This window comes from Stylophora pistillata, chromosome 14, assembly GCF_964205215.1.
Source record: "Stylophora pistillata chromosome 14, jaStyPist1.2, whole genome shotgun sequence".
Lineage (NCBI taxonomy): Eukaryota > Metazoa > Cnidaria > Anthozoa > Scleractinia > Pocilloporidae > Stylophora > Stylophora pistillata.
The window spans coordinates 7,474,355-7,614,890 of record NC_142532.1 but is presented as its reverse complement, the minus strand read 5'-3'; the positions used below and the strand labels follow the sequence as shown (position 1 = coordinate 7,614,890).

Here is a 140,536-nt window from a genome sequence, read left to right as displayed (position 1 = left end):
CCTAAAGTTCCCTGTTTTTGGACAGGACGGTCAGTTCAGGCTTTGACAAAAGATCAATTAATTAAAACGTGTTTTCACTAGAGCCCGGGCCGGTGAGCGGGACACTGAAAATTGTTCCTCTGTTCGTATAGGATATTTCAGCCTGATTTCTTTCTTAAGGACGTACCGGAGGCTAATTTGGTGATTTTCGCCAATTCTGGCAACAGTTCATGGGGATAAACGAAGAAAGACCCTTCAATTTGTTACGGTGCTAGGGTGATCATAAAAGATTTTCTATCTCCAGCTCTCAAGATTAGACAAAAACCGAGATCTCGCTAAAATGGCTTAGGCCTGCCATCTCAATGGAATACGTCGTGAGTTTTACTAAGGAAAAAAAAGAGTGAGGTGTCTTTACGGCAACCGGGTCTGCCGCTCAAAGCTCGGCGAGTACATCTGTATCATATGTTTACGTAAGAGGTAGAAATATCTGGATTTGTAGTTTCGGGAGAAAGGGTTGTCTTTAGAAAAACTCAAATTTCCGGGATTAAATGGAAAAAAAGAACATGAAGAAAGAAACATTGAAGAAAAAAAAAAAAAAAGAACAGTTCTTCTTGCTGTCATAGTGTTTCTTTGTTTCGGTTGTCGTTAAATAAATGATCGACTCAAGCACATTCCGCCCGCCCTTTTGGAAAAGGCAGGAAGTTAACCCGCCTAATTAATATATCTTACTGGACGTTTTCTTGTGTAGTATCGCTGAGTATTTTTACGAGTTGTGCCGTATTTTGACGAGCCCGTAGGGCGAGTCAAAATACAAACAACGAGTATCGCGGACATTTCTGGAGTACAAATATCGCATGATACTTGTACTCGTCTCGCGCGTTATTAGACTCTACGAAGCACGGTTGGATAACAAATATTTAACAATTATTCCACGAGCGCGAGCGCGCGTTGGATATGAGATGATAGATAGCCAACGAGGCGCGTAGCGCCGAGTTGGCTATAATCATTGATCTCATATCCAACAAGCGTGAGTGGAATAATTGTTTTATTAGAAACGTTTAATTGAATTATTAAATTTTAATAAATTTTTAGCTCCCTTTTGATTTTAACCTAACACGTACGCTTACCATATTTGTAGATTATGGTATATTGGCTGATACGTATTAAGAAATGGTCTATTGTTCCGGCTCAAATTCACACATTAAGTAGTAAACAATAGTCCTTTCGTTCTTTGTAGCGCTGGGGGACTTTGGCCGAAGCGACGAGAAAAAGTTCGTGACTAATCGGAAAAAAATTTTTGGCATCACAATTTAGCTATTTTGGAAGAGTAGGTAGCGCATATTTGCACACGACAGATAAATTGTCACCGGAGTACCTCAAGGGAAAATTAAACGCTGATTTAGCCGCTTCGGGGAAGTGGGTAGCGTAAATTTGTCTGATACAATGTATATATAATGGCTAAGCCAATAAAATGTCTTGAATTGCATTATCCAATGATCTTGTTTTTAATAAATCTTATTACACATGTTGTTGTGTAGTATCGCCGAGTACTTTTAAGAGTTGTGCCGTATTTTGACGAGCCCGTGGGGCGAGTCAAAATACAAACAACGAGAAAAAAAAACTCAGTAATACTACACAACGAAAACGTCTAATAAGAGATTTATTATCCAACACGTCAAATTGTTATTTCAGTGCGGGCGATCGAATTTCGCGGATATTTCTGGAGTACAAATATCGCGTGATATTTGTACCCGTCTCGCGCGTTATTTGTACTCTACGAAGCACATAGCAGATGACGAAACAAGAGTAAGTGTGGTAAGCCGGACTTGCAGCCGTGTTCTCACTAAACAGACCTTGTTGCGTAATAAGTCTGATATCTAAAAAGTGTAGACGTTATCGTAAACCGAACTTGTTCACGGGGACTTTATGTGCAGTCAAAACAAGATTTTTCTTCGCGACGCAAAAGTCACAGTTTTGCGTGATCTGCACGTGATCCAGGGCTGGAGGGGTATCGCGGGGGAGGTTAGGTCATTTCATAGAGTTGCTAGCTCGCCGCGAGGCACAGACCGATTTTGGATACATCTGCCATCGCTCACAACCTTAAGAACACTATTCCTTACCAACTCCGTCACTATCCCGAGCAATAGCTTTCCTCTCTCTACTATGTAATACATTATCAAGCAGAAATTGATATATTTGATTTGACACCAAATTCTCGGAGCCACAATAAACGAAAATGTATCCTAAATAGTAAGGAGAATTGATACAAGTTAATGGGCGCCGGAAGGCACGTCACAATAGTGTGTCATATCCGTAACAAAGAAAGTTCGCAACCTTCGTTGGGCTAAAAAAATTCAATTCAAAAGACTTTCAAGTCGCTAGATAACGAAATTTTGAGCAACATTTTGTAGTGCCCTGGCCTTGGTTGAACGCTATCCACTGCACAAGTTGCTAGCCAGCGGATTGCTTAGCATGTTTTGTATTGTAAACTCTTGGCCCCTGGACAGCGATTTATCCGGTGGATGGCACCATCCAGCCTTTGCGCAAACGAGGCCAAGAAAGTTGTACAAAGGAGGAAATCTTGAAACAGCTGCAAGAGCTACTGATGAAGAAAAACAGCAAAAACTTACATACTAAATTCATATTGACCAATCCAAGATTTCCCCCTCCCAAGAAATATTGAACCGGTTTGTTGAAAAATAGTCATCTCGAATAAGCTTACACATCTTACGAAAACAAATTTACCTCCGTTTTCTGAGGAAACAATTCGAGGTTTTCGTTTGAGTGCACTTCGTCTGTTTGCCATTCGTAAACCGAAAACAAAGTTACCACAGGGTTACCACCAGAAGTAGGCAATGAGTATTCAGGGCCCAGTTGTTCGAAGGCAGATTAGCACTAACCTAGGGTTGAATTTTTATCCAGGTTTCTATCTTTCTCTATTCAAGAACCTTTCTGGTATTGTTTTCCCTATTCTTTTAAGAGCATCCGATTATCAAACTGTAGACAAAAATAGTTAAACTGAGCTTTCTTTTAAAGCTTTCAGATCTGAAATCAATTTCATACTAACCCCGGTCCAGGACAACAAAACATACAGGCTGCCCCAAGTGCGCGTGCGACGAAGCCGGTTTCAGGCTTGAATCTGATTGGTTGAGAGTGTGAATAGAGTTCTCTGGACCAATCAAAAAGCGTAATAAATTGGAACATTCGCAATCTCTGATTACAGCGACACTCGAATGACATAACTGTTCGAAACAGAGGTAGTAGGAAGCGCTTAAAGGATTTTCGCCGAACACCTAGCCTGCCTTGCTTCGCGAACTCGAAGAAAGGAATCAAACATTTGCCAAGATACCTCCGACTAAAAAAATCTAAAATAAAGTTTGTGTTGAAAACTAAGGATTAAAAACAAAAAAAACCATGACAAAAGTACAACTTGTAAATGTTATTTACATCTTTCAACGAAAACTGCATGGTAGATTTTGAAATTTTTACAAGGAGTCAGGATAAAAGTATTCATTGAAAACGCTACCTTTTGTCTTTACCCTCCCCTCCCTACAGAGGCCAATATGATCCTAAATCCTGTGAGCGATCACAAGCTTGTATCGCGGACTCACTCTCCCTTACACGATCGTATACGACGGCTATACGGCCGACAACTTTCTCTTTCCAATGACGTTTAACCCCTGACTGGCATCTAATTTCTCCTCACAAGAGAATTGAGGACATGATCACCAATTAAAGAAGCTACTGATTGTTAATCAAATTCTCCTTGTCAGCACCCTAGGAAATGTATAGAGAATAGTATGGAGAATATGTATTCTGATGTTAGGGTGTAAAAGGTTACACCTAACTCAGCCTGCTTCTTAAGTTGGATAGGCACAAAGAAAGGGAAGGAATGGAGGGGAGGAGAGAAAAGGAGGGGAAGAAGGTCACTCCACCCTACTTATTACAGTCTCGCCTCAAGTCTCCACTGTCTTTTGTTTCTCCAAAACGATGAAACTTATTGGAGAGCACGTGTGAGTAACGAGCACAAACTCATTAAAAATTATTCCCTCTAATCTCAGCTTAATACTTTCATCGCCTTTTCTTGCGTCTCTTGGAATCCGATTCTTTCTTCTTGGAATCCGATTCTTTCTTCTTGGAATCCGATTCTTTCTTCTTGGAATCCGATTCTTTCTTCTTGGAATCCGATTCTTTCTTCTTGGAACCCGATTCTTTCTTCTTCTTCCGTAACGAATGTTTCTTCTCATGCCTGTAAAACAAGGAGCAGAAAATTTTATCACTGAAAGTTTTAACAGAATCAGGGAGAAAACATCTTCAAGTGGTTTTGCAACACTTTGGTAAGTGAGTGGTCCAAAGAGATCCGTTCCAGGCCACGGTCTCTGCCAATCAAACGCACAACTCCACTAAATCGTGACTTTGTCACAAGCGTTTTTCCGAGCTTCGGGTAGTTTGCTTGTATTTATTCTGAGTCGAATTGATTTGGGTGATATATTTCTTCATTGTTAGGATAATTTTCAGTTGAGCGTTGACAGTAATTCGGGATTGCTTTGGTTTTGATTTACTTCGCTGTGTGATTGGTCCAGAAAACTCGCGCCACTTTCTCAACCAACCAGATTCAAACCTATTACCAATCGCCACTTAGACACTCGCGTTTTTCCCGCGCTTCGGGAAGTTTGCTTGTTATTACTCTGAGTTCTTATTGGCCCCTGGTGATATTTTTCCTTGCTATGATTGGCTGTTGCGATGGCTTTCCTATCAGTTTTACGATGCTCAGTCGAAAAGCACACTATAGGTAATTGCAATTTCCCTGGTTATGGTTGTGCAAAAGTCGATCGAAATTCGCCGTACATTGGTTGCTGAAAGAAAGGAAGCAAGAACCTTTTACTTGCTCAAACGTTGCCAAATGTCAAAGAGAATTCTACAAACTGAGAATGACTTGGATGACAAATGCATCCGGCCATGTTTTGCACTGAAAGACTGGGATTACTTACTAAACTCTTCATCATGACAGCTATCGGCAAAAAATTGCGATTACTCGTTTGTAATGTGCTAACAAATTTGTTAACAAACCTTTTCTTCTTACGATCATCGTCCGAGGAGTCTTCAGAAGACTCCGGAGATTCTTCGGAAGTATCTTCCGAACTTGAACTATCTGTAATGAAGAGAAACACATGGTTACGTAATGAACAAAGTTGAGAAGTCGCATGATGAACCTCAAAGAAACATTTCCCCCAAACCTTCACTGTCACTGTCGTCTGAAGAATCCGAGTCACTATCACTCGCACCAGGCCTCTGCTGAGACATGATCATTTTAGGAGCGTTTTTCAAATGCTCTCTCAGCTCGTCTCTGAAATAAATGAACAAAAAAATATATGACTTAAAATATTTACTTCAAGTTACGCCACCATCAGAGATACCTTGCGAGAAATCTCGAAAGCTATGCAAACCGTAAATCAATGTTCGGCTTGGCACGATCGCACCAAATTTTCCCAACCTCATCGTGTATACAAGAGGTTATGTCAAAACTGAAAAAAATTCTTTATTTCTTGGTATAAAATGATACTTACGTGATACCACCAAGACCAATTGAGGTGAAGAAATTGATTGAAAACCGAGTGTTGCGTGGATTGTCGCGGGGGAAGACTCCTTCGAAATATTGCGCCAGGAACCTGGGGCGGAGTGACAGAAAAAAGAACGAAATAATGCTACGACAATGTTCAAAGAAGAATGGAATTAGACAGTAATTTGAAGTAGTTTTCAGTTCGTAAACAAGCTTAAGCTTGATAAGTGACCTTACCATGGCAAGAGTCATATTACACATTCAGGGACATAGCTAGGTTTTCCAAAAGGAGGTGGGTGGGGGCAAGTTACGAAATTTCCGCGCGCCTTACGTTTAGCGGCCTATACTACTGCTCTTTCTTGTGTATTAGTAGGCTCTTATTCCAGCAGCATGAGAGGCCGGCAAATGGAGTTCCTAAAAAGATTTATGCCATGAAGATTCTTCACATTCAAGAAAGACTTTAAAGTACTTACGGATCCTTAAGTCGTTCGTTGAGTTTGGGAAGACCCATGTATTCGGCCAACTCTTGGAACAGGATCTTTATAAAAACACGGCTGCAAACATGGATAAAAAAAGGGGTGGAGAATTCCTATGCAAAATGAAATTGATACAATTCATTGAAATCAACCTCATAATAGCCTGAGAGCAAGCCTTCACTATTAGCGCTTCGGCATGAGGGTTTCTTTGTCCGCGGGAAAGTAAGAGGCCTGGGGCAACAAGAGTCGGCGAGAGGTCTGGGAGGGGTCTAGCACGGATTATTAATAGTGCCAGACCCCCAGCCAACTTTTCATCAACTTGTCTTACTCTTCCCGCGGGCGAGAAACGCTGAGCCTGCAGTGCTAAAAATGGCGTGCTCGCTGGCTAATCTCGTAACCAAACTCAAACATACCTAGAAGATGTGGTTTCGTCTTCATTAAGTTTGATACAATCTAGCACCTGCCAAAAGGTAAGAAAAGGGATCATTAATTAACTTTCCCCCGACGCGGCGAATGTTTTTAGCTCGAATATAATCACTTTTAAGATTGAATGCAAAACTTCCCTTTACAGTTGTTGGTTCGGACACGCAGAACTATCTTTAAAACCGCAGCTTTTGTAAATTACTCCAGTTTAGCAAACTTACCGTCCAAGGGATGGCATCAGTGAAGAGAAGATGAGCAAAGAACTTAGCCACGTTCCTAAGTTTGTTTGTCTCAAGGCGATGGATTGTTTCGTACTGAGAAATAAACACAAAAAAATTTCAGACAAAATTTGTGTTAATCTTAACCAAGCCTGCGAGCAGAGTTACGGGACTCGTGTTTCTCTACCCGCGAGGAAATTTGAGACGAGGTTTGCTAGGGTCTGGCACTAATAATCTTGTCTCCAGACCCTTAGCAGACCCCTCCCGGCTCGCTTTAGTCTTGCGGGCCAAGAAACACCCGTGTAGCCGCGCTAATAAATGATAGCCTGCCCGCAGGGTAACCTTCACCATCCTTCACCATCCTCGTTTCTCTTCTTATGCTATTCCCTTTTAAGAGTTTAACGATTTAGATTTACTTCCAAAACTCACTTGTTCCTGAAAAGCCTTGAGATACTCTTCCATGAACTCTTTATTGAGCTGGCAGAACCGCTACAAAGAAATGATAGAGGTCAAAATGTCAATAAATGTGAATTGCTAGAGAGGGGACAATCTGCCCTCAATGCTGAAGCTCATCCAGGTTTCTGAATCATGAAGTAACAAGGAGTATTACTACTTCTTAGATAACATGTAAGTCCATTGCAAGTTACCCCCTCCCCCCCTGGCATACTGTTAATTTTCCCTGACAATCCACTGGTACTTATTTACACCTCTGGGTGGGGGGGAGGGGGAGAAGGGGAGGGGAAGAGGGGGAGGGGGAAGAAGGGGAGGGGGGAGAAGGGGAGGGGGAGGGGGAGAAGGGGAGGGGAGAGGGGGAGAGGGGAGAGGGGAGAGGCATTTTGATCAAACACAACCTTACTCAAGCACATAGATCCCTCGCCAGGGCTAGAACCCTGGTCTTCCCATCCATAGTTCAGGGCGTGCTAACCAAAGCACCGCTACCAATAATCCAACAAAGATTCCAAATGAAACGAAAAAAACCGGTAATTTGAACAGTTTTCAGGTCATCACTAACCTGGGCCAGGAGACCAAAGAACTTCTCATAAGATCTTTGTTGAGAACAACAATCTATGACCATTGTACAGAACTCAGACTGTGGAAGAGATAATATCAACTTTATGAACTAGAACACCATTAAAATTCTGAAGTATGAGATAAAAAGCCTTTTAAGGGATGAGTTGATACCAGCAAAAAAGAAAAGGAAGATAATAGTAAATATTAATCACAATAATAATATCATATTATTTTCAAAAATAATAATAAGTAATGGTTAAAGGACCCAGGAGTCCAACGTGGTCTGTAATCATACAAGTGATAAACAAAATCGGACCAACATGCAGCGGGATTCCAATTTGTTTATCACGAGTACGACTACAGACCAAACTGGACAACACAAAGTCTCATTACCAATTAATCATAAAAATTACATTTTGCCAGAAAAGAAGAATAGCTGTGTTAAGAATAGCCAAGTTATGAAAGAAAGAGAAAATTTGCATTAAAAGAAACAGAGATTGTGATTGGTTGATTTAAACTACAACTTTGAATGTGATTGGTTGATTTAAACAACAACTTTGATTACAAATGGCTTACTGAACTGTCTGATAACAAACTGTCCAATAACAAACTGTCTGAAAACAAACTGCCTGATAAAAACTTTGGCAAGTGAATTAGTGGAAAACAGGAGTTATTTAAATGAATCACAATCAAGGAATTTGTAATTTTATGATTATAATAATAATAAAAATAACAATAATGAAACAGGGCAAGGGATGCACAGAGCATGATATTAATAGATCACATTAATCACATGACTGTACAATAATGTAGTTAAAAAAAAAGATTCTGCTCGAAGGCTTGCAGCATTCCTCCAAGCTTTCAATAACTTACCATTTGTTCTGGTTTGATTTGCATCTTCAGCAGTTTGTGAGCACATTCCTCATAGTCCAAACTACAATCACCCAAATAAAAAACACCAATTAGACATAAAAAAAAAAGAAGATAAAGAATTGCAATACTGTTATCACAAATCAAATGACACTTGATGGTCTCCATTTTGTGACAACATTAAGAATTCATTACTTGGTAGATCCAAAAGATCACTTATTCTAAAAAAAAAGTGATTGCCTTAAAATGGAAGACAGGTATCCAACATACACATCCCCATTGTTTTGTATGCAAGAATTAAATCATTTCTTCCAAACTGCAGATCAAGATCCATTAAAATTTATTTAATGAGTGTTTTAATTCCTGATTCTAAGTCATTGATTCTCTCTATCCCCGATTCTTAATCCTCAACCCTTGATTTTTCAATCCTTAATTCTTGATCCTTTTAATTGCAATTCTCAAGCCTTGATTCATGATTCATGATCCTCAACTCCTGATTAGTTCAAGGGTCAAAGGATCAAGTTTTGAGTCAAGTTTGTAACTTTACTTTTAAGCACTACCATACCTTGTAATTAATGAATGATGTTTGCCTTCATGAAAGTTTAATTTTAAAGTGAGGTCAAACAAGGATACAGTACCTGGACTGAATGGTAAGGTATATTGTTCTTCTTAAAGCTACAAGATTTGTTTCAGTGTGATCTATAATCTCCATTTTTTTGTCATCTACCAAGAAACAAGAAAACAACATAAATTGTATTACTGTCAGAGAGAGAATCATAGCTTATCATTTTTCACTTCTGTTTTCCTATGTCGTGACACGAAGCATATGCATGATACAGTCAGTTTGGTTTTGGTTTGAAGACATTACAATGTTCATCATAAAGTTCTCCACAGACAAGCTGGAACTTCCCTTTTCAGAGTTAACAAAACCAAGTTGGACTATACCTTGGCCTTCGCCTTCGTCATCATCATCATCATCATCATCATCATCATCATCGTCATCACCATCAGAAGAATCATCTGAGTCTCCTTCTCCAAGAATATCTAAATAATTAAAATTTAAATAATATAAAGTCAGTTGCAACATAAAATTTATAAGAATGTTATAAATATGATAATTTCTTTAACTTACAACTGCTCAAAAAAATTAACCCACCTCTTCTGATTTCTTTGTATTTCTCTTCATTTTCCAAGAAATTTGGATCAAATTTGAAGACATCTAATTAAAAGACATGTAGAATTCAATAGATTTTACATGACTGTCAAAAATACAATGTTCTGAAAAAAAAAACTGGTTCATTAAATTTCAACGAACAGAAGACTTACTTAAAATGTCCTCTGGATTTGATGCTTCCTCCAACCGCAATAAATGAGTGATTTGGTCTTCTTCTTCAACAAGGTCAAGTTCTTCAGGTACTGCAACATGATCCTATAGAAAGAACCCAACATTTAAAATTGTTTTAATCAATTCATATATTTTGAATGTTGAATCAATACTTACAATGACTTAAAAATTCTCACTAAGACAATTTTCCAGGATCTAAATTTTTTTCTGGATCTCAGTTTTTAAAAACTTGTTTTATTAATCTTAATTTCCTTCTGTTCTTAATCAACAAGACAAACAGTACAACAAATCAAAGCCTTAAGCTATGAAGAAAAAATTTGAACCACGATACATCTTTCATAGTGTACCATATAAGCCTACCTTAAAACCATCCTTTCTGATTGCAAACATCACTTCAATCATGTACTGAACTCGCTTGTCAATTTCTGTATTGTGGAGAATGTTGCGAAGCCTCTCAAACACAGCTGTAAGTCAAATGAAATGAAAATTAGCACATATCCACTAAAAAAAGTGGCCATATGTTTTGGAAGATCTTTTGTGCTGATCAAAAGCTGTTTGGGGTGGTCACAGAGTATTAAAAGCTCAAAAGGTTAACCAGATCTTAATGTACCCAAGGCATATATTAATTATCTTCAGTGGATCAGTTGCAAATGTTGAAGGGGGTATATCTAATGAAACTGCAGAGCTGTGTCAGTAGAGGTTATTTCAAAATAATTTTGGTTTAATCAACTGAGTTGATGATATAAAATTGGCCACTATGGAGAGTTTTACTTTAAAAAGCTGGTGTTTTGAGCACTAGCCCTTTGTCAAAGAGAAACTTACCATGAACACCTCTGGAAGATACTTCAGTTAATTTCATTCCAACTTCTTTCAAGAACCCAATCTAGACAACACCAAATTAAAAACACAATTATATTAGCTAGTATTTAATTTCACAAGATGTGGAAGAAACTAATCAAAGATAAATACTCACTGCAACTTCAACACTATCATCTGTGGGTTTGTGTAGCAGCAGAGTCAGGATCTCCAATGCTACAAGCTCGTGGGCCTAGAAAAGAAAGGGTTACACTTGTCTTATTTAAAAAAGATGAACAAATTAACATGATGATAAATCACTTCTAAGAAGACCCTGTACCTTATAGAGAAATATCCCATACAGAATTCAATCCACATGATTATCATTTGCTGATAAAAACTTTCATTATTGAACTGCATTAAGTAGGGTACAAATAATGCACAAATCAAGTACAAATATTATGCAGTATTTGAACAGTTTGTAACTTTGTGCTCTAAAAAAAACATTTTAACCCTTCAGCTATACATGCTATGCCTCTCTATCTACTTTGCTTTTCCTGTCTTAAAAGAAATGTGGGTAAAAATTAATAATTAAAAGCAATTTGCTGATAACTTCTCCGATATTTTGGTGTGTAAAATTATTGAGTATTTTTACTCGTTGTTTGTATTTTGACTCATCCTAAGGGCTCGTAGAAATATGGCACAACTCATAAAAATATCAAGCGGTATTTGTACTCGTCTATTGTAGTACCGGTTAAACAGGTTTTCTTGCATCGTGCAAGCAAAGAATTGGATTGTAGTTACGAAAAAAAAAACAAATGGTGGACAATGTGAATCATATTTCTGATGACAACGAGTCAGAATGGCTGGCAAATATAGATCCAAGTTCATTAGATGAATTGAGCGAAGAAAAACAGCTTGACGACCAGAAAATTTCTTCATTTAATGAAGAAATTAGAAACAGCAACACAACAACGTGCCAATTCCGTTCCACTTCGCATACTTCTGTCACGCACTCCTCGTAAATAAATATCTGCGAGATTTGCCCGCACTGAAATAAGAGTTTGGCGTGTTGGATAATAAATAACTTATTAGATGTTTTGTTGTGTAGTATCGCTGAGTATTTTTACTCGTTATTTGTATTAATTTTTGACTTTTATTTTATTTGATTTTTACTCGTTATTTGTATTTCGTCATGCTCTACGGGCTCGACTTGCACTATGGGCTCGTCAAAATATGGCACAACTTGTAAAAATACTCAGCGATACTAGACAACAAAACATCTAATAAGATTATAAACTAACCACTTGTTGATTGACCAAATGAGCAATGAACCTTGTAGATGATAAGCACACAGCCTGTGGGACAAAGAAGAAGAGAGTTCATCAGGCCCTAATAAAATTTAGGTGATGTTAAAGTGCACCTACACCCAAAAAATTTTATTCGCTTAACAAAGTAAGCTTATTTTTTTTTAGTATTTCTGCGCAAAAATTTTTTTATTTACTCAAATCTTCAATTTTCTATGCCCAGTCAAAATACGGAAAATCGGCTGCCATCTTGCCCCACGACCGAGTTTAAAGAGGAATGGCTCTAGTGGGTAATGTGACGTCAAATCGAGAACACGAAAGTCTGCTTTTCACACATTTTCACTTGTTTGGGAAGGTTGTAGTCGATAATTGTCCGAAAATATGCCGACTAAGTGTGTTGTAGAAGGATGTAGCAACGTGCGAAATTTGCAAGAGGGTATCGCGCTTCATACAATCTTCATACAACACACCTAGTCGGCATATTTCGGACAATATCGACGACAATCTTCCCAAACAAGTGAAAATGTGTGAGATGCAGACTTTCGTGTTCTCGATTTGACGTCACATTACCCACTAGAGCCATTCTTCTTTAAACTCGGTCGTGGGGCAAGATGGCGGCCGATTTTCCGTATTTTGACTGGGCATAGAAAATTAAAGATTTGAGCAAATTAAAAAATTTTTGCACAGAAATACTCCAAAAAATAAGCTTATTTCGTTAAGCGAAAAAAAAAATTTGGGTTTAGGTGCACTTTAAACTTGAGCTGATACTCTTGGCATCATTTTGTAATATCTATGCATGTTAGGATTACACTCAAGCTTCGGCAAGGAAAACAGAATCACATTGCTCCAAACTGTGTGTTTCGGTCACAATTATAGCAAATACAAATTCAGTTGCAAATACATTTTATAATTGTCACATTCACCCATGATTCATCAACTAAAGATAACCTACTTTATCATTTCTTCTGTAAGCTCTCCTAAACTGCAGCACAAGCCGACGCAACAGAAGTTCACCATTTTTGGGAAACTGAAAACAGATACAGGGATATGTTAAATTTTATAGTCTTATAAAAACTAAAACCCTGTAATCAATTGGCTATTAAACAGTTTGTGGCAAAAGAATCTTGGGGAAATGTTTTTTGGGGGGGCAATTTTTTTTTTTTGTTGATATATTTTTTATTTCTCCCTTAATAATTTATTGTAATGCTGACACAATAATTGCCTACATAAATACAATACATTGGACTAAAAAGCTACCTCATTTGAACAATAAAATTTACTCTTAATATTATTTACAATTGCAATGCAATTACTTTCAAAACTCTTCAAAAATGTTACAATGCTGACTTGATGCACTAAATTTTTTCCCTAACCCTGGTTTTAGGCATGAAAGCTTCAATTAACTTGAGAAAGGAACCAAAGAAACAACAGATGTTTTCTGCTCTTATTGTTGTTTTTGCACAGTTTCCAAACAGTTTATATGTAGGAATGAAAGTCAAAAAATTGATGAGTTTCTGTGGAATTCTTGTGTAACACTTAAACTGTGTAATTCATATATGTACCTTTGTGTTCAGGATGGCCACAAGTGCAGCATAAACATGGGTGAATGTGGGTGATGCTGCCTGTGCTCTGACAATTGATTGACAAAGGACACCCCTGCAACAGGATGTACCATGGTTAGGAACTCATTACATGCAAAACTCATAGGCCACACAGATCTACAACCATGGTTGACAGTCCCTACGTATTCATGTCGTATCTTAAGTCCCTAGAGGCAGATGAATACCATTTTAAATAATACCAACTAAAATGCATTTGGATTGGTTCTTACCTATGATCTATTGAAGGGCAGATGCATACATGAGATCACTATTAACTGAAATTTTTCTTTGTTATCATAAAAAACAAATAGATTCCATGTTGGGTCTGTAAAGTAAGGGATTACAGCAGGCATCAAATAGTTGTAAGAAATTCAGTGACACACTTGGTTGCCACTTATCCACCAGTATTTTGTTTCTACTGCATTTTGGCACCATCTGTGAACTGCTATTGATCAGACACACAGCAACATGGAATCTATTTGCTAAGGGGTGTACACTGTTGCCATACCTTCCTCTCACAATGTTTTCTTGGAAAAGCTCTCGAACAATATTGCCAATGTTTGACGTGTTAACCTAGGTGGGAAAAGGTGAAATACCAGTAGGTCTTTCATATACTTAGACATATACCAAAAGGGAATATGTATACCTGCTATGAATAATATGTGGGATGCCAATAATATGTGGGATGCCACGGACATAACATCGAAACATATCTAAAATTTTCTTGAGTTTCACTGTCATCATATTTTTTTTAAGAGTAATACTTGACCATGTGCTTCTCATTGAAGTTAAGTCCTGTTGGCTGGGGTTACTACATGATTGGGTGACCAGACATCCATGATTTTCACGTTCATGTTTTAAACGAGCTATTAGCTCTTAGGTGACACGTGGGTAAATAAAGTATTATTATTATTATTATTAACATCCTAAAATGTGGACTTTTTTTTCCTGTTTTCATTTCTTTATTTCATTTCTGTTCTTTGAAGAATGGATTTACTATTTTTCACATATGACCAGAGTGACTGTAGGTAATGACCAGTGTATCCCATGTTAAGGCTCCCAGGCATCTTGTTGATAAAGAAACTGTTCTATTGTATATAGAGACTTAACAAAATGATCAGCCCTGTACCTTGTTAACAAGACCATTGATACTTTTCTTCAGAGCTTCCCAGCTTAGACGCTGATACGCTTCACTGCAAATAGCCCATGACAAATGGTTAGGATCAATTTATGGCTACTTTCCATGAAAATTAAACAATATTCAACTCAATTTCTGTTTCATGAAGCTGATTGATCATAGCAATACTATTAAAGGAGCCCTGTCACCATATTATCATGTTGTTATTCCATTCCCACTTGAAAAAGAATACAAATTATAATTTAGCTAGGTAAGATTAAAAATGAGGACAAAAAAGGCAAAACTAAACCAAGAAAAGAACTGCAATGGCTTATAATAAAGAGACTCGTAATGAAGGAAGACTGCAATTGGTAAAGTTAAAAAAAATAAGGCTTCTTAATTCTTAAATATAAACAAAAAAAGACTACCTGTGTGTAAATCCTTTAGTTTGCTAAAGGAGAACAAAAGATTGAATTCTACCTCCATGTTATAATGTATTTACTAACCTGCTTTTGTCTTCAATACCTTCCTGCATCATTTTTAGTCTTGCTGGTGGAATGTAAGCTCCCCCTTTACAGAAAATTTAAAGAAATCATCATAGTGTTCATGCTGTCAAACTTATTGAGGAAACAATTATAATATTAAGCAATTACTGGATACTGTTCAGCATAATATAAAAATAATAATAGTAGTAATAATAACACTGAAGGATTTCTATGGCACCATATCCATTGGTTCATGGGGCTTTAACTAGACTACATATCGTAGTCCAGTTTATAATTTTTGCCTCCTTTTTTTTTTTAACAACTTTATTGACCACTACACATATTACATACAGCAAATTAGACAACCTAAAAGAAATGGGATATATGTACAAAGTGATTTAAAGTGATAAGGAGGAAAGGTCAAAAGGGCTGGTGCGAACGGGACACGAGGACCTATGCGAGGCACCGCCAATGGTACAGATAATGATTTAAAACACGATCAACCAAAAAACAGTTAAAAACTAGGGATGGCAGGGGCAGGAACGTACAATTGACCAGGTACAAGGATAGAATAGAATCAATTTCAGAATCAAGGTCAGACCTCTGAGCGGTGGAAGAGATATTATTGCAAGGCAACAATTAAATTTCTAAACATTTTCTGATATATTGACAGAAATAAACTAATATCCATCACTAATCAACTCCACTTTGGCGAATAATTGTTAATTATTTTACATTGTATAGATAACTCCAAAAACTCTCACTTGTGTCAAAGCTTTAAGTTGTATTGACAGTGTGCATGTATATGAAAGAAGTGACGTGTGCATGAGATTCATTCCACAATAAATTGGCAATCTACAAGTTGTATTCAAGCTTTTCATTAAACTTTCCACCTCTTGAAGTGTCTAGCACTTATTACTTCTTTCGATATCACCCCTGAATCACACATCAAGGTCACTAAATGAAACGGAAAATGATCAGCAACTAAAGAAGCTCTTGATTGTCAAACAAAATTCTCCCTATTAGCACCTAAGGGAGTGTATAGAGAACAGCAGGGAGAATATGCATGGTGATCTTAGGGTAAAAATGGTTCTGACATGTAGCCAAAGGAGAGCAAACAACATGTCTCGATTTCAATTCCACTAAATATTACTGCACAGTTTACCTGTTCTTGTCAGGAGTGGATTGTCTGTATTTGTCTTCTTTTTCACAGCCTTTTCTGGCTCAGCAGTCTTCTCTGTTGTTTCTTCTCCTTCTGCTTGTTCTCTCTTTTCACCATCTTTACCTTGTTTCTCTGTCAGATTGCGATTGTCATGGCTTTCATCATCTGAAGGTGTCTCTCGCCTTCTTCTATCAGATCTAAGTTCTTGCCTTCTTCCCCTATCCTCATGTCGGCCACCACTATCATCATCATCATCACTGCGATATCTCCTCTTGTCATGTCTTCCTCGCTCCCTATATCGTTCAGAGTCATATTTATTTCTTTCCTTCCTACGATGGGATCTTGTGTCATTGTCACTATCACTTTGTTGCAATCTTCCACGATATTCCTTTTCATCCTCGTCATCATCATCACTCCTGTGTCTGTTCTCTTTGTCCTCATTACCTTTCCTTCTACAAAGCAAGAAAATGCACAAAGTCAGGCCTTCTGATGGTAGAGAAAGACAATGTCTTCCCTTTAAGCTTAAGCATAGGTTATGTTGGTCGATTTAAAGAAACAAAAAACCCAACATCATTAAACATCATATCAAAACACCTGCCCAAAACGAATTCTGACCACATTAATAATCCAACATCATCCAACACACTCCTTACAGGTAGACTTGAATAATTTTACTTTAAAAAATTTTCCAAGGTAATCCATTACATCAATGATATCAATCAATTCAAATCCTTTATTTTAAAGCAATAAAGCTTGTTCAGTCGTTTATCTAAGGATTTAATGTGCTAATGGACTTCTGAAAGTTTACAATTTGTCTAACACCGAAGATATATAGCCATCTCGAGAAGGGTAAAATTAACTACATTTCCAGCAAATTAGAGTATTTCGAGTACTGGATTTGTTTCTGTACTCATATCGTTTGAAATATCATTGAGTTATCAAATACATGTAATTGAAAAAATGTTAACCTATCCCGAGTAATCAAATAATGCACGGTCATCATGCATAGTACAGACTTTTAAACTTTACCTTCTTTCATCCGGTGATCTCGATCGAGACCGCGATCTTGTTATTTTCGTGCTTGGTGAATTAGAATGCCTCACAGTCTTCCCACCGAAAAAAAAGGAGAATAATTTCATTAGAAACTGTATATTTGAGTAACAATAGAAACTTTGATAAGGGATTGAAAATGATTCTTAACCATTCTCTCTCCTTTACGATCAAGATACTACTAAATACTCACCCGAACTACGCTACGTATTCTTGACCGTTCAACCTCTGCCATTCTGACCAAAAACTACTCAAAGATTCCCAAACGAAAGTTACAATAGATTCATATAAAAGAAAGAGAGATCCTTGGGCTGTGCTACCATATATTCGTGACTAAAATTCATCAGCCAAACGTTGCCTTCACCAGAGAACGCTCTTTACTATGCGACCGCGCCTCACATTTGAACCGAGTAAAGACTAAAGGGGCTGCAAAACCTTCGCGCGTAGCTGTCACGATGGTCGGTTGCTAGGGAATTTTCCTCCAGGACGCTACTTTGATCACGTGATCACGCGTCATTTCGGCAATGGCTTCTCCAGACTTAATAAGATGTAAATTATGTACATAAATCGCGGCGTGTAGAGTGCGCTCATTTCATGCCCATTGCCTTTGATAACACGTATGCATACATTATAATACTTTAATTTTCCGAAAACTGCAAGGGAGGTGTGTTCCGGCTTTTTGTACTCGAAATATAGGCTGGTATATCCCACTCACTAAAAAGCTAAAAAAACCTTTAGGGGTGGTTTTACAGAGCACATACAGTCATGAATCTGTATTATAACTACCTCTGAAGTATTGTCATGACAAAAATAAAGATTTGAGTTTAAAACTTTATGTATATTCTCTCTATTCGGTTCACACGAACACGAAAAAGCCTGTGGGACCCCTGTCTGAGAGAGATTTTGCTTATTATTATGCAATATATCCCACAAACCCTTGGCATCGTAAACTCAGAATGTAAATTGACGTAATGGCGTCGAAATGTGGCGAAGAAGAAGAGGAAAGCAGGTATGTAGAACGAGTTTAAACCCCCATTTTGAAAAACAGTTTTCACCGTCCGCCATTTTGAAATTCGCGACATAATCCTTTTTATACCAAAACTGTTTCTGTTTGTTCTAGAGTCGATAAACTGTGCTCGAAGAGCAGAAAGTGCAGTAAAAGCAATTATCACTCTGGCAGGTGCGATTCGAAGAGAGCGGTTGTGAACCCATTTTGGAACCGTTCTCCGATACAGGTGGGAAATGCGATCAAGAGGGAAGCTAGAGATGCTGCTGAAGCTATCACAAATGATTGTGATCGGAAGAAAATTCGTGTAGAGGAAAGGGAGGCTAGTGTTCATGCGAGAGAATCAGAACTAATAGAGAAGGAGAGAAAGATACATGAAGTAGAAGAGCGAGCTAATGCAACAAGACTTGAATCAGGTTGAATTTGACTTCGTGTTCTAAATTTAGATACATCAGTGCATATATCCTTAAACATCTGTTTGTGCCTCCACTCAATAAACATGTATATCAGCATCATTTTCTATTGTCGATCCACATGTATTCTTATAGCAGACATTTCCGCTTGGTGGCTTAAAATATTGTGTCATATAAGTTAAGTAAGCTCATTATCATATGCGACAAACATAAGCTTACATAGTTTTATTTTCTATGTTTTAGAGGAAGTAGAAAGGCGGAAGGAGGCGATTGAGGAGGAGCTTAGAGAGCTGGAGGGGAGGTTAGACAGTATTGTGAAAGAGTATGAGAAAGTTAAGACACTTTTGGAACAAAGGCATCATGCCAAGGCACGTAGAAAGAGTAGTGCAACTACATTTGAAATGGTTAACAACCCTAAATCAAGCACACGATATAGACGGCGACAGGAAACTAGGAATATCCTAGAATTTATTCATGGTGGGGAGCAGGGTGCAATTTATGGTGCTTGGGATTTTATTGCATCATGTGCAAAAAAAGAGATCATGGAAAAATTAATAACTTGTTATAAAAGGGGTCGGTTTTTACAGGGTGTGTTTGGGAAGGCAATGAAAGAGTATGGAACCAGTGAAGAAGCCTTAAAGCAGGCTGTTTCTATAAAGTATCAAGCATTTTTGTCTAGGAGAAAGTTTCAACTAATCTGTAAAACCCAAAGTTCTGTGTTTAATGCTGAAGAAGATGTTTGGTTACCCAGGAATGTTAAGTGTGCAGGTGTGAATGTTACTATTCCTCGTATAGCATCAGATGAGAAAATAGACAAGTTTGTAAAGAGTTTAGATATAGGGCATGTATGTGCAATTCCCAATTACTCTGGTGTATCTAGAACTGTCACTGGTTTAGTTTTCATGATACTTGATTTGCATTTGCGTTTACCTTTTTTGAGGAACCAGCTCATCTGGTTTAATGAAAATACCAATCATTTTATTGTACAGTTTTCTGATGATGGTGCCCCAGAAACTAGTGATCTGAGTATGTCTATTGGGTCATTAACTGTTTGGAATTTTGGGGATCATGTTAGGAGTAGGGATTTTCAATATCTTTTGCATTGCCTAAGTGTAAATGAAAAAGACAGGGTAATGGAAGACCTTTGGAAACAACACACAGAGGAAATGTTAATGCTAGAGGGTAATGTGTTAACTATTTGTGGTGAGCAGTGTACCTTAGAGTTTCAACCTAGTGCTGATCAGTCTTGGCAAAGTTGGGCTAATGGCGAGTTAAATCAGGCTGCTACTTACCCTTCCCCTTATGCATTTGTTCACAAAGGTAGTTTGGGTACTATGGGGGCATGTATAGGACATTCATTCTCAGATACCTGGAAACCACCCTCCATGGAGAAGAGGAAAGCAGATCTTTTAAAACTAAACCAGTATCGAGAATCACTAAGCAAGTCTCTTAGTCAAGCCAAGAAGCATGAAAAAGAATTATCTTTCATGGCAGAGAATGGAATTAGACAAGTTGTTTATCCCAGGATTGGTGAGTTTGCAGATCGTCAAAGACCAGAGCCAGTGCATAGTGAGATTAATGCTTGGCAGCATCTGCTAAATGTTATCTACCGTGAAGCTTTACAGAGAGATTTGATTGAGGACTTTTTAGAGGTTCTGAGTTCACCTTTACACGTTCAGGATAGTCCTCGGGAGAGAAAAACAGCTTCATCTATATTGTCAAGTTACCCCGAGGGTGCTGGAGATAGAGTTAGGCAGTCAGAACTAGTTAGAGAGCAACATAAGGTATTTCAGCAAGCAATAGGTAGTACTGCAGCAAGTGGCAGCGTCAGAGGTAATTCAGATAGGAAAGGCTGTCAGTTAGCATTTCTTTCAAGAAAGATTAGGGAACACTACAATGACAAAGACAAAAGGAGCAACAATATCGCTACAAGGTTGATAGGTGAACAAGCTGTTTCATTAGCCAGGTATTCATTTAGATTAATTGATGCCCTCTGCATGAATGATGAGTCTGGTCCTCAGAGGGTTAAGCGCCTGGCCCTTGGTAAAGCAGCTCAGTATCTCCGAGACTCTGGGATGCTCTTCAGCAAGGTTGAGGCAAATTCAGTTGGAATGAATCAACTAAAGCACTCTTGCACCATGTACTTCAACCTTATCTCTCTATTCTTCCCAGATGCTGTTAACTTAACAGTTTGGACAATCGGCTATGCCATACCCTACCATGCAGAATTGCTCTACAGACAGTACAAGGTTGGTTATGGTATTATTTCTTTGCAGGCAAAGGAATCAAAGCATTCAGGTGTGAAGCAGGACCTAAATTTAACCAATAGGTCTCGCTCAACAAGCAATGTAGGTAAGTGGTGGCAGCTAATGCGCACTAATTATGTCAGGGCATTTTATTTGCCTGAACATCAGCCTGTGCCGTCTACCTACATATCCCACTTTGAGTCTCGACTTCCACCTCACTGCAAGGATACCCTTAACTTCTGTGAGTGTGGACGATCACGAGATGAAGCTTCCCTTTGTTCATTTTGTGAGGAGTCTAAAGATATTGTAAGGTGTGCCCAAGAAATGAAGTTAGATGAAAACCTTATAGCTATCTTTAAGCCAATCAGGTGTGAAACATGTGAAATGAGATTCCCAGATGTGGTCCTCCTTGAGTCTCATCAAAAGGTTGCACACTCATCAAGAGAACAACTGGCTAGGCCATCTAGTAAGATTAACCCTCAAATGATGAATGTCAAGGAACTGAAAGAAGAACTACGTGTAAGAGGAGCATCGTTAACTGGGGATAAAGCTCATCTTATTAGAAGATTGGAAGGGCTTCTTGCAGCAGAAGTTAGTTAGACATTCATCATTCCATAAATGTCCCTTTTTATTACAAAAAAAAAAAATGAGGGGACTTCAAGGAGAAAATCACAAAGCCTAGTTCTAAATCATTCATATTATTGTTTTCATTATTATAATGAATATTATGTCATTGATCCAAATTTTATAAAAATAGTGTATGTATATATGTGATAACTCTAACATAGGAGCTTAAATAAAGTGAATTGATGAGTTCCGGGGAAAAATTAAAGCTGGATCTGTCCATCTCAACACAACTGCTGTAATTAAGTATCAAATTTGGAAAAAATATGTTTCATAAGATCATAATTTTGCAGCTCTAGTCTTAATATGATATTCATGTATGTACTTTCTTGAAAGTGTCAATAGTGACATGAGTCACAGGGCCCCAAATGTTACCTTTGTGAACAAAAAAAGTAATATTATTGATTTAAGGCACTTAACAAAGAAGTCATTTCCTGGTGTTGCTGATAATAAGTGCATTAAGAAATAATCCCATACAAAATATTGAAAAGATACTGAACATTACCCACCCTTACAACACAATACAAAACCAACAGCATTTTCTAAAGCATCAAGAACAGCCTGATTTTGCTCTCCTGACAGTGCTACTTCATGCCACTCTAGTTATTTAAACCCTCTAAGTCTCAATATCCACCTGCAAATTCTCCTCACTGATATCCATACATTTCCTTAATTGTAACTGAGTGAAATTGGTGAAATATCAAAGCATTTTCCCTAAGGGGGATTTTTTTAATTCCCTTAACCTTTTCTCTTGCTAATGTACTGGCAATTTTGATAAAATGCTGACAATTTTATAGTATCTATCACCATCATTAGGTTTTTTTTTCTTTCTTTTTATTAAGAACATTTGAATAGATATTTGAACTTACAAGCCTAATAAATTAGTGACATAAACCAGTGATAAATACATGTTGTGGTTCAATTTTGTCCTTGCTTTCAATTTTATCTTCCTTTCGTCCAAAACTCGTTACCATACATTACCATACCACAAGACTAAGTAAAATTAAGATTGAACCAAAGAACCAAAACAATATTATTACTTCACAACATAATACAAGCGAAATAAACAAGATTTGTTTTGCAGAAAAAAAATGCAGACCTATTCAATGTTCATAAGTTTTTGTATTTGATTATCAATAGCAAAATCCTCCTCGTTGTACCTTTGAATAAAAGCAGAAAGGGTCAAACGATTTGTTGTGATATTGTAGCGTAGTGTAATAGGAGTATTCTTTGTAACAACTACAGAAGATCGCCCTGCATAGTGATATTTCCCGTCTGTCTGCTTTTTGAATTTCCTCTTGTGTAAATAGTTTTGCCCAGAGAATCGAGAAGGACAAAATATTTTTCTGGCGGAGGCCTGCTTTTTAATCAAAATTTCCACTTTCTTCCCTTTCCCTGATAAATCAACTTCACAGCCATATCCTCGAGCAAGAGTCATGATGTGTCTGAATACCATCCAAGGGATAAAAAGAGTTGTTGGATTGGTGAGCCCAGTTGCCTTTGAGTGAGTTTGCTTGTGCTTCAAGCTTTCCCCTAATTCCCGCAAATATGAATCGACGAGAGGTCCAGAAAGTTCGAGTTTATTTCCACACACCTCCTCGTGAAGAGAATCCATCTCCCCCATTCCATAGTTTGGCTTGTTTTTAGCCTTTCTCACGGACTTTATCCATACTTTTTCCACGGAAAATTTCATTTCTACAGTACTGGTGTTCCAAAATAGGTCTTCTCGCTCCGATCTATCGTTTTTAGCCCTTAAATCTAATTGCACAAGCTCCCCTTGGTCCGCCATATTTTTTACGTGTGTTCTTCAAGACAGGTACTGGGGGTAAACCGCTGTCAATAGATGAGCCCGCACAAACGGGAGAAAACTCCTTAGTTACCGACCATCGTGTGTGCAGTCGCGCGCGTTGTGGTGTTTCCCATAAAGTAAAAAAGAAACCGTATCGAGGAAGTTATTTTCCTTAAAAATAATATCCTGAACATAGCATGTAACAAACAAAAGTTTCCTCTGGAATCTCTCAACCTCTCATTAATTTTCTAGATTTTGTGATTGACATTTACATCTCCCAAGAAGGTTCATAAACGGGAGCTAAAGCCATTGCTGAAGAAAAAGCTTCCACATCTTCATTCAACCTTAGCTTTCCTCCCCTCTCATCCGCTAAGGCAACGCACAGATCGTCATCTGTTCCAAAGGGGTGGAGAATTTTAGCCTTGCATAGCTGAGGTGGGGAATTTGAGCCGGAAGTGCCAAGTCTTTCTAACAGAATGTACAGGTTATGTTCACTTTGGCAAGGTAGCTCAGAAGAAGGGTCTAGAAGGTCTAGGTTTTGAAGCTTGGTCAGAGTGTAGAAAGTCGCAGTGCTGATTTTTGCCTTTCACAAAGAAATAGGATGGGGACATTTGAATACAATTTTTGCCACAGGGGGTGGGAATTTGAACAAATACCTGGGGGGTTGCTTGGGGAGGGGGGGAGATGTTAAAGATTTGAATTAATTGATGCATAAGTATTATTTCTTATGCCTAAAAATACTAACAAGTTCAGCTTTTCCCACTGGGAAGGGAAAGGAAACCAAACAGTCATCGCATGTTTCATTTCATGGTATTTATTCATAGAGGCTAGTGTAGTGCATTTTCTAATATGATACTCATGTATTATAATACAACACGCATTTACTGTGTATAGTCTGTTAAACTGACATAATCTTTTACAGTATGTAGAATATAATGAATGTTGCTCTGTGTTTAGTTATACTCATTACTATTTACTACATCTAGTTACGCACAAAGTCTTTCACATGATGTAACCACAGCCAACTCTCTCTTTACAAATACCTCTATCTTACAGAATACTTAAAAAGACAATTTTCGCAGACTTTTGAAGCACTTGTCACCAGCTGTGAAAGTTCTGTCTTCACAAGACTTAACTGTATAACACCCTTTTAAAAATTGTTGCTTCATTTTTACTAATTGTCCGTGAGCATTAGCAACAGTTAAGTTCAAGAAACATTTGAGTGACACTTCACAATGTAAAAGTGGTAGAAAGCTCTACACCAACTTTTCAACATAATAGCCAAGTGGTTAGCGACAACTTAGATGTTACAACAACGTCAGTTTGTTTACTAGCCAAACTGGCCAGTGAAAATTGAAAACCACTAGCCAAAACTGAATTTCTACCAGTCCTGGTGGTAGTTAAAAACCAAGCCAATGGCAAGCTCCCACCATATTTGATAAAAAGAGAAAATTCTTGGCCTGCAAGGCCACAAGACTTTGTTTCTCAAATTTTTTTTAGAAGACTCTCACTCATGGAATCAAAACCTTCTCCTATTCCAAAACCCAAGCTAGTGGTCTGCCATGGAGTCCACAAGATAATAAGTTTTTGAACACTCTACTGAAAAATACAAATAAAGATGACATATAAAATAATATCCTTGTTACATGATTAAACAAATAAAAAGAGTTACAATTCCATACGAAGGATTAACTGACCTTAGAAGCTATTTCATGTTACTTATACTTTAATTCTAATACTACAGAATTATTAATGCAAAAGCAATCATTTTTTGGTTACAATGATGTGTCTCTTTGATTGGCTTTGCGCACAATTATAAAATAAATTCAAACACTCCTATACCATTTTATCATTATTTCCAGGAATGGTTAAGGAACGTACCCCAGATTCCAAACCCAGAAACATTTACCATGTTCAAGATTGAATAATATGCTGCAATTCCAACTGACTCTAGGATACAAATGTAATTCTGTCTTCAACATGAAGACAACACTTATGTATACGTCATAAAATGACTTCAACTCTTTAGCATGAAGCAAAACTCTCCCATATCTAAAGATAAGACACAAATGGCTGCATTGCTGTTTGTCTCCCATGAAAATTTCTGCCTAAATTTTTAAGATTACTAATTAAATTCTTTTCTGTTCTTAGTCATCCTGGTAACTTTTTCATTTCTAATTTTGCACCTTATTTGTTTTTCTTTACCCACGTAAATTATTACTTCAAGGTTTATTCTATTTTAACTAATATCAATTTTTAACAATGCTTACACTGATTTAAATTCTGTGATATAACCTATAACCCCTCTACTTTCTCTTAACAATGACCATTCACCCTCCCCCCCCCCCCCCTTAGATCTCAAAATAAATTCTTCTTACTGCCTCCTACAAATTTCTTATAGTTTTATCTTTGGAATTTGGTATTTATCAATCTTGTTACCTTTATGCTTGATAATGTATGGATATTGTGCTTATAGAAAATGCTCATTTACAATAAGTCCCACCTAGGAAGGAGAGAATTAACTGCTTGGGAATTATAAGATTCATTGCCAGTTCCGTCCAGAATTGTCAGCAGTCTTGTAAAAACAGAGTTTGCAAGAGTAATATTGTCTCAGATAATTTCCCTTGTGCAGTAAAACAAAACAAAAAAATGGCTCTCCACATGATTGTAGAAAAAGTAGGCCATTTCCGAGCTCCAAGAGTCCTCAATTGAAGATGGGCCTTTGAGCAAAGCCTTTGTTGCAAAAATGAGTTTTAATTGCCCGAAAATAAAAGGTCATCTTCCCAACAAAGGTTGTGCATCAAGCCTCACCTGGAAACAAAGGCTTGGGTCGTCTCTGAAATGGTCTGTCTTATAAAAGCTTTTTTTTAGAACCTTTAAAATGAATCAATGATTTGGCTTGTTGGTTTCATGGATTCTGAGAATTTAGAGTCTGGTCAGTATTATTATGATATTCAAATTCTTAAGTGCTCTTGACGCCTGCTTCAGTGACAATGACCTGATATGCAAGACAAACATAATTACTGATGCCCCTTATATTGGCGATCAAAAATAATACAATAAAAACATGTTTAAATCATAGATTGATGCCACTACGGTGGCCTAACCAGTAAAATTCAACAGACTTAGAACCTCTTGTTAATTCCTAAAATTGCTTGGAATTCTGGAAAATTATATATGTAACAGGATTTCTCTAGCGGTAAGAAAATTTCTTTTACAGTACTTATCATGCTTAAAATAAGGAAGAACACTAAGTATACATTCAAACTGTCAACATTTCTAATGCCACAGAAATAAGACTTATATGTTTTTGGCTGTTTTTCAAGTAGGTCGTCATTCTGAAACAATTACTTTTACTCTAACTTGTAAATAATAAACACTTTCACCAAGAACATTTCAAATAAAAGTTACTATATAACTCCCCATCAGAAGCACTGCAGTTCACATAAACATAATTTTTTTCCTTTAAAAAATTTAAAATTCAGTACTCAAATGATGCTATATTGCAACGACTTGACAACGATATTGTTACTCTGTGTTTTGCTTTAAAAAGTTAATAGTAAATGAGCCAAAAGTAAAAGATGACTGAGATTGGTAAAATGAAAAGCTGTGATAAAATGTGCTCTCAGAAGTGATAGTCTTTGTATTGAAGCAACATTTCTAATAAATAAAAGAAATGGGTAAAAATATGCAATTTAATTAATAAAAGATCAGAAAGCAAAATTCATTCCTGTCCTGCCATATAACTGTTACAGTGTTGAAGGTGATATCATACTGTTTTTTTTTTTTTTCTGATAATTACTTGTGCCAGTTTACAAGCCACAAGCTCTAAGGCACAAATTTTAGATGTCCTAGCCTGAAAAATTGCAACACAATACCTCATGCAATATTTAGCACTTGACTTGGAACCACTTCGTTTGATGACAAGACAGTTTCTTCAGGATTGTAAATGACAATATTGGAAAGATTTTCCTGTACAGAAACCAGCTGTCAACACTCAAGCCAAAAAACAAGGCTCACAGACAGGAGTATGTAAAGAGTTTCCCAAAAAACAAAAATAAAAATCTCAACTCCACAATCACGTCACCATCAGTATGGATTCCCTTTCTCTTGAAATTGAAAACAAAACAAAATGCTTTTTTTTTAATTGTTGAAGAACATCCTATGAACTCAGTTCAGGATTAAACTCTGCTTATAACAAGATCTGCTTCTTACTAGAACCATATCACAGTTTGCACACTAAAAAAAGAAAAATTATAAAAAAAAAAAACAACTACTGGATACTTTGGGTTCAATGTTGACATTCACTGTATTTTTCTCCATCTTTAACCATTTCATTCCATTTCAGTCTTCTTTACCTCTTTAATGTTTGTCCATGCTAGCAAACTACCATAATTTTAATGTGATTGACACCTTTGTTTAAAAATAAATAACAATCCCAACACCAGGGTAGTCCCATCAGAATGTAAAGCTCTGCTATCAATAGGAGCCATGGAGCCCATGTTTCATTCTATTTCAACTCAAATCCTCTAATTAAAAATGTTAAAATGAATATGATATGATATTCCTGCAGCTTCTTTAAGAGGTGCCATTCCTTAAGTATTCTTTAAAAAAAAAAAATTGTAGCAGCAACAGAAAATATCAAATTTAAAGGTAAGACTCATCAATTCATTGCAAACCATGGCCAGAGTAACAATGATTTGACCTTCCATCCTGGCACAGTGTCATCCTTTAGATGTCTTTTACCTGACCTGGATGGAAAAAAAGTTGAAAAAATTCCAATTTAATCATGACAGTAACTTTCAAACCAAACAAATTGATTACCTTGTTTCGAAACACCATCCTAAACTCTAATTGAAAATGCAAAGACAGCATTTATACTTCAGCAAAGTGCACTTTAGGTGACAAATCCAAGCATATTTCTAATGGACAATCAATTTTTCTGTCTTAAGGCACAGCCTGAGATGTATTAGAGATCAAAGATTCAAAGGAGCTATTATAATTTAACCAACAATAAGCTGACATTCCCATGAGTCCTTCTAGATTCTGCTAAATACAGGGTGTTCACTCAATAAATACAGTAGTTAATGGTTTAAAACCCAAATAGCACAATGTATGTAATCTGAAACCTTTCAACTCTGGTTGCTTTAGGCAGACAGACCACTGTTCTAGGTTAACAAAATTCAAGACTGTTTTCTAGACTTTTCCAATTTGAAAACAATTATTTTCCTTTTCATGACTTGACATAAACACAGGTTAAGTCACTTGGCCTGAGTAGAAGAAAGTTTGTAAGTTATCTGCAAAAAAAGTAAAAATTCTCTGACCTCCTAAAAATAAAGCAGTTTGGCTAAGTAAGTTGCATAAATTTAGCTCCCTTCAAAGACCGCAGCCAGTAAAACAATAAGTATTTACTGCCACTTGATAAAAAAAAAAAAAAAAAAAAAAAACTGCAGACACTTTCCCAATATTTGAAGTCTCTCAAATTTCCATATTTTTTACTTCTCAGAGACGAATTTGCAAATTTCAGTCTATCCTTTGTAAAAAATTCAAGATTCCTTGTTATTGTACACCCTCTTAAAATTTAAAGCAAACAATTGCCCCTAACTAGGCAGTTAATCTTTCCACTGCCAATCAATTCTTCACACTTTCTACCATCCAATACTTGCAATTTTAGATCTAAGAATTTGGTGTGAAATCACAACACAGTTACTTTACAGAAACCTTAGTCACTGTAACCAACAACAGTCCATTTCAGAACTACTCTTACCTGGACTGTCAGGGTATGCAACAAAAAACATTTCTCACACTGATGTCAATAAAGAAATCATGTTAAACTGTATACTTGTACATACCAATAATCATTGAGAAATTCATTCTTGTTCCTTGTTCTCCTACTGTTGTGTGCACCCAACATCTCTGACTGGACCAGCTGTTGGTCTGGAAATGTCAATGTTAACCTGATAATGGTACGATGCTCTGTAGCAGACCCATTTGTCTGGGATATTTTGATTAGATACTTTAACAGCTATAATTGTGGTATCTGAGACCAGCACATAAGCCACATCATACTCCAGCTCTGCTGTGGGTTTGAAGTTTTCCGGGTATTCCATTCCAGGAGGCAGATCTAGGACACATGTGAGTGTCTGAGGTGCATCCGCAGGAATTCTGCTGTGGATAAAAGGCAGTTGATCGATTCGCCACACCACAGATGCATATTCTGGTTCATACTTTGCTTTCCCAAGAGACACAGCAATTGAACACTTAGAGTTCCTCAATCTGCTCTTTATTCCAGCAGCTCGGCTCCCCTTGCTGGATTTAATGGACTTCTCACCTCTCAAGGCCTTGGTTGTTCTAAAAAGAGGTACCCAAGTTTCTGGGATAGGAAATCTGAAAATCACATTGTTTCGAATGTACTTTGCCAACTTTGCTTCCTGACAGACTTGGATTTCTACTTTGAGTTCAACTCTTTGTTCACTATGAATATTCAACACGGTCTTTAAGAGAAGAGGTAAAGGCTTGTGATGATCAACTGGAAATCGCATGAGCTCAAAGGTGCATGCATCTAATGGATGAAATGTAATAGCATGTGATTGGTCAAAAGTTGTAACATTGACGCACTTATGAAAATCACAGTGACTCAGTTTCATCCAATGATGAACTCTTTGAGGTTTTTCTTCGGATCGCAGACGAGCTTCTTCTCGTTCTCTAAGAGCAATATCATTCAAAACTAACTGGCACTCGGGATCTCCTGTAAGAAAAGCACGAAACTTGACTAAAACTTTCGAATTCTTCTTTAGAATGGTACCATCACTAGACAAAAGTACATTCGTAACATCTTCAACATCAACAAACACTTCATCTTGACGGTATGTTATTCCTCTGTCTCTGTAAGATGGAAGAAGGCGAAGAGAGTTGTTGAAAGATTCAAGAAGTTCTCTGATAACTTTGTGACTTGGAGATGCCACTTTAATGATGGGTGTTCCGTGTGCCACATGTTCAACAGTGCCACGATGACGTAACCTTCTGGTTTCTGTGTACTTAACATACTCTAACCTAACTGTATGAACTTTAGCTCCACGTTCAAAGGACTGCAACTTGGGTGTCGTGAACACAAAATACGCTTGCAAGGGAATCTCTCTGAAAGGTGCTGATAATTCATACTCCTCAAAAATTTGTAAGGTTGTACCCCCTAACTTAATAACCACTGGTTTCCACTCACGAGATCCAATTTTCTTTTTCTTATCAGGGAAGCGGAGAAGCATAGACCATGAGCCACTTGTGGTCAATAACTTCTCCTCACGAAGTGGTTCCTCACAAACTTGGGAAGGTTGCTGAGTTTTACTGACTAGTACTTTAGATCTTGCATCAACTTGATCCTGAGCAACCACAGCCTGGTTGTTGTCAACTGGTGTTGAGTTACTGAGAGTAAGCTCGTCATGGGGAACGTTCAATTCAGCTGTACATGTGGGTAGTAAACCAGTCTCTTGTAGACTACCCTTGGCAACAGATGGTGTTTTCACGCCCGTAAGAGGTGTTGATGAAGAGATCGGCCCTTGATTGGATATAGAATAAGGGCTTGAAGAAACAACTGCAGTAGCATCAGCCTGGAATGGATTTGCAATGCTTGGCGTAGCAGGCTTAAAAGGATTGCTGGCTGATGAAGGAGGTACAGATGTGAATGGATTTGGACTTGGTGATGTTGAAACGTTGAATTGGCTTTTACTGCTAACATCCAATTCTAGTGGGTCTAAATTCTGACTTACAGGGGTGTTGGAATCACCAAACGTGACCCACGGGTGGGAAGCTGACGATGTTTGAGCAAAGCACGAGTTTGATTGCGGTACTGACTTACTTTTGCTGGAGTCATCAAACTGAATCCACGATTTACTCGCAAGTAAATCCAATTCGGCCGAGGTAAACGATACGGGAGGAATAACTGAAGCCGCTTCGTTTGAACTTTTTCCATTCAACTCCTTTTCTTCTCGTAAAACGGTAGAAGGTGATGTATCTTTTGTGTCATTAACAGCTAAATCGCCCTTCTGAAGATCGTTTTCGAAAGGACGCTTCGCCGTTTCTAAGTTACCATGTTCGCGTTCGCTCCCACTTAGACTTGCTTTGCCCCGCTGGTTTTCGTCGGAATTCCCTTCCTCGCCAAAACTGACCCATTCAGTCCCTTTGTGATGCTTTGTAGCTGAGGTATCGCCTGGTCGGGGTTCTAGTGAACTGCTTGAAGACAAGGGAAGGGCGCCATTATCGTTCGGTGAAGCTCGGTCGACAATAGGAACAGCTGATCGCATAGCGCTTGTGGATAGAGAATTCGAATTCGAAGCTATATCTTCTCCAATTTTCTTGTGATTAAATGATGCAGCGAGAACTTCAAAGGTACCAGGTTCGGTTACAGTAGGCAAATTGGAGATAATATTTGTGGTTACTGCGGATTGGGAATCAAAAGCCGCCATATTCGGGGTTGTCCTGGGTGTGTTTATATTCGAATTTTGCTGTTTTTCGTCGATCGATAACTCTTCAGATTTGCTCTTAACTCCATCTGTGCGCAATTCTTTATCACGGCTATCCTCAAACGTGGTCCATTTTGCTGAAGAAATAGCCTTTTCTTCGGTAGGCGGTTCGTCGACAGCTGAAAAGCTTGATTCACTTTCTCCGTTCAGTGCAATGCCATCTGCCAGGCACTCTGATAAATCGTTTGATTGAATGAAATGTTTTTCGGTAGACAGTTCACCTGTATTCGAAATTAGAGAAGATTCGCGATTTCCTAACGCGTTATCTAATCCCTGATCGCTTGTTTCAATACTATTCGAGGAATCAACTACAGGTTCAAGATCAAATTGTTGTACACTGTTTATCTCGTTCGGCGATGTCTCCAAATGTTTCGATTTTTCATCTAAATTCTCCTTAAAGTCAGTTCCTGTGAGGCTCTCCTCACCATTAAGTGAAGAATTACCGGATTGTCTAAGAGATTTGGGTTTGCTAATTAATGCAATGTTGTCAGAAAGATTTTCTTCCTTCACACTAAAGGAAATTTCGTGACAGTGGTTGTTAATCTTGCCAATCTCTTCTTCGAAATTCTCCCACGAAGTGCGGATTACTGATTCAGAAGGAGTCCCACTGTTCTCGTCCATTGCATCACGCTACATAGCAAACATCAACATCAGCTTACATTTATGATACGACATCATCCATTCAGCAGAGAAAAACAACCAAGGAAGTGAAACCTCATGACTGGGAGCGCAAACTACTTTGAAGCATGATATCGAGGCGGTCAAAAAAAAAAAAAAAAAAAAAAGACTGTCTCCCCTCCCCAGAGAGTCGAGCTGGGGACCACGCACGAACACGAATACTTCTAGTTTTCCACTTATAACTCACAGCACAGGGCTTTGTGAGGTTTTTTCTCTTTTTTTTTTTTTTTTTTTTAATTTCGCGGTGAAAATGTCACTCGAATGATAACCTGATCCTTAATTGTTTCATTGCTTCAATGATACCGCTGATGACCTTTGAATTTATTCAATTCGCCGTTAGATGGGGCAGTTAATCTTACATTAAGCAATATGCGAAAGCTTGTAGAAACTTTTGATAACACGGACAAGTGCGTAGCTTTGAAGTTGCAGCGCGGTGTACTTTGATTGTAAATACCCTGGAATAAAGGCAAATCGCGAGAACTAGAGAGAATTTAGCAAAACATCATTCAGTATGTTTTTCCTGGTACAGATGATGTACTTCTTTCAATTACCATGGCTATTAAAATAAACGAGTTCATTAGCATCTTTAATCAATTCCAATAATATTTCTAACATGAAATCGAGAAAAGCCGGTTGGTATCAAATATGATTTCTCTCTTTCAAACGACGATAATTTGTTTTAGCGAAAAAAGAAAAAAAAGACGATTTCCTATCCACTGTTTCGGTCTTATTGATAGACTTCTCTCGGAGAGCAATCTACTCGAGTTGAAAATACACTTATTTGAAAATTACTTAATTCAGGAAGCTAGAAAAAACAAAGCCACTCTAGATTTTTCGACAACCGGCAGTGAAATGTCACTTGAAGAGGGAGGTAAGGAAAAAATATCGGATCAAAAACAAACTTTCCTACATAAAAGAAGATAAATTTAAAAAAACCGTTTCATAAAAGTTGTACCAGCAGCAAAAGTATTTCCTTAATTTTCTTCGATAATTCAAGAAGCATTACAAACGTTAATTTTGAAGATTGAAAATAAACACCTGCGAGGACTGAAAGGCGAAAACAAAATCTGCAGATGTTTCTTAAGTTTTTTCAGTTGTATCTGTTTGAAATATCAATTCTGTACACCCATGACTGGATATTTTTTTTAACATTAGTTTCAAGAACGTAGCGTTTCATCATGAACACGTTTACCTTTTGTGCTGCACTTAGACGTTTGGCTTCTTGATTATAATTACCATGATAACAAAGAGATATACGACGCCAATTTTTCGTGGTTGGAAGAAAAATCAAACGAAATACAAAATTGTTTTCACCTTCCTATTTATCTTACGAATGTTCTCGTTCAGTTAATGCATTTCAAGCATCAGTTCCTGTTCCTGGTTTTTCATCAGCCGGCAGCCTCCCACAGATTTTTATGACTGTTTCTTTTAATTGTCTCAAAACTGGCCCACGCGCACTCTGTGTGACAGCGTGAAGAATTATTATGTCGATGTCACACACACTCACCGTAGTCCACACGGAAGTCAGATGCATCGTCACTCTCTCTGTCAGTTCAGGAATCCTTAATTCTTATTTATTTATTTATTTATTTATTTTCTACGCTTAATCTAAAGTCTTCCTTGTATGCAAGGAAGAATAGATAGCTCTTCTGGCCAAAACAGTGTTCCACGCGAGAGGTGGTAAATCACACGTGACACGCACTTGGTATTCCATTCGATTTCATCAGTCGGTTTCACTCCAAAGACTGCTGGATCCCGCTGGAGATCAGAGAGCTGTCAATTCGAGCCCTTCGTTGACAGACAATCTGGTCAGCGTTAAGTTAGGGGAGAAGTAAATGGCATGTGTAATCATCATTTTGTGGGTTTGACGTAATGATTCTAAAACATGGCCGTCAGCTGAGAAACCTTACATCGATGAGGTAAGTTTTGTCATATTTTTCTTTGAATGGGTTTGTTGATCTAAACGATGAGTCTTCCTTGTTTTTTTTTCCTTTTAATTCAGGAATCGAGAATTTTTTTTCGTTGTTGTCATTAAAAACTTTCAGGGAGTCATTTCGGATATCGAAGTCGAAGAATTAGCCTGAATCGTAGGGTCATCGAGGGATATTAGAACATTTCCGAATTAAGATGGACTCAAAATGTCTCTGTAGTAGCTGTTTACGTTGGTGTGGAAGGTCTTTATGCCGTTTTATCCAATCACAAGAGGAAGGAATACGAAGTAAACGCCGTTTGGTTGGGGGAGTGATCGTTTTGCTTATGGTGGATGTGATTTGGGTTGGCTCAGCAGAGTTAACTGATGTTAGTGAAATTTCTCTATTATCATCTAACTAAATCCACGTGTCTTTGAGCATGCAGGGGGGAGGGGAGTAGCAAAAGAGGTGGAAGGTTCTTAGAGGAAATGACTTTTACAAACCTAAACAGCATAAAATTATATTTTCTCAACTGCATTGAGTGAAATAAACCGTTTTTCTACCTATGGTCGATTTATAAGAAACAAACTGATCCTCCCAGGTGAACTGCAATCAGAGAAATGTCATCAGTGGCAGATCCAGACTTTGAGCTGAGAGGGGGTTCTAATGCCAACTAAACTATGAAACCTGAATTTTTCTGGCTTCTTTTGTTTCAGTTTCTTTTAATTGCAGTTCACTTGTGAGGATCATCCAGACTTCACCCTTTTTCTATTCTTCAAGGGAAAAATTTTGGCTCAGTGTGTTTTTTTTTTTAAACACGAAGGCGCACTTTAAAAGGAGCCTTAGGTCCCACTGGACCATTCGTCAGCTTGAGCTACACCTACTCCAAAGCAGTGAACAGTGGGCGCATTCCTCAAAATTGTTTTATGTCTTCATCACAATACAAGAATTTTTGAGATTTGTATTTCCTTTCTCCAATGGAAACTGTCTTTATTTGTGGCGGTAAATAGTCCCTTTTACAGTTGTGGGCTTGGTGGCCAAGCCTTTGAACAGGAGTGAGGCTAAGGGTGACCTTGTTATGATAGAGATGTTGCTGCTTTTCAAATGCAAATTACTTTGTTATCATGTTAACTAGATACAGGTCTCTATCACAACAGGGTCACCCTTAGTCTCACTCCTGTTCAAAGGCTTGGCCAACAAGCCCACAACTGTAAAAAGGACTATTTGAGATCGAAGTAGGTGGTTCGCACATTACCTCATGCCACCATGCTGGTGGAAGTGAACAATAGACATCTCATTAGCTCCGTTTGTTCATCTACCAGCATTTAAATTTGACCCGCACACGTCAACGGTGAGGGACAAATGAGCCTAGGTCTTCCCAGGGAAGACTTCCTTATATAGCGCGCCTTCATGTTTAAGGCCAAAATCTGGTTTGCACCTTATTCCTCAAATCCCTCCTTTATAACATAATGACATATACTGAACTTGAGTTACCTAGAAATAAGGTAAATTTCTGTTACTTTTGCTAATAGTGCAGGTCAAACACCATGGTCTAATGGTTAGTGCCAAGGGCTCCAGTGTCCAGTGGTATAAGGGGCCCATAATGCTGTCCAACGGAAAAATTACTAACCAGTGGATAAGTGATAGCAAAACATATGGCATTATGCACTGGATAGAGATTTCTCCAGTGGATAGTGTTATCCAGTCTTCAAACAATCCAGGGCTAGGTCAAGAGTTCTGGATCTTAACCCTTTCACTGCCAAGATCTCATTAGAAATTCTCCTTACTGTTTGCAATGAATTCTTATCATGTAAGTTTGGAGAATTTAGCATTGGATCAACTAAAAATCCCCTTTATGATATTTATCTGTATTCTCATCACTTGTCTGCTTGATATGATATTGATATTGTAAGTAGAAATTCTGTCTTGGTCACTCATGGCAGTGAAAGGGTTAAATGTGGCTGAGTCATATGTATTGTGTTCTTGGGAAAAACAATTTACTTTTACTGTGCCTATGGGCTCTCTATCGAAGAGTATAAATAATGAATACTGGCAAATTATCAATTGAAAGAAGCTTGATGAAATGCTTGGTAACCTTGTGATGGACTGGCGCCCCATCCAGGGGGGAACAGTTTTACTTTTAGTTGCTCCTTGCTATATTGGAACAAGGATAAGTTCAGGCTGAATGGGTCACTTGGCTAAAAGCGCAGATTTAATCCACTACTAATAGTTGATTTATTTGATTGTAGTTTATCTTTAAAAGTGAAGGATTTAACAGGCCATTTTTCACCACGTACGTCAAGACATCATCTTTTATGATCTATCTCACTGGATTCCTTTTTTATGAGCCGTGGAGAGTATATTGTACTAACTGTGATGAAACAACTAATGTAAGTTAACATATGTATCCACAAGGGATGCTACAGATATAGCTCAGGAAACAAAATACTTGTATTTGGGTAGGATTTTATTCCAGGCAAGAATTCAGAACAAAAAAAAGTTGACCCAAATAAAGTCTGTGAAGAGGCTCTCCAGTCACAGGCAGAGAAAAGAGGAATGTGGGAAGGAAAAGAGTGAGAGGGAGGTATGGGTAGGAAGAAGGCAGTGAAGGGAGAAGAGCTTCCCCTCCCCACAGTCCTGAGCAATTGTCAAGACCAAGGGCTCAGTTTTTTTCCTATACTGACCAACCTAGACCAGTAAATTCTTTACCGAGCTTTTGTCAAGACCAAGGGCTCAGTTTTTTTCCTATACTGACCAACCTAGACCAGTAAATTCTTTACCGAGCTTTTGTCAAGACCAAGGGCTCAGTTTTTTTCCTATACTGACCAACCTAGACCAGTACATTCTTTACCGAGCTTTTGTCAAGACCAAGGGCTCAGTTTTTTCCTATACTGACCAACCTAGACTAGTAAATTCTCTATTTTTTTCTGCTGGTTTGCTTTTCTCTGTTTTTGTTCAAATGGCACAAGAAACATTCTGGACCATGGTCCGTATTTTTCAAAACGCTGAACCTGTTACAAGCATGGGGTTAACTGATCAAATTTGAGGATTTAAGTTTCCAGCCCACTGAGATGCTCTAGAAAAGACTAACTCAGAGTTAGTTATAAAGATGTAACTTGTTTCTAATGTGTAAGGGGTATGTTTCAAATCATTCTGTTTATGGTTGTGCTCTTAGGTGTCTTTAGGTTCAGAAACAGGACAGCTCTGTAAACAGATCTCGAATCTCGAAATACACGGCTGTCCCAGTAGCTTACGTTTTCTCGGATTCTTCTGCCAGACATGAGGTAGCCATGTAAACACTGCTCGCCAAATGCGCCTGTAGAATGAGCAAAAACTTCAATCTGAAACGATCTATTCGACATAAAAACAATCTATTCGACATATAAGACTCTTCCAGGCACACAGCTTCAAAAAATCAGTTGAAATCCCCTAAAAAGAGCTTCAAGGACACAAGTTTTACTTACATTTTCCCCAGAACGGCTTTCTCCTACAAATTTCGTTGTCAACGAACCATGGACGACGAAATCACAAACAGACATGCGCAGCACGCGCATCTGTGCAAATCTAACTTCTGGTCATCGTCGTCGTCTCATTTCATCGTCGTATCTTAAGTTCCCTAATTTCACGGTGGCTTTACTCTTCATCATGTTTTCTTGTTTGCTTGCTTGTTTTTGTAATTAGGTATCTGTATCAGTTGAAAGCCAAGCTGGAGAACGTTCATCACTTTTAAACTCTACGGAGACATCAGCATCTCCCACAACACACTTGGTGCTGATTATTTTTATATTTCTCATTATTTTTATCATTATATTTATCATTATTTTTATCATTATATTTATCATTATTTTTATCATTATATTTATCATTCTCATCCCAACAATAGACAATTTTCTCACAACTCAAGAGTTTAATTTTGCCCAGTCGAGTGATTTTCAGGCATCAAATTGTAATCTTAATTAACAGCAACCAATGGCATTCATTATCTTAATTACCAATGAATCACCGTACATGTCATTGGAACACATGGGTGATATCACAAAAACTAAACCATCTTGAATTCCAAGGCGTACAATAAACTGGAAATCTGTGAAATGTTTCAGTAAGGATGAGTCTAACAAATGAAACTCTTAAGTAGATTTTTGAAAAGGCAAGCAGGTCAAGGAACCACGACAGAATGAATTTTGCCATGTGCTTCCTTCTTATTTGCTTCTTATTTTTATTGACTTGTGCAACGGACTTCACTGAAAAGGAGGGACTACTCAGAGTCTATTGTTTTCATTCTCACTATCTTGTACTGATTCTTGTTCTTGTTCTCATTCTCATTATCGTTCTTGTTCTTGTACTCTTTGTCGTTCTCTTTCACGTTCTCTTTGTCGTTGTTTTTCCCGTTCTCATTTTTTTTCTCATTCTCATTCTCATTCTGGTTATTGTTCTCATTCTCGTTCTCACTCATCGTCATTTTTGTTCTTGTTCTCTTTCTTGTTCTCTTTCATGTCCTCTTTGTCATTCTCTTTCATTTCCTCTTTGTCATTCTCTTTCATGTCCTCTTTGTCATTCTCTTTCATGTCCTCTTTCTCATTCTCTTTCATGTCCTCTTTCTCGTTTTCTTTCATGTCCTCTTTCTCATGCTCTTTCTTGTTCTCTTTACATTCTCATGATTATGGTAATTGTTCTCATTTTCGTTCTTGTTCTTATTTTCATTCTTAAATTTTTGTTCTCATTCTCGTTCTTGTCGTTATTATCATCATTATCATCATTAGTATTACTATCATTACTATGTTCATTTAATATAAACCAACCACTAAGGTGTTATACAACAGTATAATTATTATACCTTTCCTAAGGTTCTAGCAGTTTAGCAAGGTTTTTCTTCTTATTTAACCCTAACTCCTATGTCATTTCTGACTACAATGTCAATTACCTTGGCATGTCTGCTCAGGTTTGCGTAGAGTTATTAGATCAAGTCCTCTAACTCCGATATTATGGCTAGTTTAAATACTTTTAGTCAACTGTTGTTGAATTTACTTTAATTTATTATAATTATAATTAATACTAGTCATATTAATTACATTTCCTCAAGACTCCAATTTTTTCAATGATTATTTGTATTTCCTATATGCAGAATGAGCCAACTTTTGAACAAATGACAGATGATGAGCGCACCAGCGAAGTTGATATACATGTAGTTTCTAGTGATTCATATGAAATAATTTCAAGTAGGTGATGCTCAATTAGATTGCAGTAATATTACATGTAGATGTGTCTCATTTTATGTGTTATAGTACATATATAATTAGCAAAGTATGTCTTCCTGGAGCTCCTAACCTACTGGTAATATTATTTCTTTATAAAAAGTGTTAATTTGGAGAATTTGTACATAAAACAAGACAAGATGTCTTTCCTTTAGAAGAAGTTGAATTTAATTTTTTTTTATATTTGATTTTATATTTTATTTTTTGACCCTGGTGGAGTTGTTGCTCTGAAATGGAACCAGTCAATGACTGACTTTCTACAGACTGTCCAAGCTTTAAAACCTGAACTTTGTAACCATTTGCTCACAAAAGAGAACTACCTATTTACCTTACACATCTTCATATCTGAAGAATGACATAACACTTATATTCCGCTGGAAAGACTTGCACTTCCAGTACAATTTCCACACCTTAGCCAGGCAAGGTTCAAATTCTTCATCCCCTGGGCACAGACGATGGCCGTGGATTGTTGGGGGTGGGTGGATGTCGAAGATTTGAATTAATAGGTGCATTAATTTCTATCAATGAAGTTTTCTTCACTCTGTGGTATAAACTTTTTTTTCTATTCAGAGCCAAGAAAAGTCACTTTCAACAATGTGAGAGAGGTGCGACAGTTAGCAGGTAAATAGTACTTAAAATGTTTAACCCTTCTAACCTCAACATCAGTATGCATATTCTCCATACTCTTCTCCCAATGTTTTCTGAGGCGCTGACAAGGAGAATTTGTGTTGACAATCAAGCCTCCTAGATCAGTGATCATTTCCTGTAGTCTCCTAAACTCAATGAATGACTGAGTGTTATTACTGTTATTATTAATTATTACAAATAATTAATTATTAATATTACTGTTGTTATTGTTATTATTAATGATTGAGTGTTATTACTATAAGGAGCAAGAATGGGATGAGCTGGTCACTCTCAGAGTTTAAACTTGATTTATACTGTGAAAGATATTTCATTTCCTTGTAAACCACACAAAGTAGAAAATATGGATATTTGGTGATTCCCTTTGTTGTTGTTTTTTTTCTATTTCAGAGTGCCTTTGAAAATTAGCAAACAACAGTGGTTTGGGGTGGTCTGTACTCTTATAGACAACTATTTTCATCATCACCGTGGTCAAAATATTGTGGACCCACTTGGCTTGCCTTGTGAGTCCGCAACAAATTTTGATGTCTATAATGACAAATATTGTTGTTGATAAAAGTACAGACCTCACTGAACCACTGTCGATTTGTTTTTTTTTTACCACAGTATTGACCTCAAATAAAACAATTCTTCCAGTACATTACATGTGTCATGACACATTGGCACAAGCAGTGTTGTCTGTTCTCATATCTACAATGGCAAATTAGCCAATGAGATTGCAACATTACTGCCAATTGTGGTAAAAAGTGATTTCTCAAATTAAAGTGATGCACAAAGCAATAGAAAAAAGTCACAACCACATTTTCTACTTACAATGATAATTTTTTTTCATTTTTTACCTGCAGACCATATTGGGGAGCAGGCCAGGATTGCAAGACGACCATATCAGACTACACAAATACCAAGCCAGAAGTTGCCACTTAGAAAAGTGGCTAAAGTGGCTTTAATCTTTTGCTTTTTAGTAAGTTTAAAAAAAAGACTTTTTTATACCTGCAGACTGAATAATTTCAAATTAGAGGGTCTTCTCCTTTCATATTTACCCAATAATGGCAAACAGCTCACCTTAGATTGAGTTATCAGTAGCTCAGTGTTGGAGCATTGGAGCAGAGAATCTGAAGGTTTAGGGCTTGATTTCTTGTTGGGAATTTTTTACATCTGTCTTAAACTCATGACCAATAAATCTATTTTAATTTTGATATTGAGTCAGAGGTTCTCAGGAGTTTCATTAAGAATTTGGAGCAGGAGGGGATCTGGATTTGGCACTTGAGTATACTTCATGCAACGCTTGAAGAGCCTTGCCCTCCCTCCCCCCCCCCCTCCCACTTGTTGTTGGCGTTCTCGGGCCATGCGTTCCTCACGTTCTCGTCTGGTCTCCCAATTCCATCACTCAATTTCATTGTCCTTTCGTCTCTGATTTTCCAACAGTTTCTTGGAGAGCTTGTTCTTTTCTTGTACAAACGGAGAAAACTCACTCTTTTTGTCCTTCCTCTATTGTCGGACCTCTCGAGGTGAAATTACAGAATCCAGCTTCATGCCTTCCAGTTGTAAAATAAGATCCATAATTTTGTTGATTATGCGTGTTCCTTGTTTTATGGAAATTTCAATCTCTAAGTGATCCCCACACTCTATGAGCTCATCAGCTGGCTCCAGGTAGTATTTTAACTTTGTAATCTCCTTCTCAATGTTTCCTTCAAAGCGTTCTGTCTCCTCTGAAGGTTGTTCTCCTTCCAACATGGTGCAATTGTTTCACTGTTTCAACCACACGGTCAGCCAATTTTTTTCTCAAACAATGTAAATTCTCTTGTCATTGTCTCCGCTGTTTCCCGAATCCTGGTCATGGCACCACAAATGTACCGAAACTGTGCTGTACACTCTTCACTCGCTTTCACGTCCACTCGAGAAATACACTGTAAATTAGTTTTATCTCTTCTCTTTAATGTCCTCCTCATTCTTTCACTTCAGTAAAACTACACTCTTCTCTGATTACAGCTGTCAATCATACCGAAACTTAAGAGTCACACCATTTCCGGTCACAATCTTAAACTTATTTTAAAAAGTGCGTTAATAAGTTCAACTATGTTTTATTTTTGCAAAGATGGTCTCTTTTTGTTATTCTTTGAGATTTTGAGAGCAGCTGGGCAAAGTTGTCTTTACAGCCAGTCAATATACCTGATCATACCCAGCCCATAATAAAACCCCTGATTACTTAATAAGCACTCTGGGATTGCTCACCATTTTTGCCAACTAATTTAAAAAAACATTTTTCCATCCAGTGGTTCTGTGCAAACTGTAGTTACCAAGAAGCCATATCAAACACATCACCAGTGGCTGTTAATATTCTATCCTCTTCATCAGGTAAAGGAAAAGTTTTAGATTCACCTAGTTATGGATTCTATTAAGTTGTTGACCTGAAGGGTGATTAGAGTCTTAATTCTCCTTTCGGTAGCACTCCTGAATCAAACAATTACAGTCACGAGAGTTAAGGAAATGAACACCAACCAAAGATACTCTTGATTATTAAACAAATTCTCCTTGTCAGCACCCAAGGAAATGTAACAAAGAGAAAATTATGGACTGAATATGCATAATCATGTTCATGTGTTAAGGTTTAAGCAAGCAAACAGAATTCTGGACACTACACCAAGATTGGATTAAGATTGAGACTTCCTCAAAAGTACCTGCCACCCTCAATTTTACCCAGAGGCTATGCTGACTTTTTTGACGTCTTTCTTTTTTGTCCAATTCAAAAGATTAAGCTGAGAAAAGGGGACTTAGTAGTTCTCGTTGCAAATAGTAGGGGTTTCGTTGTCATTTTGGAGAGTCACTAAGAAACTTAGACAAGTACATGAACTTTTTCCTTATTTCTTGAAAGCATAGTGAAAACTGAAAAGGGAAATTCTGTTGTTTCTGCTGGAAGCATAACACTTATCATACCCTTATCAGTTCTTGTTATTTTATTTCTCCGTTACAGGACTCTTTACACTCCTTTTAGCATCCATATTCCAGAGTTCAACTTCAGACAAATTTTCAATGACGAAGCTTGTTGCTGTTCTAATGAGGTGAGTTTGTGTAGTGACCTTCCTCAATTTTGTCCCTAACTAAGAGAATTATTTTTCCTTCCCATGTGTGATAAGGGGGCTATTTCAAATGGAATTGCTGGCATGGTAACTTCCTTCTAGCCAGTTCTGTTTACAATAGTACCCCTCTAACTTGAACTCTGTTCAATAAAATGTAATAATGATAATAATAATATTAATTATTTAATATTTATATTGCGCAAATTAACATGTGGATATGATCAAATATGCATCACAACACTTTTCGGGGGATTTTGGCCAGACTGCATCAGCAGTTTACAAACAGTCGAAGGAAACTTATTTGAAGATGCCCCCTCCCCCCCAATTCCCAGTAAACAGGCCAGACCACATCACAGTAATCTCGTGAGTGGGTTCTTTAACATCCCCTGCCTAACCAAATTAACTAATTAATAGATGCAGGAGACGGGACCTACAGTTTATTCGTCCTTATCCGAGAAGACTAGAATGTCTATCCATTGCTTATTAAAGAAAGGTGGCGCATTCTCCTCAGTTATTTTAAGACCTTGAGTGTTGGTCCAGCCGGGACTCGAACCATCGACCTTGACCTCCCGCACAACAGTTCAGCGCTCTAACCAATTGAGCTAACCGGGAGGCGGAAAGCATAATACATTTTAAGAATAATAAAGCATAATACATTTAAGAAAGCATAATACATTTACGGGAATTTCATCAGAAGCCGGCAACTAGTAAATTCCAGTGACCACTCTCCGCAACAGAGCTGGCTTCTATGACCATTCCACCTCCCAGTTTTTTGCATGACTGTCTTTTTGGAAATCATTCAATATATTCTAAAGACAGTCATCAGTAAAGGTTTTTTTGTTGATATTTTGTCTCCTTATTGGTTTTTGGGTGATTTTTGTAAGGAGTTCTAACAATTCGATCAACAACACGATCCATTGCCTGTACACCATGAATGGACAGAAGAGAAAGACTGGTGACAAACCTGCCTTGATTACTGCTGAACTGTCTTCGCCTGCTTATGTCCTAATATACACCTATACTTCCGAAATTAATGAAATCCCTGCATTTAGCTAAACTTCTGAAACTTGCTGTTCTGTGTGGTATAGACTGTAAAACATATTTAATGTTCAAATTAGAATGACTGTTAATTTGTGAGAATTGTAAAAACATTGTTCCTCATTAATTCTTAACAGTATAATTTAAATTCAACACCAAACCCAATTGTTACTGCCAAAAGGTGAGTCTTTTCGTGGCCACTTACAGCAGTGATTACAAACGCTCAATCGGAGGGAGAGGTTTGAACTAATGAAGAACCAACAAAAACTACAAGCTTACAAAATGCAGAAATATAAATCTGAAAGGCGGCTAAAGCGAACGCGATGAACATAATAACTAGGAACTTACATTGTATCGGCGCTGTAGGCCGCGAAAAGGTAACTCTAAACCAGATGTTCTCTTAAGACAACATGTTCTCTCGATGAAATCAACAATGAAACTAAAAACCTAGAATATTAACTACATGTAAATTATACCGAACGCAGGAAAGAAAAACAAAACGTATTCCCTAAGGAACGCTAATGAACCAAAATAAAATGCAGAGAATGCTAAATTCTACACCAACGACTCAAACCCCCACTAATTCAAACCATTTTTGTTTTCCTCCAGGAGTTTGAGTCAGCAGGGTTCTGCTGACTAACTGTAGCAAGTCATAATAATCATGATAACAGAGCTTTGATTTTTTTTGTTTCTAGTGTTACTGGTATAGTACTGGTTACACTTGCCGACTCAAGAAAAAAGAAAGGCGAAGTCAGTGTTGGAGCATTGTGGGCCTTGGCCAGTGCATTCTTGTAAGTGTGGCTGAGATTTAGTACACAGAACACACAAATAGCATGCAGGCAAGCTCCTATAATTGGTGCTTGAACATCTCTCATGCTTTCTGCAAAATCCACTAGTGTCATATTCACCTACTGTGCATGCTGGCAAGGGGTCCACCAGTGTTCTGGCACAAGCCATACAGCTCATAGACCTTCCACGGGCTTCATGAGAGCCTGTGAGATGCTCACAATGATTGAGTGCCGATAAGAGCCTTCCCAAAGACTTAAACCCACAGATAATCCCACAGATTATTAACAGGCAAACTGACATGAAAACATACACACACTAGATAATGGGCAGCCCACAGGTGTTCACAATCATGCAGAATTTTAACAGGCAGAACAAAACAATTAACTTCATTGTTGCACAGTCTATTTTATTTTTATTGTTTTAACCTTTTAGGTATGCTAGCTATTTAACCATGTTAAAACGTAAAGTTCCTGATCAGAAGCAGATGAACATTCCAATGTTTTTTGGTAAGAGAGTAATTGTTCATATTTGTTTTGTGGAAAATGCTGTCATAATTTTTTTCCAATTGCAAGTATGTGTTCGTTTGAAATGGAGCACTTTTTATTGAGTGTCTGAAAACCAAACCAAAGTAACCTTAACAGCCAATCAGAAGAATATTTTAATGACCCAATGAGAACTTAAAATAAAAATAACCAAACTGTCTGAAGCGTGGGAAAATGCCAGTGATTATGTTGTGATTGGTGACTATTTTACATCTGATTGATGATCCAGTGGTGGAAATTTTCTGGATCAATCATAAAGCAAAGTAAAGCAAAACCAATGTAATCACAGAATACTTTCAACTTTCAACTGATAATTGCTTTAACAAGCAAACTGTTTGGATCTTGTACAACTCTCCTGCAGGTTTGGTGGGAATGTTTAATTTCATTCTTCTTTGGCCTGGATTTTTCATACTCAACTATTGGAAACTTGAACCATTTACACTTCCTCCAACGACATCTGTTTGGGGCTATATTGCTTTGAATGCCCTTATTGGAACAGTTCTGTCAGAGGCCTTGTGGCTGTGGTAATTTTTTTTAATTATTTGTTTTATTTCATGCTGCCATTCACCGTTTTATGTCATGCCATGTCAGGGGTAATGTTAGGTCCCCAAAGTAATTTACCTTCATGTCATTTTCACATGTCCCATGTCAATGTAAAATAACATGTCATCGACTCTCTTATCTCATGCCATGGCAGGTCTAACTAATATCACATCACTGAAGTCATATCCATTATTAGTATAATTTCCAAGCTGAGCAAAGAGTTTCCAGCAATCTGATTGGTCGAGCGATTCCTTATATGATGCTATATAAACCACTCCACGCAGTTTATATAAAATGTTAAAATAAAATGTTAATAAATGTTACTAAAATGTTATGATTTTAGAAATTTCTCTGTTGTTCAGCTCTGAAATTATACTAAAACAATTATTCGCCTCAGGTTCGGTGAATATTGTCAAATAATCCCCTCGACTTCATCTCAGGGATTATTTGACGATATTCACCGCGCCTTTGGCGAATAATTGTTAAATACAATTTTATTGTCTCGTGTCCTCTCATGATATGTCATGTAACATGACATGCCATATCACTGACTCTCTGACTTCTTGCCATGTCAGGTCTCATGTCACATCACCACAGTCATATCACTTTGTATCGTTTTCTCAGGTCACATGTCATCTCATAACATCATTACATGCATGTCACCTCATTACAAGTCTGTCATGTCGTGTTTCATTTCAAGTAAGATGTCATGACATGCCATATTGCTGACTGCATGTCTTATCTTGTGCCTTGTTAGGTCTTATGTCACATGACCGAAGTTATATTCCTTCATATCATTTTCTAATGTCTCATGCCATCTGATGTAAAGTCATGTAAAACATGACTTTATGTCACGTTATCTCAAATTCAAGTCATGTTGTGTCTTGTGTCATTTCAAGTAAAGTGTTGTGACCTTTTCCATCATATCATGTCATTTCATGTGATGTGGTATGAGGTCATGTCATGCATGCAATCCCATGTTGTATCATGTATGTATGTCATGTTCCACTGTGGATGGTAATGTTATCTTGTTTTGTATTTTATAATCCAGTGCTTCCTCTTTCAAACCGTTACTTAATTTTTATATTTGGCATTCTGACAAGCCTATATTTGTGATATATTAGGGGCTGTTACTTGACGTCATCATTAACAGCTACACTTTCTTTGAGTTTGATTATACCGCTGACCATGATCGTTGACGTGTTCATGAAGAGAGTAAGTGAATTTGAATTTTCAACACAGCGGTAAACGTCTGCGCATGTGCGAATGTTGTAATGACCAATTAGCATGCGTTTAGGCTGTCAAAACCAAGTAGTCCCATACGAGTTACAAACAATAAAACCAGCCAGTGACTCACACTCTTTTTAAAGCGTATAACTGTTTTGGTATAGCTCAAAACAGAATAGTAATTCAATAGGTTAACTGTACTTGAATGAGCTTTGTGTTCGTAAAGTCACGAGTTTTTCTTTTTCCTATTCTTGTTTCCGTTTACAGATTTCTATGGACATTTTAATTTTCTTTCGCTTAGTTTGCAAGAGAGCGGTTTTTTTTTTAATTTTCGTGCGGGAAATTGGTGCACGAGCGGCCAGAATTGATCCCCTTGCGCATGCTCGACTTTGACTGTTGTGTTCAGTTTTCATGCGTCTTCTACTTCAGTGACAGTTTACTAACCGTAGTAAAAGCCATACGAACTGCTCCTGCACCCATGTCTAAAATATTGATGTAATTTGATTTTGCAGGTCCATTTGTCATGGATGTTCTTATTTGGCACGATACCGGTTTTTGCGTCATTCTTCGCCGTGAGCTTTTTATCCCATTACGGAGACTGGGACCCAATCTTGATTGGATTGAAGAAACTTCTGAATGGCGAACGGCAACGCATTGTTGAGTAAGTAATAAATAATGAATAATGAATAGATTACTAGCTGATTTAATTAGTGGTGGGTCGCAAATAGCCCCAAATAAGAGGTGGCCTCAAGTAAGTCCGTTTCCATGCTAAATAGCACTGTTTTCTGACGTTGTTAAACACTTATTCACTGAAGTGGAATGAAATGTAGTGGATAGGGGAAGATCTTTAACTTCACCAACACCAAGATGATGGAGAGAACATGGGCACTCCAGACTCGTCGGTCATTGCCTTAGCCCTATCGTTTCTTCGAATCCACTTCCCTCTCTCTCTTCCTCTTGACGAATTAGAACAAAGATCAAGAGAAAGTTCAAATTTTGATATCATTTTAACGTTTATTGTTTTAATGCTTCTTACATCCAGGAGATTGGACGTAGAGCAAACAGAGAGCTTGATAAACGATTCTGTTCATGGAGAAGAAAACAAGACCAACAGAGAGGATGAAATAGAGACATAACGAGCTGTGAAAGGGAACAGAAGCAGTCCCTCCCGCTAGGCCCCCCTTCCTACTCTCAATTTTGTGGTCTCCTTTAGCTTTATGCCGTCATGTGATTTCCGCGTGATTTCCGACATCTTACTCATCCCCAGTCGCCCTCAAAGCAGGCGTAGGATGGGAGAGCGATGTGTGATGGGTAGGGAAAAAGCGAGAGAGGAAAAATTCTCCTCCTCTTCCTCTTTCCCGTCGCCCTTTTCGTCCCACCCAAACGCCGCGTGCATTTCAGAGACGACAAGGGACTAGCTAGGTGCAGCATTGAGCATATTTTTGGTGAGAGCCCAATTATCCCGCGAAAAGCAGTGACGTCAGTGTTTCGAAAAGTTCCGTTTTAAAATGCTTCCCGGTCACACTTAAACACGATCCTGGCGTTTTAAAATCTGGCTAGTTTAAAGAACTTGCACCGTTCTTAGTGGACGCTTTGTCCTCATTAGTCTGGATCGTAAACCTGACCAGAGGAGGGAAGTTTCGTTTTCAAATGTATCCGGCGCATTTTGAACGGGGCCTATTCATTTACTTTTGAAGTAGAGAATTAGCATGCCTCTTAGCTATTTAAAATTTGATAATTCTTAAGAGCTTGAGAGTTACTTTGAATAGTGTTATCGTAATATAAGTGCCTTTTTACAGGTCAAATTTATCACGGCAAAATTACAAAAATTTTAGTACATGTTAAGAATCTCACATGAAATTATATACAAGTAACTTTTTTCCAATAATATGAGTGGCTTTTTACAAGTCAAATTTATTACGACAAAATTATAGAAATTTTATTTCATTTTTAGACTTTTACGTGAAATTATTTATATGTAACTCGTTGCCAAGGTGTACCTTTTTGTTACGACATATGGAAGCTTCGGAACGAGTTTGGCTCATCAGAATTTTCGTGAAGTTCTCTTCGGCCATACAAGATTTGCGAGGATTACGTTACTTTAGTTCGTGAGCTGTGGAATTCTCACCTTTGATTTGAAAATGTCCGTTAGACAAAGTTTGACTCCTAACATGTTTGCATAGATTACTTAAGAATGACAGTGGTGACTTCCGTTTAATTCCTTTATGTAGAAAGGAAAACGCACCGTTTGATCGACACTTAAGTACTTGTTTTCGCATGTAATGGAGCAATTTTCAAAGTCTTTTTGCGTCATGTTTGCTTTACTCTGATTGGTCCAGAATCCCGCATCTCAGCCAATCGCTTAGAGCCGATTACCAGTGTTAACCTTGAGCCCTTATCGGCTTCTTCTTAAAGGTTTATCTCGTTCCGATTGGCCGCCGTGATTCTATTACACTCCATTGAAAAGCGCTCTGTTCTCGTTTGTGTAAAGAGACGCAACGGGGATATAATTAATAATTACTCTTAAACGATTCTTAGACATTCTTAACCCACGTAAGCTGCTATACCACATTTTATTGCATCAAGGAGCCATGAGCTGCGTAGAAAGTCAAGTATGAATCTAAGGTCATTTTAATTATAATTTAAATCATATTATTTAAATTACATCTCGGAGAGACTTTAGGAATATATGAACACTGAGGTTTAAAATGTTACCTGAAACAAGTGTGTTGCCATGCGCAACTTGTGATTTCAGGAATATATTTACATCAGGGAGGATTCTCTCTTGATTTGCAATAAACGATTGATTTTTCTTATTCTTAACTGTATGCTATCTCTTCATCCTTGGTGAAACCAGCTGTACCTGAAAAAAAAAAAACTTTTGACTACACGCGTGGCTCATTCTCCCTTGCGGAGAAACGTAATTCAGGTGCTTTAGCACAATACCAATTCATTCCAACTTATGGTTCAGTAATTTATGCAAGGCTCTCGTCTCAAAGGAAACAAATGTATGAGCGAGCAAGAGATAATTGGCGAGATTTTAGAGAGTGGTTCCGCTCGTTATTAACTCTCACAGACACAATTACACGAAATATAGCATAGGTACGGTAATTATATATTTATAAATTAAGGTGATTCTTAGCATTTTACTTTTCTTGAAAAAAAAACAAACAAACAAACAAACAAAAACAGTTACTTTTAGACTCGTATAGAGATAAGTCAATCGCAATTCACCAAGAATGTAAAGTTTGAGTTTTGGCTGTAGTCTACTGCCCGTTTGCAAAATCCGTTTGCCAGGCAACTAACCAGAACCCGCCTGTCGTGTAGTCAGTCAGCGGTAGCTTGGTATAAATTACCAGACTCCTTAGAGAGCCGAAGTCGACAGCTGTCATCTCCGGAAAAACTTACTGGAACTGGGAATGTAACAAATCATTCATTCTCCAGTTTTCGATGTCATGAAATTTGGACCTTTTCACGTTTTTATTTTGTTTTTATTTCTACCCAGTCAGGAAGCATTCGCCTCAGTGAATAAGAAAATCACGCTCACGCAACCGACCGTGATTCTGATTTCTTTCGACGGATTTCGTTGGGACTACTTAGACAAAGTTCAAACTCCTAATTTTGATTCCGTGGTACGAAATGGAGTAAAAGCCAAACATGTTATTAATACTTTTGTCACGAAGACATTTCCAAATCATTATACGATTGTGACAGGATTGTATGAAGAAAGCCATGGAATCATCGGGAATAATATGTACGATCCTGTTTTCCACGAAACTTTTTATATTGGTTCGCCTTCTTACCTAGATATTAAATGGTGGAGGAGTGGTGAACCTATTTGGATAACGAACCAGAAGGCCTTGAAAAAAAGTGCTGTCGTTTTCTGGCCAGGGTCAGAAGTAAAAGGGCAAACGCCTACGCATTTTTTGAAGTACGACAGGGAATTTCCTTTCGAGAAAAGAGTGGATTACCTGCTCGATCAATTAGAAGGAGATGACCCTCCTAGTTTTCTCGCTGCGTACTTTCACGAGCCGGACCATACTGGTCATAAGGTTGGCCCAAATTCGCCAGAGCTCCTAACAGTTATACGCAGAGTGGATAACGTGACTGGATATCTGTTGAAAAGTCTACAAACTCGAGGTTTGTCGGACCAGGTAAGGTTTCATGTGCATTGTACAAATGTGGCGTGAATATTCTTAGTAAAGAGTTACTTTGTTTATACTACGTTGTGCTGTGTTGCGCTTACAAATACTTGTTTTAGAAATTATTGCGAATATATCACAGCACTGAATTTTTCGGTTCAAACGGCCGCTTCAAACTTCAAATCGTAAACTCAAGCGACTGTTTTGATTTTTTTACTCCTTTCTTTTATAAAAAGATCATTTAGTCTCCAGCGAAAATCCAAGGAGTCAAATGATGACACTTTATCATTGGCTTTCTCACTTTCGCTGGCTAAATAATTTAGTTCGAGAATACGTTATTGTCCTTTCAGCCATTTCTTCCCTTCGAGGAATTTTTCTAATTTCTCAAATTTAAGGGGGATAATTAGGACACCCAAATTATTCAATAAAAATTATAGGCCACAGTGCTCATTCAAGAGCAAAAGACCATCTTACCTGTTTACTTGGTCCATTGATTGAAAAACAATACCTTGTTTTGAGAATGTGCACATGCTTAATTCTGCACAATACAGGATGGGCAGTGCAATGTTGAGGAATCATCTTAATGCAGCCCTGGTCGATTTGGCAAGATGTTTGCCCTAACATTAAACATGTTGTGACTTACTTTGTCATATTTCTTTGTTGAGACAATTTATTGGTAATGGGATTTCATGTTGTTCAATTCAAGGGTGTGCATTCAGCTGATTTAAAATTACCAGCCTGTTAACACCTTGAATTGTACTCCACTCAGTTCTGATTCCCAGGATCCAATCACTAAATTCTCCTGTCCTGTTGCCACATTTTCTCTCAAATTAGTTAAGAGATTTAGGTGATGTATCAACATAATACAAGTCCACTGATAATTTGATGTATCCTCCTCACAAATTGTTAGATGACTTATTAACTTTGTAAAGAGAAGTTTCATTAGAGGGATTTAAAATAATTGACCCGTAATACCCTAATGCTTGTGCCCATATTCTCCATACTCATTTGTATACATTTCATTTCGTACTAACAAGGAGAATTCATTTAACAATCAAAGCTTCTTAGGTTGGCAATCATTTCCTTAATTTTTATGATCTTTATGAATGATTCAGTAATTAAAGCAACCCTCTTATGGAGAGAGTAAGGCCCACTGCTTGCATAAAATGGTAAAATTGAAGAACAGCTCCCCAAAATAACTGTTTGCCAACTGTCGGCTGACTGTTCACCGACAGATTACCAACAGCTCATCGACAGTTCATAAACAGTTGGCCGACATAAGGAAAACGAATTCAGAAACGAGTAAATAGGTAAGTTTGAACTTTCAAAATTATCTCAAAATGAATTTTGACGAACGCCACACGATAAAGGTAAATTTCGAGCACGAGTGTCTTAATCGCCCAATAATGCATGGCAAACCTCATTATTGGCCATATTGATCTTCATTTATGGGAACTTGATGTGTATTATCTGACTGACACATTTCATTCCTCTGAAGAGTTTAGTTACTTAGATTTAGTCCATACAAACGAATATCGTTGAATCGCATATCATTAAATCGGGATTCTGCTCTACATTTTACTGTAACTTTTGAATGACCTACCGTATTTATTCATCTATAAGCCAAGCGATTTTTTCACAAAATTTTACCAAAATCTCGAAAATTTGAGCCAGAGAAGGGTTCTCGGCTTATAGCCGATTGTTTTTCCAAACATAATTTTTTCGAAACAGCAAATTCAAAGGAAACATAGATATATTCATCTATAAGCCGAGATGTTGCATGCAGAAGTAAATAACAAAACAAGTTGAAGTTGGTCATTGACTTGATTTATGTGGTTGCTTCCAAAGGTGTGGTTTGTTGTTTTTGGTGCGTAGTAAATACGGCTTACTGTTTGTCCTCAGTGTCGACTTGGAATTTGTCGTCCATCTCCTCCTCATCCGCTAGTTCTGCCATTTCTTCTGAATAGATTGTTTCATCTTCCATGCCGTCTAGAGTAATTAAAGATTCTGCAGGTTTTGAACAAGTTTATGGATCTTGTGAAAGTGTTTTAAGAATTTTGAAACTTACCAATCAGAATTTCCCACTCCCACGATTGGTAAACAAACTCGTCACATGTTACAGTGTTGAAATTTGCGATCACGTAAAAAGAAAACTTACCTTGGTTTCTCTGCCCTGTAAACCAGTAAAGTAATCTCTTGTCCAGCCATAGATATTTCGGAGTGTAACGGCCCATCGTTGTGTGTTTCACTGACATCTTGAGCTCTCCATTAAAGAGATTCTCTCTATTTTTCCTCTAGCGACTCACTGATGACTTACTCTCTGGTTATCTCGGAATTGTTTTCGACGGCAAAGCTGCATTGAAACAGGTTTCTGTTTCGAAACTTTTACGTTCATTTCAGTTTGTTCAAGAATGGAATTCTCTGAATATGGTCTCGGCAACCGTCTGTTGTTTCTTCTTCGGCCGACTGTTGGCCAACAGTTGGCCGAAAGTCAGCCAACTTATATTTTGGGGAGCTGTTCTTCAATTTTACCCATAAAATTCCAGTTGGGGTTAGATCTTGTGTAAATAACTGGCCCTCAGCATTAACACACCAAGATGAATAGATATTTTCTCTTTAAGGTTAACCTGATTATCACCAGTGATCATGGAATGGCAGAACTAAACAGCTCTCGCATCATTGAACTAGATAAGTTTGTACCATCTGACTGGTACACTCTTGTCACGTGGCCTGGAGGATCAAACGGATCAGATGTTTATTTCCATGTTTTACCTGAGGATGGCATGTTAAGCAAGACCTACCAAAAGCTCAAGGTTATCCCACATCTTAATGTTTACCTTAAGGAAGAAATTCCAGAGGAATTCCATTATAAACATAACAGACGTGTCATGCCAATTTTGATTGTCGCTGATGATCAATGGATAATTACCAGATCCATTACACAAATACAGAATTATCATGGAAACCATGGTTACAATAACAAGTATTCAGACATGCATCCTTTTTTCCTTGCTCAAGGACCGGCATTCAAATCAAACTTTATCTCTGAACCCTTTGAGAATGTTCACATTTATCCTCTTATGTGCCATGTACTTGGGATTCAGCCGTCATCAAACAATGGATCATTATTAGCAGTTCAACAGCTCCTGAAAATAACTCCACAAGAATCTAAACAGGATTTCACAGCCCTGATTGTACTTTCTGTAATTTCATTTGTTGTTTTTCTGCTAATGAGTTATGGCATTGTCTCCTTTTGCATCAAAAATCATTGCAGAATGCGACAATATGGACATATTTATGACTTGGGAACATCAGACTTTGATCTCTAAGTAGGAAAATAGTAGATATATTTTGTCATCCAGTTAGTGCATGCACTATTGTTGGTCAGTTTAACAGGCAATATTTCACTGTATGGTCTTCTCAATTGATTTAAAATGTTTCCCTTCTCCTTTAGTCCAGATATATAACAAATGTCTTACTCACTTTGTTTTTCTCTGTCTGTAGTGTTAGTTAGGGAAACTCTTTTTTTTTCTGCTCTTATTTATAACCTGCACTCTTTGCTTGGGCCATTAATTTGAGTGGGAAAAACTTGGTCCATTACTTACAGTTCAGTCCTCAAACTTGGTTTACTTAGTCAGTGTTATGTGTAGTATTGGAAAATTACTTTTTTTACATAGCTTTACCATTACATATTTATATACTGTGTTGGGTTTAGTTTTTACTAATTATATAAAGAGAATTATTTAAAAATTCATTGTTCAATTTGATTGGATTCTTTTTAACGTAACTGTTGCAGGACCTTCTTGATCACAATTTGGAGTCATTTCAGATGATTAGATTAATTTCACCCTTTCACTCCCAAGATCTTCCAAGTAATTCTCCTAACAGTCTCCCATACAATTCTTATCATGTAAGTTTGGAGAATTTGGTATTGGATCAACTTAAAATCCCCTTGTTGATATTTTCTGTATTCTCAACAGTTGTCTACCTGATATTGTATTGATATTGAAAGGAGGAATTCTGTCTTGGTCATTCATAGGAGTGAAAGAGTTACTTAATTAGTATATGAAAGTTTAAAGGGATTAATATATTTTCCTTATTGTGGAAGGTATTTACATGGCATGCTCTAGGTGACAGAATTACGGTGGTAGTATGATGCAAGTTAACCCATCAGAATGCAAACGTTTGTTTAAAGTTTCAAATAAGTAGCTTTTGAAATAAAACGACATCCGTTGTATTTTATGTTTAGGAAATGAAGGATTTTATCGTTATTTTTGAAACTTTTCAGCCTGGACATTTCCACACACCATGCTGCTTGACAGTTATGTACATATATAGCAATCAAAATGTCAAGATCAACACATGATTGATTAGTCTGACTCTTACATCTTGAGACAAACAATTCAAGGTCCATTTATCTATAAACCAACATTTTCTATAACAATTACCCAGTTTTTGCTTGCCTCTTTTTTTTGTACTTGGAATGGGCTCTACAAGTAGGCATTTAATGAACAGAAATTATTACTCTTATTATTGATGTCTTTTATATAACAGAAGTAGACTAACCATTTTTTTATTTAACATTAAGCAAGTTGTTCCAGTCTTGAAAGCAGTTATATTATGAGGCTAAATTGATGGAGTGAATACAATACCACCCCAATTTAAAATCAATTCTCATGAATTGCAGTTATTATAACCAGTTTTTCATTTATATGTAACTAATTCAATCTTGTCACAGAATAACTGTTATCATGAAAACATGGTAATAATATAATTTATTACACGACTCAGGCAGTCAGAGGGCCAATAACTAAAATCAACCAATCAAATGCTCTATTGCCGGTCAATATTCTCTCAGTATTGGACCGGGCACTGTCCCGAATGGTCCCGAATGATACCGCACTTGTGTCCCTTGAACTTCAGTCGTATAATAAATCTCTTATTAACCAAGCTTGCTCGGGACCGTACTGGAAGAATATCAGCCCTCGGTCTTATTTGTACGGACCGAGCTTCGCTCGGTCCGTACAAATGTCAAGACCTCTGGCCGATATTCTCCCAGTACGGCCCTCGCGCTTGGTTAATAAGATGTATAGAGAACACATGTAACTCGTATGCTTTTAAATTCTCATGGCTATGAAGAGAAACCCTTAAAAAATGAGAAAAATTTAATTCAGTAACTACACGCTACTGTCACTAAAGTTGATTTCTTGTGAAGATCAAAAGCCATTTATTTGTCTTGTTTCTGTATTTTATTCTTAACTATTGAATTTACTTTTTCAGATACACTATTTATTTTTATAAGAACGTCTAATTTAGGGGCTGAGGATAAACTCTTTATTTTTTGCAATTTGAGCCTGAAAACGTTTTTAACATTTTCTTTGAGTTGCATTAATTTATGGTTATAGTTATATCATAACAGACTAAGCTCGATTACAAACTGAGTTGTTCTTCAGTGTATCGTGCAATACAATAAAACCGCAATATTCATGTTATCAAATGTCCCTAACTATTTGAGTTGGTTGTCCTGTAGAACCACAGTTTTACATTACTTTTTACCTTTATTTATACTGCTCACAAAAAAAAAAAATCACTAAAGTAAAGATGTTCTTGACTGACTCTGCCTGGGTGTGTTCTTTAGTATATGTGCCAGTTAAGTTTTTAAAACTTTGGTTAATCTCAGCCTGAACGTTCCTGGAAAAAAACCTTGTTATTAAACAAAAAGAGTATGAATTGAAGCTGGAATAAAAAAAGACTTCAACAGGATTTGCACTTGCAATAGCGGCCTGGTATCAAGCCCCTTCTATAACATAACAAAAGTAAAGCGCGCGCTCTGATTGGTCAATTTAGCGTCCCCCATTTGCCCATGGGTGTACGCTGCTGACGTGAGCAAATGCAAAGACTATTTTTCCGCGCGCGCTTGTTTTTTTCTGGTCACGTAAGATTTGTTAAATAAAAGGAACTCTTTAGCCACAATGTGTTAATGTTATGTTATAAACAAATGGTAAACACCACAGCGTACACTATTGAGTTATGGATTCACTTGGGCTATCGCCTCGAGCAACTCTTACGCTTCTTTCGTGCTTAGCAACCTCCCGCGTGCATCCATAACTCAATAGTGTAAGCTGTGGTGTTTACCCTTTGTGAAATATTGGGAGCAGATCTACTCCTCTAATCTTGAAAAATAAATTTTGCACAACTCGCTTCGTGTACCATCTGAAATCTCATTTCATATGCACATTAAAACAAAATTATGAACATGATGGAAAGTTTAAAGGTTTGCTGTCGGCTGTCAGCTCTCCGTGTAGTGTAGACGTCGAAATCAGAACCAAACGTAATTGTTACCCTTATCATCTTCCATGCACCATGCACGGAGAGCCCTCTAATTTTTAACTGGTAGATACGCGAAACAAAGAAACGAGTTATGGTAGGGACTCAGATTTGCATATCCCTCAATAAAACGTCAACAAAAGTATATCATCTTCACGACTCCGAATTACTTTCAACAATCAATTTTCAATTGCTTGATTCCCTTCCTTGTAGCAATAGGTAATTAAAGGAAGCAGTGATGTGGATAAGAGAGAAGAATAAACGGGGCCTGTATTAATCACGTTGTCAACAAAGAACGGTGCATGTTCCCGACACTGTACACTGAAACCTTTACCCTCACCCCCTCCTATGAAAACTTTCAGAAGTTCTGGTTTGGAAAAGCCGCTAAAACCCTGAAGCACTAATTTTTTTTCGTAAACAGAAAGACTTCGTTCATTTCACTAACTTGAATTATTTCTTAAACAACCATTAGTTTTCCACATGTACTGAGCTGCGCACTAATCTCGTACCCAGATCCCACTCTAGAACTGAAACTGATGTAGGATCCTTTTTACAACTTTTTTTAAAGTTGTCATGATTCAGTGATTGCATTCTCAGGAAAATAGCGCCTGTAGTTTTCCTTGCTTTTTTATTGTTGTTCTTTTTTGTTTCTCTTTTTGTTGTCTTGAGAGATATGAAGCACGGTCAGTAACTATTGTACATTTTCAGTGACAGTTATTTCCTTTGATTTTTGGTTTCAAAAACCAGAAATCAATTCGAATTCAGATGCATCATGGGAACTATACACCAGAGTAAGCTTCCTCTTTAGAACTTTCTTTATCGCTGTTTTTATTCCGAAAACATCAAATGTGCATGCCACATGAATTTTTTTTCTCGTGATTTGGGTGAAGATCAGCCCCTGTGAAAAGGTGTTGTAGACTCATCTCAGATTTTATTTTGGATTTTAACCACATGGGATGGAGAATACAAGGATTCCACGATTGACGCCAGAGGAGCCTGGAGAGTTAGAGATGCTTCTTGACTGACAGTTTTGTTTGACCAGATGCTGAGCTGAGCACTTGATCGTCGTCGCTCCTCTGGGTTAAGTCGTAACACAGCGTGCTTCCTGTTAGCCTAAACTGGTCCAGATTTCAGCGCTGAGCAGACACTGGCACGAGCTTGACATGCTACTTGATATGCTGGTTTTATTTGATAAGCCGCTGAGCACTCGATCGTCGTCGCTCCTCTGTGGGTTAAGTCATAACACAGCGTGCTTCCTGTTCAGCATAAACTGGTCCTGATTTCCCCGCTGAGCAGACACTGACACGAGCTTGACATGCTACTTCAGAGACGCTGGTTTTATTTGACCAGCCGCTGAGCACTTGATCGTCGTCGTTCCTCTCGGTAGAGTTCACGAACCTGACTCGCTTCAGACTGGATGCCAACTATTTCATCTGCAAAAATGAACAATTTATAGATAAATTAAGTTAATTTTTTTGTTACAATAAGAGAAGTCCTTGTTGTTTAGCTAAGTACAAGGAATGAACGAAGTAAAAAAAAATGAGCGTCTAGTAAGAAATATCAGAGCTGCGCGAAAACCGGTGACGAGGACAATGGAGGAGGCACCAAATGGAGTCTGTAATTTTATGGTCTTAATCCCTAAACGTCTTTAACTTCAAGAGTGATTGCCATCTAGTTTCTCCACAGGCGGCCCAAGCTCTCTTTAAGAACCACACAAGGAACACAATTTGCATATCGATTTATAAGGATTTGGACGAGATTTTCTACAAGATATCCATGGATAGTTAAAAGTGAAAATTTTAAATAAAAATGGCTTACCTTATTTCATACGTGTGTTGTTTGCTCCTGGTGTCGTTATTGCACCGATTAAATGGGTAAAATAACGACACCAGGAGCAAACAGCACACATATGGAATAAGGTAAGCCATTTTTATTAAATATTTTCACCGTTTAACTATCTCCATGGATATCTTGTAGAAAATCCCATACAAATCCTTATAAATCGATATGCAAATTGTGTTCCTGGTGTGGTTCTTAAAGAGAGCTTGGGCCGTCTGTGATTTCTCCAAGCAGTACTACCCCTGAAACAAACTAAAAGGCCCTGAGAATAAAAAACTTAAGCAGAGACGATAGGGACCTTAAACACGAAGACGCGCTATAAAAGGAGCCTTATGTCCCACTGGACCATTTGTCAATCCACCGTCGTGTGATATAGAACTCTTAGAGTCAAGTTAGCTTGAGCAGCCACTCCAAAGCAGTGAACAGCGGGCGCATTCCTCAAAATTGTTTTATGTCTTCATCACAATACAAGAATTTTTGAGATTTGTATTTCCTTTCTCCAATGGAAACTGTCTTTGTTTGTGGCTGTAAATTTGAGATCGAAGTAGGTGGTTCGCACGTTACCTCATGCCATCATGCTGGTGGAAGTAAACAATAGATATCTCTTAGCTCCTTTTGTTCGTCTACCAGCATTTGAATTTGACCCGCACACGTCAACGGTGAGTGACAAATGAGCCTAGGTCTTCCCAGGGAATACTTCCTCATATAGCGCGCCTTCGTGTTTAAGAAACCACGACGGCGAGGGCAACGAGGACGTGGAAAAACAAGAGATCTAATTGGCAGAACAATAGCTCAGCACGTGCATTTTAAAACTTTGTACATTTCTTAGCCGTCCTATGCAAAACAATAACGTGAAATCGCCAAAATTTGCGTCGTCTGCGAACCGAAACCGCGATGACAAATTTTCCTTGAAAGTACCTAAGGAAATGTATGGCGAACAGTATGGAGAATATGCATATTGATGTTGGGATGTAAAGAGTAAAAAGACGTACGGAAATCGGAAAAAAATTTATCATAAATTTTTTCCGATTTCTGTATGTCTTTTTACTTGGAGACTGAAACTAGTTCTTCTTAGCTGGTTCTCTGTATTTAGGTGTATGTACTTCTTTTTTTGTCCTCGTGGTGTCTTTCTTTTACTCTTTATCATAACTGAGAAACATCCTTTTGATTTAAGTGCATACCTACCATACTGTACTCCTAGGCTAGGCTAGGGAGCCTGGGCTAGGGAGCCTGGGCTAGGGAGCCTGGGTCTCGTGTCATAATGGTCACCACAGTTTCAAAACGAGGGTACTCTCGAAAAAGTGACCTTTTTTATAAATATAATATGTAAAAAAGTTGTTTAAATTTCAGTACAAAACTGGAACTCTGAAACTATAGCCCTCTGTCATGTCCAATAGCCTCCAATAGCGAGTCTGATGCTCAACCTTTCAAACGGTAGTACGTTTTCATTTTTACAAGCAAATGAAATTCATTTTTATACGAATGGTTGACCACCAGGCCTCGTTTTGAAAAGAGGCCAAAGGTAATTTGGAAATGGCCTGTTGGTGTGACACTGCCATATCATTCTCCCGTTGGAGCCAAGTGCTTACAAGTCGTTGTTTTGTTCCCATTCCTCCCTCCCGTTACTTACCTAGAGTGGTACCAGGCCTGGTTACCAGTAGTGTACAGGTGGCATAATACACAAATAACGTCAGTAGGTACCAGAATGCATCGCGGTATTTCCTCCTTGTTAAAGGATATAGCCAAGGATTAACTACTGTGTGAAGGGAAGCCAGACGTACTGCAAGGAAGTCGATCAGTTCCTCAAATGGCCAGCCATTTTGGATAAGCGTCACCCGCAACTGGAAAATATAAAATCAATACTGATGCAGATAATTGTTTAACTGGAAGTAAATATTTCAATGAAACAAGAAATAATCCTATAATAAATATCTTAAAAAATTACAACAACTAAAACAAAAAACAAAAGAAAGACAAAGAAAGGTGTGATCTGCGCACAGTCGAGGGTAAGCCGTGTCGGTAATGCTGTCGTGTCACGGTCGGGCCATAGTCGTACTTGTCGTACTTCAGTCGTCCTACAGTCATAATGTAATCGTGACAAGGTCGTGTTGTATTCGCATTTCATTTCGTATCAGAGTCATTTCAATGCAAAGTCATATTTCGCTGTCATAAAATAAGTTTTTGTGGTCTGCAGTTAAATCAAACTATTGTCGCGTGTGGTCGTCGTGTTGACGCGTCATTGGATGGTCCATCGCTTGTCGACTCGTTTTCTAGTCGTGTCATAATTGTGCTGTTCCGTCGCAATATGTGTCGTCGTCAAGCCGAAGGGTGATCAAGTTGTAGCGTTGAAATCAGTGGTACAAAATTCGAACTAAGTCGTCAAGAAGTTGCATACACGGAGAGGAATCTCTTACCCGGACTTCCAAGAAGGTGGCTTTACTTACCAGAAACAAACTCCAGCAACTAATAAATGTAAAGGTAACAGCACCACTTAGTTTAGCGAACTGAATTTCCATTTTTCCAGGGTTGCAGTGATGTTCTAAAGGCCTAGAGTTCGCCGCCTCTTCATCAGAACGAGGCTTACTTATGCTATCCTGTCTACGAAGCGAGAGTCTTAAAGCCATTAGAACTGTAATTAAATTACATGAAATGACCAACAACATAGCAAAGGCTAACGATGAAATGAAAATATAAACCAGCGCTCGGCCATCAAATGAATCCGAGTCCCATTCGAATAAACAGAACGTCCCAGGAAAATGAAGAACATTTCTGCTGACTCCAAAGGCTGGGAGTAAACTCAAAGTAAGAACTGAGCAACCGATGCCGATAGATGCCACTTTAACTTTCTCCTTGTCGTAAATCATATGCCTGTCGTAATAAAATGGTTCACTTAATGCTAGGAGGCGATCGATGCTCATTAGAACAACAAGAATAATAGAAGACATGAAGAGAAACGTGATAGCTGTTGCTTGAAAATCGCAACCCATGTAGTTTCCAATGTAAACCCCGAAAAAATATTTTATCAACGATTGCGGATACGCTAAAGGAAACACTAACAGGTCTGTCCAGGCTAAGAATAATATTAGTACATTAGGAATGTTTCTTTTGTGCCGAAGAATTCTGTATGTGACAATCAAAACAAGCAGATTACCAAAAAAGCCAATCAGTCCTGTAAACAGAAGTGTTACCCCGCCGATAAAAAATTGTTCATCGCTGAAATCTTCCAATCCAAATCCGTGACTATTCATGGCAAGTTTGCGAGGAACTTTCCATAAAACGTTCAGTCCTATGAGCGAACTAATTCCCTGCTTAGAGCGTTGAAAACGATGTTAGGCTCCCACACCTTGTCGACGGATATTTGTAACTTCTTCTCCGGTGGCCCTGACAACCGCGTGTGAATGGAATCCGAAACTATTAAATTAAAAATTGTTCTTCCAAAGATGTTGAATGGAAATTAATTGATGATGGCATAGTGAGGCATCGTAAAAAAAACCCAATGCAGTTCCAGAGAAGTCGGCTAGAAAAATCTCTTGTAAAATACTGTTTTGGGATAGTTTTCTTCACTATGGGCGTAAATTTGTTTCAGCTTTCACAGAGCTCGGACAGAAAAATTATCACCAACCAAGCAGTAATTCCTCTGCATTGTAAAGTCGTCTTGTTCAAAGGGTGTTGTTTTTGCATTTCATTTTCGTTATCCCTGATGTTAAAAGCAGAGATGACTCTATTTCGCGCGGCGTGTAAATATAAACGCCAGGTCATTATCAGGCTTCTTGTTAGCCAATCAGCTGTCGGCTTTTGAAACAACAGACGCGAGGGGGATATTGTGAGTCACCTGCAGCAACAGGTGGCTGTCCTGCTAGTGTTTTGTCGATAGCTTATGTTAGGCCGTGTGTTATAAAGTATCCGAAGTATCAATCTTCTAGTTTGGATGTTACATATCGAGCATTAGGCGACACACTCAAGCATAGTGTTTTACAAGCATGATAATCTCCTTTGAAGACTACAAGGACTTGAATGGATTATGTAAAGATAGAGAACAAACAATTAATTCCTCAAAACTTAGAAAAGTTTAGACAATTTCAAAAATTATGACAATTTGTCATTATTTTGTTGTGCCCTTCGGAAACCATACGATGGCCCACAGGGGCAGTAAAAAAATATTTATCACAGTACAAAAATATATATTGCAGTACAAAAATATTAATTTCAGTACAAAAATATTTATCCCGGTACAGAAATATTTATCCCAAGACAGAAATATTTATCTCAGTACAGAAATATTTATCCCAGTACAAAAATAGTTATCCCAGTACAAAAATATTTTTTCAGTACAAAAGTATTTTTCCAGTCTCTTTACTTGTCATTATCTCGACAGTAATTGTGACTTCTTTTTCTGGCTCTAGTTTGCTTTTCTTTTTCTTGTTTGTTGATTTTGCTCGAAAAAACGAAGTTCTCACGGACCCCTTTTTAGCTTTGTACGACTTAAAGCTTGGCAAAGAAAATTTCCTCGTCTTCGGCGAATCCGGCGGTTTAGCCGGATGTTGCTTGTAGACGTTGCAGGTGATGCTACAAGGAAAACCTCTGTGCCACATTTCGGGCAATACCTGTAAGCTGGATCCGCGATTTTGAAACTACAGCAATGGCAAATACAAACCGCCAAAGGTGCCGCCATATTTACATGTGCTCCAAGGAAGCTCGCAATGACCTCTGGGAGATTAGTTCCCATTCCCCACTTGTACTGGAAAAATATTTTAGTACTGGGATAAATAGTTTTGTACTGGGATCAATATTTTTGTACTGCTCCTGTGGGCCACCGTGGAAACAAGGCTCAAGAAATTATTCTTCTTAACTTTCCTGGTGGTTAAAATTTGTTATCATACAAACTTTTTTGGCATTATACGTTATTTCCACCTGAAATTTCCCCTCAAAAAGCTTCCACTGGAAATATATATGGAAAAAATACGATATTTTTTTAATTTGGCAAGTCCCTTTTGTCTAAATATATACAGGCCAGTTCTCCAATTAATAAGGAACTCGTCACAGACAAATGTTACTACTGTAGTGTAGATTACTCCACAAGAGAACTTCCAAGAAAAGTTTTATCCTGGTCAACAAGCTTTCCTCAAGAAGTGTCGCGGACAAATTGTCTCTTTTGCTGTAGCTAATTTAAGGAAGTTTTACTCCAACAGGTACTTTCCGTATCGTTACCAAGTTTTCCTTTCTCAGTTAGAGCAATCTCCAATTGAACGCCCGGATAATTCGCGATTGCTTTGATTTTACTTTGTTTCGCTTTGTGATTGGTCCAGAAAACTCGTGCCACTCTCTCAACAATCATAATGTAAAACTAAAAACGAAATTGACTTTGTCGTTGGCGTTTTCCCGCTCTTCAAGCGGTTTGCTTGTTTTCACTTTCAGTCCCTATTGGCTAGTGATGACGTTAATCTTTGTTATGATTGTTCGATGTGATAACTTTGGTTTTGGTCCTCCGGCACTCAATTGAAAACTGCTCTGGACAGCGCAAAGTTTTTCTGAACTGGCGTGGAGCGCATTAATGTCTAAATTTGCTAACGTTTGTGGAACTAACCCTCTGTTTATTATCTGTTAAAAGCTGCTCTCTAAAACTGAACCTCTCTTTGGAGTTTGGCGGTTGCTTAAAAACTGGGTCGCACTTGGGCAAAGTTTTTAACTTTGCCGGCAAAAAAAAAACACAGAAAATTTGAAACCGCAACCGGAAAGCAAACTTTTGGTTTCAACTATCAGGGTCGCGCCAGGCGAAAAAATATGTCAGTGATGACACTTTGATAAAGCAGACACACGTTTATCCACGTGTTATGGGGAGAGAGCAGTGAGCTGAAAAAGGAAACCAAACGTTAAAAAGATGCGTCCCGTTAAAGCATTGTTGATAACGTTCACAGTGATGCTTATTCTTCTTATTCAGCTAAATCACAAGCACTTTTTTGTCTTATGATGTATGAAAGATGGGTTAACGCCTGTTTAACTGTTTTGACTGAAGCTATGATGGGCATGGGTCGCACTTGGCAAAGTTTGGTGGGAATGTGGTCAGATCACTTTGATGTAAAAATCTGTCCTCGGGGCACATTGCCTAATGCGACCCTAACTTTTCCGGTTCGCAAAAACTTTGAAAACCGGCCAAAACATCAAAAATGCCGTAGTGCTTGGTTGGGGCAGGCAGATTTCGGAAAACTCGGGCTAAACAATAGCTATCACAGCGGTAACTGTCATCGCTTGTCAGTAAACAGCAAACAGATAATATGCAATAAAATTAACAGCGCGCGAGATCTGCTTCAGTTCGCGCTCTTTCTTTACCATGGACGGACGTGGATTTTATCATTACAATTCATCAAAGTTCCCGGTTTATTTCGGTGGCAACACAGAATATTCACAATATGTGTACCCTCAAGGCCAAAGTTGTGGTGCTGAAGAGGCAACGATTGGAAATATTGAGAGCCCTTCGCAGAATTCCGCTTCATCATCTTCTCCGGAGCTCGTCGAACTAGCGGACCAATTTCATAGCGGCAGTCAAAACAGTTAAACAGGTGTTAACCCATCTTTCATACATCATACGAAAGACAAAAAGGTGCTCGTGATTGAACTGAATAAGAAGAATAAGCATCACCGTGATCGTTATTAACAATGCTTCAACGGGACGCATTTTTTAAAGACCTTTTAACGTTTGTTTTCCTTTTTCAGCTCACTGCTCTCTCCCCACGACACGTGGATAAACGTGTCTGGTTTATCAAAGTGTCATCACTGACATATTTTTTCACCTAGTGCGACCCAGGTAGTTGAAACCAAAAGTTTGCTTTCCTGTTGCGGTTTCAAATTTTCTGTGTTTTTTTGCCGGCAAAGTTGAAAACTTTGCCCAAGTGCGACCCATCCTAATCCTGTAGATCCCCCAAGTTAACCCCTTTACATCTTAACGTCAGTATGCTCGCTCTCCGTACTGTTCTCTACCTAATTCCTAAGGCGCTGACAATGAAGAATCTTTTTAACAATCAAGAGTTTTTTTATTTGGTGATCATTTCATTTAATCTTGTGACTTTGATGTTTGATTCAGGGGTGACATTGTAAGAAAATATTAGATACAAGCCACATTATAGGGGTTAAAGATCAACAAAAAGGGTAGGGAAGTTGTACGGGAGAATAACTAATTCTATCCAATCAGATCTTGACAGTGCACCAAACTGTTGCCGGTGAAAAGAAACCTTTTGACGCATTCACAAACGCACTCAGATTCGCGTGAAAGTTGGCCATTTAATTAAAAATATTCCTATTTCAAGTTTAACCAAACATTTCACAAGTGATTAAACATGATAATTCCAAATTTTTTCTACTCACAAATGAAAGACCTATAAAAATGGGCGAAGGGATATCTATAACCATTAATGACTATAGTTACAATTCTTCTATAACTTTAAAAGGTATAAACTTATAGTATCCAACTAGAGACGCCAATAGGTCTAATTAATTAATTTCATCAACGGTTATAAAAAATCAGTATTTTTCAGTGTTTTCAGTGGTTTAAACCTAGTACCATCAGCAACAGCATTAGTCTTAATACGAGAAGAGCTCGTCATACCTAGCTAACTCCAAAAACACAGTAAAATAGAATTCTGCACTAAGTACAAAATTAAACCACGAAGTATGCTATCTCCATCACTTTCAATTCATAAAATTACAGCTACAATTACATCATTTTTTTTTAAGGCACTATTTATCTTATCCTGTCAAGACGCTTTGACGAGAAACACTTACTGGAAGACTACAGTCATCTTTTTCTCTACCATCGAATAAAAACATAATTTACTCCGTTATCACCGCAAAAAAAAATCTACCTACCTTAAAAAAAAAAAAAACCGCAACAATGTTGAAAAGTTTGAAAGCCAACAAATGTACGCTAAACAACATATCTAAACTATGTTTCAGGGTAAAAAATGAAATGATACCATTTGAAAAAAAGATTACATATCAACTGAAAGCTTATCTATCTAATGTTTCTAAACACACGTGATAAAATGCTGAATCAACGAATCTGCAATCTAGTTAAAAAATACATAACATGGTGATACATTTGTTTAAAGAACAAATGTGACACATACAAGGCGAGGGCGTGTGTCAATGATGTTCTCATGACAAAAAGTGCGAATGAGGATGACTAATCTCTGAACCCAGGACCCATCTAAATACTCAACAGTTACACTTGTCAAATTTTACAGTTAGAGCGAAAAGGTTAAATCAGTTCTTTTTCCACAAATACTTGATAACAATCACAAAATTCTTCCTTATTTTCACAAGAGTATTACAAGAGTTCTGTTAATTGATAACAATAAAGGCCAACCCTCAATTTCCTCTCTACTTTCACAAGGGTTCAATAAATACACTTTATTAGACATTTAGGTGTCTAGAATCGCTGAGTATTCTCACGAGTTGTGCCGTATTTTGACGAGTCCGCAGAGCGGGTCAAAATAGAAAGAACGAGTAAAAATACTCAGTGATACTACACACACAAACGTGTAATAAGTTATTTATTACCCAACTGCTTTATTTCACGCACATTTCCTAAAAAATGGGAAAAGCGAAGCAGGGAGAGAAGCGTAGCGCGCGCAGCCGACCGGTTAAACAGGTTTCTCTTACAGTACAAAATTACCAACAGTCTAATATCACAAGATATTTGTACTCGATTTGCGCGTTATAAAGAGTGGCGGATCTAGGGGAGGGACATGGGGAGCCCGCCGTGCGTGCCACCCCCCCCCCCCCCCCCACTTAATGGGAGTAAAAAAATAAGAATACCCGGCAGGTGAATACACACACAAATAAAAACGGGCCTCCCGCTTAACTCAAGGTCTAGATCCGCCACTGATTTGTACTCTATTTTGTGCAGTTGGATAATACACGCCACCGCCGCTTTTGAGACCTCTTGCTTTGGTCTTTTTAGCCTGCGAGCAGATCATCGGCAGCCGCTTGTGGAAAAAGTTCTTAAAACCCTTGTCCCTCGACCACTATCTACCACTATAAATCTCGAGCTCACCTTTAAATTTTTAATGGAAAAACATATTCCAGAAACCATATAATTTTTATCTCCGCCATTAAAAATATAAAATAAGACTGACCGTCTCCTAACCGCCGCCATTTTGAAGCTTATTAAGTAGCCAGGCCGCTTATCTAGGACGTAAAAAATTCGCTCTCCTCTTTGATCCATCGCTTGGTGATATTATTTGAACAATGAGGAGTTTTAGAAAAAAATGCACTTGAATCAAAGAATGATTCGTTGCGATAACCGGAGTAGTTTCGACCGTGGTCAGGTGAGATTTTGATGGCGGTGATGAAAATTACATGGTCTTTAGAGTACACTAAAATGAAGGAAAACTAGTATTGATAAAATCAGTTCGAAAATAACCCTACTTTCTAAAAATCTTAACGTTTGGGAATTGAGTGGGCTCAACGAATGGATATACGAAGTTTTCTAGGTCCTCACAGTGGATGACGTCTCTTGGTAGGGTTCTGCTAGCTCATCATCGTGGATAAAATTATTCTCATCTTCCTCCTCGAGACGGCTCATGGGTTTGTCTCTCGCCAACATGCCGTAAAAGCGATACTTCAAGGCACGATGCTTGTACACAAAAAAGGCTGCTACACCTACCAGGATAACGATAATGACGACTCCTACACCAATCAAAGCCATATTGACTTTGTTTTTCTCTTTTAGTGTCTGATAAGCATTCGTTTCATTTTCCTTCACTTTGACCGTTACCTTTACTATAACAGTTGACGTTGGTGTCTCACACTCTTCTGTTGCATTAGTCAATGGAAGTTCCGAGTCGTCACCAGATCTCCAACAAGGTAATTTGCGAAAGTAGGTCACATTACGCGATCCGTTGATGCATTCGCCGGTAATTCGCGTCACGTCACCATCGCGGCATTTTGGGCAAGCGTACAACGACTTCCACACGAAGACGTATTTACAGCGACCACTCAATGGGCTCGTGCGATTGTTTTCGGGGGCTGGGTTACCGACACCCGCTCTAATGTCACACCTGAGGTCAAGTGTGGTTTGATAGCGTGACGACTTTTTGCCTAGAAGGGAAAACGGAGAAAAAGGAAATTGATCGGATCGCGTAACTGATTCCAGCACTCGATAGATTCACTCCATTGAGCAACTTCACGTCCACGTCTTAGCAAAAACCCTTTATCGTTCCACATTCTCTTAGTTCTAAAAATTTATATGATGCTAATCTACTACGACATATCGCGGACGCCAACCTTACCTAATTCCTAGAGGAGCTACTATGGTAAAAATCCTTCCGTGCCGCACGGTCGTATATAATAACATGACGTGCCGTTTGTCAAGTTCCCGTCGAGTTAAGCTTCGAGGCTTCAAACCTTTCAATATTGTTTTTCCGCACAATCCTTATTGAAATAAACCTTTCAGAGCTCAAATAGAAAGTACGTGTGCTAAACAATACAAAAAAAAACAATGAGAATGTAGCTCTTTCATTAGCTTTGGGGTTAACGATAGCTCATTCTCAAACGCGATGGAAATAGACTCTTCCACGGTTTTATCGGCCATATTGGTTGGGAGTCAAACAAAACCTCGTTGCGTAGCAACGAGCCATAGAATCTCTTATGATAAGAAGACGCGCATCGCTCCCCTCGATTAAATTTTCGCTTTGTTCAGGAACAAAAATTAATATTCATCGCTGAAAAAGAGAAGACATCAATAAAGGCGAGTGACTTTTTCTCCTCTCGGCGAAAAACCTTTTCTTCTCTGCGTTTTATGGGAACATTGAGATCGTTTTTCTTTGGACGTGAACTCGCGGCCGACATAATGCCAGAAGGTCAGAGTACAGCTTTTCCGAATGACTTTTTGTATTTAAGTAGCTTAATTGTGCAGAGGAAAATTGAAATAAATGTGTTTACGTGCTCTTTAAACCTTTTCGTCCAGACAGGCTAACATACTCTTGAAAAACCACTAACTCGGCAAAGAGAAACCCTTGGTTTAATGGGTTTTGGAGATAGGTGTTCTGTCGGCGGCTGTAACAACGATAGAGGAGATCCGAAAAAATGGGTCATCCACTCACATGTACAGAAGTTATCGTTCCACAAGCCCAAGCAATCATTAATTGAAGCATGGCCTCGACATGTTCAAAAGGGAAGAAAATATTTCTCAATAGGAAAGTCAAGGGAGTCTGCTCCAATCATTTTCGAGACGGGAAGCCTTCAGTAAGCAATCCAATACCTACTCTTTTTTTGACTTCTTTTGAGCATTCAAATACTAAGTCACCCAAAAGGCGGCGATTATCAACATCGGTTGATAATAGTGATATCATCGCTGCAAGTGACGAATTGATGAAAAGTGGAGTCGATTCCCCAGGGTTCAAACTGTGTACAGCCTCTGCACAAATAACCAGAGATGCTGATGTTGGACTCTCTACTGGCAAGCAAAATACAGATGCTTCCAGAACCTTATTTGAGTACTTACTCCCACCATAAATCCTAAAATTTAAAACTACACAATATCGATGGCTAAAGAACATATTCTAATTTCTCAACCGAAAGAAGTGCTTTTTAAAATGCCATTCTCGCACCATGGCGGCCACGAGGTCACCTTCAAACAACATATCAATCTGCCCATAAAACGCAGTGATAAAAAGGTACTTCGCCAAAAATTCGGCACTTACTTTTAGTAACGCCTTATCTATGTTCCCACTAGATTTGGAGACGAAAATAAGCGATTTTTCCTTTCTAAAGTTACGATATTGAGCGAAGGTACCGACGCGCGTCGAATAATTACAAAAGAATATATTGCTTGTTGCTACGCAACGAGGTTTTGTTTGACCCCCAGACAATATGGCGGTAAAAACCGTGGAAGGGTCTATTATGGCTTGAAAACGAAACAAAGTGATCTTTCTGACTTCAGGCGAGGCTTTGCGACGTAAATATTCAAATATTAATGTACCAAAAGTGTTGTTCAATAAAATAATTGGTTTACATCGTACAATTTTCAGATTTTTTAACGCAAAGCCTCGCAATTTTCTGGTCGTCAATTCTAGTAAACAATAACTCAAATATGGAAAATCGTTGAGTAGATTTTCTGCATACACGCGTTATTGACAATTTTCGTGTAAATATATAATTTTTATAAGTGTATTTCAATTATAGTGTCCCCAATTAGTCTTCTTAGGCTAAACACATTGACACTTAAATAAAGGTCTTACTTACTTACTTACTAAGATGGCTCGATGCGTTTTTATGGACCGAGACGAAGCTTGGCCGAACAAGCTTGGTCAATAAGAGATTTATATTTAACGAAAATATTTTCTATATAATAGGAATCAAGAATGACTTGTTTATTTTGAGAGCCGGAAAAGAAATCAAAGCGAGTTTGTAAGCCTGTTTGATGTTTTCTTTGGTCTTCGCTTTTGAGGAATCCGTTGCCGTAATTGTCTAAAAATGACGAACTTGTAAGTCCGGTCCACGCAATCTTTTTCTTGCGCTGAATCGAGGCTAGCGATCCCGAGCGGGCAAGATGGACCCATCTTGCCGGCTCAAGTAGCCAATCAGAACACCGGATTTGCTTCATCTTGCCGACGCGCGCTGCCGGCTGTATTAACAATTATTCCACGAGCGCGCGTTGGATATGAGATGATAGATACCCAACGAGGAGCGTGGCGTCGAGTTGGCTATAATCATCTCATATCCAACAAGCGCGAGTGGAATAATTGTTTTATTAAAAACGGCCCCAAGAAATTATTATTTTGCAAGAAGAAACCGGATTTTTTAGCTCCCTTTTAATTTTAAGCTGACGAGTACGCTTACCATATTTGCAGATTATGGTATATTGGCTCATATACCATAATGGCTAAGCCAATAAAAAGTCTTGAATTGCATTATCCAATAATCCAGTATTTAAGAATTATAAATATAGCACTTGAATCAAAGTTATGTTTGTTTTTGTATTGCTTTTTCTTTCACAATTTGAAAACTCTCATCAGTCGGTATGCTTACATAAATTAACTTACCAGGGTCGTAACAGCTGTCCCCGTTAAGCAGGTCCACAAACAAACCCGATCGGATGTCTTTCTTAGCTCGGTAGCCAATCACAGAGCCCAAATCTATGTCACGTGTATACCACGACGACCTGCACGACATCACGGGCCGAGGAGTGTGTATTCCTGTTGCCCGATCACGGGAAACACATGAAGAGTTATCGTGATTACGGGTACAGAGATTGAAGTGAATACTTCTTTGGAATGGCCAAATGCTCAAACTATGGATAAAAAGAAAAACCTAGTTCAGCAAATGATTTGTACAGAAGTAAAACCGAACTCAGTGCACACGTTCCAGTAACAAGCGCGGGAATCGTGTGACCTGAAGAAAAAAATGTGAACGGTGGGTGATCAGCGTCACCGCTTACAACTGTTACAGCCAACGAAAAGCGTTAGAAACCATGTAACTTGACGAAAATCAAAAAATGGCGCAGAGTTGGTGGTGACGTGTGTCGAGCGCGGGGGAACTTGTTATCAGTTACAAGCACGGGAAAAAATGTGTCATCAGTGTCGCGCGCGGAAAAAGTGTTAGTGGTGTCAAAAGTGTCACTAGTGAGGGGGAAGTTAAGAATAACTGCTCACCGTCGTTGCCAAGGTAAACTTGGGCGATAGAACAATGCTTCAATCATCGGCCCTCCTGGGCGAGAGAGTTTACTGAGGTCATACAAAACATCATCCGCAGGCTTGAACATACAGTTGTTCGTGTCACAACCATCTCTATCTGGCAGCGACTTGGTGTTTTGACCGCACGGGAGACATTCTGCACTTCCCTTCTGCAATTCACCAAGAACACAACAAGTCAGTAAGTATCCGTAAGTCACAGCCTCTGCCTCCCATACAAGTCTAATTACACAAGTAGATTCAGATGGAATAAGGCAGTCTGCGGCCTTTTCTTACATCTAGGCAGTTCGGAAAGGCGCACGACTCTAAAACAAAAATGTACCTTTCAAATCGGCAACCTCGTCCCCACGGTATCAACGAACGCTTTTCATTAAACTAATATAATCTTGTATTTCTCGCCACCACGTTCCCACCGATAGCGTTGCTCCATTTCCCGCACATAAACACACACACACACAACCCACAATTCCTCTATTCGCTCTGACGAAGGGCTAACGCTCGAAACTTCAGCTTTGAAACTCTTTAGGCGGCCAGTTTACATTATTAACTCAGTTGATAATTCCAAAATTTTTCTTGTTACACTCCCCCCAGCGACGCAGCACCACAGTTTCTTTAGAAACTTACGCCTTCATTCCCCTGGGGGATACATGTTGTCCAGCACAAAAACCCGAGATAGATATGCGTAATAAGTCAGGAATACCCTAAATTCAAGAATTGCTAGTTTTCGTTACCAGGGTCCTTGTTTCTTTCGGTCATGTGGTCGGAAATGGTAAGCGAAAACTTGTAGCACCGGAGACGAACATGCCGATCGCCTCAAATTAAGCGCATAGTGTGTTTGCTCTTATTATGCTGCCAAGCCACAACGTGCTTTTTTTTCGGATAAAACACTTACTTCAGCAGCATAGGTTCCTTCTTTACAGGGTATACATTTATCTGCTCCAGGTGAGGCGCTGGTTCCATTTGGACATATTGTACAATCAGTGTTTCCTCGGGTGCTATTGTACCCAGCTGGGCATGTTGTGCAGTTCCTGGCTGTTCCGTTCTGCACCCCGAGTACACTGATATTGTAAAGCTTTCCCTCGAATGCAGTGGAAAGCATTCGTGTCTCGTCCTGTTGGATGAAAACCCATCTGTGGAAAAACAGGAAAGGAAAGGAAATGAGAGAGAGAGAGAGAGAGAGAGAGAGAGAGAGAGAGAGAGAGAGAGAGAGAGAGAGAGAGACCAGAAATCGACGAGAACTGAGACAAAAAAATACATCAGACATAAATGGCGTAGCAAGCACAATCAGTATCGTGATCTGTTCGCAAATCGTTTCACCACCATCGCGCTGGAGCATAGTTAACCCTTGCACGAGTTTCCTTCAATAACTTCATATTTATGCATTGCTACAAATCGATCCTGGATGCATTTGGCACTGATAAGGTAGCTAACAGATTTGGTTCTGCTAACGAACCAAACAGAAGCCACGTGGAAATTTCGGCAAGAGTATGCGAGCTTGGCGTGCGATAACAAACCATCTTTTAGCTGACATTTCTTTTACCTGAAAGAGTAGCGTCCTTTCTTGAGCGGGTACACATGCCTTGCAACTCTGCCATCACGTTTAGTTTCATGCCTGTAAACATATCTACCTCTAGGGCGTGTGCAGTTTAATTCATCCACAATCGTGCTATTACTCCAAACCTGAAATACTAAGTTACAGTCTTGGATCTGAGCGAGATGTTCACCTGGTGAAGCCTTTGGTGAAACACCTGTTAAATTACAGGTGATGGAGCAGTTGAAAGCGATTTTCGCTAACTCGGAGTCAAATGTAAATTCTGGTGACTGTAGATAAGAACGTACATCTCCAACAACGCGGGCTGTTCGGATAACATCGCCGGAAGGTATCCAACCACCCTACAAAATAACATGAGGAATTGGGCACCGTCAAGAGAATATAAACTGATTCAAATCTCTTAAGCCCCATCCACTCACCAAATAGATTCCGTGGTAAAAACAAAAAAAAAGGTTGCATACAAGGCGTAGCCTTGTTTGGCTTTGCAACCTGGCCACCAATGTGAGCCACTTAAAGTCTCATTTTTTTCCTCACACTTTTGGCAACCCGTGGCGATCTGTTTGAGCAATTAGGAGCTGAAGAGAAAGTGATTCTCGACTAAAATAATAGCTGTTTTAAACCCGCGTGTGCTGCTACGTTTCTGAGCTGTTTTAAAAATGGCAGCGTCTTCAGTCGATCGTTAGGCGTATTTGAAGACAATTTTCAAACGGTTATTTCACTATCTGGAGTCTCAAAACGCGATAAGCCGGGGGATTTCATTAAGGGCCGGGTACGGGGCAAATCAACTCGCTGGGAACAGGACTTTGCCCAGCTGCTTCGTCATATTTCATGTACATGCTGTACTTTCCTCGTCTCATTTGACAAGACTATCAACAGTTATAACGGTCTTCTGAAAAAAAGCCTTCTGCTGTTGAATATGACATTTTTGCGGGGATGCATGTTCCCGGACCCGGGACCCCCCATGTGATATCCCGGGGCTCCAACCCCCTGTTAAAATTCTCATGGAAACCCCTGATAAGTGAAAAAAAGGGGGGTTATGGAACATATTTCTCCTTTCAACTATATCAAATCCAAATTATTCCTACAGACCTTCACGGCGCAATCTCCAGTACAATTAGCGGTGAACCCTTCAGGTAAAGTGTTACTTCTCCATATACTGTAATGTTTCCCTGGTAACGCCACATGACCAGCCTGACAGTGCTCACATTTGACTCCAAGTGACTTGAACCCAGTTTGACACGGCTTACACTGCAGTTTTCCTCCGGTACCATTCACTATCTCAAACCCACCCTGACATTTACATTGATACTGAAATCGTTTAGGACTGGGATGTCCTGATGGATTGCAAAGCAGTCTGGGATCACCGACATTTGCAACTGAAAATCAACAAGGAATTTAATGAATTAAAAGGTGGATCAATGACAGCACCCACCCCTCTCCTAACCAAAGGGGGGTGGGGGTTAGGGCAGAGGTCTGTGCACAAATTCTCAGACACTGAGTTATGGATGCTTTGGAGCCAGGAGCCCTCTGGCTTTAAGCTAAAGCTGGTTTCAACAGCACAACACAACCAGAGCCATATTGTTCCAAGCTTAGTCAAGATAAACCATAGATGGTATAAAATCTGATTTCATATCTAAAAGCTTCAATTTGACTTTCAGTTTATATAATTTTGTTTTTGTTTTTAGTAATCTGGTAACTAGACGTTCTAAAAAAAGAAGAGAGAAAGTTATAAAAGAGGTTTTGGACTGAAAGGAAAGAAACCTACCTAAATTCAACCCTTAGTTAGCACTAATAAGCCTTCAAGAAACTGAGCCCAAGAGCATATCCTCTATTACAGGTTTCCCAAACAGTCTTCCAGTACCCAATCACCCTCCTGGTTGGAGAGGGGCAATGCGATAAACAATTACCTTGTTTAAGACGACAACATATAGCAATCAGTTATTTTCATTTCATTGAACCCCATCAACTCATTTCATATAATCTCAGTTTTGTACTTCATTACTGGTATTTCACTCCCATTCTCCCTCTCTAAGTACTACATATTTCCTTGTAAATTAGTTTTGAGAATTTGGAGTTGATCAAGACAACAACTTCTTAACCTTATAGGTTTGAGTATTCTCAATACCCATTTGCTGGATAATGTACAAATATTATGGGGAGAAGTGACATGTTAATCACTCTGGGAATAATTAAAAGGTTAATATCAATTCTCTGTTCTGCCTCCTTCACATTTCTCATAATTGTAGACCTGAGAATTTGGTTTTAACTCAAACTGTATCCCTAAGTTGATATTTTCTTCTTCTTGTCATCTTTCCAGAGAACAATTAACTGACACCATAAGAAGAAATTATGGTTAGGTACTTTATGCAACTCACCATGAACTTTGATATAGTCAGGCTTCACAGTAGTTGTACATTGTAAACCATTTGATGTTGTGTTACATGTGCATGAACTCACATCTCCTGGAGCAGCAATTACATCGTCATCAGTGCAGTTTAGAAGAGGGACACATTCTGATGCACCAGGCATAGAATACATATTTGCTGGACAAGTCTGGCACCTTTTCTCGCCTGAAATGAGTGATGAGAAAAGGTTGGGCTCAGATTGTAAAGGCTAGCTGTTAAAACAGAAGGAAGAGGTAGAAGTTTCCAAGAGGAGGTCATGCACTGGGGTGTATCCAGGGTTGGTTTAGGTGGTTCTGTTGAACCCCTTAAATTATACCTCAAAACACTGGAAATCATGTTTTGGAAGACCTTAATTTCAAAATCTCCTGAGGAAGTGCCCACTGACCCCTCTAGAAGGGGGAAATTTTTCTGAATCCTCCTTGACTAGATCCTAGATCCATCCCAGATGTACAGCTATTGTACTAGCTCTTGGGTGTTTAGTCTGTTTCTCTAACAACTTTTTCTTGACAATGAAGGTGCTAGGGCCATATTCCTCGGAAATATTCCCAAAATATGTTACTTTTCCCCTCATTCCTGACTTTGCAGGCTACACTGATGCATTAGATAATGCTGTTAATATTACTTCTGTTTGTGTGAAGACTGACAACTGAGGCAGTTGACATGCAGAAATGTCCATCATGAACTAAGGTGAAAAAATTTAGTTCTGGAGAGAACAATGTGTAGTGCAGTAGAGAATCAATGAAAAAATTGTTCTGTGACAGGTGCATGCAATCAAACAAGCCCACCTTCCTGATCTTGATACTGGTAATATGAGCATGGTGTACAACTTGTAGCTCTTTTCTTGTTACTGTAAAAACCTGGTGGGCATTTTTTACATTTCACATTGGGTTCCTTAATGCCAACCTGAATTGAAAAACGATATCGATTGCTGACATCTCATTAGGAATGACATTAACATCACCAAAAGGTTTCAATGCCCATCAAATAACATGTGGCATATTTTGTTGAATGAGCATATATAAGAACTCAGCAATTTGCAATTTGCATTGTAAATGTGCTTTTTAGTGGTTATTGTGTTTATTGTGTTTGGTTTTCTTCCCTGGTGTTTTGGTTGATATAGACTGAGAATTTCATCGGTGACATTATTACTTAGGTTTTCAAAGTCAACCTAACATATTAACAGACCATAGTTGATAATTACTATACAGTAATGTGGAGGCAAATAGTGGCAGATGAAGCTGCAAAGTCATTTAGTAAATACCCAGCACTTGAACCAATACCCGTTTTACTATACACCATACAGACACCAAAATAAATAAGTTCCTATCTTTCAATATACTGAAAAATTGGTCAGATATTAACCAGTCAGATTTTGTCTCATCAGCTGCTCTGGGGTGAATGGTACTTGCTATTTACTTTCAAAATAGCCAATCAGCCCATGCAAAAAGCACTCTTCATTTGTGGTATGTACTAATACCTTATAATGCATTTTAGGAAATTTACTTTATTTGAAAAGTGAAATTTGATCACACCGATTAACACCTAAAAAGGTTTGAAACAGAACTTACCAACTCTATGGATCGAATAAAGGCTTTGTCTATATAGGAATATGTTCCAAAACTAAAGCATCTTTTGCGATAGATCCATTTCAGTGTATGAAATCCCTGGAAATTAAAAGAGATGGCATTTTCCATTTAGTATTCCTGCATGTGATTTGTTACCAGCAGAGGGGTCTGTTGAAAATTCGCTACCACTTTCAAATCATCTCAAAGTTGCATACCTTTGTCAAATTGTATGTAGCTTTGACCCAATTAAATTCATTTCCACTGTATGTCAGCATTTCCTTGTTGTCGACAAAAAATGCCAGGCCATCACACCCTAAGTAGCCAGGCCTCCTGCAGTTTCGACTGTCTACACGATACTCAAAACCAACTTTGCTGCTGTCTATGACAAACTTCTTTGTCATTAGTAGGATAGATGACATACATCTTGTTAATGAATTATCCCCTGAGTTGATTGTATAGTTATCAGCTGTAGAGGAAAAGAATTTCACATGAAACAACAAAGTCATGCTAAGTGTAATAAGCTGTATTCAATTACATTTCCCAGTGTAATAAATTTATAGCAACTGCTGCCACCACAAATGAATGAAAAATGCAATCTTAAATAACTTGATAACAGTGGAATCCTCGAAAAAAAATGGCACTGCAAAAATTCAGTCGGTGCATGCTGAGAGGCAAGAGACAGAGTGGAGAGCTTCTGTAGGGCAATGGCAGCATTACTGTCTAGGAGAACTGATCACAGTGGACCAATGTGAACTCAGAATAGGAATGAAAAAAAAAAGCTCATAGCAGGGTGAAACCCAGGTCACCTATTATTAATAATGCATACACTAGACAGAAGGTATTTCCTGATTTCTTGTTAATGAATGGACCGAAATTAAAAGACTTTAAGCTCATGCAACACACAGAAGCCCATTGCAAACATGACTTCTTGAATTCGTGCTTTATGGTAACAGTAGAACTAAATACTTTGCAAAACTCAATGAATCTGATTGGTCAAGAAAAAAGCACAAGTTTTCTGTACAAATCACTTGGCAAAGTGAAGCAAAACCAAAAACATTTTATACTACAGTATACTTTCAACTCTTTACCCTTTAACTTGCATGAGTGACCAAGACTAACAAGCGCACAAGTGATGGGAATTATGTACAAGGCAATGGTAAGTTGATCCAATACCACATTGTATGGTAGACAACTCAAGGAGTATTATTAACGAGATCTTTGGAGAGAAAGGGTCAAGTGAAAGTTTCTCAAAATATAAATACCTTACCGCTTACTTTCCATGGACGACAAGGTAGAACATATTGACGTTCAGCTTGGCAGAATGTAATAATGCCTGATCCTTCAGGGGGCACAGTACCATTCTTAGTCCAGTCTTTCCAGTTGTTAATGATTTCCCCCCCTGACCCATAAGACCCACTTTCACATGGCATACACTGAGTAGCAGTGATGTTTTCAGGAAGTCCTTCTCCTGGAGGGCAGTTACAGGGTAAACCGCTTTTTGGAGCTGGAGGACGTACACCCCCTGAGCTGAGAATATAGAACAATATTATGATCACAATTATGAAACTCTCAATAAAACGCTGGGTATTGATTAAAATGCTGCATTGTCTATATTTGGCCAGCCTGATGAAATTCAAGCCAACTATTCGTTTAACGTTGTATAGTTACAGACTCATAAATTAATCTAGCACTATTACACACAGTTTATCCTGACCACTTAATAATATCAAAAAGGAAAAAGACAAAATGCTTAGCTATTAGATAGCAAGCTTCAAAAGCAGTTAAAAGGAAAACAGAATACTGCACTCATGTCAACTGCAATCTGGGTACCTTGATGCAAACCAATATTTACTTTCTTATACAAATAAAAAACACAATTTACTTTAATTTGTTTCTCTTCAGCACAATAAAAATGGAAACGTGACTCTCTAAAATCCTCCATTTAAAGTAAACTCTAACTTCTCATTTTTAAAATGAAATTCATGTTTTCATTTTTTGCCTGTAAGAAAACAGAATTCAAAGTCACTTCACCTTAGCTTTTCATTTTTTAATGTAATTTCTAAAACAGATTAGCATTTTGGCTAATGGCCTTGAAATTAACAACATCTGTTTTGGCAGGAATGTGAAAGAAACTAAGATAGAGGCAATGTAACAATAACACATTCTTGATAAAGACTTTGTCTGCTGGTTTTTTATCTAACAAGAACATTGTTATGAAGGGCTTGGCACTGAAATTTGGATGGTGATAATGACCCAGTCTGTGTTGAAAGGGAAACAAAACACTTTCATATATTGTCTTGTAATGACCAGCCAGAAACACATCTTAGATATTAGTTAGCCAATATCCATCAAATTATTTTCAACTTGCTTTTGGTCAATAATTTACAGAATTATTGTTCAGAAACTCACTAAATAAATTTTGTTTGCTTACAAAGTATTTGATAATCTCAAAAATTCACTAACACACAGTACAAATAGTCCTTGACTTTTCCTTTAAAGTGTATATGACATGAAATTTTTTTTTTTGTTTTCTGCTAGTTCGATATATATAACAAACGGTTCGAGAGTTATAAATCGTTGAAAATAATTATAAATACATAGTTTTCGTTTAAACTACGCGCTAAGTTGGCTTGAAATTTGTCCCCTCGAACGCGCGGCCAAAAGGTCACGTGAACTTTACCTGTGACGTCAGGTTGTTTGACTCAGTAGACCACTTTCATAAATGGCTGCCGCATTACAATTCGTTTGTTTACATATAAATTTGACAGGGTGGCCTCGTTCTCCAGTACAAAATTCACAAGAATACATTATCTCAAGCGAGGCCACTCGGGAAAATTTAAGTTTAAACAAAAGAATATTAATCCGGCAGCCATTTATGAAAGTGGTCTATGGCGGAAAAGAATAGGCCAGTACGGAAAGGTGGACGTTATTGTGTGGCTGGGGCGCCCAACAATAGAAGCTGTACGAATACCAGCTACACACCAGGTATTTCGATGCACCAGTTTCCTGTAAATCCAACAGTGAGAGCCCAATGGGTGAAATTCGTGCAGCGGCACCGAGTTGATTTCGGCGAACCTGTTGCCAAACATGCCTCGTTGTGTTCGGCTCACTTTGAGCAAAGTTGTTACGAGGGCAGCTTGGCATTTTTGCTGGACGGTATGACGCAGATAAAACGGAACAAAGTTCTTATCAAGGGCTCTGTTCCAACAAGACATGCAGTTCTACCAGAAGGTCCTGAAGTTCTGACAGATCGCAAAAGGCGACAGGTAAGCGTTTTCTCGTGATCTCCGATCATAAACATTAACATGTGTAAGTTTTTCTGATGTAAATAACCTATTCTTTTGGAAGCATTTATGTGTAAAATGTCCGTGTCTAATTGCGGTTTTGCCGTGCTGAAAGCAAACTGAACTGCTAAAACCTATACCTTAGTGAATCATCAACATGTTCACTGGAGTTTTGAGTATTGATTTATACAAGCTTTGTGATCGTTTCGAATCCTACACATAATCTTAGCAAAAGCAAGGGTGTCTTGTGCTCGATATATTTTATCAACCAGGATATTTTATGTTTTTGCTGCAGCTAAGGCGTGATGCCTTTGCAGACTTTCATGAGTCAGAGGCGAAGAAAAAGAAGGTTGATGAGGCCAGGGAAGAATCAATGAGTAACCTTGTAGATGATCATGATGATGATACAAATGAAGAGAATCCGTTCAACATCGCAACAGATGTGTGCATGAGCCCAACTGATGAAAGTTCTGGCAGCACCAATACCTCAACTGCTACTGTTTCTGTTATCACTCCTTTCACTTCTCCAGTTGCCTTGACCTCCACCAACAATACCTGTGCTACGCCAGTCAATACAACACCATCCCCCAACGTAACACCATTGCAAGGCAGCTCTTGTGTAGATTGTGTATATAAATCCAAATTAAAAAGTCAGAAGAAGCAAACTATACGTCTAAGGAGAATAGTAAAGGAACAGAAAAAGGAGATAAGAGAGCTCAAAAGTGTGAGTGCTAAACAAAACCTATTTATGCTTTCTTGTAGCTTTGTATAATGGCGAAAGAATAGTATCCATATTGAACTTGATTCAAGTGTTCCTAGTGCTACTCACTCTCACTAGTACTGGATAATTTATTCCATCTTGTTTGTTTGTTATTATAGAAAGTAATTGGTTAGGTTCTTTTTGTAGCTATGTATATGTTGTATTACAGTGACTCCCACCTAAATATGTTGCAAACAATATTTTATCCTTTTCCTTTTACACTCTGCAGATGTAGTATTCCTGGAAGTTTTATGGCCAAAGTAGTGTTTTGTATTGCACTTTTAGCTCAAAACTGTCATTTTTGGAAATGAATGGGTATGTGACTGCTAAATGTTACACATGATCTATTGACCAGACATCATGCAACATGTCTACAATGTATGCAACTACACAAAACAGTATTTGTTATCATTTATCACATTCCCATCCCCTTAATTCCTTTCCTTGGTTCTTTCCCTTGTGTTCCAACCATTATCATACACAATCTCATTTTCAGATTTTCATGTGTTCGCTCATCTAAAGTAAAATTTTCTAGGCGCATACTGGCAAGCTTGCATTTTAATGAAAACCTCAGAAGAGAAACCCAAACATCAAGCGATGGAAAAGAATACATTCGGGTGACTTATCCAAAATTTAAACTGGGAGAAGAGGTTGTTAGAGAGGTGGCATCTCCACCTAGCTATGGTAATTATTGACCATTATGATTTTAAAAGTACAGTGGCTACACTGAACTAAGTGTAGGAAATGTTATGCTCTTTTGTTAAGAGTCAGATCACTCTTTTTACCATGATAAGTACTATTGACCAGCATCTTGTGTAAAGGACTCTGCTTCACCTTGTTTCCTTATATCTGATAAAACACTGTTGCACGTTTTTCAAATGACGTCGACATTTTATATGAATTGGGCTGTGATCTTTTCAGGGTATGTTGACACACTGAAGAATCTTCTCTTCACCTTGCCAAAGGCAGAAATGAAGAAAGTAGATGAGAAGTATGCAGCAAGGGTACCAGAACCCCTCAACCAGCAGTTCCCAGACAGAGTAAATAAAGAGGATGCTGTAAAGTTTTACCAGGCAAGAAAGGCAACGAAGAAAACGTCACTATTTCCACCAGGTTAGTTTGCTTTGACTCTTCAAAGCTCATGAAGCGCAATGTTCAAATATGACATAATGTTCTACGTACCAACTGTCATGCAACCTTGTCCTCAGGGTCTATCTTCTTCCCACCCACTAGAACTGGGGAAAAGATAGACCTTGGGAACAAGTTTGCCATCATGGTAATGCACAATGTGATTGTCTCCACGGAGGATATCTTCTACATGTTTTTTCCATAGTAAAAGGATGCTAAACAAACAAACTAAAAATGCACTAACATAATTAAATAAATTTATTTATTTTACAGAAGCAGAGCAGGCGAAACTACAGATGTCTATCAGTGACAATACCTCAAGCAGCAGTCAACCCACTTCAAGACGACCTTACAATTGCTCAATATGACAAAAACCATTGCGAAGTCACAAAAGCCGTTGCAAAAAATAAAGTGACCAAACTTTTGTCACAGGAAGGTTTTCTGCGTGGTACAATTTTCCTTCTTACTTCAAATTTTCCATGCCTGCATTGCACTGTACTCATCGACTTACAATATTTGCACTGTACCTACAACAAGTTGAAATTTTAAATTTAGTCAAACTAGTGTGCATGTAGAACCTAAGCTGTTTCTGGTTCACAGTCCATACATTACCAAACAATAGAACAAGAAACAACCACCCATGAAAATCAATTTGAAAATTGTTGTTTACCGAGACAATCAGTGTAGAACAATCATGTCATAGGTTTGATTACGTGTACTATGCTAGTCTCTGTCATGAGCAGCAGCAAAACCTCTGGTATTAATTTTTGTGACTGGTATTTAGTTCTGATATTATGGTAAACACAGGCTGGTAGTGGTCTTCTGTTATCCCAGCCCATGTAGCCACAAAGCCACCTTGTGGTCCATCGGTATGCAACAGCTCTAATGAACCTAGAGTAAAAGCACAATGAAAATTATATAGGAAGGTGTGTAAGAATGCTCTACATTACTACAGGACCCTGCCTTTCACCTCCCCATGACACACACATTCAAATAAAAAATATTTATGTTTAGGAATTGATAATGAACTGCAGGGCATTTCTCAAGCTTACATTTTCCTACAAGCTACTTTGCAAGCAATCTTATTAGTTCCTGTTTTATCTTAGGTCAGTGCATCAGATAAAAGTCCAAGTAAATGCAAAATCTAACTTAACTTGGTCAACTTTTATAGCTTGAGGTGCCTTAATTTACCCTGATTTATCTGAAGCTTAATGTTTTATGCCCAGCAAAGTGATTATGCTAGTTTACACATTGTATGTTTTTATTTATGTTTTTACTAAAAATGTACTGACTCGTTTTCTGACTCCACCTCGGCGACGGTAAGTCCCACCATCCTGGTTTCTCAACAAGGGAGCCACTTGGAGAAGAACTGCGCGGTTCCTAATCGCATCGTAGTCCTCGTGTTGTGTGATGCATTTTATCCGTTCAATGGAACCATCAAAAACCATCTTTGCAGATGAATTTGTTACCTCTCTGCAACATCGAAACTCCAGGGAACCAACTAACGTCCCGGTATTACATTGCTTGCAGCGACACCTGAAGAAGACAGCAAAAATGAATTGTTGTCTAACAAAGATTTGGTATAAGTATATATACAAGGAATTTTAAAGGACCAGTTTTACTAACCAGGAGTCTACGTCTACAGTTCTCTCGTATCTAGCCTCCAGAGTTGACGGGGTAAGTCCATCAACATCGGTTTGTTCGCTCGAAACGCCAGTTTCTTCGTCGTTCTCGTCCGCGAGCGGCTCATCTTGATATGGAGCTATCACACCAGTGATAACTCCCCATTCCTCTTCAGAACTGTCGCTTATTCCACAATCCATACTTTCTATAGAGTCAGACGACTCAATACTCTCGGAATCGCTGGACATTTCGAAGCGTGAAACGATAGAATTGAGCGAGTAATCACAGCGTGTTACAAGGAAAACACTGAAAGTTGTTGACCTTGCCAATCATAGGATCAAACAACCTGACGTCACGAGTCCCAATTCTCGGCCCAGTCTCCGGGAACAATTTTACACACAAATTTAGCGTGTTTCGGGCGCTAAAAATCGACCAAAAAAATTGTTTCATTCATTTTAAACTCTCAAACCGTTTATTATACACATGGAACTAGCTATCAACGAAAAAAAAAATTTCGTGTCATATACACTTTAACAGTGTGAAAAGACAACCCTTATGTGACAGTCTTATAGAACACTCTTGTCAAGGTTTGGATATCAGCGCAACAATATTCTTTTCATTGGTAAGCAACATCCGGCTTGATTGACCTCCTCAGAGACAGATTAAACCTACGTTAGTTTATATTGTGGCTGGTCGTGTGACCAAAAGTTGGTACACTTGTCACTGGAGTTGTAAAAATTTAACAAACTGAATGATCAACAAGCTCTATTTTAACACATCTTCCATCAATTTCTCAAATTTAAGTACAAAAAAATAACATGATTCTTTCTCTTGAAGACTTTTTTCATTTCTCAAATGCCGTTTTAAAAATGTACTTGCGTATCAAGCTAAATAAACAGTCTAAAATTGTTAAGGGATGTTTTAATAACTTCTCTGTTTACTATACACTCAATTGCGCTAGCTTACCACAATAATTATAAAGAGGTATTGTTTCAAATGTAATCTTGGGCCATATGAAGAAATCTTGACAGAACCAAAAATAAAGAACTCTCAGAAATTTGAATCATGAGATAATCACGAATTAACTGGGATAGAAAAGTACCAAATACAATATCTGATTTAAAATTCTAGCTTTTGCAATTTGATGGAACCCAGATATAACCTTGAAATTTATGCTTACAATGATATAACTACAATTCCAATGAGTCGTTGTTGGCATATAGTGTACATCAAGAGCTAGCTGATCTTTCAAATTTCAAAACTTATCATTTGGAACTGTGGTGATAGAAGAGTGAATGAGTCTGTGCATCGATGTCAGAGGGTTTTATGCAAGACTTCTAATCATTCTTCATACAGGTTCTACACTGCACTGACGGGAGGATGATCAGAATTCATAACACATAGCCAAACCATTCAAATTATGTACTAAACAACATTTTGTATCGAAATGTAGTCAGCTACCATGGCATCTGTTGTAGGGATCTGTCTATTTCGGGGCTTATTCTCTCCCTCTTTTAGTAACTTAGCTATCGGATAGCAAGCATACATACATACATGCTTCAAAAGCAGTTAAAAAGAAAACAGAATACTGCACTCAGGTTGGCCACAATCCATGTACCTTGATGCAAACCAATTTTTACCTTCTTATGCAAATGAAAAATGCAATTTACTTTTGTTTTTCTTTAGTGCAATTAAAATGGAAACATGACTCATTTTCCAAAACATGCTTTTTTTCTCTACATTTAAAACAAATTCTAACTTCTCATTTTGAAAATGAAACTCATGTTTTCATTTCTTGCCTGTAAGAAAACAGAATTCAAAGTCACCTCACCCTAGCTTTTCATTTTTGGATGGAATTTCTAAAAACATATTAGCATTTTGGCTAATGGCCTTGAAATTAACAACATCTATTTCAGCAGGAATATGAAAGAAACTAAGATAGAGGAACTGAAACAAAAACACGTTCTTGATAAAGACTTTGTCTGCTGGTTTTTTAACTTACAGGAACATTAATTCTTATGAAGGGCTTGGCACTGAAATTAGGATGGTGATGATGACTCAGTCTGTACCGAAATGGAAACAGTAAAACACTCTTTCATATATTGTCAATTAATGACCAGCCAGAAACGCATCTTATGTATTAGTTAGCCAATATCCATCAAATTTGAACTTGCTCTTGATCAATAATCTACAGACTGAAGTATTGTTCAGAAACTCACTAAATAAATTTTGTTTGCTTACAAAGTATTTGATCATCTCAAAAATTCACTGACACACCGTACAAATTGTTCCTGACTTTCTCTCTAACAGTGTGAAAGACAACCCTTATGTGACAGCCTTATGGAACACTCTTGTAAAGGTTTGGATACAGTGCTTTCAATAAGACCCAGCACCCACCAGAGCTCCGGCGGGTATTCTGTTGTGAATCGCCCGGTATATTTCACCGCGCTCAAGTCACAGTCACCACGCTAAGTCGCAATCAAGTCTCTTTCCGGCGGGTGTTGTACTGAGGTAGCCACCTATTTCAAATCTTATTGAAAGCATTGGGATATCAGCGCTACAATATTATTTTTAATATTAAGCATTATCCAGCTTAATTGACCCTCTCGGAGACAAATAAAACCTGCATTATTTTATTTTGTGGCTAGTTATGTGACCGAAAGTTGGTACACTTGTCCCTGGAGTTGTAAAAATTTAACAAACTGAATGATCAACAAGCTCTAATGGTTTGGTTTAAAATGTAGTGCCCTTGGACTAAAGTTTTCATCTTGGAGTGCTTTAAAAATGGGTCAGATTCTAAAGCTTATCAGAGGTAGAATAAGGGAGAATAATTAAATGTGAAACTTGAGAGAAGATATTTTTTGATTTCTTGGCACCCTTGGGAGTGAGAGGGTTAAAAAACATGAAATCATTATGTTGAAATACACCGACTCACTGATGTATGTTGAAACATGGTCAAAAAAGGAAAGTGCGGTTTTCCCATCTTCCATCAATTTCTCAAATATGAGTACAAAAAAATAACCTGATTTTTTCTCTTAAATACTTCTTTCGTTTCTCCGATGCTGTTTTTAAATGTACTTGCAAATCTAGCTAAACAAACAATCCAAAATCGTTACGGGATGTTTCAATAACGTTAACTTTTTGTTTATTATGCACTAAATTGTGCCAGCTTACCACAATAATTGTAGAGGTTTTGTTTTTGTTTTAAATGTTATCTTGGGCCGTATGGAGAAATCTTGACAGAACCGAAAATAAAGAACTCTCAGAAATAAGCTTCACAAATTCGAATCATGAAATAACCACGATATTACGCAAAGAAGTAGGATTGAAAAGTACCAAATACGATATCTGAGTTAAAATTCGAGCTTTCACAACTAGATGGAATCCAAGAAATAATCTTGAAATTTACGCCTAACAATATAACTACAATTCCAATGAGTCGTTGTTGGTATATAGCGTACATTAAGAGCTGATCTTTCAAATTTCAAAACTTACCATTTGGAAGCGAGGTAATAGACAAGGGAACGAGTCTGAGTTTTGATGTCACAAGGCTTTATGTACGGCTTATAGTCATTATTCGTGCAGTTTCTACTACACTGCGCCGACGGAAGGATAATCTGAATACACAACACATAGCCAAACCATACAAATAACGTACTAAGCGCCATTTTGTAGTGAAACGTATCAGCTGCCGTGACTTCGGAATCTGTTGTATGATCTATTATTCCCTCCCTTTTGTGGCGCTGAGCATATGACGTCACGTCCTGAAAGAACTCTACCAAGAAGAAGTGTTTATTTTGATAATATTTTTTTATTCCCGGCATACTTTCACGTGTTCGCAGTGTAATACGTTTTTTTAGTGTGGGTTTCATTGGCTTATACTATTTTGCGAAACGAAACGAAACGAAATTTTGCGAAATGGCGTTTTTTCGCCTTTATTTAGCAAATATGTCATCTTCGTCCGAAACAAAATGTTTCCACTAATATTATAATCAATATTTCTAAGAGCCTGGTCACCTCTCATTTTATTGACCATAGTAGAATTCGTTTCGCAAAGTAGTAATTTTGACAGAATTACTATTTTGCGAAAAGGCGTTTTTTCACCTTTATTCAGCAAATATGTCCTCTTCGTTCGAAACAATATGTTTCCACCAATAAAATGATCAATATTTCTAAGAGCCTGGTCACCTCTCATTTTATTGACCATAACAGAACTCGTTTCGCAAAGTAGTAATTTTACAGAATTACTATTTTGCGAAATGGCGATTTTTCGCTTTTATTTAGCAAATATGTCCTCCTCGTCCGAAACAAAATGTGTCCACTAATAAAATGATCAATATTTCTAAGAGCCTGGTCACCTTTCATTTTATTGACCAAAATAGAACTCGTTTCGCAAAGTAGTAATTTCGACAGAATTACTATTTTGCGAAATGGCGTTTTTTCGCCTTTATTTAGCAAATATGCCCTCCTCGTCCGAAACAAAATATGTCCACTAATAAAATAATCAATATTTCTAAGAGCCTGGTCGCCTTTCATTTTATTGACCAAAACAGAACTCGTTTCGCAAAGTAGTAATTTTGACAAAATTACTATTTTGCGAAATGGCGTTTTTTCGCCTTTATTTAGCAAATATGTCCTCTTCGTCCGAAACAAAGTATGTTCACTAATAAAATGATCAATCTTTCTAAGAGCCTGGTCACCTCTCAATTTATTGACCGTAATAGAACTCGTTTCGCAAAGTAGTAATTTTGACAGAATTACTATTTTGCGAAATGGCGTTTTTTCACCTTTATTTAGCAAATATGTCCTCTTTGCCCGAAACAAAATGAAAGACAACTACTTGTTTTTGTTCTCGATTACTCTTTATTGGCTCGGAGTTTACTCTTTATTGTTGTTATAATTCTGTTTTCTATTCTGCTCTGTATTCCTTGTATTTTGTTCTGTTCTATTTATAGTTGCCGCAACTGGATTTTATAGCTGACCAACAAGCTACATGCGTGACTGGCAATTCCAGCCGAACTTAATTAACGCTCGATGTATGGTCAAACTGCTAGGAAAATACGTTATAAGGTGACCAGAGGTGACCAGGCTCTTAGAAATATTGATCATTTTATTAGTGGAAACATTTTGTTTCGGACGAAGAGGACTTATACTATTTTGCGAGACGAAACGAAACGAAACGAGATTTTGCGAAATGGCCTTTTTACGCCTTTATTTAGCAAATATGCCCTCTTTGCCCGAAACAAAATTATACAGAATTATAACAACAATAAAGAGTAAACTCCGAGCCAATAAAGAGCAATCGAGAACGAAAACAAGTAGTTGTCTTTCATTTTGTTTCGGGCAAAGAGGACATATTTGCTAAATAAAGGTGAAAAAACGCTATTTCGCAAAATAGTAATTCTGTCAAAATTACTACTTTGCGAAACGAGTTCTATTTTAGTCAATAAAATGAGAGGCGACCAGGCTCTTAGAAATATTGATCATTTTATTAGTGGACACATTTTGTTTCGGACGAGGAGGACATATTTGCTAAATAAAAGCGAAAAAACGCCATTTCGCAAAATAGTAATTCTGTAAAATTACGACTTTGCGAAACGAGTTCAGTTATGGTCAATAAAATGAGAGGTGACCAGGCTATTAGAAATATTGATCATTTTATTGGTGGAAACATTTTGTTTCGGACGAAGAGGACATATTTGCTGAATAAAGGCGAAAAAACGCCTTTTCGCAAAATAGTAATTCTGTCAAAATTACTACTTTGCGAAACGAATTCTACTATGGTCAATAAAATGAGAGGTGACCAGGCTCTTAGAAATACTGATCATTTTATTGGTGGAAACATTTTGTTTCGGACGAAGATGACATCTTTGCTAAATAAAGGCGAAAAAACGCCATTTCGCAAAATTTCGTTTCGTTTCGTTTCGCAAAATAGTATAAGCCGGTTTCATTTAGTTTTGGAAACGTGTGTAAGGATTGTTGTTATCACGACAAGAAAACCTCACAACTCTCAGAATTGTCAATATCGGATTTACAGTGTTCAAATGACGAATCTATTAATAGACATGTAAATTGTCATGGCACATCCTTTTTCCAAGAAAACATCCGGTAAAAGGAAGGGATATAATTTTTGGATTCTATACCTGCCAACTTTTTCTGAGATATAGGCGTAAGATTTTTATCCTGGGAGTGCTGGGATTTTTTAAGACGACACGATCATTCCCGAAGATTCCCGAAGAAGTCCGAAGAATCCCGAAGAGTTCCGAAGTCTGCCGAAGGCGAATTTATCGAGAAAACTCTTATCCATAAGGACCGACGTTAGTTGATAACATCAGCGCTTTAGTTCTAAAATCAGAAAGTTTTGGACTGTCATGGTCAATTTTTTAAGGTAGTTGTGATGTTGGTGTTCCCAGAAAAAGCCATAAAGCTTTATTCTGCTCACGAAATATAGTGGTACAATTGTATAAAGGAATGACACATGGTTTTTGTTCCTTGCGTAGGTCTGAGTTAACATATTTTTGGAAACTGTGTCAAGCAAGACGGCAACAATTCACATTTTTCAATCAGGCGTGAGAAACTGGCCTGCAGGCGTGAGTAGGCGTGAGATCGAAGTTTTCAACCCGCAGGCGTGAGACTCACGCCTAAGGCGTGAGAGTTGGGATACGACGAGATAGATATCACATTCATGTCTTACATTGAGCCACCCCTCCCCGGTGGGTGGCTTTAAATCAAGTTGCCTCCCATGATGCAAAGCGATATTTAAGGACGCTCAGTTGTAAATTTTATTATGGCGGCGATGAGTTTTATTTCCCGCGAAGCTCCTTACATATGTGGATAGTTATCAGTGAAATCTTCAATTTGGAAACGTGTATAATCAGCGATTTTCAAGTTTAAGGTATGCAAATGATAATGTATCAGAAACGTTATAAGTTTTTGACTGTTAAAAGCGAAAAATCGCTTTCCGTTAGTAAGGATCTCAAGCCCTCAGTTTAGATAATTTGGGCCTGCTGTAAATACGAAATCCTCGTCAAGGTTTTATTTTTTTTTCTCAAGGAAAATCTAGCTGTTCTGTATATATAATACTACTTTGTTTATCTAGTTTTTCCAACAATTAAGCACTCTATTAGATATTTAGGGCCTAAGCTATGGACAAAACTACCCAAGAGTATCAGGGACGTCACAACCCTAACGTCGTTTAAAAGCAAGATACGCCAACTCAATATAAGTGAACTTTTAGATGATGGCTGCGCAGGCTGTAGCCTTTGTTCATTTTGACTTCTGTGTGTTTTTACTATAAATCTCTTAATAAGTTAACTATAGATATTTTATCTACTACTGTATTTAGTTTGTATATTCTCCCCTAATTGGTGTCCCCAAATTAGTAGGGGATTTGTTCCCTGGCTAGACGGTTTTTGACACTTTAATAAAGTTTCTACTACTACTACTACTACAATGTTCTTGCAGACACGCTCAAAGTTCTATAATCGAATCATAACAAACAATTTCGTAGGATCTTTACGAAATTAGCATTTTAAAGACGTAAACTTTTTCCTGGAAGCTGCTGATCGCCTCACAGTGCGGAACCTGATATATGATTTTACTTTTTGAGCAGGTCGGCTCATGTAAAGAATTAACCATCGCTTTCGTATCTGTAACAGGTTTTCATCGATACTGATAAATTATCTCTTGGCAGCGAGACTGATCGAGAAGGACAAAAATTATATCATGTTTGTGTCCTCTAATCCTTGTTTGATTATAAGCTCAATTTTTTTCTAATACAACGAATTCCATGGGATTTACTACCTAATGTGGCCTCAGTAGATTTATGCCATCAAATAAGGTGTATTTATTTGGGTCTCTATTTAATCTTAATGTTAAGATCCTTCTCCTACATGTGGGTATTTTTCTAGACCCTCCTTTTGAATAAGGCATAAGTGTTGGTAGGTTAGGTACATATGTGGTAGCAAGCACTAGGAAACAAGCACCATCATTCTGAAATAGAGCAGAGTTATTCCATAATTTTTTTAATCCTTTAACTCCCAGAAGTGATCAATATGTTACTTCTCCCTATAATATCCATACATTATCTAGAAAACAGGTAGTGAGAATACTCAAACTTATCAGGTGGAGATGTTACCTTGATTCAACACCAAATTCTTGTAATGAAATTTACAAGGGAATGTGTAGCTGCTAGAAGGGAGAATTAACAATCCGATCTTAAGGGTTAAGGGTTAACCTATTGATGTCCAGTGCGCCCGTATGCGCCCATGGGGACCCACACCCTTTCTACGCCTTTTGACGTCACCGCTTTTAACCCTGGAGCACAAATTTGAGCACGTACTTGAACAGGTTGAAAATATCTTACAAACGATACCAGAATGAGTGCAATTGAGTGAAGGAGATTGGAGAAATAGCCAAAAACCATGTAACTTTGACCTGAAAATCTGGATGAAAATCTTGTTCCATTACCCACCTACCTTTCAGAGCATGTGGTTTGAAGATAATGAGTAGTTTCTGAAAAATCTCTACACCAAAATAAAGCCTACTAAATTTCCAGCAAGTGAGGAGAAACTTCAGGCGAGGAGAGGGGAAAAAAAGGGCAGGAGAAAGAGAGAAATTCTCAAAATTTTGCTTTCTGCGCGTGCCCGAGATTTTCAGGCGGCCATTTTGCATTTGGATCGAAGGGCTGTCAAGTGTACAAGCTGTCAAGGGGTTTTTGGTAAGTTTGAGCTTTTAAAACCACAACAGTGAACCGAAATCTGCTCGACTAGTTTCAAAACACAGTTTTCCACAAAAGCTGCGGCCATTGATGGGTTAAGCAAGATCAGAAGTGTGCTCAAGTATTTGATATTTACTGACGTTTCTCAAAATTGAAGACATGGAAACCATTCGTATCTTGATTAGTCACTTCACAGATGTAATCTCTTATTTGTTTGGCTGGGAAATTAAATGTTAACCACTGAGTCAAAATCTCTTCACATTTAGGGTATAATGATATTTTGGTAAACCATAAATTGACTTTATATATCTTATTAACCAAGCGCGAGGGCCGTACTGGGAGAATATCGGCCAGAGGTCTTGACAGTATGGACCGAGCGCAGACTGAAGGCCGATATTCTTCCAGTACGGTCCCGAGCAAGCTTGGTTAATAAGAGATTTATTATACGACTGAAGTTCAAAGGGACACAAGTGGGGTATCATTCGGGGACTATTTGGGACAGTGCCCGGTCTAATACTGAGAGAATATTGACTGGCAATAGAGCATTTTGATTGGTTGATTTTAGTTTATTGGCCCTCTGACTGCCCAAGTCGTGTAATAATGAGTCATATTGATATTGGTGCATGGAAGTGAAAGGATACAGTTGAGAATTATCACAGCAAATGAATTTTTAATTTTATACCCAGAGAAGACTTGTTTAATCAGTTAAAACATCAAATCAAGAGCAATTTTATCCTCACAAAAATTCAAAGGAAAAAAAAATTCATTGTGAGGTGAAAGGTCTAGGACTAAATTTGAATGGTTTCTGTCCTTAAGAGGGTCACATGTAGAAGGCTTTAGTGGCACTCCTCAAACAAAACTTTGTTTTGCTCATTTAAAATTCTGAAGATGTGATTGCTAATTCTCACCTTTAGCTACTACTCATTTCCTTGACAATATGTTAAGAGAATTTGGTGTGAGATCAAGATAATAACATCACCCTGATGAGTTTGTGTAATCTCATTATCTGTTTGCCAGATAACTGAATGTTTGAATATCAGTGGAGGAGACTGGTACTAACTCATTCTTCATTTTAAGGTTGAACATCTCCGTCTCCGTTACTATGGGGTTTGAAACAGTACGATTTACATGCCCAGTTGACGAGGAACTGATCTGTACAATTTGTAGATCAGTGCTAGAAGATCCTCTTCAAGTCCCGACATGTGAGCATGCATTCTGTGCTGCCTGTATACATGAGTGGCTGAGACATCAACAAATCTGTCCTGTTGATCGACGCGATCTCACAGCACACCAGCTGAAGCAAGTGCCAAGAATCTTGAAGAATCTCCTTTCAAAATTAACAATAAAATGTGAAAATGTGAGATTTGGCTGTGATAGCGTGGTCAGACTGGATCAATTACAATCTCATTTAACACAGTGTGAACACAACCCAAAAAGGCCTGTTCCGTGCAATCAAGGCTGTGGATTGGTGGTTCCATTTGATGAGCTTCCTCAGCATAATTGTGTGCGTGAATTAAATAACTTACTCCAAAACCAGAATTTCAAGCAAGAACAACTGCAAGCTCAAATTGATGAACAGCGCCAACAGCTAAATGAACAGAAACGTGAGATTCAAGCTCTCAAGGATATGATCCGAACCACGAGAGTGATCAATTTGCCGCATGCATTGCCAATATTGCCTAACAATCTGCCACAACCAGATCACTATGTCAATGAAATTCATCAGTGGCTAAGGGGCTTGCAATCGGCCAGAGTAACAAGGTGGGGCGGCATGATATCCACTCCAGATGCTGTTCTCCAAGCAGTCATTAGGCGAGCTTTAGCAGACAGTGGATGCCCACCAGCCATTTTGAATGAACTTATGGAGAATGCCCATGAGAGGAAGTGGCCTCCAGGGTTGAGCACTCTTGAAACAAGGCAGTTGAATCGTAGGCGGTATGAACAGTATGTTTGTAAAAGAATCCCAGGAAAACAGGCAGTAGTGATCATGGCTTGTGAAAATGAACATATGGGTGAATCTATGACTTTAGATCCTGGTCTTGTAATGATCTTTGCACATGGTATTGAGTAAAATTTAATACATTTTAAAAGCAGTGGTATTAGTGGCAAAGAGAAGAAAATCAAGTCTTAAAAAAGGCAACTTATTGCCACAGTGAAATCAAAGTTGTATTTTATGAGCTGGAAGTCTCTAAGATGTAGGTACCGTAGTTAGGCATGAAAGCTAATCAATCAAGTAACTTCTGATCTAAGAGCAGCAAAATATTAATCATTTCAGAAGTTTTATCATTGGAACAACAGGTTCTTTCTTTGTCTCTGATAGAAAGAAGAGGAATTGCCAAGTGAAATTTTCATCTCATGTTACCTAGTTTATTACTTTAAAGCAGTATGAAGTGAAGAAGAATTAGTGTTTAGTTTATTTACTTGAAAAAAAATGTGGTACACAGACTTTCAATAACTTTGGGGCACTTTTGAAAATGACCAAAATGTACATTGGCTGGTGAATTATTATTTCATTTTTGGTTGTGCAACAGTACTTCTACCTTACCAGTAGTCCAGTCAGGCAAAAACTAGTCAAACAGGGTATTAACTCTTTCTCCCATAAGATCTCATTTCTAATTCTCCATATTGTTGCCATACAATCCTTATGATGTTAGTTTGGAGAATTTGGAATTGGATCGACTATTAATCCCCTATCATTTTTTTTTATTTCTGATCATGTGTTTGCTAAACATTGTATTGATATTGTAAGGAGAAATTACCAGCATGTCTTTGTGACTTGAGGTGAATATTATAATTTAGTAATTATATACTAAAACAGTGGATAGCATTGAAGGCACACCGTGATTGGCTAGTCAAACTCCGAATATCATTTGCCATTTACCTCCGAGCAACTCGGGAAGAAATGGTGTCCTGGTTTGCATCCGTGAAAAGCGAAGAAATCACTCAAATTAATAACGAAGCAGTCCCTGAAAACACAAAGAAAGCGACTAAATTTGGTTTGGCCGTGTTTAAGGGTAATGGTTTAAGTTTAAACCCGGAGTTTATCAATAAAAACCAATGAGAAAGGTTTTGTTTACAAATGCAAATTGATCCTGCATAACCTTTCTGCAGGGAAACTGTTGGAACCATTGCTGGAATGTATGAATTAAATCAATTTTTGGTGGTGTATATTATCTCACTGTTTTAGTATATACTAAAACAACTATTCACGTCAGTGTCGGTGGTTAGCGGTGGATATTTTCCTTGCCGCTCGTGGCTCGGTAAATATCCACCACTAACCGCCTCCACTTTGGTGAATAGTCGTTAAATAAATGCAGTGTTTCCAATGCAACTACAGAATTTGCTAGAATGAAATTTAAAAACCTTTCACTGGAATAACATTTCAAATACAAGTAGAACAAATATATGAGGTTGTGAATTAGGCCAAGATACAGAGAATATTTTAGTACTTGAATTAGACAAACATTATTTTACCACAATTGGCAGTAATTTTGCAATCTGATTGGCTAATTTGCCATTGTTGTTAAGATTATAACCAATGCTGCTGGCATCAATGGGTCAGGTAGTTAAAACATTGGTTTATTCATCAGTATTGTAGTAGAAAACAAACCGACAGTGTTTTAGCATGGTGTTTGTTTCATATCAATGACGATATTTGTCATCACAGAGGTCAAAATGTTGAGGCACAGCCAAGTGAGTCTGCATCAAATTTTGACCACTGTAGTGATGAATATCATTGTCCATAAGAGTACAGACCATGCTAAACCACTGTCAATTTCTTAATGTGAGGTGGGGAATTAGGCCAAGATATAAATTATTCACACTGTCTCCACTTGTCACTGTAATATTTTCAAGTACGCAACATGGATCTGGTCTGTTTATTTTGAGAAAATAGTTTTAATAATGCATTGCTAAACTCACCTAACATTGCAATAAAGTATAGGTAAATAGCTTTAAATCAACAAACTTTCGTGTTCTTAGCAGAAAGTTATCTGTAGGAGCATGATATGCTGAAACAGGGTTGCCACGGTCAGGGAAAAGTCAGGGAAAAACAAAAATTTTTCAAGGTCAGGGAAAAGTCAGGGAATTTTCCAAAAAGTCAGGGAAATCTAGTTCTCGTCAAAGTCAGTGAAAAGTTGGGTAATTTTGTTTTGAGGGTTCCACAAAGGTTTGTGAAGTAGTCAATTGAGTGTAGCAAATCAGATAGAAAGCTTAAGAGCGATGGAGAAAAGTATAAGTGGATTTGGCCTGTTTGATAATTAATTTAATTCAAGGTCAGTGAAAAATGTTTCAAGGTCAGTGAAAAGTCAGGGAATTTTTTGGGCTCTAATGAGTAGCGACCCTGTACAACCATAACATACAATTGACAGTCAGATCATGAACCAGCATACATTCATGAACCTTTTAACCCAAACATCAGTATGCACATTCTCCCCACCGTTCCATACATTTCTAATAAAACTGACCAGGAGAATTTGTCTCACAATCAAGAGCATCTTTTAGAACTGAAAATCTGTGCCTTTATTCTCATGACCTTTAAGTGGGATTAAAGATCAAGAGAATAAAGGCAAGGAGAAATTAGATACCAGTCACCCTCAGAGGTTAAAGGGTTCAGTGTGAAGCACCTGAAAAGTTGACAGATGGGAGGAAGTTACTTGTGGTGTAGATGACATTATACTTTTTGAGTGTTTTCCAAACTTTCCATATGTTTCTAAAGTGAGGTTTAATCTAAGCTGTACAACTAAGTAAGTAGGTAAGTAAGTAAGTAAATAAGTGGGTAAAGACTTTTTTTAAAGAGGGTAGCACTAAAATTATATAATTACTAACAAACCTGTGGCGCTCTAAAACAACAACTATTCCAAACCAAACTCCTTCTAATATTTACAATAAAGTTATTCTTGCACCACAACTCTTGGTAGTATGTCTTCACCCATTTTTTTTTTTTTTAAAGAGAGTTTTACCAGGTGATAAGCAACTGATCCCTTTTCCAGAAAACCAAAGAATAAAAAATATATAAAGCTCTATATGCTAGTAAAAAATCCATTTATAAAAAAAAAAGAGGCTTATGTCCAAACTCCATAGAAAATATGTAATAAACTTGTTAAATGAAACACAACGTTTGGCTAAAATAAAAACTTGGAAACTTCCTAAAATTCCAAACCACGAGGTAAGTTGCTCATGCTGGGGTCTGCGCTGTCCCAAAAGGTTGGTCAGCGGTGTGTTATTATAATCAAAATGGCGGAGAATTCAGTAGAAAAGGGTCCGTGGAAAGAGACCCTCGATTCATTTGTACAATATGTCGCTTTGAACCCCAAAGAGTTTCTTTTCTATGGTAAGTAATCAGAAATCTATATGTTGCTTTTATATTTTTGCTTTTAAATGAGTTTTATTTTAGTATTCGATTGTTTTCTTTACACGATTTCTGCACTAACCTTGTTTGCTGTATGTGGTTTTTAATTTATAAGCTTATTTGTTCTAATGTTATTCGCAGTTTTCCTAATAATGACTCCTTTGATGGCAATAAGTGGATATCTATCCCTGAAACTAGCAAAACACATAGAAAAGAATGAAAAGGAAAAGAAGAAAAAAGGTAGTACGTAACTGAAAAAAGACATATTTACTTGGACCGCATCTTGCCTCAAGTTATCATCATCATTTATATTGACTTAATATCAGTTTATTCAAATTCCAGTGACCTTGAACCTTTTAACTCCCAACATAATTTCTCCTTACAATATCAATACAAAGTCAAACAGATAATTGATGAGAATAAACAAAAATATCAATAAGGGGATCATTAGTTGATCCAATACCAAATTCTTGATACCAACATCATAAGAACTGTATGGCGGACAGCACGAGAATTACTAATGTGATCTTGTGAATGATAGGAATAAGTAATAATGCAATTCTTCAGTAAAAAGTCTTGTGGTAGAGTGAAATGTTAAACATTAAATAAAAGTAGAACATCAAATAAAAAAAAAGGGTTAGTAAAACATCAAATAAAGTAAAACATAAATTAAAAGTGAACAAGGGACTGGAAATTTGGGAAGTAAAAGTCCTGATGCATGTGGCAGAATTGCCAATTTGTTTTATTTCCACCAAGTATAAGGAAGTTGAATGATGTGGAATGATTTTTGTGGCTGCTTGATTGAAAATGATCGATGCTACTTTGTAGGGGAAACTCAATGGGGCCGATTGCCTGGTGTTATTGGGTGACTCCAGTATAAACTGGGTGACTAAAGCACGCGTGTTAGGCTTGACAGTTGAGCACAAGTTAACATGGGATGAACATTTAATGGATGTTAAGAAGAATTTTGCTAGCAAACTAGACCTGTTAAAATGATCTAGATTCTTGCCAAAAAGCATTTTGAGAGACTTCTACTTTAAGGTTATTTTGCCCTCTGTTAAATACAGACTAGTACTGTGGGGAGCGTGTTGTAACTCAAATTTACTTCATTCAATTGAAAGACTTCATTGTAGAGCATCTCGAATCATTTTTAACTTACCAAAAGACATGCCTTCAAAAGAGGTGCTGGCCTATGATTGGTGGCCCACTTTTTATTTATTTATAAAATAGACATTCTTAAGGTCTTTTTTAAAGCACAAAATGGTGACTTGCCTGAATTGCTGTCTAATAATATTTACATAGAAAGGAGTAATGGATATTCACTACAGGGTGGAGACTGCTTATCAGTATCAAGATTCGAAACTAGATTTATGAAGGATTCGCTGGCTTACAGAGGCACCGTTCTGTGGAAAACAATTTGTCTCAATGAGAGCAGAACACCACATCTGAGCAACAAAGATGGATATCTGATAAGAACAAAAGATTACTTCAAGGATTTTAAATTCGAGACTACCTCCGCCTCGACAACACGGCATAGAAATGCAGATTTTATATATAATTGACGATTAATATTTATGAACATTTTAGTGATATTTTACCCATTCAGTAATGATTTTATCTCGTAAAAAATAAATTTAATGTATAATTCATAATGCACTAGTTACTAATCTTGTCAATATTTTGACATTTTATTTGCATTAGGATTTATGTTTTTAATTATAAATACACGAACCCACAAGCTTGTAGCTTTAAATTTTATTGTGTTTAAATAAAGGTCATCCATCCATCCATCCATCCATCCATCCATCCATCAATGCACTTGAATCAAAGAGGCCTGTTTCTTCAAAGTCCTGGGCCTGAAGGCTAATTTTTTAAAACTGCAGTTTTAAAAAACAGTAAAGCTGGTTCTGGCACACAGACCAGTCCTGTTTGTTTCACTAGCTGATGCTTTGATTGTATAGTTTTCAAAACTTTTGAAACTTCAGTTTTGACTGAAAACAAAACAGCTTTACAGGCCCATTGGCAACTTAAATCCTTAAACTCCCAGAGGTGATTAACACGTAACTTCTCCCTTCAATGTACATACATTATCCTGCAAATAAGTAATGAGAATACTCAAATGGTAAAACCAGGGTGAAAATTGTTATCTTGATCTAAAACCGAATTCTCATAAGTAATTTACAAGGAAATGTCTAGCATTGACTGGGGAGAATTAACAATTGGATCTTGGAAGTTAAAGTGTTAACTATCATTCATTTCACAGAAGTGCTAATAGGGTCATCTATAAAACACTGTTAATCTTCAGCAGATGAACTACTTCTTAGTCATAGATATTATTAAATTAGATTCAATAGTTTTTAATTTTTTCCCTTCTTTTCTTTTAAAGCAACTCGTCAATCAAATATGGCCAAAGCAAGACGGAGAGCAAAAGCTGATTGATTCCTGTGGAAAAAAAGAGTTCGTTAACTTTGAGGTGGCAAATGAGTTTCTGCAACAGGAGGATGTAGTTTAGAAATTTGTCACTTACTGCGATTTTCAGTTGAATGAGGCCCAGCAGAAGTTTGGTGACCACATTTTGACACTGAAGTCATTTTGTTATCATGGGGACTGGCTGCATTTACAGTGGCAACTTGTTGTTTGACTTCTTTTGGTGGGCTTTCATGTTTGACAGTTGATGCACTGCTATTGAGGTTCAGTTACAATTGGAAATGAAAAAGATTGCTTGCAACAACACCATTATTTTACAGTTAAAACCTAGACAACAAACTTTTTGTGCACTTCACTCAACTGATAATCATTGTTATGTCACTGACATGTTTGCACAGCACAGCACAGCAAGTGCAAAGATATACTATGACGAAATTTTGTTTGATATGTTCTGACTATTTTGGTTTAATTTGCTTTTTTTATCTTAGTGTATATAAATAATACCATTTTGATCATCAGTTATGTCATCAGATCGTCATGAAATAGAAATATTAACCATTATTTGATGGCATGTATGGAGCAAAAGCTAAATGATTAAAACTCAAATGTATATTGAGAAACAGGTAATGTTGAATCTATATTACTCCAATTCTTGCTAACTCAAACCTCCCACTTGACTCAAAGCAAAATAAATTTCTCCTGTAATTTGGTTTTACCAACTAAGTTGAAGTTGTAAATTGGTCAGCTTAAAGAGTTAAAAAGCTGACATTTCAAGTGTTAACCCCTCGTCTTTTGCTCTGATGAAGGGCTAATGCTTGAAACATCAGCTTTTTAACTCTTTACGGGGGCCAATTTACAATTTCAACTTAGTCAATAAAACCACATTACCTGGTTACCCCCACTGATGCAGCACCACTGTTTCTTTAGAAATTTATCCCTTTTATTTAATTTCCCCTGGATTTCCATCGTACCTATGCTACAATTTTACCCTTGGTTACTTGAACCTAGTTAAGTTTAACCTCTGGCTAACTGGAAGCAATTTTTGTTTCCCCATCAGGTTATTTTCCATAAGTTTTTAGCCTCAACTGAACTTGAAACACATTGAACCATGTGTTTCAATATGTGACAAATTCAAACCAACAGCACACTGCAGTCCTAGACATTTATGTTTTGTTGTGATTTCTGCAGTAAATTAGTGTTCCATTTTCACTGGACTCTTTCTAATTAAATTTGATTAAAATGCATACTGTATGAATAAGAAAGACAGTAAATGCCCTTTTCCCCTTAATTTTGGTCCTTTGTTTACAAATCCTGATAACTCAAGCCTTTTTAAGTTTCTCATGAAGGTTTAAGTTATCTCAGTAGGACTGTAAATAAGAGTTGTTTCTCAGGCATCCCAGCAAAATAAATTGAGAATTTTCCCTCTTCTATATTTTAGCCTGCAGAGCAGGTGTGATTTTGCAAGTGCGTACTCAGTATTAGTCTTGATGAAAATTGTATCTGCCATCTTAGATTGTACAGCAGCAAATGATTGTGGAAAGAAATAAATTTGTACCAAGGGGATAACCCACAATCAGAAGGAAGAATGGGAAGGGGTGGGGTGGGGTAAATTCCATGGAAACCAGAATAACCGCCTCCTGGTTAGCTCAATGGATAGAGCACTGGACTGTTGTGCGGGAGGTCGAGGGTTCGAGACCTGGCCAGACCAACACTCAGGGTCTTAAAATGATTGAGAAGAATTTGCTGCCTTTCTATAACACCAAGAAATGGTTAGATATTCTAGTCTTCTCGGGTAGGGATGAATAAATGGAGGTCCCGTCTCCTGCAGGGTTAGGGGTAGGAGACGTTAATTTCCCACACACGAGATTACTGTGTGATGGATGTCCTCCCCTGGGGTGGGATGGGTGGGTTTGTTGGGCCCGCAGTAATCGGCGCAAGCTGTTGCGGTGTCCCTGCCAGTTGGCGAAGCTAAATAAAATAAAATAAAGCTCTGTTGGTTGGTGTGCAACTTTTAATCATGGTGAAGCCATAAAAGCCTTCAGTCAGTTTGTAACTCTAGCCACAAGTCTTCACTCTTCAATACCAGCTGATAACTCCAGCACAGCAGCTGACAACAATAATTTACTGATAACTAGTAGAATAGTCACTGGAATGATACAGGTGCTCATTTGAGTGCTCATCTGATTGCGAATACAAGTTATTTCATTTGTGCTGTTTCATCCATCTAAACGAATTAATTAGTTTCTTGGAATCTTCAAGCAGCATTGATAACGACATATGGTGTGTAAGCATTGAAAGCTAGCCTGAAGTAATTCCTTAGTACGTCTGAGTTAATATACTCAGGACCCAAGGATTTCCAGTGTCCTTCACTGTCTTTGCTTTTCGTTTCCTGGAGTCGTCTGAAGTAAACATCTCTTGCTTGACCAACCTTTGGATAAAAGAAAGAGCAATGGCATCAACCTTTAATTCCCATACGTGACAAACATGATGAAACTTCTCCGTATCGCATTAATACAAAATCTAACAAACAGGTAATAACAATAAAAAAATGTGTTGCTGGTTCAGGAATAGAACCTTAATCACGGAGGTAAGAGGCAAGAGCTCTTCCCTAGCATCAACTTTCTCCGGGGGGAGTAGAAATACTCCTAGTCGCTTCATGCTAATACCTGTATCTGGAATACCTCTGGAATACCTTACCTGTATCCACTCGTATTATTAGTTCTCTCAATCAGTTTAAATCTCACGTACTCCAACGCTATTCGGCTGCTTTTCGTACAAACTATGACGTCACTAACTTCAACACCTGGAAGTCGATCTGCTGCAAATGCAGTAGGTCACGTGATCTTCTATTAGTTGGTAACTGCTGCTATTAGGACTTTCCATCGGCCGCATGAGGGATTTATTCTTATCGTTTTCGTCTTTTCTTTTATTATTTTATATACTTTTTTATATACTTTTTACACTGTCTATTGTTTACATAGTTAGTATTTGTGTATTTCTCGTAAGGGCACACTTAATTTGGAGCCTCGCTCTGTTGTGTGTCCCGCACCCTTGTCCTCTGTTCTCTTCTGTGTCTTGTTCATATGTATATTTTAGTCCTTTTAGTATTGTAAGTATGGTGAAAGCGATTAAATAAATAAATAAAATAAATAAGCTACTCTCAGTTAGGTATTCTAAACATAAGGTAATTGCTTACTTTAGAGATTTAACTTCTTAGCTTAAAGTTTTTCGTTTAATGACTTGCCTTGTCTCGTATTTTCTTTAAATCGTCGATTGTGAGGCTTGGGCCTGGTTGATCCCGTTTGTCTGTTTTCTTTTCTTGTTCAACAAAGATGCTTGGAAGCTCGAGAGGAAATGGTTTAAAACGCTGACTGACCCAGCCGTTCTTCTTCAGGGGCAGTCTTTGTTGTTTCTTTTTTCCTTGCTGGTAAGTTTGACCTTCACGCATTAGAAGATGAGCTGCTGGGCTCATAGTCTGCTGGATAATTAACAATTATTCCACGAGCGCTTGTTGGATATGAGATGATAGATAGCCAACTCGGCGCTACGCGCCTCGTTGGCTATAATCATCTCATATCCAACAAGCGCGAGTGGAATAATTGTTTTATTAAAAACGCCCTCAAGAAATTATTATTTTGTAAGAAGAAACTGGATTTTTTAGCTCCCTTTTGATTTTAAGCTGACGCGTACGCTTACCATATTTGTAGATTATGGTATATTGGCTGATATACCATAATGGCTAAGCCAATAAAAAGTCTTGAATTGCATTATCCAATGATCCAGTTTTTAATAATAGACGATTCACCATGTTTATAAAGTATTTTATTTGATTAATACATGATTTTTAGGGGTACTCCATTTGGGTACTCCATAGGGCACTCTATGGAGTGAGTAATATTAATGACGTGATGTGGTCCTTAAGGATGGGCCGATGTAGTTTATCTAAACCAATATGATACCGAGTATGATACTGGCGTTTTTCTTCGATATCGACACCGATACTGTGACGTCATTGAGTAAAATGGTAAGAAGGAGATGGGTGTGATTGCCATCGACTTGTCCAAGGCTTTTGACAGCATATGCCATAATTTACTGCTTGCAAAAGTAAAGGTTTATGGCGTTCAGGAACCGGCTCTTCAACTCTTAAGATCATATCTGCATGGCCGCAAGCAAAGGGTTATATGCAACAACAAGTGCTCTAGCTGGTCACCGGTACGATGTGGCGTTCCACAAAGAAGTCTCCTTAGTCCCTTACTATTTAATATCTTTATGAACGACATAAACCAAACCGTCATCGTTTCTTCCCTCCGCCCCTATGCAGACGATACAACTCAATATACGGCCAATCACAGTCCTTGGAATATGTTTAGATAACAAATTATCTTTTAAGGAACATATAAATATCATGTTAAAGAAAGTATATTCTAAGATAGGCGCACTTTGCCGCCTTAAGCGCTTAGTACCGGCAAATACCATATTACTTCCTTACAAGAGTTTTGTATTATCACATTTTGAATACTGCAACTCTTTATTTATGGGTATAGGTGAAACACTTAACAAGAAACTGGAAGATGCGAACTATTATGGTCTTCGAACTAAAACGAATTTGGGAAAAAGTACTGATTATGAATCAATCCTTAGGATGGTAAACACGAATACTTTAGAACATAGACGTATTGAACAATCTTTGATAATAGTTTTTAAATGTTTTAGTGAGAATGGTCCAGACTATATAGCCGATTTATTTAAACCCCGAGTTACACCATATAATCTTAGAAGTAGTGGTCTAAACGTAGTACAAACTTCGTATAATAGCAGCCGGATTCCTTCATGGCTCATACGCGTATAACACGGAAGCCGAAAAGGGACGATCCAAAAATATTTTTCAAATCCCGAAAAATATTTCAAATCGCAATATTTATTTTAAACTCACTGTCGAAAAGTTTGACAAATCCAAAGATATTTTGCAAATCCAAAAAAATATTTAGAAATCCAAAAAAATTTTTTCAAAATCCGAAAATATTTTGCAAATCCAAAAAAAATTTTTGTCACGTGCTCTTTGCGCCAGCAGTCACCCAGCGTTTTCTTGCCATATCCCGCATCATCCCGCATACAAAATGGCGAAGGAACGAGGATAGAACATGTTCTGTCATAAATGTGGAAGAGAATGTGGGAACAATGAAACATTCTGCCGTTGTTGTGGAACACTAAAATGGCGTGAAGAGGAAAGTGTGTTGTCCAGCTCGGGAGACGAAAGATTGGCTATAGAACATTACTTTAATAAGGGATTTCGTTACGAGACCATTGTTCACTTTCTGGCAGAATACCATGGGATTTCAATGAACGTGAGGACTTTGAAGAGAAGGCTACGTCACTATGGGTTACAAAGAAACCACCTTCATTCAGAACACACTGTTCGGGAATTAGTTAGACGAGAAATTGTTGTAAAATGGGGTTGACAGGCCTACACGACTCCCCAGCGCGTGTTTAGAGTAGCCTATTCAAAGTTTGGCCCCATTGAGTATGTCTTTGGGCGACCGTCCTCTTTTGTAAGATACGAGAATTTTTGTATATTTCGTTGAGTAGTGGTTGTGTTTCTATTAAATACCAGTGTCTCATGAGAATTTGCTTTAGGTTTGGCACTGATGGTTGGTATTGTGTAACACAAAAGGCAAGACTCGTTGGTTCGTCTTTTGTTTCTGTTGAAGAGCTAATTTCCTGTTTTTTAATTCACTTCTGAGAGGGTTGTGCTAATGAGGTCCTCTCGGTAGCCTCTCTTTAGCAAATGCGCTTCATTTGTAATTTTCTCTTCAAATATTGTTGGAGAGGAGTTTGTTCTTAGAAGTCTAAGGGTCTCCCCTATTATGAAGTCTCTTTTAATTCCTTGTGGGTGACAGGAACTATAGTGTGTATACAGAAATGTCTCAGTTTGTTTAAAATGAGTACACACATCAGGGATTACGTCTTTTTTGAATCGTTCGCCTTTGTAGATGTACAGCTATTTATTTCACTGTCTCGATCGTTAAGTTGTCTTGATTGCTTTCAGCTTGCGCCACGCGCGCTGATTCGATCGTACTACAGTTCTTAGTGTTCCCATTTAACACAAAATGTTTTGGGATTTCAAAATATATTTTTGGATTTGCAAAATATTTTCGGATTTTGAAAAAATTTTTTTGGATTTCAAAATATTTTTTCGGATTCGCAAAATATTTTCGGATTTTGAAAAAATTTTTTGGGATTTCTAAATATTTTTTTTGATTTGCAAAATATCTTTGGATTTGTCAAACTTTTCGACAGTGATTTTAAAATAGATGTTGCGATTTGAAATATTTTTCGGGATTTGAAAAATATTTTTAGATTGTCCCCTTTCGGCTTCCGTACCGTATATGATCTCACGTACTGGAACCAGTTACCATCGGCTGTAAAAAATGCATCTAATGTATCATTATTCCGGAGACTTTTAACTAAGTTAAATTTTATCGGCTGTCAATGTAGTGGTTGCCTTTTATTGTTGTTGTTGTTTTTTTTATACATTATTTCTAATTTAATCGGTGCTATTACAATTTTAGCTTTCTTTTATATTGTCAAACACTTTTATCATGAGCCTCTGGGTCGGGTTATTGTAGGACCACCCCCTGTGTATTTTTTTGACATTGAATAAATTATCTCATCTTATCTAAGTCCTGTGATTTGATCGACGAAATATAAGATTATGTTACAATGTTTAAGTTATGCCGTGTTCAGTACTCTATAGAAGAGTCAATAAGACAGTCAAAGGTTTAAAATTGGATCAAGGACGTACTTAAGTCGAAACTCACGGTCGTCAAAGAGTTCACTCTTGTAGCGCTCACAGGCCACAAGACTAGTACTCTGCGGTGGTTATTGCCCAATCTCGAGCCCACATTTTTTTCGGCTTCTTGTCAGCGGTTGGTCGCCTGGCGTGAGACAAAGTGCGGACAGGTCACATGCAGTACCGAAAGCACCGATACTTTTCATTAGTATCGATATTTCTGACCGATCCTTAAGAGCACATCGTCAGTGATGGTGGTCACAAAATTTTGGGCTCCGGCATTTCTGGTCTTATTAACGTGTATCAAGTTCTTTAAATTATTTTGAACCTTTACTTAATTCTGGAATATTACCATCAAACCGGCTCCAATAAACCTGAACCATCCAAGCGAAACAACGATAGAAGATTAAAGGACATGCCAAAGAACAATAGAAGGAAACTAACCTGCATGACAATGAACTGTCGAAGCGCTAAAAACAAAATAGCAGACATCGCTTCTGTAATAGATCAACATAAACCCGATATCATCTTTGGTACTGAATCCTGGTTAAACTAGAACATCGAAAGTAACGAAATATTTCCAAATGGCTACAAAATCTTTAGAAAAGACCGTCCTGATTACTGCCACGGCGGAGGCGTTTTCCGCCCAGGCTGTGAAAAACGATATTATAATAATACATCGTTCGGACCTGGACACCAACTGAGAAATTATTTGGACCCAATGTCAGCTAACAGACAAGGAAACAAAATCACTGCTATTTGGATCATATTATCGACCAAATTCTTCCAACGTTAATTATAAGCCTTGATGAGCTAGATGCATCACTGTTAAAACTTGGGAACAGCGTGCATAAAAATACCATCATTATTTCTGGTGATTTCAATGCTCCTGATATTATCTGGGATACTGAATATTCAAGCCAATCTGCCTCTGATCATGGACTGTTAGAAATAACTGATGATCAGGATCTGAGTCAACACGTCAAAGAACCAACTAGAAGGGATAATAATACACAAAACATCTTATACCTAATTCTCTCCAATAATTCCAATTAAAATATCATCGAAAATGTCAGCGTCGTTCCTGGTATTAGTGATCGTGACATTGTGTTATTCACTGTGAGCACTTCTTGCCGAAGAAAGAAAAATGTCAAACGCAAAATATTCATTAGAAAAAAAAAAGCCGACCCTGCTCGCATTAAAGAAGAACTTACAAAGCTATCACTTCATATGGATACAAGGGGCTTTAATTCATCAATCGACGAAAAATGGAGCTGCTTCGAAGATAACATTCACCGTATAATGGATTCTTGCATCCCCTCAAAGTGGACTAGTTTTAGATATAATCTACCATGGTTCAATCATTCTTTGAAACGTCTAGCCAGGCGTAAGCAAAGGCTCTACAACAAAGCAAAATCTTCTGGAAAACAAAATGATTGGAAGGCATTCCGTGTAGCCAGAAAGCTAATGCTTAAAGAAGCAAGAAATACTAGTACATATATTTCTGACTATCTAGGCGAAGCTATTGAAGAAAACCCTAAGCGATTCTGGTCGTACATTAAACAACTGAAAAAAGGAGAGCCTGGGATTGCAGATTTCGAAATAAATGGTTCCAAAATTAGCGATAACAAATCAAAAGCCGAAATACTAAATAATCAATTCTCAAATGTCTTTACTCAAGAAGACTTATCAAACATCCCTGATATTGGATGCGACAGAATACCAGCCATTGACAGTCTGTCTATCACCACTAATGGAAGGTGTAGTCTGATCGCCCGGGTGAGTGTAGTCCTGAGAAGGACTGTTGTCGGTGGTAGTCACTGACGTTTCGACAACCTGTGCGGAAGTCATCATCAGAGTCAAGTGAATGATTGTTGTCAGTAGAATGTTCTTATTCCAAGTTCGTGTAAAATGATCGGTTGGTTTTGCCGTGATGTTATTGGCTGTAAGACTCAAGAGACGTAAGTCGGTCGTGATTGGTCTGTTTCGATCTGTCGGTAAAGTTAGGTCGTTCTTTTTCGGTCGTTTGTGATGTTTATGTCGTGAATAAGTCGTTTGTATGGAGGGGGTAGTTGTTGACATTTGTTTAGGGGAGTCTGTTCTAAGCAGTTATCGCTATGAAGACTAATAAAGCTTCTGGACCTGATGCCATCCCACCGTGGTTTCTAAAAGAACATGCAGCTGAGATTGCTCCTAACCAACCAAATATCTTCCAAGACTCTATCGAAAGTGGAACTGTACCCAGTAGATGGAAATCGGCAAATGCATATGGTGTCTTTAAAAAAGGGAAAAAGTCTGATCTTTCCAACTACAGACTTATATCTCTAACCTGCATAGCATCGAAAATTCTTGAACACAATGTACATAGCCATGTGATGAAACATTTTGAACATTATAACGTGCTAACAGACTGTCAGCATGGCTTCAGATAAAAAAGATCCACAGAACTTCACCTAATACTTACTATTCATGATATTGCCAGTTCCCTACAACAAAACAAATCTATTCATGCTGCTGGGTTAGACTTTTCCAAAGCTTTTGATAAAGTCCCACATCAACGCTTACTAATGAAACTGGAGCGTTACGGTATCCATGGAAACCTTTTGTCTTGGATGGAATCCCTCCTCACCAAGAGAGTTCAAACCGTCATCTGTGAGGGTGCAACATCTCCCTCTTCCCTAGTGACCCCGGGTGTACCACAAGGGTCAGTACTAGGCCCGTTGTTGTTCCTAACATACATTAATGACCTGCCAAACGGTCTGACCTCTACAGTCAAGCTGTTCTTCCCCAGTGACCCCGGGTGTACCACAAGGGTCAGTACTAGGCCCGTTGTTGTTCCTAACATACATTAATGACCTGCCAAATGGTCTGACCTCTACACTCAAGCTGTTCGCTGATGAAACTCTTTTGTACGGAGTGGTGGTTGAAGATTCAGACTGCGACAATCTCCAAGACGATCTAAAAAAACTAGTAATTTGGCAACATGAGTGGCAGATGCAATTTAATCCCTCAAAGTGCAACAACATCTGCATTTCAAATAAGCAAAGTCCTCCTCAACGGACACACTTTTTCTGTGGGTCCAAGCTTGAACAAGTAGACTCTTTATCGTACCTAGGAATTACTGTTAACAGTAAATTAAAGTGGTCCGAACACATTTCATCTATCTCAAGCAAGGCGAGTCGATCTTTGGGGTCGATCTAGAGAAATCTCTGGAACTGCCCCAGGAAAGTACGTGAAACGGCCTATACCAGCATTGTCCGACCCACACTGGAGTACGCAAGTGCCTCGTGGGACCCACACTACAAAAAAGATAATTCAACCTTGAAGAGAGTTCAAAGAAAAGCTGCTCGTTTTTGCCTTCAAAACTTCAACAAATCAGCAAGTGTGACAGACATGTTATCTGATCTGAAATGGGACACAGAAACAAAAAGAAAGAAAAAAAGATTGACTTTAATGTATAAACTTAGTCATAACCTAGTAGACATTAACAGAGAAGAACACTTAATACCAAACAGAGAAAAAAGAACACGCAACAGCCATGCTTTTAAGTATAGATTGCCAAAAGTATCTAAGGACGTCTTTAAGTTTTCCTTCTTTCCTAGATCAGTAACAGAGTGGAACTCACTGCCCGCTGACTTAGTAAATTGCAAGTCTATCTGATTTTAAGTTAACTTAGGAAAGTACGTGAAATAAGTAAAGTACCTTCCAATTATTATCATTTATTTATCTTGTCATATAGACATTTTATGCTTTTATTTAATTTATGCATATGTACGTATATATATATATATATATATATGAAATTACCTGATGAGTGTGGTCATATTTTTGACCATACGAAACAGAGCTGTCGTAATAAAACAATGAACTACCTCAAGTCTTAAACCAGTTTGTTATAATTATATAGATCATGATATATATATTTTATTTTAGCCTTTATTCACAGTTGATGTGATATCTAATAAGATTTTATCAACTCAATAAATGTAGATGTAGATGTAAACCTCGGTATCGTCGGTATCAAATATTTGGGATCGGTATCGGCCCATCCTTACCTTAAAACCATGGTAGCGGGTTGGGAGACCAATACAGCGGTCAAATGTGGGGCATGCGTGTGGGGATGAGTTCTGGCCGGCTGCGCGCCAATTTCCCGCGCAAAATTTCAGAGGAAAACATAAGAAACAATCGCTGTCTCGCATAATAGTTATAAGCGAAAGAAAATTTAAATATTGTGGAAATTTGTAAAAGGGAACAAAAGTAAGGAATGAAGAAAACTTGAGGCTCTTTGAAAACAAAGCCTATCCTGTTTGATTTACGCGGTTGTTTTGAACTTAGCCGAAAAATTTCTACGCTTTTAAAAAACCGTAACTCGAGTAGTTGTTTTTAACTTGTGTAAGACAACATGGTTCTGACAGCCTGAAAGTACGCTGCCTCATCATCATAACGTTCGCACATGCGCAGACGCTTGATCGCTGTCTGCGAGTCTCTCCTATACTTTCCACACACCTTGTGGCAAAACGTTCGGGAAGTCACGTGGCGTCTCATCTTTCCCTGGATAATTGGTTCGTAGGTATCACCAAAAACGAGAGGTTTTCCGCGCAAATTTTTCTTCCTCATCCCCCCTTCGTTCCCTTACCTTTCGCTACCCCCCATCTTGTCGCTGTAATCCAAGGGATCAGTGCCGGATTCAGGGGAAAGGTCTTAGCCGGGGTGGCCGAACCCCCTTCATTCGACCAGTGATTTCATTTTCATTGCAGGCTTGAAATTAAACTCTCGTAACAATAGGATATCGTAATCAAAACATTTTGTATTGAAAATTTACCTTATACTTAAAATATACCTAAACTTATAGAGTCTGAAAAAAAAAAAAACCTTTCTGTGCTGTTTGAGTCAAATTTGGACCCTTATCCCCAATCCCTCCTCCAATCAAAAATTCCTGACTGTGTTTCAGGGTGTAATGTGAGTAACTTACCGCGTTTGGCAAAACAGGATTCTTTTCGAGCATATTGGAGTAAGAAGAAGAAGCTGATGGCGCGCTCGGTCTTCTAAAGCTGAGTCTGATTTTTCCTCTGGTTAGAGACATTTGTGGTAAGCCGTCTGTTTCTTTTAAAATTTTAGCCTTGGCACGGCTTTGGGGACGGTTTTTCCTCACCACCTGCAAATAACCTAGAGCTGTAGCGTTATATAACAGTCGATGAGCGTTATGAAAGGCACGTTAGGCCTTGAGTCCTGACCTCGCATACGCAGATATCTGCTCATAAATTCCCTATTTCGCATGATCAACGCTGTTAAAATCAGCTGTTACAAGTCAAATGGGACTTTTATCCGCCAAAGATTTTTGCTGTCCGTCGCATTGTTGCTTATTTGTAAAGGAAGTAGAGTGTAATTCGTTAGAGTGCGCCGGAAAACCAAGTAAACAGAGTGAAATCATACATCACAAGAAGCTAGCAGGAATTAGCAGGAACTCTGTACAAAATTAGAGTATGAACATATTCGCGTAATCTGCCAAGAGATAAACTTGTGTTGCAACTGGTTTAAATTCTGCATTTGATCGGCAGGCGAGGAGGCGTATGTTTTCTAATTCAATCACAGACCAAAAATAATCCCCGATTACGTTTTATACTTAGCTGAAAATATCCCAATACGATAAACAAACCAACCGTGCCGAAAACTATGTGTAACGGCTCAGCATACGGGGATTTGTTATCACCAGCAGCATGCCTCGCCTTCAGGCTCTCCAAGCGCCTTCTCAGCTGGTTCTCTGTCAGGCCAATAACCCGAGCCCCTGCCGCATAGTGGCCCACAACGTGGGGGGCCTGAATGCGCTTGTATTTGGTATGGTAAAATCTACGATTCAAAGGTTTGACGTTTTCAAAAGTTATTTTGAGTGGTTTTGTATTTTGCCTACATTAAGTCGAGTAATTAGATGAATAAAAGTTCTTAGAACAAAAAGATCGAACCCGGAAGGAATAACTAATTTTGTAACACGATCGTCGGGAGAGTGTAGTCTTGAAAAGGAATATTGACGATGCTAATGACAAATGATGACTTTCCATGGCAGGCCACCATGCGCCTCTTAACTATTTAACAATTATTCCACGAGCGCGCGTTGAATATGAGATGATAGATAGCTAACGAGGCGCGTAGCGCCGAGTTGGCTATAATCGTCTCATACCCAACAAACGCGAGTGGAATAATTGTTTTATCAAAAAAATCGCCCCCAAGATATTACACAAGTCTTCTCGACTTTATTTTGTAAGAAGAAACCGGATGTTACAATGTACAGATATTAGATTATGGTATATTGGCTCATATACCATAATGGCTACGCCAATAAAAAGCCTTGAATTGCATTATCCAATGATCCAGTTTTTAATAAAATCAGATAGCCATGTTAAAATCATAAACAAATGCTAACTAAACCCAACTTTAGTCAACTTGCGAGAGAAAAGAGTGTGATAAAAGATTTCACTTACCCGACAATTTCGTTTATAGAATGAAGGGCTGATCTTTTCATAAACTGTGTCAAAGCCTCAATGAGAAGATTTTCTCTCTTCCTTCTTTCTCCCACACTTGCTACAGGCAATTAAAGGTAAAACCCTTAATCAAGGCCCTCTATAGTAAATAAGCCGTACTTTCATCGACCTTCCTTAGACATATTACCACTTCAGTTTAACCACAACTTATATCTGGAGTTCAACTAAATTTTTTTCCCTTAATATTAGCCATTTTAAAGACCAAGTTACTCTAAACAATTCCTAGTTGGAAAAAAGACTCAGAATTTATACCAGGAGTAAAGCTACAATTTTTGAGCCGGAGAGGAGAGGGGCCGGGAAGTTGGTCATGGCTACGAGTCCTACGAATTTCCGTGCATATACCGCTGGTCCACCTTGTCAACCTCGTTCCCAGGGCCCTTTTCCTTAGTTGGTGTTAAAATCATAAGTAATCATGCTGTTATGATCATTAAATATTATTCCCGCGAGGGGAACAAGGTTTACTGCACCCCAACTATACACACTGTAATGAAAACCCTAAAAGTACCCACTATGTGAGTTACATCTTAACTTTCGAACACAATCAACTCTTTTTTTATTAAGTGTCCGGCCGTATAGGGAAGAGTCCGTACCAGTGGAAGGTGATGAAATATCCATGTCTTTGGTTGTGAAAGGAAATGACACACAAATAATCATGGTGTACCGTGTTATGGTCATTAAATATTATTTACAACGTACCAAATTCCTCTAAGAAGCGCTCTGTGTTTGTCATCAAGTTAAGAAACTCGTGGAAATCAATTTCACCATTACCTACAAAAAAAAAACAATTGATAATAATAATGATAATAATTTCATATTTATATTGCGCAAATTAACATGAAGATATGATCAAATGCGCATCACAACACTTTTCGGGGGACTTTGGCCAGACTGCATCAGCAGTTTACAAACAATCGAAGGAAACTTATTTGAAGATGTCCCCTCCCCCCAATTCTCAGTAAACAGGCCAGACCACATCACAGTAATCTCGTGAGTGGGTTCTTTAACATCTCCTGCCTAACTAAATTAACCAATTAATAGATGCAGGAGACGAGACCTACGGTTTATTCGTCCTTATCCGAGAAGACTAGAATATCTATCCATTTCTTATTAAAGAAAGGTAGCGCATTCTCCTCAGTTATTTTAAGACCTTGAGATCAGAAAGAGAGATTATTTTGATGGTATTGTACTTAAAGGAGACAACTGTAAGAATATGGATCAACTCTGTTGGAGATAGCATCTGTTAGTATATACTAAAACAGTGGATAGCGTCGAAGGCGCGCTCTGATTGGCTAGTCAAACTCCGAATATCCTTTGCTATTTACCTCCGAGCAACTCGGGAAAAAATGGCGTCCCGGTTTGCATCCGTGACAAGCGAAGAAATCACTCAAATCAATTTTTGGTGGTGTATATTATCTCACTGTTTTAGTATATACTAAAACAACTATTCACCTCAGTGTCGGTGGTTAGCGGTGGATATTTACCTCGCCGCTTCGCGGCTCGGTAAATATCCACCACTAACCACCTCCACTTCGGTGAATAGTTGTTAAATATAAGAGACACTTTTACTACTATCCCTTGGGCCTGGGGAACATTCTGTTCATGCATCTCCTAGCTACCCAACACGATTTTCGAGGGTTTTGATTACACTTCGAAATCTCAAAAGCGATTGGTGTCGTAATTACATAAAAACTCAGTGTTGATGGTGAAGATAAATATCAAGTGGTTTCTGCATCAAATACCAACTTTATTTAACTCGGTCATAAATAGAAAATGAGTAGACAGAGAGGGCGTCGGATGGGATGTATTCCAATCGCGCGCATAGTTCCCGGTGTGAATTTTCCCCTAACAAATACCATTTCAGTTCTTTTTAAGTAGTTTCCATCGAAAAATCTTGACTACACGTTTTGCACCCTTTTATTACCTTTACTCCGAACATAAAATCGAGGGAGATCTCTCGATTTACTTTTGCGTGGTCGTCTCGGAAAACAGACTACCGTTCGAAATATCTGTAAAATGAGCTGTGCGACCACCACTCGAAAGACTATCTGTAAAATGAGCTATATTGAATTTACATATCCCTGGGCCTAGAGCAACAGTCACCCTCTCTGTCTCCTTATTCTTATCCCTATTGTTAAATGTTTCTTTGTCCATTTTTTTTATTCATTACCATCTTTATCCATAGCAGACAGTACTTCTTGTAATTCTTCCTGCGACAGATGGATTTCGACTGATTTCAGTGCCAAATCCAGTTCCTCGGCATCGATTGTACCTCCACCATTGCTGTCGAAGAGGTCGAACACCTCCCTAAAGGCTTGTTAGGACATGACTGTATCATATTAATATTCATAGTGGCTACTTTCTTCTAATTTGCACTCGTGGATGCTTAGTCGAAGGGCGGATAGTGCTATAAAGCGCTCTTCGGTTGAAAGTCGTATGAGCCAGAACCAAAGAAATCGCAACAACCATTAACCAATCAAAAGAAAGTAGGAGTCCATTACCCCTTTAAGAGCCAACGAAAACCCAAAGTAAAAAAAAAAAAAACAAAAAATCGCGTGTGGCTATGTTACCCCCCGTTTTACCTTTGCATCCGATTCGTTGAGAAGTTAGCGCGAATTTTCTAAACTAGTCATAGATCTAGAGAGAAGCTGGTAAAACAAAACCAATGGAATTCTGGATATCTTTTAACCCTAAAATACCATTTGTACGTCCACAAACTAAACTGCAAACTTAAAATCTGACCGCGCAGTAACTTACCAGAGGTAAACCCCAATGAAATAACAGTTCCAACAGAAGTTCGTTCCCTACCTGTAACCTGTTCGTCTGTCAATGTTGGACAAGGTGTTGCTCTTTCACTTAATTCATATTGTAAGTCTTCGGCTGATGAGGGTACCATATCAAATGTGACGGTTCCATGTGAAAATTGCGGTGGAGGCTCTGGCACAGCTATGGCCTCTTCTTTTTTACCCAAAGCAAAGGCATTCCTTTGAGTTTTCTGCATTATCAGAAGATTTCCTTCAAAACTATTTTGTCAAAACAATCACATTTTCTTTAGCAGCTCGGCTCGTCTGAGCTGAGTTTATCCCGCAGCCGGCGTCATCTCTAACTTCGGCTGTCTTAATTAGCTTATTAGCTTTATGACGTCATCCAACCGCGCTCTCAAAGAAAAATCAGTCTTAAAAGGTCTTCAGATTGTAATGAACTATATAAGTTTGAGAGCTAGCACGCGATGGAAATGAAGACAATATATTTTACTTCTGATCAAGAATGTTAAGAAGTGTAAAGTGGAAATTTTGACTTTAATGGAGCTACATGGTCTTACGGCTTACGTTCTTTCAAGGAATTCCATGCTGCGGGATGTCTTTGGAACGGGATTACTTTGTTTACATTTCAATATCATGGTGGCGAAGGTTTACTGCACGTTAATTCAATTTCAGCATTTTTTCAAAGCGTTCGTTTAGATTATCTTTTGCCCACAGGGTGCACGAATCAATTACGTAATTGATTTGCCAACCTCGTTCCCAAGTTGTGACCTTGTGAACAAAGCTTTTAAGTGCAATGCGATCTCTTAGAACGCGGTAAAAATCCGGCCGACACTTTCCTGACATATGTTATCAGTCAGTTTCCCTCCACCTCCGTCCATGGGAGAAGGGACTATACACCTTCAAAGTCGTCCGGTTTAAGCTCTATTACACAAAGAAAGGACCCTCTTGCTTCGTGAATTTTCTGAGGACCTGTAATGACATCATATCTTATTCGTAGAGAACTGTCGAATGTCCTGTCAAATATGGGCTCATCCTCGATGTAAAAACCTGTGAAGCTCACGAGTGACGTAAAACAAAGACAACAAAACATTATAAACAATAGCGTACAGCAAAACAATACCTCATGAAACAAAGAAAACCTCGTCAGGTTTTTACACCGAGGATGACCCCAAATATGAGATGCGAATTATTTTCTCCGGTGCCATATAAAAGTGTTGGACAGCCAGTCATGCATCTATTCCAGCTTGTTTCATTTTGAACAATCAACCTCGGACAAAGCGGTCAATTGACAGATCTAAAGGGGGGTGGGGTGGGGTGGGAACGCGATCGCGACCCAAGATTCCACTGCACCAAAGGTTTGCTCTCCATTAACAGCAATACAGTTTGTTTTCGCACTCGACTGAATTTGATTAGCGCTTTATGCACGCTCTCAGCTGGGGACAGTGATTAAAATAAGACTGTGCAGGGGTCTTCGCGAGAGGTTTATATCATTTTTATTGACCCTAAAGTCTGTGTCTCCATGGACTCCGGTAATTATTCCGGATCTTTATTGTTAGTTTACTGAACACTTAAAAAGCCAGGCCGACGTATATTTCTCTGTCCGCTAATTTTGAATTTCATGTAGTAAAGTAATGATACTTGTACTTCCATTAGAAGGCGGGAGAGTATTCCAATATATGCAATGAAAATACTGGACTGGCAATACATCATTTTAATTGGTTCATTTACTTTACAGCCCCTTACAACTGTCGCATCTTGTAATACATAGTTTCTTTGCCAAAGCTACACGGTAATTTCTTCTTTCGATTAAGTGCTAGCTCCAAAAAAAAAAACAACAACAACAAAAAAAAGTCAAGCACTGCGTCGGACTTACTCTCCGGGCAAACTCGTTAACTTCGTCGGAAATCTTCGTCGGAAAGTCAAACAGCAGTCGATAATTATTCGTAACGTGAGCTTGAGGCTGGAGCCAACCTAAACACATCGTCTCGCCTGCCGGGGTAGAAAGCAAAGCTATAACACGATGTCTACTTCACGAGCGTTCTTTCTTATCGTCTCTACCTTCCTTCAGGTAGCTAAATATTGTTCAGGTAAGCGATGTTTATGCGTTATGGAGGGTTGGTTACACGTGTTGATGAGTTTTGCGAGTTGGATAATTTTGATTGCATATTTAGCCGCAGAAAACGTTCCTCGTAGTAATGGTTCTTGTAAGTAGCGGAGTTTTTAGACACCAATATCATTTTGTAGAAACTGAGACTTGTACATTCTCTTCGATGATTTTCCACGCTTTCGTTGAAGAGAAAACTAAACTGTGAAACGAGTTTTCAGTTTTTAGCTTGTACAAATCCGAATGTTGCGTTTTAGCTGTCTGGCAGACGGATATCCAGACATGTTGAATTTCAAAGTTGTGTGCTATTAGATATCTGTGTTTGGAGTACACGAATTCTTTAGGCGTTCGGCATGTCTTGTTCGATCCCTCGTCATCGCTTGTCTTGGTTTAGTTACTGGTGCATGTAAATTTTAATTGGTAGAAAAATTCGAGATTTGTTTGAAATTCCGTTGACATTTTGATTGTCATGAAGTTAGCGCAAGCTCGAAACCATTACCACTTTTTCTTTCTTGCGAAATGTCGTGAATATTTTGAAAATTGGGGTATATTTTCAAACTAACGGTTTATATCTTCGTTTATTTCTCATCATAACTGCCAAGATAAACTTTCGATCAACATTTGTGGTGCGTAAAAATGCGTGTTCATGATTCCAAACGGTTTTGTAGTTTACACGTAACTCTCTCAATGCTCCATCTCTTTCTCTCTTGAATATTTGTAAACTTTCCAGAAACATTGATGTCTCCATCGATCAAAACGTCAATATAGAATCTTCAGAGCTATAAAATATTCTCATGGGACAGTGAACTCGTTTTTGCGTTGTCTCAACATTTTTAGCATTAGCATTCCCTTAGAACTGTCCGGAAAAAAAAAATCCTATTAGATATTCCTTTCGTGAGAGAAGCCTCCATTTTATCAGCGTTTTTTTTCTAAGCTTTGGTTAAGTGATTTGTCTCTCGTGGGTGTGTTTGGTCTTTCTCTAGCAAATAAGAAATCCTCCCCGTTTGTTTCATGTCAACCCCTGCCATGCTAGTCGAAGGCGAATGTCGTTCAATTCATTTATTTGTATTGCAAACACCTGAAGTGTAAGAAAAAAATTACTGCAGCAATTCATGAAATTGTGAGATTTTGTGTTGTGAATGAGGCCAATGTGGACTTTGCATGTGTGCTATTTATAGCAAAGTGGAAACTTTTTAGGTTTATCAAAAGATGATATCAGCTAACAAAAATATTGGCTTAATTTATTGATTAAAGTTTTTTTTCCTCTTGTACCACCCCCTGTCAGATGTTATATAACATTCGTATTTCCTTAGTTGTTTTAGCCGTTTGTGCACAGAAAAATAATGTTTGTCTTCTTTCAAAGTCCTTCCTTTTTGAGAATTTCTGATAAAAACGTTTGATGCTTTCCTGATCATTAATGCTTTCATCACAATAAAAGGCTACAAGTTACCTTCTTCACTGCTGATAATTTGTTATTGGGTTTGGCATTATTTAGTGTTATTCATATCCTGTTTGGATTATCTTACAAATATTCATTACTTCTCTGGGCTTTATTTTACAAAATACAGACCACACAAACCCAATGGTTGTGGATCCTAAAAGGATTTATTGATAGTATTGGGAAGAAGTTTTGTAATTAGGTCTGCAAACTAATTCATAGTTTTTATTCAACATGTTCTTACTAAGTCCAGTTCTTACAGTGTTTTAGGCCAAAGTTCTCACAAATCAATCAATAAAACCAAGTAAACTACAGAAACAGCATTTTTGTTTTGGAATTTTTTAGTTACTGGCATGATGCACAAAATAATGTAATTGTGGTGCCAACTTGCATTAATCTGTGTTGCTAGAAAAAAAAGGGTTTAAAATTTTTCAAGAAGTCATGATATTGACATGCACCTAAACCTTTGATGATTTTTAGAATTCTTGATGTTGTCACATAATTATAACAACTAAGGTTACAAAGATTAGTTTCTTCACAAGAGTTATCATTCCTTGGAACTTCTCATTTCTGACTACAATGCCTTGCTGGTCACAAATCTGTCCCATGTTCAGACTTTCATGATTATGATTTTGTTTTTCCATTGTTAAGTAGACCCTTGTTGTATGTCAGAATCTCTGACTTTCTTGTTGTGATGGTCTGGTAAATTCCTTGTGACTTCTGAAGCTGATGAATCACAAGTCCATATCGAGAATACTCAGACGCTGAATATGCTGAATGTGGTCAGTTATATTTTGACCAAAACTACAGTTTGCACACAGTTGAACCCAGTAACTCGAATTGCCAAGGAGAATTGAATTTACTTCCAGTCATTGGGTTTTGAGTTATAGGGGTTTTTAGCATAAAGACTAGAAACACTTGATCAAAGAAATCTTTCGCTTTTACATGTTTTATTGTACAAAGAGCGTAAAAAGGACAAAATAAAACAAAAGAAAGTAATGACAAGCAACAGATCAATTCCAGATTGCATGCCATTATTTCTTTTTGCTGGGAAGAACTGCCAAAAGTGTTTGTTTGTGAATATACAAATGTGTGGTATTGACAAAGGTCAATTTGTCATGATGTGCAAATGAGATTAAATGTAATCTCCTGGTGCAGAATGTTATGGCCCATTATTCTGCAAAAGTGAAAACTGACTTGAGTTATAGAGGGTAAAATTACAAAGAATAAGTACCTGAAGCCAAGTAAAAATGGCTTCGAGTTAGCTGGGTTTTGAGTTATTGGGGTTTTGAGTTCTAGGGGTTAAAATTACAGTAAATGTCTAAGGCAAATTCAAGGGAAATCAGTTTTGCTTCAAGGTAGCAGGGAATTTGAGATACCAAGGGTTGGAGTTATCGGGGTTCAACTGTAATCACAATATACCTGGCAATTTTCTCACTTTGGGCTTGATTTCCATGCTTATGTATTGAAGACTTTATCTCGTGTCTTTTCATGGCTGCCAAACAATTTCTCATGCCCTACAGAAAATTTAGAGCTTCACCAGCTTTAAAGCTTGGGTTTTTGACAAAGAGGTATGTCGTGAAATAAATGGGAATCATTGCAAGTGAAGAAAAGTCCTTACAAATCATTTTAAATCAGCCAGAACCTTTTCTTTTTGGAAGGAACAGGGTTGTAGATACATCTGTGTCAACTTCTCAGGACAGTTTCCTAAATATTTAAAAGGTAGTCAGAAATCTTTCAGATATGATCAGGTTCTTGAAAAGTCTGCTTTCACTTCACTTGAGAGTTGTGGGTTGTGTGTGGTTTACATGCAGAAAAATGGAGCCACTTTTTTGGTCAGAACATGGACACAAGTTAGAACTAGATAAAGACAAAGAGGGCATAAAGAGTACCAATTTGGAAAACAAAGTTTTGTTTTTAAGGTTTTAGGCTTTCCTAATTGCTTAGATGTGGAAGCCTTAAAACTCTAAAGCAAAAATATCTTTTTCAAATCGGCACTCTTTGCCCCATGGTATCAATGTGTCATTATGGAACCTTCCAAGACAGCTCAGAAATAATAAAAAAAGCAGTTGTTTCAATAGATAAAAGATTTAAGTCTACTGGTTAAATTAAGTCTGGTTATTGAATTTAGGTCCCACTGAAGCCTGTCAAAGTATGAGCTTTCTCTTCAGAATTAACTTTCCACAGTTGCAGTATATATCTCTGAGAACTGGTAAATAATATTTGTCTCTAGGCAAGTTTTGTTGATTGGATTGTTTTCTTTTTTTTTTTCTTGTTCAGGTGAAGCCAATCTGACACAGAAAACAGGTCCTTCCCATCAGGTCATAGAATGTGAATGCAGTGGATGTGAGAAATCCCAGTGCAAAACAGGATTTGGTTGTTTCTCTTCAGTTAGACCAGATGAGCAGAACCAGAGTTATGTAGTGTCACGTGGGTGTCTTGAACATCAGAGGCATTTCATTGTTAAATGTGACAAACCACATTATCCCATAGTCTGCTGTAAAGAAAATATGTGTAACCGGAATGTGACTCCGTCAGTTCCACCAGGGTGGCCAGGTAAGTTTTGCATTTGCAGTACCACTCAAGTGCAAGTTCACATTCCCTGGAAGCTTGATCCTTCATTCTCAATCTTCAATTTTTTAGAATCTCGAAGATCGAAATTTAAGTTGAGTTTCGAGATAAAAAACTGATCCTACATGAGGACAAAAATTACGCAGAAATATCCAGTAGTATTTAAATTATGGTGAACCAAGAGAATGCAAAATCAATTGGGAAAGATCTCCTTACAAAACACAAATTGAGAATGCAAGACATTTATTCAAGACATGTAGGAGTGTGGTAGCAACATCGTAGGTTACCACTCAATGGTGTGCCACAGCTACTTTTAAATACATTAGTATTAACCCCTTACACCACACACATTATCCAAACTGTTCTCAAGGAGAACTTGTTTTGACTATCAAAAGCTTCTTTTGATTATTTAGTGATCATTTCCTTTATTCCCCTGACCTTAATGTGTGATTCAGTTTAATTTAATTTACTCCATTTTCACCACATTATTTGCAGTGGTGAAGGACTAGAAAGGAACATATGAACCATTTGTGCTAGTCCACCCTCTCACCCATCCCACCCCAGGGGAGGACATCCATCACACAGTAATCTCGTGTGTGGGAAATTTACGTCTCCTACCCCAACCCTGCAGGAGACGGGACCTCCATTTATTCATCCCTATCCGAGAAGACTAGAATATCTAACTATTACTTGATGTTATAGGAAGGTAGCAAATTCTTCTCAATTATTTTAAGACCTTGAGTGTTAGTCCGGCCGGGGCTCGAACCCTCGACCTCCAGCACAACAGTCCAGCGCTCTATCCATTGAGCTAACCGGGAGGCGGTTAGCTCAATGTTGTAAAGAGAAATTAGTTGCTGGTCTCTTAGGGATCAGAGGATTATCATAATAAATGAAGTCTGCTGATTTTGATTGAAAGGTCTTCTGATTTTACCTTACAGGCCAAAAAAATGCGACCCTTGCATCCCCTCCTGACAATCGAGGAGTAGAATGCATGTGTAATGATTGCGGAGATACCAATGTGAGATGCTATGCAAGACTGGGCTGTTTCTCAGTACTCAAGCAGGTTGAGCATGATCGTTATGTTGTGTCAAGGGGCTGTTTACAGAGCACAATACACAAGAGGATAAATTGTGAGAATCCAGTGACTCCAGCTGTCTGTTGTGAGGAAAATTTGTGTAACTGGAATGTTACCCCTTCATTTCCATCAACAGAATCAAGTAAGCACTTGTTACTTGTTATTGACAGTTGTTGAGGACTTTTACTGTGCATACATCTGAGAATTTGCAGAACTATCTCACATTTTCTCAATACCCTTAGCTATGAAACCTGATAAGTTTGAAAATAGACTTATCTCCTCACACCTTACCAGAATTCTCCATATTTTCCATACTGATCTCACACATTCTCTTGGGTAACAAAATGGAGAATTTGTTTTACAATTCCATGCCTCTTAAGTTGGCAATCAGTTCCTTTATCCTGACTCATGATCTTACAGAATGATTCAGTTGTATTTCTGTTAAGGAGAAGGGTAAACGGAGCAATGTACTCGCAATCTAATGTATTTTGTAGATTTGTGAAGATTTCAGTTCAATCAAACTTTTGAATTCAGCAGGCCTGCGAAATTGACCAATAATAGCGGGGATTTTTCTTATGAAGTGAGAATAATAGAGGTCAATATAAATTATGCCCAGATGTATAAAAATTTTGGCACTGAATTATAAACATGTTATGCAAAGGTTAATAAGATAATTGAATTCATTTTCCATGATTGTTAACATGTGTATGGTTATATTTACCATTTTCTCTATTTTCTCTGTTTAGCTGCATCTACTCTCACCAGATTTGAGAAAGTTGAACGCACCAACTTCATCTTGTTGAGTATTTTTGCTCCTATAGCTGCTCTTGTTGTTGGCATTGTAGTTGTCTGTGTGGTATATCAGTTGTTACAAAAGAGACAATTAAAAAATGGTAGATACCCAAATCTTAGATATGCCCGTCATTCAGCTTCATTTCATGAAGATGGCAGCTGTAATGCTAGAGAATGTGGAAAATGTAGTGGGTCTGGAGTGTCAAAATTCTCTCAGCGCACAGCCGCCCAGGATGTGGACTTAATTCAAGTCATAGGAGAAGGGAAATATGGAAAAATATGGAGAGGAATCTGGCATGGTGATGATGTTGTGGCAAAATTGTACCTACCTGCTGAGGAGAAGTTCTTTAAGAATGAAGTGGATGTGAACAACAAAATAGGAAACCATGAGAACATTCTTAGAGTGCAGCATTGCCATACTGCATTTATTTGGAATAAAGCAACATACAGATGCATCGTGATGGAATTTCATGAAAATGGGTCACTGTATGACTTCCTCAGTCGCAGAACTGTTAACGCTCAAGAGATGTGCTCCTTAGCTCTCTCAGCTGCACGCGGCTTGAATCATTTGCATGGTGAAATTTATGGACGAAAGGAAAAGTACTCCATTGCACATTGCGACTTGAAATCGAAAAATATTATGGTGAAGTCAAATCTGACTTGTTCAATAGGAGGCTTAGGACTGGGTGTAGTGCACGATAGGTCACAAGACAAGATCATCACAGAAAACAAACGAAGGGGAAGCCCAAGATACATGTCCCCGGAGCTGTTGGAAGGCGGAGTTTTTAAATCGTTTGAGTCTTATAAACGAGCTGATGTGTATTCACTTGGTCTTATTTTGTGGGAAATAACCAGGAGAACTTTTACAGAAGGTAACCCCTCCATGTATAAATATTATGTATAATTATGTGATTATTAAATAGCCTCCATTTGTTGTGAAAATATGCCTGGACATTTGTCCTCGGACACATTCTGTTCCGAAACAGTTTTCTGAGACCGAAGCTTGAAGAAAACTGTTAACTCCTCAGAGGCTCTGTACTTATTATCCTCTAGATATGTGCGGGAAAAATACTTATGAACAGTGTACCATTTGCTGCATGGGATGTTTACTTTACTCTGGTCTCTAGTATGACTTTATGAACAAACAAATGTGTCCCTTCTTCTGTAACAGCAGCTGAACACTCTCTCATCTTGAATCAAATTTTTAAATGGAGAGTTTTATCAAGGTGGATGTAAGGTTTGGGAAACATCACTTCTCTAAGACCCTGTTACCTTTTTTTAACAATTTATCTCCCCCAAGAGTGACTGGCTTCTAATTTATCCCTACATTGTTACCCTTGAATGAATTATTAACGGCATGAGACTTAAAAAAAAAGTGATCACTTATTGGGAAAGCTCCCGATTGTCAAACAAATTCTCTCGATCAGCACCGAAGGAAATGTGCGAAGAACAGTATGCATACTGATGTTAGGATATAAAAGGTGAAATGACTTCTTACATTAGATTTTCTAACTCCCTTGTTTTATTATTATCCTGTGAATTAAATCGATTACTTGCATTGTTATTTGCTTTAAGGCATAAGACCAGAGCAATATGAGTTACCATTCTTTGACATGGTGCCCTCAAATCCTACATATGATGACATGAAGAAAGTTGTCAGTGAACAACAGAAAAGACCACTGGTTCCCAACAAGTGGACTGAAAGCAGTGTAAGTAGTCAATTCTATTGAGCATAATTGTTAAAAACTCAGTTTTAGTTATTGATAAAAATAAAGAAAAATTCTTTATTCCAAAAGTGGGCAAATTTCAGAACTTCCAACATTAAAAGTAGCTTCCAGCATTTTTGCCTGATTAGGTTAACCTTGTATGTTTTCTACAACAAAGTCAATTGACAAACATTGTAAGAAACAGCTTGCAGTGTCCAGAATATTGTAGAGATTGTAACCAACTTAACAACTGTTTCGCTCTACTAACATCAAAGTCAATGTCATGGGGAATACTAATGCACAGCTAGCTAAAGTGGTGGTCAAAATGACTGTGAGGTGGTGGGAAAAGTAATATGCCTGTTATGTGTAATTGGTAGCTTAACATTATTTTCTCTGTTTGGCTGCTTGTTTAAAATCATTCTGGTAAAGCCAATAGGGGTCAAGTTATTATTTTTCTTGGAGTATGACAGTTACATTATGGTAGCCAGTATGCCCTTTTAAAAGAAAGTTATGAGTGACATACTTAATGTTCTTCAGATAGACACTTGTTAACAGAAATACAATGTATATTCAGTTGTGCTTTTTTGCTGTTCAGAATTTATCATTTTCTTTTGTTTAAAATTATGAAAATGCATGCAAGACAAAGGAAATGGAAATAAAACTTGTTTAAACAGCCGTCATTTTAAACCAAAACAGTTGTAATAAAGATGGCAGTTAAATGTTTTCAGGATTCCCTGTACCCACTTTCATTCCCTGAGACAGTCACCAACAGGGAGAAGGAGAAAGAGAAGAAAGGGTTTTCATTTCAGCAAACCATTTTTTTGCAGGCACTTGAGGTCATGGGAAAGTTGATGAAAGATTGTTGGAAACAAAATGCATCAGCCCGTCTACCATCACTCAGGGTGAAGAAGACCTTGTCAAAGCTTATGGAAATGCTTAAACCAGCCCCGATAAACACGTCATTGTCTGAGTCAGAAGAATCATCAGCTATTCAAGATGTCAACATCCACATTCCTGAGACATTAGAAATCATCAAGGTGTAACTTTTCAGTAGACAATACAAAAAAAGGATTATTAATAGTTATGATCAGTGCTGTCCATCTCTTAAAAGGCTAAGGATTTCAGTCATTTAAAACACACAAAGGCCACTTTGAACTGGTTTGCTTCTAAGGTTATGCAATTGTTGGTCAATAAGACTACACTTAGCTTATAAAATCACAGTTTTCCCAATGGGAAAAAACAAACAAACAAAACAAAAAACAGTGGAAAATAGTGGCACAATGAACACTGAGGAAAAGGAAGGGTAATCCATGCCATCTTCCCCTAATTTTTCTTTTTGAGGTCCTTTGTTCTCTATCCTGTTGTTACACTAGTTGCTGTCTGCATAACAGGTCCACGATTTTCATTAGCTAATACCAACACAGTTTCAACTCCTAAAAGTAGGTAGCGCTCTTGGGACTAAAAACGAGTACATTCAATCGAGTTGTTCTTATGATGGAAGTTGTATGTGGGCTCTCTTCTGAATGAATACATTTTCTGCCTATTGTAACCATTTCCTCCAGCTAAAACTTGGCCTAAGGATTAGGTACAGTTGGGTGTCAATCTCAATGAAGAACAGCCACTTCTAAGTGAGTTCAGCTATAGTTTTCTGTCCACCTGAAGCCCAGATGGGTTTTTTTTTTATCAGACAAGGCAGTACCTTTACATTGATTCTTATTTGATATTATATTTTGCAAGTGGTTCATCTCTGCTCCAATTTAAACCCAGCATCAGTGTGCATATTCTCCATTCTGTTCTCCATCACAGTATTTCCTGAGGTGCTGACAAGGAGAATTTGTTGAACAATCAATAACTTCCTTAGTTGGTGATCATTTCCACACCTTAGTGTGTGATTCAGGGGTGATATTGCGAGGATAAATTTGATTCTAGTCACTCTTAGACGTCAAAGGATCAATAAAACTCGCATCACAAAACCACTTTAAATTTGGCTCATGAAAAGCTGTCATCTTTATGTGGTTAAGATAGTTGTTCTTAGATTTTTTATCGAGAGTTTCATCAAGGTCAGAGCATGCCACTGTTGACAAGTCTTTGTAGTACAATATGCAGGCTAGTTAATTGTGTTATGTGGAGAATTTTTGTGAAAATCTTTATACTTGCTTTTGATTGTGGTAAGAAATTGAGTTGGAGGAATTATTGTGGAAGCACTGTGTATACGGTTCATCGCAATAACCTGTTTTGGCGTTTTGTTCTTGAGGTATCTTTTACTAGAAAATGTTGAAGCTAGTAGCTTTATGTGAAGCAGAATTGTAAGTATTTAACATATTGTGCTGTCATTGCACTTTAAAGATAATGGCAGTGGTCGTATGTTGATTAAAAGTACAGAGATTATTGTTGCAGATTGCGCTTGATTTGAATCAAGAAAAAAAAACAGGAAAACATAGTGTTTTAATCACAATGAATTATATTTGCATGGCAAGAAGTAGTGAGAAAACTTGGGTCATAAAAGGTTTAAGACAAAATTTCCACACATTTTTAACACTGACAATATCAATTATTCTCAGTCTTAAAGGCCTGTGGATAATTTTAACTGGTTTTACAGTTTAGATATCATTCACACGCTTGTGTACAATTACTGAAGCAGCAAACAAATAAGTTGTATCTGGTTACAATGAATTTATCATGAGGAATAACAACTGATATTAAACTGAGATTTTTGGTGGTCTATCAGTATAGTTACATGTCTACTGGGATAGAATGCAATCAGCGACAAAATTAGTTGAATTGTATCACTCTTAGGAAAGAAATTATCCTTGCAGGTCAACTGTGATGAAAGAAATTATAGGAAAGAAACTTGAAAATTTTTAGGCTACGAGGTGGTCCAGTCAGGACGGCAACACCAACGAAGAAATCGATTGAAAAATGAGTTTCTGTTTTTACCCAGAATTTCGAAAATGGCTGCCTGTGTTTACCGTCTCGAGCAGTGCCCCACCTCAACTTCAGCAGAACGTATATAAGCAGTGTTGAATTCCAAATGAAAATTCAAAAATTTACCCTCACGGTTTCCGTTCGCAGACGCAAACTCTGGTGATTTCACGTCGTTGTTTTGCAGAGGACGTCTTAGAAAAATAGGGTCATCCTCGGTGTAAAACCCTGACGAGGTTTTCTTTGTTTCATGAGGTATTGTTTTGCTGTACGCTATTGTTTTTTTGTGTTTTGTTGTCTTTGTTTTACGTCACTCTTGAGCTTTACAGGTTTTTACACCGAGGATGAGCCGGAAAATACAAATTTTTAAACGCAAGTGCTGGCTATTGTTCTGCCCATTAGATCTTTTATTTAGCTACGTCTTCGTTGCCGTACCCGTCGTGGTTTGCTAAAGGTCCCTACTAGCTTGGCGCCACCACCAACTGTGGTGCAAAAGTTCATGTTGAGGACGAGGCAAGTTCTAAAGCTCTTGTATTTTTGGAAGGTTCTTGTTTCCTGAAAGGAATCTGAACACAGTCAAATTAGGTAAAAAGTACCTTAACATTTATCTACAATGATAGCAACTTTAAAGGAGGTATTCAATGAAATTTATACTAAACAATAAGGCTACAACACCCACCTTCCACCGTGAGAAATTAAGGTAGCTGAACACAGATTTTGATACCTGTTTCTTTCACCATTTTCTCTGGAACCCTTGATCTCTCGGTCGCCAAAACTGGCAGCAAGCAAGTTAACAACACAAACTTTATTTTTTCGATAGTTAAGCTGACGTAAGTGCCGTTGCCATGGCGACGTGATTAAATTTAAACAGGCTATTAAAATCGGTATTGTTTATTTGTAGAAAATCTAGTCATTAGATTTTCTTTATAATTTGCTTGTAACGATACCCACACGTTAACACCATTTTGCCAACAATTTAACAGAGATCTTTAATTATTCCTTGTTGAAGGTTCACTCGATTATCTAGAATTTCCTTTGTTAAAAATCATTTTTTTTCAATAATCCAGTTACTTATTTCGTGAAGTATTTTTGTGCCAAATCTCGTGAAGTTCTAATGAGTGGTTCTCAAGAAATAGGCATATTTCCGAGAAAGCAATTTTCCATTCAATCGCAATTTTTTTACTTACTACGCATGCGCTACATTTAATTGGGTTCTTTCGGTAACGACGAAAACGCTGAGAATTGCTGGGTTCTTTGCACCGTTAACTTTTCTAACATGTCTTTGTAATAAAAGATTAAAGCCCTCAATACACTGCGCCAACTATAAAGAAAGATAGCACAGATAGTGCGGATACGTTTTGAGTAAATAAAATGACTGCTCTATTGACAAAGTATTTGTTTTTTGCAATCCTTGTGCGCATGCTGAATTGCATCAGCAAAAGCGCGCGCGAAAACTGTGTTCGGCCACCTAAAACACGAAGGCGCGCTATATAAGGAAGTCTTCCCGGGGAAGACTTAGGCTCATTTGTCACTCACCGTTGACGTGTGCGGGTCAAATTTAAATGCTGGTAGGCGAACAAAAGGAGCTAATGAGATATCTATTGTTTACTTCCACCAGCATGGTGGCATGAGGTAACGTGTGAACCACCGACTTCGATCTCAAATTTACCGCCACAAATAAAGACAGTTTCCATTGGAGAAAGGAAATACAAATCTCAAAAATTCTTGTATTGTGATGAAGACATAAAACAATTTTGAGGAATGCGCCCGCTGTTCACTGCTTTGGAGTAGCTGTAGCTCAAGCTGACTTGACTCTAAGAGTTCTACATCACACGACGGTTGATTGTTTTTAGGTTGCAATGTTTTAGAAAAGTCTATTAAAAGAAGTTCCTTTCCATATACCAGTGCTGCCCAGTGATGGTTGAAGTCATACACCTATTATAAACAAGGACAGCTTGCGCCATCACGGTTGGGAATCCACACCTCCCTAGATCTCTTCACCCGTTTTGAAACTTTCTTGTACCTAAAAAAAATTCCGGCACTGTGTGGTTAACAAGAGGCCAATACCAATTGATATCGTTAAAATTTTACAAGTTGTATTCATGGAGCAAGAATCAATAAATCCGTTTCACTCTCAAGATTTTGCCGGAATAGCAGTTCTCCCAAGCATTTTTTAATATATTTATCTCTGAGAATTTTTCTCGACCCCCGGTAACTCTTAGATGTGATCGACATGTATCTTCATCTACATTTATTGAAAATACTCAAACTTATTAGGAGGAATTTGTTATCTTGATCTAACACCAAATTCTCGTAACTATTAACAAGAAAACGTGGAGCAGCTAGAGGGGAGAATTAACAATCAGATCCTGGAAGAAGAAAGGTTAATCAAATTAATTTCTCAGTTGATAATTTTCTTTCTTCTCATCATCTCTTTCCTCGAAAATGTCTCTAAGGTTGGAAAGAAGCGGAGAGACCCTGGTAATGAGTCGGCTCCAACTCTAGCTCGTGTTCAGACGCACTTTCGACACAAATTTGAAAATTTCAGTATTAAAATATTAAAACTCACTTTGATCTTCTGCATCGGCTGAGTCCCCACCAACCACATTTAGCATTGTAGTATATCAATTTCTTGGTGAATTCTGTCGCGTAATAAGACCTGGTTTCACTCTGACAATCAGCTTAAAAAGTGACAGAGATAATTTTGGTCAGTCTTTGGCATAGACGATAAATCGAATAATGAAAATTTAGTTTAGTTTAGTTTAGTTTAATTGATTCGCCACAGGAAAGGCAGGAGAAAGGAACAGAACTTTCGTTCCAATTGACACCTAACCCCTTTTTTTACCCACCCATCCCACCCCGGGGAGGACATCCATCACACAGTAATCTCGTGTGCGCGAAATTAACGTCTCCTACCCCAACCCTGCAGGGGACGGGACCTCCATTTATCGTCTCTATCCGAGAAGACTAGAAAGTCTAACCATTTGCAGATATTATTACAAAGGCAGCACTTTCTTCTCAGTTAATTAAAGACCCTGAGTGTTGGTCCGGCCGGATTTGAACTCACGACCTCCCGCACAACAGTCCGGCGCTCTACCAATTGAGCTAAACGGGACATGTTTTGTATCGTACCTGAAGAGTCCAGAAAGAACAAGGGCCAAAACAACTGAAGCAACCAATCGGACTGCACATAATCATAATTGTAAGTAATGTAACATTGATATCAGAGCAGTTTTCAATTGAGTGTTGAAAGTAATCCGGGATTGTTTGGTTTTACCTAACTTTGCTCTGGGATTGGTTCAGAAGACTCGTATTATCCTCTCAACCAATCAGATGCAAAACTAGAAACAATCGCGACTTAGTCATCCACGATTTTCCGCGCTATCAGCAGCTCTCTTGTTTACGCTCTGAGTTCCCATTGGCTACTTATAAAGTAAACCTTATTCTGACAGGTCGCAGGGATTACTTTGGTTTTGGTACTTGGACACTTATTTGAAAACTTCTGAAATCTAGTACAGGTCATTTGTAGTACTCAAGTAAAGATGGGTAAAGAAATGAAAGAATAATTGAATAATGAATTTTAAAAAGTTGAGCAGAATATTGATGACACACAATCGCGTGAAATCGAACTCAGTCCATTAATGAAGCGATTTCAATTGTGTTCGATTATGAAATGTTCGATTGGCTACCCCGGGAAAGTAAAACTTGCTATAAATCAGCGTTGTTTCGACCTAAATCGACCAACATCTAAAATAATTTTAATTCGGTCTGCGATTGGTCGAGAAAACTCGTGCTATGCTCTTAACCAATCAGACGCCAAATGAAAACCAATCATGACTTGATCGCCTGCATTTTCCCGCCCTTGTTTAGAGGTTTGCTTGTTTTTACTTTGATTCCTCATTGGCTAATGATGATGCAAACCTTCGTTTTGATTGGCCTTTGTAATTACCTTGGTTTTAGTTTAACGACAGTCAGTCAAAAACTGCTCTATTAAGACCTACATGAAGGATTCAATCTCATGGAGGGCTTTTCTCCTGCCACAATGAACTCCGAGCTGCATTAAGCGAAGAACGAGAGGGTATGGTCAAGTCCGCGCTCGAGCCGGAGCCTATCTCCTCTTTCTGTTGCATGAAGCGACCAAGAATTACCCGTAATATCGTGCCCAGATCATACCGTACAAATGTAACTGAAATGTAGGCTTGGCTTAAGAAGGTCTTGGTACGAGACTTGCTACTCCCTTCCCTGGACTTCATCGAAGGTTACCCCCCCCCCCCGAATGTCTCATAGTTAGAACAACATTTCAGTTGCAGTAACATGGTATTACCTGTCAACGAGATTAACTCCAGTGTCGAGAGACGCATTGTGATAGTAAAGTAGTTTGCTCAAAAACACAACACATTGACCCGCCAAAGTCTTGAACCTAAACCTGTCGACCCGTCGCATTAACCGGAAGCGAACCAAAAGTGAGGTAATAATAATAATAATAATAATAATAATAATAATAATAATATCATTTATACAGCGCTTTATGTGGAGGCGCGGTGGCCTCATGGTTGGTGCGCTCGACTCCGGATCGAGTGGTCCGGGTTCGAGCCCCGGCCGGGACATTGTGTTGTGTTCTTGGGCAAGACACTTTACTCTCACAGTGCCTCTCTTAACCAAGGTGTATAAATGGGTACCGGCAATTTAATGCTGGGGGTAACCCTGCGATGGACTGGCATCCCATCCAGGGGAAGTAGAAATACTCCTACTCGCTTCATGCTACAGAAACTGGAGTTATGCACCGGCCTAATGGGCCACTAAGCTCGTAAACAGACTTTACCTACCTACCTTCATAGAGCGCTTTATACAAAAGTTCTAAAGCGCTTCTCATAAGAAATAGACAATAGAATAGTAAAACCTACAATACGTAGGAGATAAAATAGCATTTAAAGGGATAAATTTTTAGAGATGACTTCAAAGTATCGACACTGGGACTACGACTAATATAGCTAGGAAGGCAGTTCCATAACCTTGTGGGCGCATATAGAAGAGGTACTCAAACGAATCGAATCCTTTACAACAAGTCATTTAATTTTGCCAATTTCGGTGATATTTAGCTCCACTGTTAGACAATATTTCCATACTTACGAAGGCATGTACTGCTATCATTAGACATGTGATAGCAGTAGGAGCACTCGCATTCATGGGTATTCTTTTCAGTTACGTTGATACAGTAGGAATTTGGTGGGCAGCTGTGACTGACTCCCTCAAGGCACAAGTTTATTTCAACGCAACTGTCGGGGCCTGTATTCCTCCAACCAGACTTACAGATGCAGTGGTAGGAACCCAAGGAGTTGTGACACGTTGACTGAACCGGACAGACATTAGGTGTCTCAGTACACTCGTCCACATCTATGGAGGTTTATATGATAAGCTGAATTAAACACGAATTTTGATTGGTTCCTACTTATGGTCCATTGGAGGGCAGACGCATAAATGACGTCACCATTGTCAACGTTATGTTTTCACGGTATTTTTCGACGTGATCTATACCACTGACTCACTAGTTACCTTGTTCACAGTAGCTCCCAGTCCATCCCGTTTCACACGAACATGTGTAGTTCAGTTCATGGTTTACGCAGGTTGCATGGTTAATGTTGCATCGATGATCGTTGCAAAAGTCAGCAACTAAAAAAAATAAATAAATAAACAATAAAACTCAACCGCTATGTTAGAGTTGAAAGGTTGGAGTCGACAACAATTCAGATTATTTGATATTTAACACAAATATTAGCCGAGTGGAGTTTGCTGGAGATTTACCGAGCCGCGAATGTTTTGGTATATACTAAAACGGTGAAATAACAAAGCACAAAAATCTGATTTCAACTTATTTATTCCCGTAACGATTACAACATTTTCGGGCGCAAACTCCACGTGCATTGCTCGGAGATCCATGTTAGAGATGTTTCGCCGTTACTCACGGAAACTGGGCCGAGCACACGAAAGTGACGCTTGTCGGTAAACCTAGCTCTTGGGGATTGTAAAACTGAACGCAATTCTTGTCCTTTTAAATAGCATTTCAATTGAGTGTCGTAAAGCCAAAACCAAAGTTATCACCACAGCCATTCAGAAAAAGGGAAAATGTCTCAAAAAGCCAATGAGAACTTAAAGTAAAAACAAACAAACTCCCAATTGGCGTCTAGCTTTAGTTTTGATTCTGATTTGTTGAGAAAGAAGCGCGAAAATTCTTCACCAATCACAAAACTAAGAGGAGCAACCCCCCTCCCCCCCCCCCCCACTACCCCACCAAAGAATACAATTTTTTCCGGCGCCTATTATCTTAATAAAGTCTTAGATCTAGTTGCTATAAAATTTCTTGTCAAATCGATGAAAGGATTTCGTATCACATCAAAATGAATTTCTGTTATATTTTGTCTTGCCGGATAATATATATATTTCGGGGAGAATTTACTTTTCAATCGATTCTGGGAGTGTAAGGATTAACGATTAGTAGGACTAACTTCCATTTGTCATGTCACAGAACGCCAGAGTAGCGTTTCCAGATCTTGTGGGATCCAGCCAGTAGCTACCATTGTGTGCAGAATCTCCTTCGTCCGCTTTGATCTCGGCACACGAATCGGCTGGCAACTCAGGGATGGAGCCGATGGAAACTGAAAACACAAAATGTGCAGTCAAAGAAACCCAACCTTGATTCCAAGGTTTAGGTGCCAATATCTTTTTCAAAAATAGGTAAACATACTACAGTATGCCATGGAAAATACAGCCGCTAAGAAAATAGAAAAACTGTTGATTATTCGGAAATATTACACCCAGTCTTCCCATCTTTTCAAGATAAAAATTAGTGATAATAATTTTGAACGACGTTTCGACCTCGCTGAGGCCATTTTCAAGCTGATGAAAAAGAATACTTTTACATATATGTACTAAATTCAAGACGTGGGAATGACAAAGGCGATAAAATATGGAAATATTTAAACGCTAGGCGTAAAATAGAAGTGATAAAATTGCAAAGGAGACAATGCGAATAAATTAATATGAGAGTTGACGAAAGTAAAACTATAAATTATACGAAGATACCGTAAATTATTATCAAAATAGCTTTGCGCGGATTGAGTCTTGACTGTTTGTTCAAGCTTGGCTTAATTTCTTTTATAAAAAGTATCTCGTAAATTAGGCAGCCGACATAGTCTGCATCTGCGCGATGGAGACTGTGTCGGCTACACATGCCGGAACCTCTACCAACGTGCTGAAGAACATAAAGCGTCTCAGTCTTCAATCGGGAATCACATTAAAGAGCGGCATGGGCATACCCCAAGTGACTTGCATCACAGTTTCAAAATCCTGAAGAAATGCAAAAGTAAACTGGACTGCCTAATTTACGAGATGCTTTTTATAAAAGAAATCAAGCCAAGCTTGAACAAACAGTCAGACATAGTTTTACTTTCGTCAATTCTCATACAAATTTATTCATATTGTCTCCTTTGCAATTTAATCACTTCTATTTTACGCCTAGCGTTTACATATTTCCATATTTTATCGCCTTTATCATTCCCACGTCTTGAATTTAGTACATATATGTAAAAATTTTCCTTTTCATCAGCTTGAAAATGACTTCAGCGAGGTCGAAACCATCGTTCCACCCTGGTTAAATCTAGAGTACAACCAGTCTATCCTTTTCTGCAAGTCGTCGACGAATTCCGTCGCGCAAGGCACCTTACTTCCAAACTTCAGCGCGGCGCGTTAACTTTTTGTTTGTTTTTAACTCTTTTTTTTTTTTTTTTTTTGACTCGACACGACGAACTTCGCCGAAAAGGAGGGACTCCTCGTAGTTAAGTTTAAATGGAGCAAATGCGACGCAAGCTATGATTAAAGGGACTTAATCAGGGTGGGACTTAATCAGCTATGATTAAAGGGACTTAATCAGGAAATCAGGGTGGTCGAAGCTTAGTAACCAGTGGAATTTCAAGCTTCTTTTGAGCTTTTAAACGTAAAAATAAATTTCAGTTTTATCCCTTGTCATTAATCTTGGTTCAATTAAGAGGCATTAAAAGTGTTTTTTGAGAGATTAAGGAAGTCTTGGACAACCAGGAAAAAAAGAGGTTTTAAATTGAGATCATATATAACAAGGAGTCTGCGCGAAAACGTCACGTGGATTGTGTTGCCCATGACGTAGTCCACAACGAAATTTGAAGGGTGCGGAGATAATTATACGATTTAAGTCCCTTTAATCATCGCTTGCGTCGCATTTGTTCGATTTAAACTTAACTACGAGTAGTCCCTCCTTTTCGGCGAAGTTCGTCGTGTCGAGTCAAAAAAAAAAAAGAGTTAAAAACAAACAAAGGTTAACGCGCCGCGCTGAAGTTTGGAAGTGAGGTGCCTTGCGCGACGGAATTCGTCGACGACTTGCAGAAAAGGATGGACTGGTTGTACTCTAGATTTAACCAGGGTGGAAAGATTCACACCAGCTCGCGCTAACGAGAGTCAGTTGCGCGTGAAGGTCAATCACTGCGTTTCTCTCGCGCGTGTTACTCGCTTACTCTTCGAGTGCCTGCTACTTAAATTATTTGTGTTAACGAATTCTGAATCGTACCTTTATTGGGTTCGCGCACGTAATATCTGCTTTCACTTCTAACAAAGTGATCTGGTTTTGCTTCCCTGCTCCGGTTGTTCAATTCGCATACACTGCGAGACCAATCGTAGTTGTAGCTTTGGCACTTGTAGTCAGAAACGCAGGCTTCTTTACAGTCAAGTGACAGTGGTCTGGCCTTGACTGTCTTAAACGTATGGCCCTTGAGCATCCTTTGATAGACAGAGTAACTGTCTATGCCGCATTGCTGAGTGTTTACTTTGGGAAACATTAAAAACAGCAGAGATAGTGGTAAAAGAAATACCATGATCTTTCACTGAGATGTGAGTTTCCAATGACGACACTCCCTGTTGAAGAAAGTGAAAGGGAAGGAGTGATGTACATTTGTTATTGGTCAGTTCTGAGAACCAGTGAGAATCTTTTGTAATCCTCTGCACCTCTTGGGCTAATTTCAGACAAGAGAGAATGAGGCACATTATGGTTTCAGAAAAAATAACCGAGTACTAAGATCGTCTTCCTAGAAGGTGTCATTGACAAAAGGAGTTAATTGCCTATTCATTCTTGTCACTACTTAGTCGGTTCTTCGAAATAAGAATGAATAAAGGCTGATAGTTTCTAAAGAAACTGTTTGTGGCTGTGTCGGTGGGGGTAACGAAATAATTTGGATATATCAACAAAGTTGAAATGGTAAATTGGCCACCGTAACGATTACAAAAGCTGACGTTTCGAGCGTTAGCCCTTCGTCGG

The 140,536-nt window shown here is 38.1% G+C and overlaps 13 protein-coding genes, 1 long non-coding RNA gene and 1 pseudogene across 27 annotated transcripts in view; 8 read left to right on the top strand and 7 right to left on the bottom strand.

Moving 5' to 3' along the window:
- Positions 1-3,403: 3,403 nt before the first annotated feature.
- On the bottom strand, positions 3,404-17,806 carry LOC111329498 (pre-mRNA-splicing factor CWC22 homolog). Of its 2 annotated transcripts, XM_088744223.1 has the most exons (27): positions 17,593-17,806; positions 17,379-17,455; positions 16,353-16,801; positions 15,209-15,272; positions 14,715-14,778; positions 14,094-14,158; positions 13,547-13,640; positions 12,937-13,011; positions 11,982-12,035; positions 10,856-10,930; positions 10,705-10,765; positions 10,243-10,346; positions 9,864-9,966; positions 9,694-9,756; positions 9,483-9,581; positions 9,176-9,260; positions 8,541-8,601; positions 7,669-7,746; positions 7,086-7,145; positions 6,660-6,752; positions 6,429-6,475; positions 6,013-6,093; positions 5,547-5,648; positions 5,217-5,326; positions 5,050-5,131; positions 4,184-4,228; positions 3,404-4,141 (listed from the first exon to the last, which is right to left on the bottom strand). In XM_088744223.1, exons 1-27 carry the CDS (start codon positions 17,632-17,634, stop codon positions 4,051-4,053), a joined length of 2,424 nt encoding a protein of 807 aa, XP_088600349.1. In that variant the 5' UTR covers positions 17,635-17,806; the 3' UTR covers positions 3,404-4,050. The 2 variants fall into 2 exon arrangements, with proteins under 2 accessions (XP_088600349.1, XP_088600348.1); XM_088744222.1 differs by having other exon boundaries at positions 3,404-4,228.
- Positions 17,807-17,853: 47 nt separating this feature from the next.
- Positions 17,854-22,875, top strand: LOC148716348 (uncharacterized). The gene is made up of 3 exons (XM_088744221.1): positions 17,854-18,408; positions 18,520-18,821; positions 19,062-22,875. Exons 1-3 carry the CDS (start codon positions 18,371-18,373, stop codon positions 21,662-21,664), a joined length of 2,943 nt encoding a protein of 980 aa, XP_088600347.1. The 5' UTR covers positions 17,854-18,370; the 3' UTR covers positions 21,665-22,875.
- A 1,400-nt stretch (positions 22,876-24,275) lies between these two features.
- Positions 24,276-32,740, bottom strand: LOC111329471 (uncharacterized). The gene is made up of 2 exons (XM_022934182.2): positions 29,330-32,740; positions 24,276-28,228 (listed from the first exon to the last, which is right to left on the bottom strand). The coding sequence occupies exon 1, from the start codon at positions 32,612-32,614 to the stop codon at positions 29,369-29,371; it is 3,246 nt and encodes a 1,081-aa protein (XP_022789917.2). The 5' UTR covers positions 32,615-32,740; the 3' UTR covers positions 24,276-28,228; positions 29,330-29,368.
- Positions 32,741-34,436: 1,696 nt separating this feature from the next.
- On the top strand, positions 34,437-50,517 carry LOC111329474 (solute carrier family 35 member F5). Of its 5 annotated transcripts, none has more exons than XM_022934189.2 (15): positions 34,437-34,590; positions 34,717-34,969; positions 36,831-36,971; positions 38,263-38,349; positions 39,704-39,797; positions 40,404-40,454; positions 41,324-41,439; positions 42,752-42,833; positions 43,450-43,537; positions 45,289-45,384; positions 45,815-45,888; positions 46,286-46,448; positions 47,592-47,682; positions 48,207-48,355; positions 48,737-50,517. In XM_022934189.2, the coding sequence occupies exons 2-15, from the start codon at positions 34,799-34,801 to the stop codon at positions 48,828-48,830; spliced, it is 1,497 nt and encodes a 498-aa protein (XP_022789924.1). In that variant the 5' UTR covers positions 34,437-34,590; positions 34,717-34,798; the 3' UTR covers positions 48,831-50,517. The 5 variants fall into 5 exon arrangements, with proteins under 5 accessions (XP_022789924.1, XP_022789927.1, XP_022789926.1 ...); XM_022934188.2 differs by having other exon boundaries at positions 34,449-34,590; positions 34,822-34,969; XM_022934190.2 differs by having other exon boundaries at positions 34,463-34,590; positions 34,674-34,969.
- A 543-nt stretch (positions 50,518-51,060) lies between these two features.
- LOC111329496 (ectonucleotide pyrophosphatase/phosphodiesterase family member 5) lies at positions 51,061-56,089 on the top strand. The gene is made up of 2 exons (XM_022934218.2): positions 51,061-51,848; positions 54,458-56,089. Exons 1-2 carry the CDS (start codon positions 51,150-51,152, stop codon positions 55,163-55,165), a joined length of 1,407 nt encoding a protein of 468 aa, XP_022789953.2. The 5' UTR covers positions 51,061-51,149; the 3' UTR covers positions 55,166-56,089.
- A 514-nt stretch (positions 56,090-56,603) lies between these two features.
- LOC111329491 (prostaglandin E2 receptor EP4 subtype) lies at positions 56,604-63,998 on the bottom strand. 2 transcript variants are annotated; one of them, XM_022934211.2, is made up of 4 exons: positions 62,447-63,998; positions 61,633-61,843; positions 60,567-60,580; positions 56,604-59,596 (listed from the first exon to the last, which is right to left on the bottom strand). In XM_022934211.2, exons 1-3 carry the CDS (start codon positions 63,248-63,250, stop codon positions 60,576-60,578), a joined length of 1,020 nt encoding a protein of 339 aa, XP_022789946.2. In that variant the 5' UTR covers positions 63,251-63,998; the 3' UTR covers positions 56,604-59,596; positions 60,567-60,575. The 2 variants fall into 2 exon arrangements, with proteins under 2 accessions (XP_022789946.2, XP_022789945.2); XM_022934210.2 differs by lacking the exon at positions 60,567-60,580 and having other exon boundaries at positions 62,447-63,990.
- Positions 63,999-67,257: 3,259 nt separating this feature from the next.
- LOC111329486 (endosome/lysosome-associated apoptosis and autophagy regulator 1) lies at positions 67,258-89,745 on the bottom strand. The gene is made up of 12 exons (XM_022934203.2): positions 89,503-89,745; positions 80,480-80,739; positions 79,428-79,678; positions 79,216-79,311; positions 78,433-78,550; positions 77,618-77,812; positions 76,332-76,618; positions 75,231-75,583; positions 74,583-74,820; positions 73,652-73,842; positions 73,043-73,290; positions 67,258-70,097 (listed from the first exon to the last, which is right to left on the bottom strand). Exons 1-12 carry the CDS (start codon positions 89,673-89,675, stop codon positions 69,487-69,489), a joined length of 3,021 nt encoding a protein of 1,006 aa, XP_022789938.2. The 5' UTR covers positions 89,676-89,745; the 3' UTR covers positions 67,258-69,486.
- Positions 81,775-84,819, top strand: LOC148716347 (THAP domain-containing protein 2-like). Of its 6 annotated transcripts, none has more exons than XR_015995303.1 (4): positions 81,787-82,478; positions 82,792-83,220; positions 83,486-83,571; positions 84,178-84,315. XR_015995303.1 is itself a non-coding variant. In XM_088744958.1 (4 exons), exons 1-4 carry the CDS (start codon positions 83,564-83,566, stop codon positions 84,750-84,752), a joined length of 444 nt encoding a protein of 147 aa, XP_088601084.1. In that variant the 5' UTR covers positions 83,076-83,563; the 3' UTR covers positions 84,753-84,819. The 6 variants fall into 6 exon arrangements, 4 of the variants coding, with proteins under 4 accessions (XP_088601085.1, XP_088601082.1, XP_088601084.1 ...); XM_088744958.1 differs by lacking the exon at positions 81,787-82,478 and adding exons at positions 83,792-83,940; positions 84,658-84,819 and having other exon boundaries at positions 83,076-83,571; positions 84,178-84,369; XM_088744956.1 differs by lacking the exon at positions 83,486-83,571 and having other exon boundaries at positions 81,786-82,478; positions 84,178-84,335.
- LOC148716346 (uncharacterized) lies at positions 84,625-86,734 on the bottom strand (annotated as a pseudogene). Its single transcript, XR_015995304.1, has 3 exons — positions 86,011-86,734; positions 85,677-85,920; positions 84,625-85,275 (listed from the first exon to the last, which is right to left on the bottom strand). The product of XR_015995304.1 is annotated as an uncharacterized LOC148716346 (transcript).
- A 3,030-nt stretch (positions 89,746-92,775) lies between the features above and the next one.
- Positions 92,776-98,692, top strand: LOC111329494 (E3 ubiquitin-protein ligase NRDP1). Its single transcript, XM_022934216.2, has 2 exons — positions 92,776-92,902; positions 95,804-98,692. Exon 2 carries the CDS (start codon positions 95,829-95,831, stop codon positions 96,795-96,797), a length of 969 nt encoding a protein of 322 aa, XP_022789951.1. The 5' UTR covers positions 92,776-92,902; positions 95,804-95,828; the 3' UTR covers positions 96,798-98,692.
- Positions 98,693-99,919: 1,227 nt separating this feature from the next.
- LOC111329478 (small integral membrane protein 15) lies at positions 99,920-103,123 on the top strand. Its single transcript, XM_022934196.2, has 3 exons — positions 99,920-100,058; positions 100,218-100,316; positions 102,463-103,123. The coding sequence occupies exons 1-3, from the start codon at positions 99,962-99,964 to the stop codon at positions 102,513-102,515; spliced, it is 249 nt and encodes an 82-aa protein (XP_022789931.1). The 5' UTR covers positions 99,920-99,961; the 3' UTR covers positions 102,516-103,123.
- A 1,373-nt stretch (positions 103,124-104,496) lies between these two features.
- On the bottom strand, positions 104,497-118,932 carry LOC111329493 (uncharacterized). Of its 2 annotated transcripts, none has more exons than XM_022934213.2 (8): positions 118,635-118,932; positions 117,997-118,140; positions 116,526-116,597; positions 115,770-115,869; positions 114,954-115,140; positions 114,266-114,448; positions 105,748-105,981; positions 104,497-104,931 (listed from the first exon to the last, which is right to left on the bottom strand). In XM_022934213.2, the coding sequence occupies exons 1-8, from the start codon at positions 118,825-118,827 to the stop codon at positions 104,758-104,760; spliced, it is 1,287 nt and encodes a 428-aa protein (XP_022789948.1). In that variant the 5' UTR covers positions 118,828-118,932; the 3' UTR covers positions 104,497-104,757. The 2 variants fall into 2 exon arrangements, with proteins under 2 accessions (XP_022789948.1, XP_022789949.1); XM_022934214.2 differs by having other exon boundaries at positions 105,748-105,978.
- LOC148716345 (uncharacterized) lies at positions 105,812-107,719 on the top strand. Its single transcript, XR_015995203.1, has 2 exons — positions 105,812-105,930; positions 107,048-107,719. It is a non-coding gene; the product is annotated as an uncharacterized LOC148716345 (long non-coding RNA).
- A 1,509-nt stretch (positions 118,933-120,441) lies between the features above and the next one.
- On the top strand, positions 120,442-130,673 carry LOC111329497 (activin receptor type-1-like). Its single transcript, XM_088744697.1, has 6 exons — positions 120,442-120,678; positions 124,414-124,689; positions 125,643-125,921; positions 126,526-127,443; positions 128,147-128,280; positions 129,105-130,673. Exons 1-6 carry the CDS (start codon positions 120,612-120,614, stop codon positions 129,318-129,320), a joined length of 1,890 nt encoding a protein of 629 aa, XP_088600823.1. The 5' UTR covers positions 120,442-120,611; the 3' UTR covers positions 129,321-130,673.
- A 1,312-nt stretch (positions 130,674-131,985) lies between these two features.
- The window catches only part of LOC148716344 (uncharacterized), a 12,439-nt gene continuing 3,888 nt past the window's right edge, over positions 131,986-140,536 (bottom strand). The window contains exons 2-7 of the mRNA XM_088744699.1: positions 139,793-140,136; positions 137,703-137,852; positions 136,753-136,869; positions 136,330-136,593; positions 133,769-133,880; positions 131,986-133,222 (exon numbers count right to left, since the gene is read on the bottom strand). Of these exons, the coding sequence (XP_088600825.1) occupies positions 133,138-133,222; positions 133,769-133,880; positions 136,330-136,593; positions 136,753-136,869; positions 137,703-137,852; positions 139,793-140,096 (1,032 nt within the window). The 5' untranslated portion in view covers positions 140,097-140,136 and the 3' untranslated portion in view covers positions 131,986-133,137. The remainder of the gene's footprint in view (positions 133,223-133,768; positions 133,881-136,329; positions 136,594-136,752; positions 136,870-137,702; positions 137,853-139,792; positions 140,137-140,536) is intronic.

Excerpts from the sequence above, each read along its gene's own strand:
- LOC111329498 (XM_088744222.1), bottom strand. The coding sequence starts at position 17,634 with ATGGCAGAGGTTGAACGGTCAAGAATACGTAGCGTAGTTCGG. Across the intron at positions 5,327-5,546 it reads ATTGGTCTTGGTGGTATCAC|AGACGAGCTGAGAGAGCATT; the intron begins GTAAGTATCATT and ends CATTTATTTCAG. Across the intron at positions 5,132-5,216 it reads AGACGACAGTGACAGTGAAG|ATAGTTCAAGTTCGGAAGAT; the intron begins GTTTGGGGGAAA and ends TCTTCATTACAG.
- LOC148716348 (XM_088744221.1), top strand. The coding sequence starts at position 18,371 with ATGGCGTCGAAATGTGGCGAAGAAGAAGAGGAAAGCAG. Across the intron at positions 18,409-18,519 it reads GAAGAAGAAGAGGAAAGCAG|AGTCGATAAACTGTGCTCGA; the intron begins GTATGTAGAACG and ends TGTTTGTTCTAG. Across the intron at positions 18,822-19,061 it reads TGCAACAAGACTTGAATCAG|AGGAAGTAGAAAGGCGGAAG; the intron begins GTTGAATTTGAC and ends TCTATGTTTTAG.
- LOC111329471 (XM_022934182.2), bottom strand. The coding sequence starts at position 32,614 with ATGGACGAGAACAGTGGGACTCCTTCTGAATCAGTAATCCGCACTTCG.
- LOC111329474 (XM_022934188.2), top strand. The coding sequence starts at position 34,544 with ATGATTCTAAAACATGGCCGTCAGCTGAGAAACCTTACATCGATGAG. Across the intron at positions 40,455-41,323 it reads AGAGGTGCGACAGTTAGCAG|ACCATATTGGGGAGCAGGCC; the intron begins GTAAATAGTACT and ends TTTTACCTGCAG. Across the intron at positions 46,449-47,591 it reads TCAGAGGCCTTGTGGCTGTG|GGGCTGTTACTTGACGTCAT; the intron begins GTAATTTTTTTT and ends GTGATATATTAG.
- LOC111329496 (XM_022934218.2), top strand. The coding sequence starts at position 51,150 with ATGAAATTTGGACCTTTTCACGTTTTTATTTTGTTTTTATTTCTACCC. Across the intron at positions 51,849-54,457 it reads CTCGAGGTTTGTCGGACCAG|GTTAACCTGATTATCACCAG; the intron begins GTAAGGTTTCAT and ends TTTCTCTTTAAG.
- LOC111329491 (XM_022934210.2), bottom strand. The coding sequence starts at position 63,250 with ATGAATAGTCACGGATTTGGATTGGAAGATTTCAGCGATGAACAATTT. Across the intron at positions 61,844-62,446 it reads GTTGCTGGAGTTTGTTTCTG|TTGCGGGTGACGCTTATCCA; the intron begins GTAAGTAAAGCC and ends TATATTTTCCAG. Across the intron at positions 59,597-61,632 it reads CAGGCCTGGTACCACTCTAG|ATGAAATAGTTGGCATCCAG; the intron begins GTAAGTAACGGG and ends TCATTTTTGCAG.
- LOC148716347 (XM_088744956.1), top strand. The coding sequence starts at position 82,101 with ATGGCGGAAAAGAATAGGCCAGTACGGAAAGGTGGACGTTATTGTGTG. Across the intron at positions 82,479-82,791 it reads CAGATCGCAAAAGGCGACAG|CTAAGGCGTGATGCCTTTGC; the intron begins GTAAGCGTTTTC and ends TTTTTGCTGCAG.
- LOC111329486 (XM_022934203.2), bottom strand. The coding sequence starts at position 89,675 with ATGGCGCTTAGTACGTTATTTGTATGGTTTGGCTATGTGTTGTGTATT. Across the intron at positions 75,584-76,331 it reads CTGGAGATTGCGCCGTGAAG|GGTGGTTGGATACCTTCCGG; the intron begins GTCTGTAGGAAT and ends GTTATTTTGTAG. Across the intron at positions 70,098-73,042 it reads GGACAGCTGTTACGACCCTG|GCAAAAAGTCGTCACGCTAT; the intron begins GTAAGTTAATTT and ends TTTCCCTTCTAG.
- LOC111329494 (XM_022934216.2), top strand. The coding sequence starts at position 95,829 with ATGGGGTTTGAAACAGTACGATTTACATGCCCAGTTGACGAGGAACTG.
- LOC111329478 (XM_022934196.2), top strand. The coding sequence starts at position 99,962 with ATGGCGGAGAATTCAGTAGAAAAGGGTCCGTGGAAAGAGACCCTCGAT. Across the intron at positions 100,059-100,217 it reads CAAAGAGTTTCTTTTCTATG|TTTTCCTAATAATGACTCCT; the intron begins GTAAGTAATCAG and ends TGTTATTCGCAG. Across the intron at positions 100,317-102,462 it reads AAAGGAAAAGAAGAAAAAAG|CAACTCGTCAATCAAATATG; the intron begins GTAGTACGTAAC and ends TTTCTTTTAAAG.
- LOC111329493 (XM_022934213.2), bottom strand. The coding sequence starts at position 118,827 with ATGCAGAAAACTCAAAGGAATGCCTTTGCTTTGGGTAAAAAAGAAGAG. Across the intron at positions 115,141-115,769 it reads TCTATAAACGAAATTGTCGG|ATTTTACCATACCAAATACA; the intron begins GTAAGTGAAATC and ends TTTGAATCGTAG. Across the intron at positions 114,449-114,953 it reads TACACATAGTTTTCGGCACG|GTGGTGAGGAAAAACCGTCC; the intron begins GTTGGTTTGTTT and ends GGTTATTTGCAG.
- LOC111329497 (XM_088744697.1), top strand. The coding sequence starts at position 120,612 with ATGTCTACTTCACGAGCGTTCTTTCTTATCGTCTCTACCTTCCTTCAG. Across the intron at positions 125,922-126,525 it reads ATTTCCATCAACAGAATCAA|CTGCATCTACTCTCACCAGA; the intron begins GTAAGCACTTGT and ends TTCTCTGTTTAG. Across the intron at positions 128,281-129,104 it reads ACAAGTGGACTGAAAGCAGT|GCACTTGAGGTCATGGGAAA; the intron begins GTAAGTAGTCAA and ends ATTTTTTTGCAG.